The following is a 144,179-nucleotide window of genomic DNA, read 5'->3' as shown; positions in this document are numbered from 1 at the left end:
ATTCATATACATACATGTATACGCCCATACACACACATACATACAGACATATGCACACACACACACACACACACACGCACACACACACACACACACATACATATATATACATGTATATGAGATGGCTCAGTAGTTAGGAGCACTGGCTATTCTTCCAGACAACACAGGTTCAATGCCCAGCACTCACCTGATGGCTGACAACCATAGTTAACTCCTATGAGAACCAACACATGTTGGCTACAGGGTCACATGGAGGCAAAATATCCATACACATAAAAGACACATTTTAAACCTTCAAAAATTGTTTAAAACAAAGGCAAACAGCAGCCAGACAAAACACCCATCAACAACAAAACAGTTGGGGTGCACAGCACATAGGCTACAGTTAGTAAGACTGTACTGCACTCAGGGTTTTCATTAAACAAACAAGAACAAACTCTTATCCCTCAAAGTTAACAGTATAAACTGATGATTATATTGATTTGCTCTACAGAAACTGTTTTACTGTCTCTGTGTATCTAATAGCATCGTGCTGTACATTTAAGCATATATAATAGGATTTATTAAAGGTGGGCTGGGGCTGTGGCTCAGTTGATAGAATACTTGTGTTTCATGAAGACCTGTGTTCAACCCCAGCGCTGTATAATCTAGGCATAGGTGCACACCTGTAATCCCAGTTGCTGGGAGGATCAGGAATTCAAGGTCATCCTCTGTTACATTTTGAGTCTGAGATCAACCTGGATACATGAGATTTTGTCTTGAAAAAAATGATTAAATTAAGTAAGAACAAAAGAAACAAATAGAAAATAAGCAAAGAAGTGTGTGTGCATGTGTGTGTGTGCATATGTGTGTGTGCATGTGTGTATGTGTGTGTGTTTCTGTGTATATGTCTGTGTGTCTCTGTGTGTGTGTTTCTGTGGTGTGTGTTTCTCTGTGTGGTGTGTTTTTGTGGTATGTGTTTCTCTGTGTGTGTGTGTTTCTGGGGTGTGTGTGCATGCATGTGTCTGTGTGTATCTCTGTGTGTGCATGTGTGTATGTGTATATGTGTCTGTGTGTGTACGTGTCCATTTGCACATGTATGTGGGTGTCTCTGTGTATATGTCTCTGTGTGTGTGTCTGTGTGTGTCTGTGTGTGTGTCTGTGTGTGTGTCTGTGTGCGTATTTATGTTTGTGTGTGTGCATGCGTGAGTGCTGACCTTGTCTGGGTTTTTAATCAGCCCAAATAAGGTTTGCACAGTGATTGGTATGACTGGTATAACTTCTCCCATTTCTAGTCTCTGAAATAGTTATTATAAGACAAAGATGAGCTGTCCTTCGAAGTTTATTAAACAATTTTCTGAAACTTCCAGTGTGAATTTCTGCATGGACCGGATGGTGTCTAGACACCCTGACAAATTTAGCAAAGCAACTACACATGCTCAAGTGATCTTTTTCAAATTATGCAAATGTTTTGCTGAGCTGGCTAAAATTAAACAAATAAAAAGGCAGGCAGGCGAAATCAGAAATTGTGAAGAAGCAAGAGACTAGATTCTTCCCTGTGGGCAACCCCAAAACCTGACCAAGTCCTAAAGCACTGGGATCTTGCTTTTGCTGGCTGATCCCATCACAGGTAGGGAGGGGAGAAAGTCCACTGCAGGGTCTGCTGGAGTCCAGCAAAGATGGTCCATAAGCAGGTGACCCCAGCCTGTGGCGAGAACCTGAAATAAATGCAGAGCTAAGGACACCGCTCTGCTGACCTTCATGCTGAGCATAAGCAGGGGAACGCCTTCTGAACAAGTTAAAGCCAGTTTTCACTTGGGCACAGAGCACATAGGTGGTCTCAGTGACTACATGTTCCTGACCCGCAGAATGCAAATTGTCGCACGGCATCACACTTCATTTTGGACTTTTCCATGTGTGAACATGGATTTCCTTCTTCTTCTCCTGTTCCTCCTCCTGAGACAAGGTTTTGTGTAGCTCAGGCTGGCTCCAAACTCACTATCTAATCGAGAATGAAATCCGATCCTTCTGTTTCTAGCTCATGGAAAAGACTCTGTTAATAAATAACAGTTTTTAGTGTTCTTTTCTGGCTTGAGAGACCTGAGAGAGACAGGTACAGAGCATGCAGCTACAGGCTCTACCATGGTAGTGTGAGCAGAGAATGAGACATCAAAGGGTATCACAGGAACTCCTTATCGTGTGAAGGGGTCGTTAAGGAAGGTCCCACCCCGCCTTATTTACTGATGGAATGAAGCTAAGTGTGAATTGTTTGTCTTCACTCCAAAGGAATCTAGAGCATTCTATGCATGTAGGGGGAAAGCTGAGTTGATTCCTCAGAAAGGAATGTGTGAGAGTGTGTGAGAGAGATGTGTGCACCTGAGTATGTGTAAGCGTATGACTGTGTGCATGTCTGTATGTATGTGTGTATGTGCATATACATGTATAAGTTAATGTGTAAATGTGAGTATATGTGAGTGTATGACTTTTAGTGTATGCATATATGTATGAATGTGGCTGTGTGAGTGTGTATATACACGTATAATTTTGTGTATGTAAATGTGTGTGAATGTATGTGTGTGTTTTAGTGTGTGTACATATGTATAGGGGTAAGAGTGTGTGTATACATGCATAAGTTAGTGTGTGTTTGAGTGTGTGAGTGTATGTGTATGTATATATTTGTGAATGTGGATATGAGTGTATGAGTGTGTGTAGGCATGTGTGTATGTATGTGTGGTGTGTGTGTGTTACTTAGAAGTTCTTTGCTTATCATAATATATTCAGTAGGGGGTGAGAATAAAATTAAAATACTAAACTGAAGAGTGGAGTTTTGCCAACTGTAGGAACAAAAGGTCCAAAATAAAAGGGCCAAGGGCCAAGAGCCCTACATGCCTGGAGCCTGACCCAGGGCCTAGAGCTGGCACACGTTAGAATCTCAGTGGCTGTTGGTTTTCAGCCCAGGTGGCCTTGCTCAGGGAGACAACTGGCTGGTGTTTTAGAGTTTACTGCCTCAAGCTGTATTTGACCTCCGTTTGAGAAAACACTTACTAATGGTCTAAGAGATAAGGCGAGGACTCTTGACTGCAAAAAAAGGACCCGCTTTCCTCGGGACTGGTGTGTGTGTGTGTGTGTGTGTGTGTGTGTGTGTGTGTGTGTGTGTGTGTGTGTGTTAGACAGGCAGCCATTCCAAGAATTTTCCCACAGTGTTTCTGTTTATAGTGTCTATTCTTTATTAAAACTGTTATTATCAGTTCTGGCACGATAAATACTTTTACCTTATACCTCAGTCTCATTGTTCCCAGAACAACACTAACATATTTTAATAAAATAGTCTTTTGTTAAGAAAGGCAATAGTCTTTTGTTAAGGGGGGACTTAATTAAAGTACATTGCTTACAGGTATAAAATTCTCAAAGAATTCATAGAAATATTCTGTAGAATACTCATTATTTCTTGAAAGGATGGAACTAGAGATTTACTCTTTATTTATGTACAACGCCTACTACGGAACACGATTAGCAAAGCAATCATCCGAGCTGGAGAAAAAGGTGTTATGTGAATAATTGTGCTATATGTTCCAAAGAATACTGTAAAACTCAGAGAAATAAGCTGCAAAATGTATTTGAAAAGGTAGCATCCTAAATCTAGTCATGTCAGCGTCATAATAAATATGCTAATACTTAATCTGTCTTTATAGAAATCCTAAGAACTAGAGTAAGTCTTTGAGCTTCTTTTCATTGTTTAATTTAGGATGCATTAGTTACATTATTATATGTAATTATTGTTTATGAGAAGATGGGATATTTTAAAAGGCCCAGTATTCAGTTATTATGAATTCGGGCATTAGATTGCAGGGCTAAGTTTTAGAAGTAATTGAGTTAAAATGTGGAAAGTTTCAGGCACAACGTCGATAATTGCACTGACTGCTAGCATCACAATTGCTCTGTGTATTTAAGGAAAAAGAGACAACGGTGTGCGTACGTGCGTGCATGTTAAACAACTAATGAGATTCCAGCCAGCATATGGTCTCAGCTGTTGTTAAGTGATGGAAAAATATTAGACATTCTTATGTAAAGCGAGCAATGACCGTAGTTAGAACAAATGTTTAAAGATAAGGTTTGATGGACTGTCTCGTGCTTTCCTTCCCACATAAAGTCACTTCTAAAAAGTTCTCGGTGACACGTCATCACATGCATTAGCTCTGGGGTGGAAAACTTGGTCGTTCCATCTGTAGACACTGAGTCAAGGGCAAGGGGCTTTACCACACCACCAAAGATAAAAATAAATAAAATAAGTAAATTAGTTAAGTAAAAATAATCAAAAAGTTTGCAGGGGCAAAATAAGCAATTCATTTCACCTTTCACCTCGAATACTTCTTACCCAGAGTCCTTCACTAACCTCTCTCTACAGTAGCCTGTGTCTTTTAAGGCTCAGGAAAGTAGGGAACTATCCTTACTCCTAATATGTAAACCACAGTCTATCTGTCCACTACACCTTCTTTTCAAAATTAAGTTCTGATTTTTTTTTTTTTGAGTGTTTACTAATTTGTTTAGGGACAGGGTCTGGTGCAGCTAGCCTTGCACTTATGTAACAGGTGGACTTGAACTTCTGACTCTCTTGCCTTTGCCTTCCTAGTGCTAGAAGTTCGAACTTGTACACCCCCCCCCCCCATTTTATGTGGGATTGCAAAAGTTCCTTCCCCACGGAGCAACTCTTAAAAATTCCCATTAAGGAAAAACCAACTTATGTTTTGTGCATGGTGTTGTAAAGGTGCCCTGGCACGTGTGGAGGTTAGAGAACAATATTTAGGTGTGGGCTTTCTTCTAATACCATGTGGGCTCTGGTGGGATCAAACTTGTCTTGTCAGACTGGGTGAGGGATGCATTTACCTGCGGAGCCATCTCTCTGGCCTTAAATTTCCATTTTATTTCATTGTTGCTTTTTATATTTTTACTATTCTATGGTATAAATATATAGGCTGTGCCCTTGGGGAATGCCCCCAGGGGCCCTAGGAGGGTGATCCCTGAAACTAGAATCATAAGAGATTGTGCAACACAGGACAAAGGTGGTAGGAACCAACCTGAGTCCTTGGGGAACACAAGCTGGGCGCATGCTGGGTTGTTAACCACTTGGTTATTTCTCTATCTCCACTAAATTCCCAACTTTAATATAACATATCAGTGTGTGTGTGTGTGTGTGTGTGTGTGTGTGTGTACTCATGTTCACATGTGTGTGCATGCACATGTCTGAACCAGTGCTGTGTGTACAGAGGACCGATGCTGACATCAGGTGTCTTTCTTGATTGCTCTTTCTGGATCTCTCAATTGATCCCAGAGCTCACTTGTCACCTCCTCCAGCTCCCCATCTTGTGTCCTAGGAATCCCCTCTTGTGTCTCTGCTTCTCACAGGCTGGAATTACAAGTGGTCCCATGCCTTGGCTGGCTTTTATCTGAGTTGTGGGGATCCAACTCTAGTCCCCACTGTTTAACCACTGAGTCATCTCCCCAGCCCAGCCTTTCACTGTGAACAGAAACAAAGGTCGAGGCTGGAGAGAAGGCTCAGTGGTTCAGAGCACATTACTCTTGCAGAGGACCCAGCTGCTGATTTCTACCATTCACACAGTGGCTCACATGGGTGCACCCCAGTTCTCAGGGATCCAACAGGCATGCGTGAGATGCACATATATGGGTCCATGTAAACATTTCATACACATGAGATATAATAAATATTTCTTAAAGAAGGACAAAGGAAGCCCTGGGCAGGTTTATATGTGTGGATTAATCATGAAGGGAGAATTTGCTGGCACCTTTGCAAACTCAGCAGGGCACTGAATCATGAAGAACAAAGAGCAGAATGGCTGAGGTTCCGGATTCTTATCAGAGGCATAAGAAGAGATGCTGTGACACTGAATCTAAAGTCTCCTAATTGTAGGGCTCATCGTTTTATAGGCTCACAAGGAAGAAACATTCCCAATTAAGCTGCAACAATCTTCCTTACCACCCAGAAATGTTACAGCATTCAAAGATAGAGTAGTTTACATTGTCTTCCTCCGTCAGTGTGGCTGACACAGATCACGGCTCAACTCAGTCATTTCCCTCCACTACAGTTAGAGTCATAGCATGGCCTCCACTGCCAGACTGGAACTAAGGTGCTTGTCTGACCTGCCAAGATGATCCAGGTTACAGAGGGCAACAATGAAATGGTTCTAAGGAAGACAAGGCTGGGGGAAAGAAAGACCAGGCTTTTGTTTTAACCATTTCCCCTCTCTTTTAGACAAGGTCTCTTTTATCCCCGTTTTGACTCAGTCTTTGCTTGGATTTGCTAAGTAGCTGAAGATGACTTTGAACTGATTATCATTTTGCCTCTGACCCCCTCCCCCGTGGGATTCCAGACACATGTCCCACCATACCAGGTTTTGCTCAGTGCTGGGAATGAACCTAGGACATCATGCATTTACACAAGCATTCTATGAAGTAAATCACACCCCTCCAGCCAACGGTTTCTATTTCTTTAGCAATTTAAAATAAGTGCCCTGGGCTAGACATGGTATTGGATCTGTAGGCTAGACATGGTATTGAATGTATAGGCATTGGATGTATAGGATGCATAGGCACTGGATGTATAGGATGTGTAGGCACCGGGTGTATAGGATGTATAGGCATTGGATGTATATGATGCTGTAGAACTAGAGTTTTAAAAAGGTTACTCATTGTCAGAGTCCGGATGTGCAGGGCCGGATGTTCCTGAGGGAGAGCCAGAGATAGGACTTGCCAAACCAGCTATCAGCCCCAAGGACATTGATCATCTGTAGCCACCCCCTCCCCTTCCTTCACCCCCTCCCCGAGTGAGATGAGCCACCCTACCTGCCTGCCGAAGCTGCTAGAGTGCACGATTCTTGCTGATGTAAGTTCGCACCGAAAGTAACTGTGCACCATTTGAATTGACCAATCATGTGTAACCATGAGAATGCCCCTAACCTCCCTATATAAACCCCCGAGTTTGGAGGCTCGGGTCGATTCCTCTGTCTCCTGTGTGAGATACGAGCCCACCCGGGATCCCCGAGCCGACCCGGGATCCCGCACAAAAAAGCTACCTTGCTGTTACATCAAGACGGCTACTGTGATTCCTGGGGCACCCCACCCCGCAATCGGAGCGAGAGACGGGCTCCCCATTTAGGGGTTCGCTTTTTCATTGCACAGGTATTGATGTATAGGATGTGTAGGCGTTGGATGTATAGGATGTATAGGCATTGGGTGTATAGGATGCATAGGCATTGGATGTATAGAATGCATAGACATTGGAGGTATAGGATGTATAGGAGTCCAAAGTTGTCCTTTGCTAATTAAGCTCCAGGCTACATGAGACCCTGTCTCTAAACAAACAAAATCTTTAGCTCAATTTATTTTAAAAGCATTTTTTTTTTTTGGTTCTTTTTTTCGGAGCTGGGGACCGAACCCAGGGCCTTGCACTTCCTAGGCAAGCGCTCTACCACTGAGCTAAATCCCCAACCCCTTTTAAAAAGCATTTCTGAAAAATGGACCTAAGCCAGCCATAGGACACACCTTTAGTCCTAGCCCTCAGAGGCAAACTCAGGAGGATCTTGAGTTTAAGACCAGCCTGGTCTACAGAGTGAGTTCCAGGACAGCCAGGGCTACATGGAGAAACCTTATTTCAAAAAAATTCCAAAATGATGATGATGATGATGATGATGATGTGATGATGATGATGATGATGATGATAGGAAATGGACCTAAACTATTCTTATGTAACTGAAACCTCACTATGAATAAACAGACAGAATTCATGGAACCCCTTTCCTTTTGGGAAGGAAATTATGCCTTTCGTCTCTCACAAAGACATCCTCAAAGAAAGGTTTCTATTGATTTCACGAAGGCAGCTAACTGGCTGTGGTTCTGCTCCAGCCAATCACCTCCGAGGACTTCATTCATACTTCAAAGATGCTGTGAATATAATGACTCAAAGAAACACCAGGAGGTCTTTGTTTAAATACAAACTGAAAAGATAGGCCAAGGTTTAAAAAAAAAAAAAAAAAAAAAGATGCCTATTAGAAAAATGAACTCAGACCTCTTGGACTTCTTTTAGGAAATTAAATAGATTGATGAGGAAAGTTGGGGTTGGGAGAGAGGAGGTATAAAGAATATAATTTAAAAACCATTTTGTAGGACTGAAAAGCCATTTTGTGTACTTTGAATAACGTAACGCGTATAAGATCTAAGTTTGTCACTGGGCAGCTCTGATAAGAGCTGGGCCTCAGAAGCAAACCCCTGGCAGACCACCCAGTGCGCTCAGACAGAGCCTAGCCCAGGTCTGGCCCTGATATGCTAATGAGCTAACCCCAACAAACTGTCGATGTGCTAGTGAACCAGCTCCACGCTGTGAGCCCCCAGAATGGCAAAGCTACGGTCCAATAAAATGATACAAAAATTGGAACTTTGAGAATATTTTCTAGGACCTCACTGACACGGTCCTTAGACACCTTGCCTCTGGCTTTGTTGATATACATCACCGAGAGGACTTGAGACTGGGCGTGGCCCTGGCTTCAGTGACTAGTCTCGCTGAGCCCACACAGGCCAGCCAGTCAGCGCTAGTTCATTGGCCTGTGCTCTTCAGGACCTGCATCAGCGCCATCTTCCTGCGGGCCACAGCTGAAGAACTTCACAGAGGATGCGGTGGAGCCTCTGAGCTTCCAGAACATCCTGGCGGGAGACTCCCCAGTGGAACCGTACAATAGCATTTCTGCCCAAACGACCATTCATTTCTTGCTCGGTTAGATGTCTGTTTAACTTTTATGTTAGCACGATACTATAAGCAATGTTTGCGTGACTAAACCGAGCATGTTTGAAAGGCAAATCTTGTGTGGACATCCTAATTGCTGGGTGTCTTACAGCCCATAGGCTGTGCTCTCCACAGGAGGAAGGTATACATTGCCTTTGTCTCCCTTATTCTTTTGACAACCTCAAATACAAGCTGTGCTTACTGAAAGCAGGAAGGAAAGTGAATACTTTGAGGACCAAATTTTAAAATCAAAATAGAATTAATTTCCCGGGTATACAGAAGAATAGAAACGAACCATCTTTAGAAATGCTGTTTAAGATTTCATAGTAGACGTGTATAGTAACTGCACTATTATTTCCCAAAGTCGCGCAAATATATCTTATGTTAACCAAGATGGGCATCAAATCCCATGCTAAATGCATGCTAAATAAGCACTCTGTCCATCGAACTCCATCCTTATCCCCGAACATTTATCTTAGTGAAGCTGAAACTTTAAAGTCTTCTCAGCAGTAAGCAGGTAGCATAAATGTTAGTGTGCTTAGCATCTGTAAGGCCCTGGATTTGAGTCCTGGCAACCCCCAGTACACTCCTTGAAGACGGTAACATTGAAGGGACTAAGGTAGCAGAATAAACTCCATTTTGTTCTTAAGACTCCATTCTAAGTTAACTTGCCCTTAAAGAGGCAGGGCCCCCTCCCTTGAGGTCTGAGGAAACACACACACACACACACACACACACACACACACACACACACACACACACACAATGTCCCTGGCAGCTGCAAAGTAGACACAGCAGCTGCAGCTGGCTGATAATGGAGTGGGCTAAGAAAAACCTGTCTTTTCCCAGGTCAAGGTACTCATTTTTGATGTATACTCCTTCCTTGTAGTTTAACCAGACGCTGCTGCAAACCAGTTAGCTGAAAGGCCAGCATTCCTTTACCCTCTCATGTAATGCCAAGGCTTGGAAGCCCCCACTTGTGTTTTTTCTTCCTTTATGAACCCCCTTCACTTAGGCCTGGGGTGCATCCTCCCTCCTGTTCCATCAGGAAGGTTGGTGGCCCAGGCTCAAGACCCTCATGTGATTATATGGGGTTATGACTCCTGGTGGTCTCTTTGGGGTTTTTACAATCTGGGCGCAACAACGTAATTTAAGAGGCAAAGGAGTTTTAAATGTGTTACTGGATTACAGGGTAGGAGTATCACTCTGGGGAGGTCAGGGGATCCTAGCAGATGAGATTCAGCCTCTCATCCCCAGAGAATTACAGGGAAAAAGAAATACTTTGCTCTCCTTGCTGCCAGAAAGACATATCTAAGGTCCAACCCCCGTTCAGGGGTCAATGGCAGCCTTCAGAGCACAGAGGAACAAAACAAAGGCAGAGTTGGGGCCGTTTGTGGTAAAAGGTCTAGGTCAGGTCACACAGTCTGGCTGGTTATTACCGGAGGACGTTTCTCACAGCCTTATAAACGTCAAGGGAATTGCTGCTGCAGGGGTAATGTGCCTTTGCCTCATAGGATGTCTGCCTATCACAGCTGTGTGGTTCCGGATTTTAAGATAAGCTGAGGGTAAGAACAACTCAGAAAAGGACAGAAGCAAAATGAGTCAAGCTAATAATCGGATCCCCTTCTAAAGCATTGGTAAAGACCCGAGCGCCCCCGGTACCTCTTAGAGATGGGAGACATTGTCTCCTTACTGCTGGCAGCAGGAATTGATCTAACTCTAATCCGAGCATACGAAAATATTGAAATTAATGTGCCCCCAGGAGGCTGGACAGGGCTGAAAATCCTGCTGAGCGGTTCCCTCCCCTTTCATTAGTGTGGAATTCGAGTTCCCTGGAGGGTTGCCCGAGTCTTTCCCTTTGTACTGTCTACACTCAGGGGACTTGCCAGGCAAATTAATTATGTGATGTGATTAAAGGGGGGGGGATCTCTACAACATGAAGGCAGAGTTTTAAAGCACCATTTTAGGACCTCAGAACCATCAGCGCTCTGGACGTGTGTAACGGTTGCGATTGTGCAAAGGAACCTCTCCTTCCTTACATCACCTGTTCGCTAAGTCTCTGGAGCTAGAGTTACCGATGGCTGTGAGCTGCCCCGTGTGGTCCTGGGAACTGAACCCAGGTGCTTTGTAAGAGCAGAACGAGCTCTTCATCACTAAGCCATCTCCATCCCTTGGAGAATAAAAAGGAAGACTTGGAAGTGTTCGGGAGAACTGAAGTGGTGACTGAGGCAACCTCAATGCTTCAGAGGCTCAGGGAGGAGGGTTATTATAGGCTTGAGGATAGCCTGGGCTACACTGCAGGATGCTGCCTCAAAGAAAACAGAACCTGGAAATCAAGGAGTTCCGGAAGAAGATTGAGGGTACAGTAAGATTTGGTAAAAGAAACGTCGGATATGTTTTTACCTCCAACAGCTCAAGGAAGGCCAGTGTTCAAGAGAAGGTGTTCTGGGTGGAGCTGATAATGTCTTTATCAGAAAAGAGGCCAAAGAAAGGCAATATGGCCTCTGGAAAGCCAGTGAGTAACAGAAGGATACAGTCAGGTTCCTGTGACAGGGGGCGATAGGCAAGAAGGAAAGGAATGGGAGGGGGATTCTCTCCAGACACCATGGGCCATGCTTATCCAAGCCACCGTGTGCTGCAAATGGCCTGGCCCGTGTCCAGATACCATCGTGTCTGATGTAGACAGCCTTCCATGTTGGAAACCCTTTAGGACCCAGGAACAACATCGTGGGGTGACGTCCTCTAACACAGTTAGTGATAGCCCCTTACCAGTGACTGGGTTGGTCAATGGTAGATAATTCTCTTTGGATATGAGCATCAGGGGCTTTCCTTGCCAGACAGGGAGGAGACCTTGGGTGGTAAGAAGAAAGTTTTACTTCTCAGCCCAAAGGAGCAGGATAGTGGAAAGAAACAAAATGTGTTTGAAGACGTGATAAGAAAATGGAGGACAGTAGGAAATGCAGCTCCATGATAACCCACCTGCCTGCCAGCAGTTCCATTCTGAGTCCCTCACCCACACAGGAGGAGGAAGAGTCCTTGTTCTTACTCAAACATTCCTCAAAACCCCTCCCATTAGGCAGCCACTTGCCGGTCTCCACTAAGCCTACCCAGTGTCTGAGTTGTAACTTAGAAGACCTAGCTTTCTCTTTTCTCTTTTTACGTCTTCCCTTTCTGCGTACTAACTAAACCCCTAGACCTGTACCGGTTCGCCCTAATCTCTCCTCTCAGAAGCTTACCTATCCCGTCTGTTTTTCTTTTCCTTTCAAATTCCAATTAAACTGTCTACATGTTCCTTTCAGACTCTGTTTTTAGATTTGTTTATCAACTAGACCAAGAACCTACAAACAGGATTCTGTGTCCCTCGTGGTTCAGGGCAGGAGCTGTGCTACAGAAGCCCAAAGGGACCCACATTAGAAGAGTGTGCAAGGCCCTGGGTGAAAGAGAGGGCCATTGGGGAAAACTGAATCGACATAGTTGATCGTTTAGGAAACAAGACAGGCAGATCAGGACCTGGGAGACTGGTTAGCGTTCATCTGTCACCTCAGCATTCATGTAGGGAGACAGGAGGTAGGGACAGAGAGGCTGCCAGAGCTCACAGCCCAGGCAGCCTGGAATGCACGGTGCAGCAGTAGAAACTATGAGAGAGGCTCTGCTTCCAAAGGGTGAGACCAGATTTCTGAAAGTTGTTCTCTGACCTCCACTTCTGAGCCAAGGCATGCGCTAGTGTGCACAAGTGTGTGTGTGTGTGTGTGTGTGTGTGTGTGTGTGTGTGTGGTGTGTGTGTGTGTGTGAACAGACATACACACAACACACAAAAGAGATAAAAATAAAATTCGAAAATAATAATCTTGACATTAGATGTACAAGTCAAGAAAGATGAAAACTGTGTACAAGGAAAGCCATGTAACTTAATGCAACGTCAAACATTTATTACAGGATAGGTACTGCTGTAAGGATTTTACTGCTTGCGAACTTCCTAATTCCTCCAATTTTAGACAGGAGATAATTGAGTTGCATAGAAACAAAACGGCTAATAATAAAATAAAAGCCAAGCACTAACACAAGCCCCTGACTGACAGAGGCCTGTCACTAGTGGCTTGTGATACCTAGTCAAAGGTTTAAAGCCTAACTCCTAAGGACCCATAGTGTTTCCTCTAGCTTCTGTCTTTCCTGCTGCTGCGACAGGTCAGACATCAAACAAGACAATCTCTTATAGATACGGTCAGTCAGATCTGGGAAGTCCCTCGGGTGAGCTCTTCCCTGGCTCTAGGCTGTCTCAGTTGATAGTTGAGCGTAATTAGGACAGTGCCTTGCCGGAAATGGATAACCTCAGAAAAGATAACTGATGTTGTAAGATTTACTACTCAACAGGATTGTGAGGTAACTGCTTACCTGCTCGAACCCCAACAACCAGTGTAAGAGATTGGACCACATAACTTCCCTTACTGCTCTAAAACTGTTTCCTCTAGGTCTGAGGCTCTGCCTAAGAATTTCTGTCTATTCTTTGGAAGGTCTTTTCTATGTTTAGTCTGTCTGGCAAATGTTCTTCCTCCCTTACGGCTTGCCACTATGGTCCTGACATTACAACTTCCTCAAAACCAGAGACCTAATGGGGTAGAGCTCGCCCTGGGTCTTGCTGTGAGGTTAAGATACACTGAAAGGAGAGACTGCAAGAAAGACAGAAAGGGAGAGGGTTGAAAAAGAAACTTAACAGAACGAATCAGCAAGAAAGAAACCACATCTGTATCCACTCTCTGGCTATATTGTGAGTGCTTTGTACTGGTGGTGTTGATCTGATGAAAACTTTGATCTGCTTAAGAGTAGGTAGGACGGGGCGCTCCCTGTACTGAAAATTCTCGTTCTCCCCAACAGGGAACATCAAGATACCATACAGTAAGTACAGCTAATGTATACAGGTTAGGAAATGGTATTATTGGGCTGGAGAGATGGCTCAGTGGTTAAGAGCACTGACTGCTCTTCCAGAGGCCCTGAGTTCAATTCCCAGCAACCACATGGTGGCTCACAACCATCTGTAAAGAGATCTGATGCCCTCTTCTGGGGTATCTGAAGACAGTGACTGTGTACTAATATAAATAAAATCAATAAAAAAAAAGGAAATGGTATTATTTAAATGTATGGAGACAAATAGGGAGAAGCACTTCTGGGAAAAGAACTGGAAGGTTGGGTGTCGAGACAGAAAAATTGGGTGTGGAAACAGAAAGACACCATTTTTCAGTTTATTGCTGTATAATATCGAGTTTTAAAGCTTGCATATATTGATTTAATAGAAATAGTTATTAGGAGAGTCGGGTAGGGACATTATGGGGCTCTTTTTTTCCCTAAAACCCCTTAACTTACTGATTATCTATTCAATTAGTTGTTAGAATTGCTAAATTAGTAAGAGAATCTGTGTAGCTAAGGGCGGTCTGAAATTTATTATGTGGCCCATTTTAATCCCCAATTCACGATATCCTCCCTCTACTTCCTAAATACTCAATACTGGAATCGCAGGAATGAGTGTATTACTGAAAGATTGGGTTTTTTTTGTTTGTTTTTCTTTTTTCTTCTGTCTGTCTCTGTCTGTCTCTGTCTCTCTCTCCAAGGTCTCACTAGGTAGCTCTGGTTGGCCTGGAACTTGCTTTGTAGACCAGGCTGGTCTCAAGTACTCAGAGATCCACCTGCCTCTGCTCCCTGAGTGCTAGGATTAAAGGTGTGTACATCCATACCTGGCTGTGTGTTTAACCAATATTAAACTCTTTATTTAAGTCCTTACTTAAGGTTTCTATTGCTGTGATTATTGGTATTCCGTTTAAGCTCCACCCCACAGTTGCCTGGCAACAGCCAGCTGTGCCTGACACTATAAAAGGGGCTGCTCGCCCCTCCTCATTCTCTGTGCTCGTCTCTGCTCTTCCCTGTCCTTTCTCTCCCCACCTCCCTTCCCTCCATGTGCCCATGGCTGGCCTCCTTTCCTCTCTTCTACTCTTCTTCTCTCATTAAACCTCTCCACGTGGAACTGTGTGGGCTTTGTCTGGGCGCGGGCTAAGATTTCTACCCCAACAGTGATAAAACGCCATGACCAAAAGCAACGTAGGGAAGCGAGTTCGTTTTATCTTGCAACTCTCAGGTCACACTCCAGTCACTGAGGAAAGTCAGGACAGGAACTCAAGGCAGGAACCTGGAGGCAGGAACTGAAGCGGAAGCCACGGAGTTACGTATGCTATTTACTGGCTTGTTCCCCATGGCTTGCTCAGCCTGCTTTCTTATACAACTCAGGACCACTTGCCCACAGTGATCTGGGACCTCCCCCACCAATCATCAATTGAGAGACTGTCTCATGGGTTTTCTTACAGTCTGATGAGAGTATTTTCTCCCGTGAGATCCTTTCTTCCTAAATGATTCTGGCTTGTATTAAGTTGCCAAAACTAGCCAGCACAACCAATGACCCATTGTCAGCTTGACACACAAAACTATGTATCACTATGCAACTACAACTTTCCCTTTCCCATTTATTTGTTCCCAAGATGTTAATATCTCAATATAAAACACTCCAATTTTTTAGAAGTCCCGTAGTCTTTGAAAACTCTAACACTTTTCAGTTTCTTTAAAATAGCCAGTCTCTCTGAAATATCCAAAGTCTCTCTAAAGAGGCTGTTGGCTCCTATAAAATAAAGGTTGCACATTTCTTTCTTTCTTTTTTTTTTTTTCGGAGCTGAGGACAGAACCCAGGGCCTTGCGCTTGCTAGGCAAGTGCTCTACCACTGAGCTAAATCCCCAACCCCCACATTTCTTATTTTAGAAAGGAAAAGCTAGGGCACTGTTGCAATCAGATCAAAGCAAAACTCAAAGTCCATCAGAGTCAGATTTCTGGGACTGGCAATCTCCCAGAACTGGGGTTTCCAACCCAACTGGGCTGCATCCTCATCACCAGCCTCTCCTGGGCTCTCCTCAGGGACTCTGCCCCTGCCCCATGTTGCTGAACCTCAGCCACAGTCCTGAGGCTGCATCTCCACCAATGGTCTCTCCCGACCTCCCACACTGCCAAGGCTCGGCGGCTCCCCATGGCCCTTTCATGCCTTCAAAACCAGCTCCACCTGGGAGTGACTCACACGTTACTAAGTTTAGCCACCAGCACCAGGTACATACAGCTGTGCCTCCCCTCTAGACACAGCTTCTGTGTGCTGACCGCAGATTCTGTCTTAATGATGCTGGTCTCTTCTTGGTCCTAGCTGGTCCTTTGGCCCCAGCAGATGAGCACTGACTGTTCAAGTGGTTCTGGACTCTTAAGTACAGCCAGTTCTTCAGCCTCGGCCGACCAGAACCAAAGACACTCAATTCAAAAATACAGAAGGTCCCTGAGGCCGTCCTGTAAGGACTCCTAAACTTCTCTTTGAAACTTCGAGAGCCAGGCGTCGATGATCTATACTCAGCATTTTCTTCTCTTTCAAACTCCCAATAGTTCATTAAGCTCTGACTATTAAATGGCTTTTCCAGCCCAAAGTTTCAAAGTTATTAACTCTCCCAGACAATATGGCCAGGTCTGTCGCTGTGACGCTGCGCTCCACGACAGCCATTTCAGTCTTTCTTTTCAATCGCTGTGGTAAAACACCACGACTAAAAGGCATCTTGTGGAGAAAAGGATTTATTTCATCTTGCAAGGCCCAGCTTACACGCCACACTAAGGAAAGACAGGGTAGGACTCCTGGGGGTAACGTGGAGGCCGGAACTGAAGCGGAAGCCATGGGGGAGCACTGCTTACCTCTTGCTCCCCATAATGTGCTCAGTCTGCTTTGTCCTACAATCCAGGACCGTTTGCCCAGAGGTAGCACTGTCCACAGTGAGCGGGGTCCTCCATCAGTCACCAAAGAAGAAAATTTCCCCACAGATTTGCCAACAGCCCAAGCTGGTGAGACATTTTTCTCAATGAAGATTCCCTTATCCCACATACATCTAGGTTTGTGGCCAGTTGACAAAAAACAAAACAAAACAAAAAACCCAAACCAAAAGGAAACTAAACAATCAACCAATACAGGTCCTAAAAGACTTTTTACAGGAAGATCACAGGAAGAATTTGTTTGTAGTATTTAAATTTCAGCAGAGGGGATGGGGTGTATGGCTCAGTGGTAGATGCCTCACGTAATGTGTGCCAGGTTCAGACTTCAATCCCCTACATTGACAGCGGCAAAACCAGACAGAATAGAGTGCTTCATTAGCTCCCTTCCTCGAGGTTATTAGTGGGCTATGTTTTTTATCTGGTTTTAATCAATTCTTGAATTAGAAACTAAATTTGTAATGAAAATTCCTAAATTTCGTAAAAAAAAAAGTTTCTAAAGAGGGTGCCTGGCTTGGTGGCACGCACCTTTAATCCTAGTACTGAGATCACTGTGGACTTCTGTGAGTTTGAGGCCAGCCTGGTCTACCTAGTGAGGTCTTGTCTCAGAAAAAAAAGGTCTATATTTTGTGTTTAATAACACACACACACACACACACACAATCACTGCTTTCATTTCAGTATGTGGTAGTTTTAAATATTTACCTCTATCAAAAAAAAAGGGCTTCAAGTTCAAGAGAGGAAAAAAACGCAAATTACAAGCTACTTATTTATAGTTTTATATGTACATTTATATATAATTATATTGTAGAAACTAAAGGTAGTTTAGCTAATTTAAGAAAATTTTTGTGGGGAGGCTATTTTACTTGGTCTGCCAAGAACTACAATCTGACTAAAATAGATGTTATTGCTTGTTCCTGAGAGAGCCACATCAAAAGGGCCCTGACTGTACGACGACCTTCAAGTTAGGAACACCATGTTTTGCTTCAAAAAAAGTATGCAGACTAGTTAAAAAAAAAAAAAAGGTGCCACTGTTCCTGTTGGTCTCCTAGCAGTACCTCTGTTCTTATTAGTGAACCATAAATATAAAGGGTGCTTCTGACAAGACAAGTCCTCAGGGTGGGGAGGAGAGGAAACCGCTTCTGGCCACAGTTATCTGTGATCTTTGATCAAAGATTGAGGAAGAATTCGCACAGATTTTTCTTTCTTTTTTTTTCTCCCCGCTTACAATCCTGTGTAGTTTCTTTGTATAAGTAGCAAACAGCAAGCCAAAGGCGGTCCACGGGTCAGCCCAGTCCTTCAGTGTGGAGGTTCGTATTAAGGAGACTGTAGGAGCTGGGTACCGTGGGGAGTTTGAGCTCAAGGCAGAGTTAGGCTGGATGTGGAACCAAAGTTACTGCCCACCTTGGCTAGAGAATTGGCCTTGAACTGCTGAGCTAGTCCTGGCCACATAGCAGCATGCGTTCTTCCTGGGCTTGGCACCGATGACAGAAGCAAGACCCCTGGATAGGCAGCAGAGGCTGGGGGTTCGTCTTCCTGAGCTTCACGAAGGCCTTAATAACTTCGGCAGCCACAAGGCTGCCTTTGGTATTGCTGGACTTAGGGCTTCCTGTTATGCTAGGCAAGTGCTGTATCTCTCAGACTCTATAGGCTCTTACGTTCTATTAAACTTGCACTCCAAACCATTACATGATTCTTCTCTGTTGCCGAAGTTTCTTTTTATGTTTCTGGGAATGGAACTTGGGACTTAGTGCATGTTATTACTGATGTGAAACAGCTCTCAAGGGAACAAGAGCTAGCTTATTCTGAAGGACCCTCAGACAGAGGAGACGCTCGCTCCAGTCCTGAGGACACTCACCACCCCACGAACACACGGGACTCAGTCTTGATGTAAAAACAAGAGGTTTACTTTGGGATACCAATGCATTAGGGCATGACAGGGTCCTCATGCAGGAGGGATGTGAAGAGCCTGGAACAACAAAAATGTACAGCTTAAATAGTCATTTAAGATTACACAGTTTCATTAGCTCAGCTATTTCGGTGTCAAGGATAACTAGGCAGATGTTTCTCGTCCTGGAATTCCTGGGATAAGGCTGTAACCACATCAATGCAGCTATTTCAGTACCAAGGACGTCTGACTTGATATATGTTTTCTTATCCTGGGGTTCCCAGGACAAGGACTAAGGATATCTGTCTTGGCAGGTGTTTCTCTTCTGGGGTTCCTAGGACAAGGCTATAGCTATGTCAGCACAGCTGCATTCAGTACCAAGGACATCTCACTTCTATAGTGGTCAGTTAGCTTCCCAGAGATGTTTCCTGTCTTGTAATTGCCCTGCAGTATGTTCTATACCCTCTGTTCTTATGGTCCGGCAGCTTCCTAGAGAGTGGGTGGGAATGTGCTTTCTGTACTTTCTGGTCAATTGGCTAACGTCTAGGGGCTAAGCAAGGGCCAGCTTAAAAGATTCTCATTCTTAAGAAATGGCTGCACTAATATCAAACGGGGATCTTTCAATTCTGGGCTAAATATGAATAACCACGGCCTGGGAACAGTTTCAGGTTGACTTGAATGACATTCTGCTGTAGATGAGGGTACATGAACTTTTAGATTCTGGGAACAAAAGAAACTCGTAACAATGTATTTACCAAGCACTTTGGGGGGGGGGATATTATATGAGAAGGATTATATGAGTAGTAGCTACAGGTTTCAGATGCGTTCATAACACTCATCCTTATGGTTGGAAGCTAGCTAGCGCTCTCTGACAAGCAGTACCTTCCAAAGGCTTGACCTAATAGATACTGGAGGTGGGCAGTAAATGGTAAGAGGACCAAAGACAGACCAAGATAACTTTTTTCCATCTGCAACATCCCATCTTTCTGAAATCATGAAGGTTCATCCAGACTGTGCTGAGAAAGAGGCACCACATAGCTTCTTCAGGAAACTTCAGTTCACACCAGGCAAACATCCTACCACTGAGCTACATCCCAGTCCACAAACAGTAAAGCCGGCTGCTGTACACACGACATGGTGTTTGCACCATAGCTCACACGGCTCTTGAAGGGGCTGAGGCCAGAAGAGAAAAATCACAAATTACTATTTTTTTTTTCAGTTCATTTAAACACACTCACGAATACAAGTGATGGTTAAGTCAGAGCTTCAAAGATTTCACAGTAAACGTGTATAGTAACTGCACTATTATTTCCCAAAGTCACACAAATATATCTCATGGTAACCTGGCTGGGCATCAAATCCAGGGCTCCCTGCATGCTAAATGAGCTTCAAAGAGGCCATGGTATCCAGCCTGTTCTTAGTGAAGTTAGATTTTGCAACTTCCTGACTCCGGAAGCTCAGGCTTTTGTTAACGTTTTTGGGGTACCTTAGTATACATTTGACATGTCCACAAGCTATTTATTATTTTTGGCCCATTGGGGAAGGAACTCAAGCATGCCAGGAAGTTGTCTAACATGGAGTTCCAAGCCCTATCTATCTCCAGGTCATTAAGAGTCAGTCAGTCTCTCTCTCTCTCTCTCTCTCTCTCTCTCTCTCTCTCTCTCTCTCTCTCTCTTACTGACATACATTCCCAGAATCCTCAAGCACTAGCATAGGTTTGGAAAACAAGCAAACAAAAGCCAACCAAAACAGTTTCCATCAGATCTCTGATTCTAACCCAGTGAGTGACCCTGGGTGAGGATTCTCCTAAAGGAATGGGTAAGTTCCAGCTCAAAGGTTTGTACAGTTTGCACCCCTCCCCCACCTCTCGGGCGGTTTCCACAAAGACAGAAACTCTTGGGTGTCAGACCGGTTTCCCCAGGAGCTGAAGTTCTAAGTCTAGTGACCGCCCAGCGGCAAACAATGAAGCTCACTGTGAAGCCCCACCGAGGTCCTGGCTCCGAGTAACAGGCTGCCACCCAGCAAGTTGCTCCTCACACACCCTTTTATTTTTAGTTACAGCCACTGTCTTCATAACTTTTCTTGCCCCCAAGTAGGGGCCTGCTCTGTAGTGTGTGGTAGTCTAAACTCCTGGATTTAAGACGCTGGAAGATTCAGCGCTGGTAATAACTAAAGCAGGTATATCAAGAACCGTTTTCTTTAGTTTCTACCTCCTAAAGTTTCCAAGACACTACAGGCAAAGGCTCTGTCCAGCGAAGATGAAGCCCTGGGTCGTTTGCCTGAGGAAGAGGTTAGGATTGTTTGCTTTGCCTTTTCACTTCCTGAGACTTTAGGGCAAGCTATTTAAGCTGCTTTGCCTTCCGCTGTTACTTTCCTCACATGGGTACAGCAATGTTTATCTGAAATAGTCTTTCAGTAAAAAAAGGAATTGGAGTAAAATTCATGCTAACAGAAATGGTTTTACATTTGAAGTAACTGTGAGAAGAGATTCAGGTAGAGAGCAAAACTTGGTCTCCCTTGGCATCCAACAAGCAATCTTTAGATCTTCCTTTCAGCGTGGGTCAGGTCAGAGGAAACAAGGACCCCAACCGAGTCCCTGGATCTGAGATCAACTCTCGGTCAGCGCTCTGACCAGAGACCCAGAGTTCCCCGGAAACAGCAGGTGGAACAGCCAGGCGCCTGGGTAGACCTGGCATATGAGGGGGTTGGGAGCAAGAGGGCTTTCCCGAACTCGGATCTGGCAGATGCCTCAGAGGAGTAAGGCGATCGCAGTCTGGTATCAGTGGCGCCTTCGTGGTGGGACCAGCGCAGGAGAGTCGGGAGGGAGTCTTTCTCTAGGACTCCAGTTTTTATTAGTGAAGGCAAGCGGAGGGCCGCCGTGAAACCCGGCAGGTCGATAAATCCAGGGGGCTTGTAAAAATGGCGTTGCCTCGGTGTAACCCTGGCGGAAGCGCCAGAGAGGAAGAAGCCCACTGCGCTGCCCGGAAAGGGGCGGGCCCTGCCCAGAGGCGGAGCTTAGGATGTGGGCGGAACCTACAGTCGGGGCGGTCTCGGGGCGGGGTCTGTGCTGTGGGGCGGGGCTTGGCGGCGGTTGTTTTCAGGCCACGGTACACAGCTCTCAGCTGCGCTACTGGACTCCGGGCTGGGAAGCTAGACCAGCTTCTTCTGACGCGCGCTGCGGACCCAGCCGAGAGGACGTGAGTGGCGGGCCCAGCGGGCAGGGTCCGGAGGTCGTCGGCCGCGGCGATGTCTGCCCGGTGCTGTGCTGGCCAGGTGAGCGAGGCGGGCTGCTGCGCGGGTTATCAGAACCGCGGAACCGAGCCGCGCTCGGGTTCAGGAAACACTGTAGGCGGGAAGGGGCACGGGGAAGCCCAAGAGGCAACCCCGACAACCTCGGAGTCCGGCCTCCGGGATTCCGGGCTGGCGGGGCGAGCGGGTCTGGAGCTGAGGATCCCATCGGTTCTCAGGACTTGTCACCTCCTGTCGAAGCCTCCAGTAGTGGCTCTGAGCTCCGCAGCTCTCCTTCCACTGCGCTGCCTGTGGGATAAACCCAGGAAAAACGTGGGGTTGGACAAGATCTCTGTTTTTATACTCCGAGTACAACTCGTCAGTCCCGGCAGGGCGACCGCGTTTGGCATCTCCAAGTTTAGAACGTGGGGCTCTGTATTCACGAGAACGTCTGGATATCTGATTTGCAAATTCCCGGACACAAGTCTGGGCACAGGGAAGGCTCAGCCCTGCTTCCTGGGTTTACCGAACAGACTCTACCCAACCCTGACTGGGCATGAGTCTTAGCTCCCTTCTTTGCAACTCATCTTGCTGGAACCTGTTTTGTAATCTTGCCAGTTAAATTCATGATATCCAAACCATAGGCGGCTCCTAACTGGAGAGAATTATTAGGTTTTAGCCCTTTAATGCTAATTTCCCTTCTTCCTGCAGGGTTAGAAAAACAACAGAGAACTGGGTAAAGCCATCTGGATGCTTTTCTCCCGTGTTGTCTTTTTGTTAGGTTTTAAGGGGTTATAAAAAAACAAAAACAAAACCTCGAATCTGGTCGCGGTGGCTGAGCATTCAGGTTCTGGACTGGTCTTGTTTACTTTGAACGTTAGGACAATAGGGACCAACTGTACGTGCTGTAGGGGCTAAGCTGTGTCTCTGGACCAATCGGTTTTAGTGGCCAATAGTCTGTCCTGTCCTCTGAGGTGGCCCTGTGGAGTCTCTTGGTTCCTGAGGTCTAAAACTGTGCATAGCATGCAGTCAGTCAATCCGACGACGAGGAAATTGAGGCTTTTTGATTTGAAGTAAAATGATGCCCCTCCCCTCAATGTCAGGAAAGGAAGGAGAGAAGGAATGTGTCTCATCCAGGCTATTTAGACCAAGAGGGGCCAGAAAAGATTGTTTTCAGAAAATAATTGCAAATTCTCTCTCTCTCTCTCTCTCTCTCTCTCTCTCTCTCTCTCTCTGGTGCTGGAATGGAACATAGGGTCTAGTTTCTGCAAGTGCTCTTTGAGCGACACCTACAAATCCATTTTTCTTGTTTTTTGGTGATGCTCTCAATTTAGTGCAACACTTCTCATTGTACAGTAATTACATATGTTTGGGGCTTTCTGCGCTTCTCTCTTGAAGCTCTTTCCTGACAGGTGCTTGAGTTCAGGTTCTGGGACTTATTGTTAGTACTTAAATGAGTTTCTGAAAAAATGTTGGTATGAGTGATATTTTGCTAGGATTTATGACTTGTTTCTAAAATCCCCCTCTTAGGACTTTGGAAAGAACCAGGTCTTGTCCTTTCCCCACAGGATTATAACTTCTGCTTTCTCATTGCTGCGGAAGGGTCTCACTGTGGCGAGCAGCCACACACACCAGGATTTTATATAGTTGGGAGGGACTGTTGAGCCTCTGACAGGAGTTTATGTGAGGGTGTGAGGTTTAGCTAAAGTTAGAGTGCTTGCCCAGCATGCATTTGGCTGGATTCAGCCCCTAGTGCAAAATGAACCCCTCGAGCCTCACAGTCCCCAGAAGCTAAGTCTGTCACTTGTATACATGTGTACAAGCACCTGCTAAATGCTCTGAGGAGGATATATTGTAGGAAGCCAAACATCTGCTGGCAATGACCTGTGTGTACGCAAGTGTAAGGACATTCCATAAACATGTAAACAGCAACAATAAATCCAGTAGTCTTGCAACAATAAATCCAGTAGTCTTGTAACAGACTGGGTAGTAAAACAGCCTTTGGAGGGTTGGATGAGAAGCTTGTGTGAGAAAATGTCTCTAGAAAGGAGATATAATGGAGAGAGTACGGGGGCTGGACTAAGCCTAGGTGAGAGAACTGGCTGGGCTAGATATGAATGGAGACTGTCGGTCTGTAATCCCACACAGTGAGTCATACCCTTGGGGAGTGCGAGAGTCATTGGGCATGACGGGAGCCAGAGAGTATGGTAACTGTGGCAAGCAAAGAGCACTGGGCACAACTCCTGCGCCCCCACGGGGACCAGGGCATTTATTCAGGAGTTTTACGCAGATCATTTTGGAAAGACTTGCCACCGCTTGTGTAGATGGGTGCATTCCTGAGTGAGCTCAGTTTGAGATAGCTTCTTTCTATATAATAGGTTCCAGGATGGCTAATGAGAAGGTCTCCAGGTTGGAGTTGAGATTACAGTGAGCAAATAGAACACCTCTAATAATCTAAATTATTTTGCTGTTTCATATGGCTACTTATCAGTCTTCTGGAGGGCCTTGAATGAAACAATCAAAAATTCAGCTTGAAGAGATGTTAGCCTTACAAGCACAGGTGCGGCCTGTTCCTGCCATGTATCTAACAGTGGTGGTCATCCTGTGGGCCGAATCTGGTGGGAGGTGGGGGTGGGGGGGGGGGGGGGAGGTGGGGGGTGGGGGGTAGGAGATGGGGATGGGAGGGGCGGGATGGGGAGGGTGGGATTGGGGATGGGGATGGGGATAGGATTCAACAACCCCTTTCACAGTGGTTGCCTAGGACCACTCGAAAACACATATTTACCTTACAATTCATAACAGTAGTGAAATTATACTTATGAAGTAGCAATAAAAATAATTTCATGGCTGGGGGCGGTCACCACAACAGGAGGAACTGTACAAGGGTCCTAGTGCTGATCTGACAGATCCTCTCTGGAGTTTGGGTTTTACTCTGATGGTAGCGAGAGGAGCATAGTGAGCGAGGATGAGCTGTGGGCTGGGTAGGACTGGGAAGATTGCTTTGGGTACTGTGAAGGCTGGACTGGCAGGGAGAAGGGAGGTGACCGAAGGAAACAGTCCAAGTATCCATATCTGTTCATTTAGTAAATAAGTCTTTTTGTTTATTTCTTAAAAACCAGGTCTTGCTATGTAGGCAAGGCTGGCCCAAAACTTGTAATTCTTCAGCTTCATTCTCCCAAGTGAAAAGATTAAATGTCTGCACTACCTGATACACCTGCTTACAAGGTGGGTTTTCTTTTCTCCCTCATTTAACTTGGCTGGCTTCAAACTCTGAAGCAGAGACGAGCCTTACACACCTGATTCTTCTTCTCCCTCTACTTCTTTGTGTTATCATGCCTGGCTATAGTCACTTTCTATTTATACATACATACATAGATACATACATACATATATGTATACATTTTTTCATTTATGTGTATGCATGTCTGTGTACCATGTGCCTGTCTGATGCCCTCAGAAGTCAGAAGAAGGTGTTGGTTCCCCTGGGGATGGCTCTGGGGGAACCCTCTGGAGCCCCTACTTCCTTACAAGCACAGGTGCTGGGTCCTGTTCTTGTGTTGGTCTTGAATCCCCGGGAGGTTACAGAGGGTTGTGAACTGCCATGTGGGTGCTAGGACTCGAACCTGGGTCCTCTGCAAGAGCAGGCAAAGCTCTCAATAGAGCGGACATTTCTCTAGCCCCAGAGGTGAGTATTGCTTCTCTGTGAGCCACGCTTCTTTGTATGTGCTGTGTTTGAGGCTCTGCTGTGAACACAGATCCCTTCCTGAGGGAGCATGCTACCTTCAGTGAGGCTTTAGCTGCAGGAGTGGGTACAGTGGGGTGTTAAGGACTTTATAGAGGTGGAGATGGATTAGAAATGGGTGTGGAGAAGAGAAAAGGACTTGGGTTTGTTTGTTTTGTTCTTCGAGATAAAGTCACCTTTGTGTCTTCAGTTTTCCTTATCTGCACAATGGGTGGGGTGATACTTAGATTAGTATGAGGATTACCTGTGACATTACTCTGCCAGTCCTCTCTTTTATGGTTGCTCTAGGGATTTGCTTGGATGCTGGTTAATGGGTGCTAATGGCGGAGGGGTGGCTGGGGAGAAGCTGTGCAGCACCTCCTGGGTGAGACTCTAGGGATACAGGGTAAGTAGAGAGCTTCCTTGCTCCTCTGACTTAGAGGCTGGTTGAAAATGAGGGTGTCAGAGAGCTGTGACACACTGTTAGAGGTGACATGAGATGCATACTTAAAATATATATGTATAGACAGTTCTTCCAAGACAGTTTGAGAGTAAGAGTTGTCAGGGTTTCCTGCAGGCAAGTATAAGCATTCTTGATAATCGTGAGGCTGGTGGTGACCCTGCTGGTGGTGATAATGACAGAAATCTATTTCAGTGCCCACTATGTTGTCTTGTTTTATAAATATATCATCATTCTGGACAACAGCCCTGTTTACCACAGGTGAGGCAACTGAAAGTACAAAACAATGGACCAATAGGCTGAATATGTCCAGACCTTCCAGTTTAGGGAAGGAAGAGTTACAAAAGGTTGGGTGTTATAATGTGTCCATGTCAACTCTGCCTCCTCCAGGCTGCAGTTGGCTGACTTCTCTGCTTGACAGCTGTCCTTGTTTTCTTATTAGTATGTGGCATAAATATGCGACTGCTCTGAATGGCCGTCTGAGTATTCAGAGATTGGGGCTTCCTGGTAGACATTGTTGCCTGCTAGTAAGGAAAGGGGAGCGACTTTTGTTTCTTCCTTCTTATTCCAAGTTACAGACACCAAGTTAGAGACTCAAGTTCTGCCAAATTCACAAACATTCTGCTGGTCCTGCAGCTTTTCCTGAAGCTCTTTGCCTGTTTTGATGCTGCAGTGTGCATAGTGCACGAAAAGTTCGCTGGGGCAGTGTGAGCACCTTCGAGTAGGGAGAATTTCACTAACTCTGAATGGGCTGAGGCAGCCACATTAGCAGGGCTTCGTGGACAGATTCAGTCTGTGATGGCCATTGACAGTAAAGGCTCAGCCCGTCTCTGCAGTTGGGTCCCACAAGGGCAGAAGGGCCCAGATGTTGACAGGTCTACACATCCTCCATTCACCTCTCCCTCCACCTCTCCCTCCACCTCTCCCTCCACCTCTCCCTCCCCCCTTTCTTCCTTTATTTCTTGAGACTAGATCTAATGTAACCCACACTGGCTTTCAACCTGAGGGTCACCCTGATCTTCTAGATCTTTCTGCCTCTCTCTAGTGATGGGATTGCAGGGGTGTGGCACAGCGCCTAGTTTACAGGTTTGTTTGTTTGTAGACCCATCTCATCATTTAATTCTGACTGACCTGAGCCTCAAAACTTTGCTACCTAAGTACTGGTATTAAAGGAGAGTCACTATGTCTGACTAGGTCATATCTCTTGATCACTGACAAACAAAAGCCCACCCACCTCTAATGTCTATTATGTTAATTAGCAAAGCTGTTAATGTTACCAGGGATTACCATCCACTGTCAAAGGTTGGAAAACAAGAAAATGGGACATTTGTTAGAGCATAATATTCTATTTGCCAGGTGTTAGGTAAAGTACTAAGCTTCTTCACCCTGTGCAGAGGGAGCCGCTTGCTTGTTTTGATGGCACTGTGCTAGGTCCGTACGGAGCTCTGGCCAGCCCAGGTTGGACTCCCCCCTCAGCCTCCCAAGTGCTGGAACTACAGGTGTGGCCACTTGACCAGGCAGCCTCTGACAGAGGGGAGTAGAAAGGGGGTGGTGTGGTGAGTAGTGGCCCAAGTCCAGTTTAGGGAAGGAAGAGTTACAAAAGGTTGGGTGTTGTAATGTGTCCATGTCAACTCTGCCTGCTAGCTGGCTCTGGTCAGAGTCTGTCCTCCCACAGAGCAGGATCCAAGTTATGCTGATGGTATCATAAAGGAGTGGGCTTTGGTCTATGAGAAGGCCACCTCTGCACCACTGTCTCAGCCTTGTAGTGTCCACGGAGGGTTGGTTCTTCTCCATGCTAAAATTTACAGACATTCAAGTGCCTCATAAAAAAGTTCTATTTGTAGAGATAAGAAGCCGAACTCCGCACTCTTCAACACCGTGACTCCTCTGACCCTAGTGACTTGTGATGTCTGATACGAATGTTTAGAGCCTAACCTGAGTGGCCAGTCTCAAGCAACATAGATGGCACTCGAGCATTTATTCCCTAACAAGACGGTAAAGTGCCCAGTAAGCTTCCACATGGACAGTGCATGAAGTAAGAACTCGTAACTTCCCTCACATAGCAAAATACCCATTCCCTCTCAGGGCATGGTTCTCTCTCTCTGAGAATTTGCTTGCTACATCTATGTCTTTCCTTGTAAAATATTTTAAGATACGTTTTTAATTGTTCGCGGAGTCCGCTGCTTTCTCTTTTCACCTCCCAACAACTCAAGCCACGTTGCCAGGCTTGTGTGGCAGCATAGTTACCCACTGAGCCATCCTCTGGCCATATTTTTAAGGATTGATTGATTGACTGTTGCATGTGTGTACACATGCGTGTGCTTGAGTGTCAGTGTCACTTTCTTTGCTCTGATACATTTTTTCCCTTTTTAAAAATTTTTTTGAGACAGGATTTCTCTGCTTAGCCCTTGTTGCCATGGGACTCAACTTTCTAGACCAGGTTGGCCTTGAACTCAGAGATCTGTCTGCCTCTGTCTTCTGAGTGCTGCGATTAAAGATGTTCGCCACCATGCTCAGCTCTGATCAATTGTCTGTTAACCCCATGCCTTCAGCTCATCACTGTTGCCCCGACGCAGCAGACTTTACGAGTGATCTTTGCACATCCCCGACGCAGCAGACTTTACGTGTGATCTTTGCACATCCTTCCATGGGTGTTTAACTGCCTTTGGTTTACTCACACTTGAGACTATGTTGGTGGTGTTTTATCATTACAGTGTAAGCTTTAGGGGATTAATGGCAAGAAAAGCCAGTGCCGGCTCGGAAAGATGGCTCAGTCAAGCAGAGCACAGGGTTAGCTCTGCCAGAGGACTCAGGATCAGTTCCCAGCACCCACTTGGCAGCTGACAAATTTCTAACTCCAGTTCCAGGGGGTTCAACAGCATTACACAGACACAAATGCAGGTGAAACATGAATGCACATAAAATAAAATAAAATAAAATAATTTAAAAAAAAAAGGAAAAGTCAAGCACATGCTGAGTAGAGAAAGAACTTTATTTTGCTTTGTTTGTTTGTTTGTCTTTGGAGATGGGGTCTTTATGTTGCTCTGGCTGCCCTGGAACTCTCTGTAGACCAGTCTGGTCTTGAACTTATAGAGTTCCTCCTGCCTCTGCCTCCTGAGTGCCCTGACCAAAGGTATGCACCTCGACTGCCAGGCAGCTGTTGGGGTTTTGAAGAGTGAACCAGGGCTTTGCACATGCGAGGCAAGCACTCAAGTGCTGTGCTCTATCGCTGTTAAAGTTTTTGAGGCAGGATCTCACCATAGACCAAGCTGGCCTTATCCTTGTGGTCCTCTTGCTTCAGCCTCCTCAGTGCTTGGGGTGTAGACATGTGCCACCACACCTGGCTCCAGATGTTTTGGAAATTAGTTGATTGAACCTACAGATGCAGAAACTGAAAAAAATGAGGTCTCTTGTGTTTGTATTTCCAAGGAACAGGAGGGAGCTTGAACTCTTAATAAATGCTCTTAAAAAAAAAAAAAGGAATATTAGTGACAGTAGACAGTGGCTTCTTTTGTCAGCCCAGCTTTTCCACACAGGAGGCTTAGTTGTATGTGGCCTGATGCTCCTGAAAGCCATGTTGAAGTCAGACCCACTTTCCTAGTACTGGAGATTGGCTAGAGTCCTAAGTGCCCAGGATCTTGAGGTCTTAATTCAGTCTTATTCTTTCTTCTGGTGTGCTGATGGGTTGGTTCTCTGGCATCTTCTGAGTTAGGGGTAACTGGAACCCAGGCAGGAGGATCGTTATAGGTATTAACTGGTCTTTGGGGCAAGTGATGGACCACCTTGGGATTGTAGATGGTCCATGAAGATGTACTTAAAATGTAAATCACAGCTCTGGGAGATGACTCTTGGGAGTAGTGGCTGTTCTTGTGGAAGACCTAAGTTTGTTTTCCAGCACCCACACTGGGTGGCCCACACCTGACCGCTAGCTCAAAACTGCCTGTAACTGCAGCTTCAGTGCCCTCCTCTGGCCTCTGTGAAAACACGCACACATGCATGCTCACACATGAGAGCGCACACACAGATATGCATGCACATGTACAGAGAGTCACACATACAAATAAAAAGCGTACCTTACACATCATAAAATATTAATGACACCCTGGAGAAAATTCTTCATTCTCCTCTACAAACCCTAATATCTACTTTGAAGACGTAGACAGCCAGATAAATAATTTTTCAGTGCCAACTTCTTGAAGAGTTCTTACAGACTTTGGGCTTAGATCTGTCTTCATCTCCTGGCATTTGTCATCTAGTGCACTAGAAGTGTGTCCTGGCTAGTACAGTGTGTGGCATCCTGTGTACAGAGCGTGCACTGTGACCTAGGTGAATGCCTTGATGAGGGTTACAAAGCCCTTGTCCCCCTGGGCTTTGTTGAGTGGTCATTGTGTTCCCACCCTTGCTTGGAAGGAATCCAGGCCCAGATTTATTCTTTTCAAGACTCTTGAATTATGTGGCAGTATTATCAAACAGCGAGGAAAAGAAAAATCCCTTATTGTTACCCAGAGATAACCACATTTGATATTTAATACATCCAGTCATTTTTTGTTTAATATATGTGATTTTACTTTGCAAAACTGGGTCATTTCAATCATTTTCAGTCTTTAGCTTTGAGCTTTTTCTGTATTGATATATATAATTTTATTTATTCACACACACACACACACACACACACACACACACACACACACACACACACACACCAGTGTTCCAAGGAGCCAACTCTGTTCTTTGACTTTTTCCTGTCTTATTATGTCTGGGGTTGTTTTGGCTATATTAAATTTGAGTTCTGTCATCATCACTAGTATGGGGCACTTTTAGTTTTCCAGTCATTTACCTTTTCTTAGCACATACAATGCAGGTAGAATACAGTGGATGCCTGCATACTATCTCGACTGTACTGTTGATGGAGCTGTGGGCCAGTATAGCCCACAGTGAGCTGATACTGGCAGCTTCTTATCAGGGTTTAGCCACATTCCAGTGCTGAAGAGTAAGTCCCTGCCCCTTTCTCCCCTTTCACAGCAAGGCTGTGAAGAAGGTTGCTAGGTGAGCTGCATACTTGGCATGAAGGAGGCACCCTCACCCCTTTTCCCTTGAGTTTCGTGATAGCTGACCTGGGCTAGCTGACATGGCTATAGGCTGGGTCTTTGTTGGCAGAGCAGAGTGTAGAGAGTGCTCGGAGGCTGGGGAGCTACTGGTAGAGAGGAAATGGAAAATGGGTTCTGACTAATCTCTGAGCTAAAGAGACAGAGTCATGCCCCTGCCCCAGGGCTTGCTCCCTGACCGGTGTTTTCCATGTAAATACTGCCAGTAGATTTCCCACAGATATAGTATCAGCCAGTAGGCTATGAGTCTCATCAACTCCACTCAGGACTTGCCCAAATGTTTTCATGTAATCATCCTTGAAATCCTCAGTGAAGGCAAGGTGATTCACACACACACACACACACACACACACACACACACACACACACACACACACACACACACACAGAGTCTTGCCACGTAGCCCTGGGTGACCCATGTTGTTAGTGTGAATAGGAATGGTTCCCATAGGCTCATATATTTGAATGCTTAGTCAATAGGGGAGTGGCATTCTTTGAAAGGATTAGAAGGATTAGGAGGTTTGGCATTGGAGTACATGTGGCTTTTTTGGAGGAAGTATGTCGCTGGGGCTTGGGTTTGAGGTTTCAGAAGCCCATCCGGGCCCAGTGTTGTCTCAGCCTATGGACCAGGATGTAGCGCTCAACTATTGGTTCAGTACCACACGTGCCACCATCCTCTTAGCCACGATGTCAATGGACCAAGCCTCTGAAACTCTCAGCAAGCCCCTAGTCAAATGCTTTCTTTCCTAAGAGTTTCTGTGGTTATGATGTCTTCACAGCAATAGAACAGTAGCTAAGATAGCCTGTTACTTGCTGTTAAGTCAGACTGGCTATAAACTTGTAGCAATCCTCTTGGCTCTGTTCTTTAGTGCTGGGATGATAGAAATTCTTTTTTTCTTTTCTTTTTTTTTTCCTTTTTCCTCCTAGACAGGATCTTTTTTTTTTTTTTTTTTCCTTTTTCTTTTTTTCAGAGCTGGGGACCGAACCCAGGGCCTTGCGCTTGCTAGGCAAGCGCTCCTACCACTGAGCTAAATCCCCAACCTCCCTAGACCGGATCTTAACTGTAGTTGAGGCTGGCCTGGAACTGTGTATTTGTAGACTAGCTGGCCTTGAACTCACTTCAATCTTCTTGCTTCAGCTTCTCAAATCCTGGAATCATAGGTGGTCACCCCTATACTAAGAAGGGTTCTTACACTAGCTGGTAGGCTTGTAGAAATAGCCGTTATATGCAGTTGCTTTTCCTTCCTGGATCAAGCTGCTTTTGGTATTGAAACCTGTTAAAACCCGCCTAATGCCCTTGCTCCAGAACCTCTTGATCTTATCTCAGAGCTGAGCAGTGATGTCCTACTCACCTAATGACCAGAGCTCCTGTCCCCTCATGTCACCCCAAGGCAGACAGCTTTGCTGGTGAGCTTTCATTTCAGACTGCGGACTGTTTGTCAGCGGAGTTTAGTGTTATGATCGAGTATTGAGAGCAGTATTGGTAAAATTACCAAACTAGGCCACTGTGATTGTCTTCAAATACTAGGCTTTCTAACTGGTCAAAAGTGACCCTCTGCAGCCCTAGTAAAAGAGCATTATAAAACCTTTCCTACAGGTTTAGTTTGTATATTAATGATTATTTTATCTTCTTTTTTTTTTTTTTTTCCGGAGCTGGGGACTGAACCCGGGGCCTTGTGCTTGCTAGGCAAGCGCTCTACCACTGAGCTAACTCCCCAACCCTATTTTATCTTCTTAAGAATGATAATTTTAAAAGATTTTTACAGTGGAACCTGCAAGTCAGTGTAGTAGTCAGCGTATGCATAGGAAATTCACTCAGTGGTTTAGTCTGCTTATATAAACCATCTGTCTGCATTTAAGGGAGGAGGCTTTTGCTCTTGGCCTTTCTTCTGTAGTTTGCCTTGAGATTGAAGTTGCTGAAGTGTTCGGAAAGCTACTGCTGTGGAAAAACTTACTAGGATTGGGCTTGCATCACAGAGAAGTTTTGAAGCACTGTGGGTTGAAAGTCGTGTTCCAGGGCGAAGAAGTGATTAGATAGCATTCTTTGCTCCTCACGAAACCATGTCTAGTCAAAAGAAAAGTGGGACAGGCTCTTACAACCTCGAGCTGTGTTGGTGAGAAGATGAGGCTTCGAAGGAGAACTTCTGTTTACACAACATGTTTATAGACTGACTAATTACATTTTGAAACAAAGCTTGTAGAGTCTTTGTGGAATTTCCCCCCAGCTTTTGTTCTTGGACTCAGTTCTGTAATGGAGGGCTGGCTCTCCGGTTAGCTCTGATCTTGGTCACAGGAACCCAGGAGGAATTTGGTCTTTTGTTCCTAACTTCATGCTCTGTAACCATAGTAATGAAGCTTGTCTGACTTGGGTTCTGTATCCATGGCTTTGCTAGTACTGTGTAAGGACCCTGGGGTACTTTTGGCTCCTCCACTGGCCTGCGGTTATGGTTTTAGGCTGACAGAATTCTTAAAGCAGTTTGTCTGCTGGTGAGCTTCCCTGGATGTCCTGGACAATGTACATGGAAGGCTTCTCCGCTTATCCACTCAGCCACACCTTGTGCATCAGTGCCTGGCCTTAGGGTGACGTCCCTGCTACCGCAGCTCCTGGAGGGTGATATACCTCAGCTTTGGGGCCCCGCTCTCTGGGGAAGAAGAGGAGGGTGGTGTAGGGTATCGGAGTAGGGGATCTACTGATAGGAACATGAAGAGTAAATTGGTCTACGTGAGTGGGCAGGAGGGACTCCATGTGGCCCTGCAGTTGTGTGCAGTATCTACATACTCAGAACGTGTTTCCCATAAGTAGGGCCACACTGTTTGCTTTGTCTCAACCTTGCCCAAGAGTATTTTATCTAAAAAATTAAAGGAAGGCAGACAGGCAGGCAGGCAGGCAGGCAGGTAGGGAGGGAGGGAGGCAGGCAGGCAGGCAGGCAGGGAGGCAGGAAGGAAGGAAGGAAGGCTCACCTGGTAAAGGTGCTGGCAGCCAAGCCAGGTGACCTGAGATCATTTCCTGGTGCCTGTTTGGTTGGAGGAGAGAACTGACTCCACAGGGTATCCTCCGCATGCATGTTGCTTCCCCATTCCCATAACATAAACATCTAGTTCTTTTGGACATTTGTTGCCATCTACATAGTCACTGTCAGGGTTCTAGAGCAGAGTTTGGGGCATGCAGCATAATCTGACAGACTCTTCCTCACCGGGAAACAGAATTGACCATGGAGGCACAAGTGGGGTCTGCAATGTAGAGGACACAAGCCAGGAGCATGTTGGGATGGGATGCTAGCACACAGTGGCTTGTGGGGGCGAGGCACCACAGGAAGCAGGTACTGAGTGGTGAAGACAGGGAGGTGGGAAGTGCAGAGTATCACCCTGCCTAAGAGCAAAGGCCGCTGATCTTTCTCCTGTCTTCTTTCTGAGTAGTTGCCCTACACTAGGGTCTGGGGCGGTGGGTCTGCAGCAAAGAGCACTTACTCTCCAAAGGTCCTGAGCTCGGCTCCCAGCACTGCGTCAGCTGCCTTATGGGCGCTCCAGGGAGATCTGACAGGCCTCTGTGCCTGCACACAAAGACAAGTGCTCCACCCACCTTTTTCATTAACAGAAAGAATCTTTTCTATTAGTTTGTGATTCTAAATGTTAGGTTGCTTGATACATATGTATAGTGATGTCTCTGATATCATTCTTCATACTGCTCATTTATGTCCCTTCTCGGCTTTATTAATCCAGCTAGGGCATTTATTGGTTTTATTTACTGCCACCATCACCACCACCACCACCACCACCATCCCCACCTCCACCCCTATTCCCACCCCCCACCCCCATCACCATCTCCATCACCACCACCACCACCATCCCCATCCCCACCCCAACCCCTATTCCCACCCCCCATCCCCATCACCATCTCCATTACCACCACCACCACCATCATCCCCACCCCCATCCCCATCCCCATCACCACCACCACCATCACCATCCCGGTGCTGGAGATGAAACCCAGGGCCCTGCATATGCGAGACAAGTCTTCCACCATTAACCATTATAGTCCTTGTCCTTGTTTATTTGAGACAGGCTTTTTTTTTCTCTCTCTTTTTGCTCTATATACCTCGGGTTGGTCTAGAAACATAAAATTAGTAGATTTATTGATACGATAACCCAAAGTTCTCAAAGCCTTCAAAATGAAGGAGTTTAATTATTTTTAACATTTATTTATGCATGTGTGTGGGGCACCTCTATGAAGGTGCGTGTGTGGGGTCAGAGGACAGGTCGCAGGAATCAGTTCTTCCAAAACTCAGGCTGCCCTTCTGCGGCAGGCCCCGCCCTTCTGTGGCAGGCCCCGCCCTTCTGTGGCCTTCTGTGGCAGGCCCCGCCCTTCTGTGGCAGGCCCCTGCCCTTCTGTGGCTGGCCCCTGCCCTTCTGTGGCCTTCTGTGGCAGGCCCCTGCCCTTCTGTGGCTGGCCCCTGCCCTTCTGTGGCCTTCTGTGGCTGGCCCCTGCCCTTCTGTGGCCTTCTGTGGCAGGCCCCGCTCTTCTGTGGCAGGCCCCTTCGTTTGTTGGGCTGGCCCTGAATGTTTAAGTGAGGTGTCCGCCTCTGTCTCCCGATATTAGGGTCTCTGGGTCACCTGCCTGGCCCTGGCTTTATTACTCTTGTGGAAGATGAGGCTTTTCTGCTTTTCGTTGTCAGCTTTCATTTCCCGTTTTTTTTCTTCAATTTTGAGATAAGGCCTTGCCGCCCTATCTGAGACTCAATTCTTTCGTGTTAGCCTCCCAGGAGGCAGCATTGCAGGTGTGCACTGCCACGCCTGCTGCAGCCGTTCACGCTCCTTTCCTAACTACCACGTTGCTAGTTCTTGTTCTCACCTTCAGCCTAATTTGCCTCTTGACTTTGTAAGGTGGGGGCTGAGGCTATTATTTTCTCAAATAAGCATTTCAGACTGTATCAGTGCACTCCGTTTGATAAAACTGTATTTTCATTATCATTCAGTGCGAAGTATTTTTCTAAATTCTTTCATAATTTCTTCTTTGAACTCCTGGTTATTTAGAGAATGTATTTTTAATTTCTGGTTATTTGGAAATTTTCCAGGGGCATTTTTGCTACTGATTTTTAATTAATCGCATGATGCTTATAGAATATATTCTGTATCTGTGTATTCTTTTTATGTGTGTGTGCGTGTGTGTGTGTGCGTGCGTGTGTGTGTGTTACCATTGGATCTAATCCAGGACTTTAATGCATTTTAGGCAGATGCCACGTAGCCTTACCCATAACTCCTTCAGTATTTCCCTTAAATTTGTAATCTCATGACCGGGAATGGGACATAGGTTGGTGAATGTTGTATGTTCTCTTGAAAACATACGTTATATAGTCATTCAGTGTTCTCCTTTGTGGATAATGTTGCTCAAATTTCCATCTTTCTAGAATTTTGTTTTGCTTTTCATTTTCCTTTTTTGTCTAGTTCTATTAATTATTGGGAAAATGGTGTTAAAATATCCAAATATGAGTCTTTCTATCATTCTTTTTTTTCTTAATTTTTTTTGAAGCTTCATTAGACGTGTGCACATTCAGAACTATATCCCTTTAATAAATTGATCTCTTTGTTGTTGTTTTGTTTGTGTTTTTTGGTTTTCTCAAGATAGGGTTTCTTTATTTAGTCTTGGCTGTCTTGGAGCTCATTCTGTAGACCAGGCTGGCCTCCAACACAGAGATCCACTTGCTTCTGTCTCTGTAGTAGGATTAAAGGCGTGAGCCACCACCACCTGGCTGAACTGACCCTTTTGTCTCTGGTAATCCTCTGTCTTGAAGCTTTCGTTTGGTATTTATGGCCACACCATTCCCTTGACATGCGTCTCATTCTCTTTATTATTGTGTGGCCCTTACAGACATCACATAGTCAGATTTTGCTTTTGACCTACACTGTTAGTCTTTACCTCTGTGTGAGGATATAGATCAATACATTGTATGATTTGAGAATTTGGAAATAATCTACTATGAAAATCAAGTCTGAGCCAGCAAAAGTATCTTTATTCAAAAAGCATATATATTAGGGAGACCACTGGTCTTGGGATCCAAAGCATGTCAGTGGGGTGGGGGTGGGGGTGGGGGGAAGGATGGGATGGACAGAACTACCTTCTAAGACAGAAAATCACGGGGTTGGGGATTTAGCTCAGTGGTAGAGCTCTTGCCTTAGCAAGCACAAGGCCCTGGGTTCGGTACCCAGCTCCGAAAAAAAAGAAAAGAAAAAAAAAAAAAAAAAGACAGAAAATCACAGACTAGGAGGGGTGAGGGGTGTCCAATCAAGTTCACACATACACTGGGTACCTCACACGTGATATTTCACATGGCTTTCTTTATCCTGGGTGGCTTCCTTGAGGGGCATGGGCATGTTGGAAGAGCCCCCAGCTGAGAGTTAACCAGTGACACAAAGGACAGCATATTGATATTTTGGTCTAGGCTCATCTGAGACACCTGGGGCCAGAAGCCATTTCTGGTAATTCAGCTGTTCTTAGAACGTAGCCATGGAGGCTGTATACAAAATAAGGTGGAGTCCCTGTTTCTAAGGAGGCCCCAGCAACATTTACTCTAAAAATTCATATTCTTGGAGCTTAGAGCTATGAATTCTTCATGTTTATATATACATGTGTGCATGTACATGTGTGCATATGCATGTGTTCATGTGTGTAAGTTGGAGAACGACCTGCTAGTTTTGCTTTTCTTCCACTGTGTGGATTCCAAGATGGCGCATGCGAGTGATTGGTACAGTGAGCTTTAGGTTGTCGGTCAGGGGCCAGGGTCTAATGATTGAAGCCCGGTCTCATAAATTGGTCCTAAATATGGATTTAAAAGTTGCTTTCTTTAGGTCTTGGTTTTATTCCTGCAAGCAGCTTGAGTAAGATGCTTAAGAAGAACCAGACAATTCCTTCCCAGGCAGCCAGAAGCAAGAGCTGAATTTTCCCACTCTCAGGCTCAAACCTTGTTTGATGGCTCGTATGTGACTGATTGTGAACCCTCTCACTGGTAGACCAAGTCCAGCCACTCACCCAGAAACAAAAGCAGCAAAAGAAATGAATGCTAGAGGAAAGCAGTCTACTGAGAGAGCCACCCTGGGAAGGATGCTGGGATCCAGCCCTACCTTCCTGCCTTTGAGAAACTAATACAGAGCTCTAGGGTCCTGTGGGGAAGAAGCAGGAGAGCCTGGGAGGAGCTGGCACAGTCAAGCCCTCTTGCTCTGGTTGTAGTTTGCTTCAGTACAGCAGTAGGAGTTTAGTGCCGACTGGCTGAGTGCTGGTTGCTGTCTACAGGTAAATTCAGTTCCCATCTCTGGAGACTTGTCTGTTTAGACCTGTGCTCCTGGAATCCAAGGTGACTGCATGAGGGCAGATTCTGCTGGTCTGGAACAAGGCATTGTAAAGTAGGCAGTTAGCAATCTCTTGTCTGTGATGTCCCTGCAGATCCTGAAAACACCTTAGTTAGTCATGTATTGATTGGTTTAGTCTTGAAGAGGGAGAAGTTCCTTCCATCTGTAGAGGAATATTCCAAGTGATCCACACATCTACCCCCAGATAGTGTGCAGACTTTAAGGTGCAAAGCGAGGCAGGTATAAAATGTGGGAGGCATAGTAAGCTCTTACCCTGCTTTCAGTCACCCATTGGGCATCTATCTACAGGCCTAAGTGAGGGGTCAGTGACTTTTAGTAAAAACAGCCTCTGGGGGATATTTTCCATGCCGGGATAACTACCAAGGCACACAGCTTTATACCATCCTGAAGCAAGCTCTCTTCTACCGAGCTGCATGTTAGCCTACCTGCCTGACTCTTAAAACGATAAAGTAATGTTACATGGAAATTAATTTTGAAACAGTGCTCAGGTGACTGGAGACATGGTTCAGGGCTTAAGAGCAAACCCTGCCTGTACTTTGTGTTGTTTTTCATTCTAGATTACAATAAATCAGACTGTACTCCATCCTGTTACAGTTTCATCTCATAAGATTAAGTATTTTTACATAGTAAGAATTCTTAAAAAGTAAACCCTTAGGAAGGGGAGGAAACACTTGCACACCATGTGAGTGCTAAAGTTCTGATTCCCAGAACTTTATAGAGAGCTGGGTGGGCATGGTAGCGATCCGTAGCCCAGCCTTGAAGGCAGAGACAGAGATGCACAGGGAAGCTGGCGCACTGGATTAGCCAGTTAGGGCTTTGGGTGTAATTGAGAGACCCCGCCTGCCTCAGTGAATAAAGTGAGAGGTGATCATGGCGGATAAGACATCAGCTTTCAGCCTCCACCCACATGCACGCACATACTACCCACATGCACACACACACACACACACACACACACACACACACACACACACACACAGAGGCACATACGCACACACACACACAGGCACATACGCACATACGCACACACACACACACACACAGGCACACACGCACATACGCACGCGCACACACACACATACACACACACAGGCACATACACACACACACACACACACATTGACTTAATAAAATGAACATTATTTCACTGTCGGACAGTATTATAAAAGGTCATAAGTAGTATCTCTTACTCCAGACTTAGAGCCCTGGGACAGTGCATCAGACAAGGTGCACAGTGCACTGTGCACTCATACAAGGATCGCTGCGAGGAAAGCCACAGCCTCCTGGGAACAATCCATACAGGCCCAACACTTGGCACCTTCTCATTAGCACAGAAAGCGTGAGGTCAATGACGGCTCAGCAGTTGGAAGCGCTGTCTGCTTCCCACAGGACCTGGTTTCAGTTCTGAGGACCCACATGGTGGCTCACAGTCACGTGCAGCCTCAGTTCCCAAGTGGTACACAGATATACATGCAGGAAAAATACATCTCTACACATCTGTTTTAAAATATACTCATTTTAAAAAGGAACCTGGTGAACATAGTGTTAAATCACCATTTTACAGATCGAAGGTTGCTAAGAACACCTAAGACTATGGTAAATTTGTCACTTCACTTTGAAAAAGACAGTGTGCTTGTAGAGGTAGGTGTTGGGAGTTACAGCCGTGGGCTGCTGTGGAGTTGGGGGAGGAGGGGCATCTGCCATTGGGTGGGGGCTAGTGCCCAGGTCCGCTCTGGTGTGATTCAACACCATTTGAATTGTGTACATCTTGGGGTTGGGGATTTAGCTCAGCGGTAGAGCGCTTGCCTAGCGAGCGCAAGGCCCTGGGTTCGGTCCCCAGCTCCGGAAAAAAAAAAAAAAAAAAGAATTGTGTACATCCTGAGTATGATTGTACAGCTGGTGTCTGGCATCTCAGAGAGAAAACTGAACTTCCTGTTGCGCTCTAATAACCCCTAACTCATAAACCCTGTTGGGACTTGGTGAACTTTCAAAGTAAGTGTGGGGTGAAAAGCCTAGAGGCTCTGGACTTGCAGCTTTCTTCTGTGGAGATGTGAGGTCTGACTAGGCAGGGAGCCCCAGACATTCAGCTTCTTAGGGATGCTCTCAAGTCACACTTCTGTTCATCTGGGAGGTCTGGGGTTGCTCTAGCAGGCTCCTTTGGAGCTACTCCCAGAAAGTTGGTGCTGTAAGGCTCTGGCCCTCTGACCCGTCTTGTGCTGCTTTCTTTAACTGTCCTAAGCAAACAGCTCCAGAGGGGCTGTTTCAGTCTGGAGTCAGCGTTTCTTCATTGCCAGTAACCTCTGGCTCAATCCTTCTTTCTGCTAGCTGCCCAGGACTGAAAACCTTGGCTGTGTCCTGCAGAAGGGACGTGGTCCTAACCATGTAATAGAGTCATAAGGGGTGGCATGGTAGATGTCAATGTAAAAACACAAGCTTTCATTTTAAGGAGAATAAGAGAGTTTATTCTGCAGTCATTCTGAGTGACCATGGCCCCGGGATGTAGGTTACCCCATGGGGTGGTTTGAATGAGAATCTCCCTCCCATCTCCAGATTCATATGTTTGAACACTTGGTTTCAGCTTAGTGGAATTGTTTGGGAAGGATTAGGAGGTGTGGCCTTGTTGGAAGCGGTATGACCTTATTGGAGGAGGTGTGTCACTGGGGTGGGCTTTGAGATTTCCAATGTCTATGTCAATGCAGTCCTTCCCTCCCTGCCTGAAGCATGAGCATCCTGTGAGCGCTCAACTACAGCTTCAGTGCCATGCTAGCTAGTGTGCCTGCCACCAGGTTCCCTACCATCGTCACAGTGGACTAGCCCTCTGAGAGTGTAAGCAAGCCCCCAGTTAGACACCTTCTTTAAAGGGAACCTTGCTCATAATGTCTCCTCACAGCAACAGGAGAGTGACTTAGATACTACACGGACCTCATTGCGGCCCGGGAGCAGCTTCATAGTTTCATAGCAGAAAGTCATAAATCAGGAAGGGGGCTCCAGCGAGATGGGGGAGCTTTCTTTAGACCTCAGATGTTATCTGATGACATTTTTAGCTTTTAGGTGTGGACACTGGGGCTCTGCTAAATTATCGTCATTCACTGGATGTAGTTCAGATCGGACACCGAAGTGGGCGAGCAATGGCTGCTGGTAGCTAAAATTACCCAGGATGAAGTAACTGGGCCTCTGGACCGTGAGCTTGCAGCCTCTCCATCCATCACTGCAGTTGTAAACAGTCTCTGCAAACAGAGCTTCTTTCCAGGAGTTTTCCTTCATAGTCTCCAACTCTTACGTCACAGCAGCTTCCCGTTTGGCCATTTGTCCTGCTGTCTGAATACTTTCAGTATCCACCTCACCCACAGACAATGTGGGCACACACCAACGAGGAGTGTGCTCTGGGCCGAGAGGCTACTCAGAAACCCATTACTGCCCAGGTCCTGGTGGGAGGCTGCCTGAACCTCCAGGTGCTGGGATGCTTAGCACTGTTCACGGGGGAGTCTGGGAGGCCACAGGTCTTCTGGAGCCAGGAAGGCAGTAGCCCTTCTCCAGGAACTAAGGGGCAAATGGGTTCCCAGCAGGGTCTCTTTCAAGGACAGCATTGCCCAGCGGTGGCTTGCTGTAAGGACACTTCCTGCTTGCACTGCACCAGTGTCCAGCATTAAGTACACAGTACATCTTGAGAACCAGTCCTGGGTATCGGGCTCTTTTCAAAGCAACGCAGCAAAGTTCATGGCTACCAATCTTAAACTTAGTCTTGTGGTTTAAATCTTGAATTGGCCTTTTTTTTCCTGTGCTGTATTTTTCTGTAATAATTGTGGATTAGACTTTTTGTCCTCTTACACTGCCTTTTAAACTCCTAAGAAATTCCTTATCTTGTTATTGTTCCTCAAAATTCTACACTGCATGTGGATCACAAGATTTCACAGAAAACAGTCTTTAAAAATACTTGTGTACTGTGAGATGTACTTTGGGAATGTGGCAGATTGCTGAGTAAGAGAAATTAGGCCACTTCAGCAGCGCTGGCTGACCAATGAGGGACTTTATGCAAATCATTTTGCCCAGCAGCGGCTTCTGGCTGGAGGCTTTGAAAAGCAGGAGGCAGTAAATTATTTCCTTATGGTGATGGGGTGGAGGGTGGGGAAGAGCTGCTGCCCTTGGAAGTTTCTTGCAAGCAAGCGATCCAGTCTCAAACCATTCTTACCCCAGGGGTGATGTGGCAGAGAGTGGATTTCTTGAAGTGCGCACTGCTCTTCCTCAGTCCTTCCTGTGTGGCTGTAGCATGCTCCCACGTGGAAAAAAAAAGTCTTTCTCTCCCACTCACCGTTCTTCCAATCTCCTGCCTCTTTTCTTTTTCTTTTCGAAGTGTTTGGGAGAAAGAAAATTAGCAACTTGCATACAAAATCTAGAGCTCCTCATGTTAAAAAAAAAAGTGTGTGTGTGTGTGTGTGTGTGTGTGTGTGTGTGTGTGTGTGTGTATGTATGTGTATTCTAAGGTAGGTACAGTTGTTCAGTCCTATAATCTCAATCCTCAGGAGGCAGAGTCAGAAAGAGGAAGGTTTCTACAAGTTCACACAGCTGGGTCCTACCCAGTGAGTTCCAGCTAGCCAGGTGTCCCAGCCAACAGCAGAACCCCACAGAGCACCCCCACAGAGGCTGAAAGACCAAGGTCCTAACTGGTCTCAAGGACAGTCCTCCATATGTACACCCCCGACCCCCTCTTGAGATTTGTAGCGTGTGGTATCTGTACAATACACAACATGATGGACTGTAGATAGCCTGCGAGGTACTGATAAGAGACATTGAAGGTAGGCCATGAGGTCATTTTGTGAATTGAGACACCAGACAGGAGCTTCATCAGTCAGGACCTTGCTGGGGGAAGGGTGCAGGCTTTTTGGCTGATTCAGGTCTGTCTGTCTTAGTTCCTTCCAAAACTATTTTATGTGTATAATTGTTCTGCCTGTCTATGCATCAGGTACATGTCCTAGAGATCAAAAGAGAGTTTTGGATCCCCTGGAACTGGAGTTGTAAGCGCCCAGCTAGGTTCTGGGAATTGAACCTTGATCCCCTATAAGAGCCTCAAGAACTCTAAATCTCAGAGCCACCTCTCCATTCTGTGCAGCTCTTTGTCATGGAGGAGGCCTGTGCCTAGCTGCTGTTTAGAATGCCTGATGACTTGGTTCTTGTGGGCTATTGGCTCTTACCTTTCCTCCTGGCCCGGGGAACATGGTACTGCTCAGGTAAAGGGTCCAGGCCTTTGGGCTTATTGATCTCTTCCTACAGCTCAGCTCTGTAGACCAGTCTTGCCCTGTTCTAGTCCTGTGCAGCTGTAAGCTTAAAGGGCAAAAGTAAGCAAGGCGGACTCAAACCTTGACTTGCTTATGTGTGTAAGGACACAAGGTCGTGCTTTAGGGGTAGCTTGCTAAACCTGAAGGACAGCATGTTCAACACAAGAAAGATGTAAAAGAACAAGTCTGACTCCATTCAAACGAAGTACCTGAAGTAGTTAAAGCACAGAACAACAGAAAGAAGGATTCTAAAAGTCGTGGGGCAGGAAGCAAAAGGAGGAGCCTGTCCTGCGTTGAGTAAGTATAGAGTTTAGGGTTACAGGTACACCCTAAAGAGCTCGTGACTGCCCTTAATGCTGATGCACTGAAGCATAAATATGGCTAAGGTGTACACTCAGGGTTTTCACACACTTGAAAAACTGAGGTGAATTTTGGTGTGTAGAGAGGAAGAGATGGATAAGTACAGTGTTAAGTAAGATTCCTTTCCTCCTTTGGGGGAAGGGAGTGAGAGAACAGACCATGATGGGTCCATATGTTTGTGGTTGTCATGTGTTTATTTCTAGTACATGTTTGTGCAAGCTCAAACATTTCCGGGAGGTGTCTGGCAGCAGTGGTCACTACAGAGGATCAGCACAGGAGGTCGGAGGGCAGGTGGTCATGTCTGGACCTTAGGTCGTCATTTGACAATTTGCTATGCTCTCTAGGTTCATCTTGAACATGCATTGGTTGTTTTTTAAAATTTTCAAATCCTGTCTCAGCAAAGCCACATGAGTAAAATTTGGCATCTTCTATAATTGCATTTCTCGGGACTGCTTTTGATACTGATATTGCTACCCCTGGCCTTGGAGAGTCTGAGTGCAGGAGGTGGTGGTGCATGAGGCACTGAGAAAGTGGGTGTAGCCATACAGGGTTAACCCACTTTTGTTTAGGACAGAGAGGCAGATGTCTGGGTGCACAGCTGGTCTGACTGAGTGCTGGTTCTTATCTTCGCGCCCACAATTTACATATGTAAATGAGGGTTTTTCTGAGGTTCCGAGGTGCAAATAGAACTACAAAAAAGGAGTGTACCCCCATCGCAGTGGGTGTTAAGATGATAACTAAGCTATCAGGTCTCCTTGTCTGGATTCCAGCCGGGCTGTGGATTATTAACAAGTATTCCCTGGGTTGTTTTGGTGTAGGATTAAAAAAACAGGCTTGGGAGCTCCAGCGCTAGGACGGAGCCACTTCAGCCGTGTGCTCTGAAGAAAACTAAATGTTGAAAGACCCATAAAGCACATAAAACACTTTATGTAAACTTTATAAAGCATTTTACAGCAGGCTTATGACTTCAGGGGCTTCAGGAACATGAAGCACTTTCAGCCCCCAAAGTGTTAGGAGTTTGCCTTGGGGGGCACTTTGTTCCTGCTTAAACTAACAGGTGCTGAGAAACTCTCCTTCTTAAAGTGCAGTTGGACAAACGCCCGACTTCCACGTCACTCTTGAGCAGAAATATCCAACCAAAATCACTTAAGCTTTTGTTATTGAATTGTTGATGGGTGTGTGTGTGTGTGTGTGTGTGTGTGTGTGTGTGTGTGTGTGTGTTTGCGTGTGTTTGCGAGCGCGAGAGTGGACCCTGTGTGTGAGAGTACATGCTAGGGTACACATGTGCAGGTAGGAAAACAGCTTTTCGGAGTGAGTTCTTGCTTTCTACTGTGGATTTGGGGACCTGGAATGCAGGTCAGCAGGCTTGCAGAACACACATTTTTTTCTCTGCTGATCCATTTTGCTGGCCCCAAACCAAATGTTTTTTGGAAACAACCATTGTTTGAAAGTGTAAAAAATATTTTTTAATCCTAAAAGGATGACAATAGATTAGGTTTTAATTTTTAAAGATGTGGTGACAGAGGTGGCTAGAGAGGTGACTCAGTGGTTAAGACTGCTTTTTGGTCTTCCAGAGGACCAGAGTTCAGTTCTGGTTACCAACATTCAGGTTAGGCAGCTCAGAACCAACTGTAACTCCAGCTGTGGGGCACTGGACGCTCTTTGGCTTCCTGGAGAACTGCACATATGTGCATATACATTGCCATAGACGACACAGACAAACATGCACAAAAGTAATAAATATTTAATGAAAAATGTAAACTTTAATAATTTTTATATGTGTTTTGCTTGTGTATGCCTGTGCATGTCTGATATGCTTGGGGGTCAGAAGAAGGTATCAGATCCCCTGGAACTGGAGTTGTAGGCAACTATGAGCCACCAGATGGGTACTGGGAATCGAACCCAGATCCTTGGCAAGAGTAACGAGTAATGTTCTTGCTGAGCCGTCACTCCAGGCCCAGGAGCTTATACCCCACCCAAATTATGACTGACTTTCTGCTAGACTTGTTTGAAAAGCCTGCCGTCATGGTCTCAGCGTTGTCTGTCCTTCTGAATGCTTCTCTTGCCTAGTTTAGCCTTCCTGCTCAAGCCTACGTTAATACCTTCATGAAACTCCAACTCCCAACATTTGTTTCTTGAGAAACTGATCTCAGAGCCTAGGCTGACCTTGAGTTAACTGGACAGTGTAGTTGTTGATAACTTTGAACTTGTGATCCTCCTCCCTCCCTGTCCCAGGTGCTTGGATATGAATACACCACCATGCTCAATTAAAAGTTATCATAATTTTTAAGACGCTTTGCTGGGAGCCTGTGAAGGTTGCTCAGTAGGCAAGAAAGAGCTGCCAACCAGACAACTCGATCCTCAGATCCCACTGGTAGAGGAGAGAACTGACTTTCAAAAGGGTCCTTGTTACCTCTACACAAGTACATGGCCCCTGGCATAATATAAAACAATATATAAATTATAAATTATGCAACAACTTAGTTAATAAAAATAAAACATAATAAACACAATTAATTTAGAAAGTGCCCATTAAGAAGTTATGTTGAGATGGTGTTTATATATCATGTTCAATGTTTTTGCTTTGGAACAGTGGAGCCCTGCAGTCATCACCATACTCTGAACTTCTACATCTTAGTTACTAAGTTACTTAGTTCCCTCCCAGCCCACTCAGTCCTGGCAGCCATTAAGCCACCTGCTGTCTTTATAGCTTCCTCTGTTCTCTGTCCCTTTTGTGTGAAGGGGACTGTACTGGCTGGTTTTGTGTGTTAACTTGACACAAGCTGGAGTTATCACAGAGAAAGGAGCCTCCCTTGAGGAAATGCCTCCATGAGACCCAGCTATAAGGCATTTTCTCAATTAGTGATCAAGGAGGGAAGACCCAGCCCATTGTGGGTGGTGCCATCCCTGGGCTGGTGGTCCTGGGTTCTATAAGAGAGCAAGCTGAGCAAGCCAGGGGAAGCAAGCCAGTAAGTAACATCCCTCCATGGGCTCTGCATCAGCTCCTGCTTCCTGACCTGCTTGAGTTTCAGTCCTGACTTCCTTTGGGGATGAACAGCAATGTGGAAGTGTAAGCTGAATAAATCCTTTCCTCCCCAACTTGCTCCTTGGTCATGATGTTTGTGCAGGGATAGAAACCCCCGACTAAGACAGCGACCATCTCACATGTGGACTTTGTCAGTGCTGTCTCACATTGTGTTTTCAGGGTTTGTGTTGCTGTCTGCATTCCCTCATTTCTTTCTATGAAGAATACCGTGTCTGTCCATCTGTCATTTGGAGATCTTTCCATTTATTTCCACTGTTGCTTACTGTTTGAGGCTGGGTTTCATTCTGTAGTTCACGCTGGCCTGCAGCTTTCTACTTACAGAGCAGGGGAGTAAACCTCAAAGTTGATGCCAGAATGTGCTACATAGATTGCAAGTCTTGTATGCTTCCGCCTCTAATCTGCTGGGGTGACACGTGTGCCACCACAACTGGCTGCGTCTTGATTGTTGTAAATAATGCTGTTTTCAATATTTTTCCTACAAGTTTTTGTACAAATGTGCGCTTATTTCTTTCAAGTCCATATTTAGGAGCAGAAATGCTGACTCATTAAATTTAACCCTTTGGGAACCATCAAGCTGGAGAGAGGTTGCTGTTTCTCATGCCTCGCTACCAGTGTCCTAGGGCTCTAACTTAACTTCTACAGGAAGCTGTGTGCCGGTGAATAGGTAGGGCACCCCAGTGGTATGAACTGGAACTGGTATCTTCCTTTGGCTTTAATTGTCTTCTTACTAGAAGCCCTGCGCTGGGATGAGCGGCTGTGCTGGACTATTCTAAGCTCACGACGAATGACTTTATAACAGGAGTGTGGGTACCGGAAGTGTTGTACCATGGGCTGGTTCCCTGGGTGACTTCCCAGAGTAGAATAAAGAATTGAAACCTAGGGAGTACAGAAATAAAGACTCAGGAGAGGGGAAGACGGGTGGATAGTGAAGCAGAAAGCTCCATGTTGTCAAGGCAGGATTGCCAGAGCTGCTAGACCATGTTGCAGTCCTGAGCTGGCCTTTTATGGGGCCCCTGGACTCTTGACTCTGATCCTCCAGTTTTTCTTAATCGTCTTCTCTCCTCTCTTACTTCATCTCGTAGCTGGCCCACATGGGCCTTGGCCCAGGGAGATAATGAGGGCAAGGGAGCTGGCTCACCAGTGCAGAGTGGGGGTGTTCTCTCTCTCTCCAGTCCAGCCGCTGTGTGGGGAGGTGGTCCTGGGTTGTCCTGTGCAAGTCCTGAGATAAGCCAGTAAGCAGCATTCCTCCATGGCCTCTGTTTTAATGACTGCTGCCCCGATTGCCTATTCCCTGCCTAGTGGCTCAGAGCAGGCACTAAGCACGGCCAGAAGAGTGACCTTAAAGCAGCCTGGCTGCAGTCTGGCTAGACAACACTGCAGAGAATGCCAGTCTGTTGTGAGCATGCTCAGACCATCAGGGGTTGGCTACTGGGCTGCACATTGTATAGACAGCCGATCCTAAGGAGGGAGAACTAACACTGGAGAACTTATATTTTAGCTGCTTTTGCTTTAAAATGGAAGATTTCACGTCTTCCTAGCTATCTAGATATGAGTCTTAGATTGGTCGACCTGGTAAGACCCACCCCTTTCCCTTTAAGCACCGTGAAAAGCACTTCCCTGCCTCCATTCATTCACAACCTATGTGTCGCTAACCTGTCACTGTCGTTCCCTGCACAGCACTGATGACTCAGAATGGTGAGCGTCTTTTCATGAGCTTATTGGCCACCCCTACCTTGTCTTGAGCAGTGCCGGATTGGATCCTTCCCCTGGGTCTGAGTTTCCGGAGATCGTCACATATTTCGGATTCCAGGGATGTCCTTCTGAGGTGCCAGAGCTGCGAATACTTTGTTTTGTGAGTTGTCTTTTTTGACAGAAAAAGTCACTTTTGACTGTGCTGAAGATCTCTTACCTAAATTCCTTTAGATAAAATATTAAAAGCCCAAATAAGGGACTAAGGCTTGCCCTCTCTTAGTACTCACAGCACTGTAAATCCTACATGTACTCCTTACAGTGAACTTTTGTGCACTCAGTGTCCCATGTCATCCAGCGTCTGGATGCTCAGGTCTCGTCCCATTGCTGCAGTGGCTTTCCCTCCCTCTATGTGTTGACGAGGTTAACCCGCTGCAAACGATCGATCGATCGATCGGCTTTCTTACTTTGAAAAGAATAGTATCTTGTTGCTGTTTTTTGTTTGTTTGTTTGTTTTGAGCCAAAGTCTTACTGTGTAGCCTGAGAACTTGCTGTTGAGATGACATTAGCCTTAAAGTCACAGAGATCTGTCTGCTTTTACCTAGGATTAATGGCATATGCCGCCATGCTCCAGTTTTTATTATTTTTACTGGTATGCATGTCTCTCTGTGTGTCTGTCTGTCTGTCTGTCTCTATGTATGTGTGTCTCTCCATGTCTCTGTCTCTGTCTGTCTCTCTGTGCATGTCTCTCTCTCTCTGTGTATGTGTGTCTGTCTGTCTGTCTCTATGTATGTGTGTCTCTCCATGTCTCTGTCTCTGTCTGTCTCTCTGTGCATGTCTCTCTCTCTCTGTCTCTGTGTGTGTCTGTCTGTCTGTCTGTCTGCCCGTTGGTCTGTGTTTGCGTGTAGTAGTCGGTTTTTGTCTACTTGACACAAACCTAGACATCTGGGAAAGAGGATCTCAATTGAGGTGTGGCTTCCTTCAGATTGGCCTGTGGGTACGTCTTTGGGATATTTTCTCATCTCTTGATTAATGATTGGGGTGGGAGGCCTAACCAGTGAGATGGGTTTTAAGCCAGTAAACATGTAGCTTACTCTGCCTTGGCTCCTGCCTCCAGGCTTCTGCCCTTAGTTGCTGCCCTGTCTTTGTTTAATGGTGGAGTGTGACAGGCGAGCTGTAAGAAGAAACAAGCCCCTGCTTCCCCAGGTCGCTTCTGGTTATGGGGTTTGATCCAAGCAACAGAAAACCAGCTGGCTATTGCCTGTGGGTTTGTGCACATGAGTGCAAGCGCCCTTGGAAGCAAGAGGTGTAAGATCTCGAGAAACTTGCGTTACAGGAGCTGTAAGCCTTCAGACATCAGGGACCAAACTCAGGTGCTCTGCAGGAGCGGTGAACACTCTTAGGTCTGGGCTACTTTTTTTAAATGTGTACATTGTTCTTCACTTGAGGCTTCGGTATGGTGAAGCTGCCGGATGCCGTCACCTAGTTGGGGACTGTACTTAGGGGACTGGCGGCTGGTCTTATGAGATGGTTGACCCATCTCAGTAATAACAGGGTAAATGTTCAGAGAGGTTTGGCACAGGCTTGCATAGCTCCTGATGGAAACCTGAGAGACAGCAATGTTTACAACAATCACACGTGTACTGTGGGAGTTGGGACTGGGGTATTCTGTCCGTCAGTAAGAGTGGTCCGAGACAGGCAGTCATCAGAAGCACAATTCCCCGCCCAAAGCACAATTCCCTTCAGGCTCTAATAACTTTAATGGAAAGTAAATTTTGATTGGGTTTTAAAAAAATAATTATTGTTTTCTTTTTTTTTTTTTTTTTTGTTTGTTTGTTTGTTTTTTTCGGAGCTGAGGACCGAACCCAGAGCCTTGTGCTTGCTAGGCAAGCGCTCTACCACTGAGCTAAATCCCCAACCCTGTTTTCTTTTTTTTAAAGTGTGGTCCTGGGCCTGGAGAGAAAAGGGCAGTCAATAAAGTATTTGCTTTGTAAGCATGAGACCCAATCCAGCCCTAAAAACCAAAATTAAAAAAAAAAAAAAAAAAAAAAAAAAAAAAGCCAGACATGATGACCCATGCTTGGAATCCCAGTGCTACTTGGCCAGTTCAGGACACTGAGATCTTGTCTCAGAAGGGGGGAGGGTGGGGGATGGCAGAGGTGGGGGTGGGGATGCCATTCAAGGAATAACATCTTCACACTCAAGGACACACGTGTACCTTCAAACATGTACATATAGAGAGAAAGTGTGATTTTCCTGTTCTTTCCACTTTGGTAATTTTGGCAGACAGTTTCCTAAGTTGGTTTTGGTGTTACCTCCATGCCTGGTCCTGCCCTCAGCTGTGGCTCTGAGCATCTTGTTTTCCAGAGTCCAAGCTTCCTGAAGCCACAGTGGAGGCCGTGACAGTGACTGCCTCTGCCTTCCCAGCTCTCATAGCATCTGTTCCAGGATTTGGCAGCAAATGCTGTGAAAATGACAGTTGTCTTTGCTGGTGCTTGGTATTTGTTCTGAGAGGTTAAAAACCGCTCATCTCCCCTGGCAAAGGAGAAATGAGGCAGCTTGCAGAATACTAAAAGGAATAGTCTGTTCTTCCTTTTGGGGCCCAGAGAAAATGTTTGAGTGAAGAAGCTGCTGCAGTTTCCCTGAGAGCAGACCGACCTCAGAGGAAGGCCATCTCTGTGCGCTCCCCCACCCCCACCCCACCCTGGGGTGTGTGTGTGTGTGTGTGTGTGTGTGTGTGTGTGTGTGTGTGTGTGTGTGTGTGTTGGTGGATTTCCTTTAGCATCGGAGAGAGAGCAGAGAGCAGACCACCAGGTAACCTCCCTGAGCAAGTGCCACCAACGAGTTGAGTTTGAGGAAGTGAGAGTCCAGTATCTGGACATCTCAGGACATCAGGGCACCTGAGCCTCTGCTGTGATGCCCTGTAGCTTCCTTGTCAAGAGCCCTGAGATCAGTGCCAGGCAAGTGGGAAAGACTGACTACAGGATGAGTGTGGACAAGTCTGACTTCCTGCTGTGGCGCCCCGGACCCTCCAGCTGTGGGGCATAAACCCTTCCTTTCTTAGTGGGCAGCCTCTATGTGAGAGGAGGCTCTCCAGCCGTGCAGGGTCAAGTGTGAGAACTGAGCTCATCTCTTAGGTCTTCAGGAGAGCGAGCTGCTTGTGACTGTCTTCCAGCTTTTCTATTTACGGATAAGCAGACTTGACATTGCTCCCCTTTCTTCTCTCCTGTATCTTCCACTGACTTGGTTTTTCAAAACCACCGTATTTCTGATTTTTGTTAGGATAAAAATAGCTATTCAGGTAAAACATTTTCAAGTAATACTTCTCATTCGTGAGAAGTACTTGGGTGTATCTGTGTTGTGGGCTGTGGTAGGCAGTCTCCTAGTACTTTAACACATACCCAAGGTAACTTAGAAGAGGGAGGATTGGTTTCTCTCCTGGTTACAGAGGGTTGGTCCACCATCACTTGCTCACTTGCTTTGGGCCCACACTGGCATGGGGCATCATGGAGGAACACCTAGTAAGGACATGGCTCCTCTCATGTGACCATACAGTAAAGAAACACATGAAAGAGGTGTTTCAAAAGCACCCCATTCCATAACATTCTTTCCACTAGGCCCCTACCACTCAAAGGTTCTACTTCCTCTCCCCAGCCCATACTCTGGTGAATGACACATGCCTTTGGGGAGACATTCAGTGAAGCTGCACCAAGAACTGAGGACCCAACCTGACAGTGCAATTCCGATTACTTAAGGACATTTTTTTTTAAGGTTTATGTATTTATTATATACATTGTAGCTATCTTCAGACACACCAGAAGAGGGCATCAGATCTTATTATAGATGGTTGTAAGCCACCATGTGGTTGCTGGGATTTGAACTCAGGACCTTTGGAAGAGCAGTCGGTGCTCTTAACCACTGAGCCATCTCTCCAGCCCACTTAAGGACATTTTAAGAATGTGTTTCTGAACCAACCATATGACATTGACTGTCTGCAGAGCAAGCGTCTGCACTGGCCCTCTTAAGAGAGTCAAAACAGTATAATCTAGATATCCGAGAGATCTCTTAGGGAAAACTGACGTGAAGCCAGACGGACTTTGGAGTCAGAGATTAGGATTTTAGTCATTCCTAACGTGGTTTCTGTAATAGTTGATCTGTCAGTGACTTGGGTTCTGAAAGTGGTGATTGTGATTCAGAATAAGTCCTGTTAAGATTAAGTGAAAGCCCTTTAACAGGTACAGTGCGTTGGGGTGAGGGTGGGGTGAGGTGGGGCTTGATAATGGACGAATGAACTAACAAGAATGGAGGGTACTTTGATACACACACACACACACACACACACACACACACACACACACACACACACACACACACACACGAATATAGTGGGGGCTGGGCAGAGAGTTTCTGTGGTTCTGATCTTCACCTATTTCTGACCATGTTGACTTTCAATTCATTCTGGATGCTTGAAGGTTTCAGGAATTTGCTGTGTGAGGGTGCATTTTAGTTTTGTTTCACCAGAGCACCGACTCTCACCGAGTTTTATTCTCTTTGCAAAGCTTGTAGCTTGTATTGTGTCCTGTGAGAAAGTTAGAGATAAGATCAGATATGACTTTAGCAATATGATTATTTGTTCTCCCAAATCCCAAGTGTATTTGTTCACAAAAAAGCAAGCTAAATACCATAGAATTCCCAGTTTCCCATTTGTGCTGTGTTCTTTCTGCTTGCCATCTGCCCATATATAATTGGGAGCAGGTGGTGAAGGCTTAAGGAAAATTTATGGGATTAAGAAATAAAAAGTTAAGCCTGCCTCCCCCCCCTCTTTTTCTCTCTCTCTCTCTCTCTCTCTCTCTTTCTTTCTCTGTGTGTGTCTGTCCGTGTCTGACTGACTGACTGTCTGTCTCTGCGCACACGCTTTTGTGTGTGTGTGTGTGTGTGTGTGTGTGTGTGTGTGTGTGTGTGTGTGTGTGTGTGTGTGTTGAAAGATCTGTTGCTATTCAGGTTTGGTGAGGTCAGCAGACCAGAAGAGAGCTACATTGCAAAAACACTCCTTATAGTTGCAGAGAGGAAAGGGACGAGGAGCATTGTTCGGCTGCATGGGAAACCACAGAGACAGGCTGGACTCGTTCCTTTGTTGTGGCTTCCTTGAGAAAGGCCCAGGCCAGTGCGTGCTCGCTGGGGATGAGGTGGGCAGGGTAACCCAGAGGGCTCTGGGTGGTTACTGTGGCTCAGGGCTCGAGGTAATTGGTAGTGATTTCTTCCTGGAGTGTAAGAGCAGAGGGAGGATGGATTGGAGAGGAGGCTTTGCTTGGTTGGTCTGAAGTTGTGCTGTCAGGGAAATAAATAACTTGCTTTTACTCGCCCCTAAGTAGCTCTGGATAGAGCAGCTCCTTCTGGGTCAGCAGACCTCAGATACCTGGACATTGGAAACGTGGGAAATCTGTTCCTGTCTGTTAGGAGGCAATCTCAATTGTGTTTCAGCCATAGTCCTCTTGGGGTGGCGTGCGAAGCCTTAGGGGTCTAAGGAGTGGAGTGAGAAATACAGGTTGGGGATGGAGAGGCCATACTTTCGGGATTGGGTCCAGCATGGCTCCAGTTTGCTCTCAGTGGAATTGTGTACTACAGGTCCTTAAGTGTCTTTGCAGACACCAAACTTGCTCGTGTTGATGGGAAGTGCAGCAAAGCTTCAGCTTCCTGCCGAGAAGTCCTCTGAAAACAGTGGCCAGTCCCCCAGCCAGTGTGATTCTTCTTCAGGAGGGCGGATAGCAGGATGTTCCTCAGGGCAAAGCAGTGTCTGTTTGCAACAGTGCAGAGGATGGGAATTGGACTACTTTTATCAAAGCTAGGATTAAAACTCATTTTAAGGAACTTTTCTTCTGATAGTTGTTGACTTTGCTAAAGTTGTTCTTTAATTTATACTAATAAAAATATTTTATACATAAAACAGCCATTTTATATGGAGTGTAACAAACTAAATTGACTTTAATATTCTTTCTGGATTATAAATTTCTATCCTTTGATTCCTCACTAACATTTTGCATATTCATCTAATTAAAAATTAAATCTAGGCAGACTAGGGATGTTGCTCAGTGGTAGAGCGCTTCCTTTAGCTTGCAGAACTTTGGATTTTATCCCCAGTACCACAAGAAATAAACACCAACCAACCAAACAAAACCGAAACAATTAACCAAGCCCCAGGAAAGAAAACGTATAAAATTCAAGCTTAATGTTAGGAACCTATAAAGCTAGAATATGACAGAGAAACAAAGGTCTCTGCCAGCGTCAGCCCTGGGTGGTGTTTTTCTTTCCCAAGGATGTGTCTGTTAGCATATTTCTGTATCAAAGACTCCTAAGATTAAACCCTAGTCAGTCCTGATCACCCTGTTACCCAGGGGTTATGGTTGGTCTCCCTGGACACTTGCCTGCTGTGGTCACCACTACCAACTGGCCCTGTGAATAAATATCTGGGAACACTGGCTGTCAGGCGTGTGACGTGCTGTAATTTAATCACAGATTGGATTTAAATCTGCCCCAGGTATTGCTGGTTTCTGGTGTTCAGTGTGGGAACATCTCCAGGTACGGGTTTCGGCTAAGAGTCTGTGGGTTAGAATGGAACCTAGAAATTCCCAGGGTGCCCATGAGGCCAGCCTGGGAGCCATGCTGGGAGAGTCAAGGGCTAAGGCGCCCCTGCCTCCTGCTGTGAGGCAGTTCCTGCTTTTGTTCTGCGCCAGCCGTGTGCATGGTGGCCACCTTCTACTTACTGGGGACACCAGCCATTCTAGGCACACATTCATACGCACGGCCACGCAGGCTTCTCCCAGCTTACTCCAGCAGGCTAGTCCATCTCTAGTCCAGCCCTGTCCTGTCGCCACCGGATCAGGAGCTCTGCTTTGTCAGTACTTTGTGGTCTGTTGCCTTCGCCTCACCAGCCCATGTCTGGGAGCGCAGGTCTAGTGCTCCCTGACCCTCTGCAGAGGGAGGCACTGTGGCTCAGTGATCGTGACCCACTCTGGCTCGCTCCTGGGGCATCCCTGAAAACCAACAACAAACACCCTGGGTTTCTGAAAGGAAAGATGCAGGTGCAGTCTTCAAAGGCATCTTTCTTGTCCAGTGCACATTCTTTCCATCAGATGACTGGAGAAATACTGGGTTTGACTTTGCAAATAACAGTAATTAAGATTCATTTCCTGAACGGCTTCCCCCTTGGGCCTGTTTACCTCCCAGCCCCATTAACAGCTCCACTTGTCTGTTCTGCCTGGCTTTGTGGTCCACCCATTTGACTTTAATGGTGGAGTGGTGGCCCTCATCAGTCTAGGACTGATCAAAGGGCCCTGCCTTTTCAAAGTTGGGGGGGGGGAGGGGACACTGCTTCCAATGTAAGCAATGGTCTATTTTATGAAAATGATCTGGGGAAACCTCTCTTTAGCGCCCAGGATTGTTGACTATGCTGGAAGGCGCTGGTTAAATCGATTTTCATTTCTGTTGGTGCTTTGGTAGACCTCCAAGGGTTGTTGGGGTTAAATCAGAGACCCCAGGGGGTTGGGGATTTAGCTCAGTGGTAGAGCGCTTGCCTAGGAAGCATAAGGCCCTGGGTTCGGTCCCCAGCTCTGAAAAAAAAAGAACCAAAAAAATAAATAAATAAATAAATAAATCAGAGACCCCAGGCGATCAAGTGTTCTGCCTTTGAGCTGCACCTTCACCTGGGCCCTGGGCTCCGTTGTAGGTGTCTTTAAGAATATTAGTAGGCCCCTTCTCAAGTTGGTAAAGTTGTATGTATGTCCATAAACTAACTAGTGCCACTGCCACTGAGGCAGTGCACCCTGATGGTAAGCATCCCAATACCAGCCATTTAGGGTTGGGCCCCAGCCAGCCTTGGAAAGAGGATCTGGTTCAGGTGGGTAAAGGGCTCTGGGACAGTGCACTAGGTGGGTGAACCGTGCTGCATGTGCAAACAGCAATGAACCTGTGATGCTTGTTTTCAGTCAAGACAACACTGATCTTTTTTTTTTTTTTTTGCATTTCACATTGGAAGCAGGAGGAGGAGGTAGATATCCGTGATGAAAGGAGAGGACCTAGGCTGAGATTGCCAAAGGTTTGAGGATTGAGGGATTGGAAGATTACCGTGAGGAGTTAAGAGTGCAGCTGCTGCTGCAGCTCCAGGGAGAAGCCATCTAGGAAGCCCTCTCTTGTCCCCACAGCCCTTCATCCAAAGCACAGGGCCTTGGAGGGGCAAGGGCGGCCTGTGAGGTTGGTGCTGGCCTTCCCCTCTGGCCCCAGTCAGGCACAGTGGTGGTTTTCTGAACCAGAGGCTAGTTGCCTGACACCTCATTTTCTCATTTACATGGTTCCTTACCTGAAAATTTACCCATTTGCTGTGAATTTTTTGAGTCCTAAAATGTTATTATATGGCATCCTGACTGCCCTAAGGTAGGTGAAGTTGGCAGAGCTCTCACTGAGAGACAAACTTGGAATGAGGGGTCCTGTTCTCTCCATTAGAGGCTTCCCAAGCAAGCATGAAGCACTAGGGTCAGTCCCTATCCCCATATAAGGCATAGTGGGAGGTGGAAGCAGGAAGATAAGAACTTCAGAGTCATCCTCAGTCAACTACATGATGAGCCTAAGGCCACCACCGTGTGAGATCTGCTTCAAAAACAGACTGCAGAGAGAAACTCTTCTCGCTGAGGTGTCACAGAAGTTATTGATTACCATCCTTTCTGTGCTGTGGGCAGATGTGTCTGGTTGTTGGTCCCACATAGAGAAGGGATGGGGTGGGGGTGGATTTCCCACTCTTTGCTTCTCAGAAGGTGAGGGGGAAGGAGGTCTACCAAGGCTAGGCATTGGTCACGATACAGCTGTTCCTGTGGAAGCCACTTGGTTTTGTGGCCAGCCTAGGGTTAAAGAGTTGTTTGTGATGGAAACCCTTCAAAATGCAATAGCCCCTGATTCTGCATTTGCTAGGATAAGCAGAATGCTGCTTAAATTTTTTGCCATGACTTGGTATAGCAGTTCTGAATGCCCACTGGTATAGTGCAATGTAGAACCCAGAGGTGAAGTCGATGGCTGGGCCCTCTCAGAATGCTGAGTTCTTCACATTTGTGGAGTTTCTGTCTGCCATGATGTCTCATGGTCATCACTAAATCTGTCCTTGAACCAAATCACCCAGCCTTTCTGGACACCCAGGCTGACTTCAGGAAAATATGATGACTGCCTTACGTCCAACACTTTCAGACATGTGCCTGGTTGGGTTGAATTTCCAGGATGCTAAGCTTGAGTAAAATTTGTTCATGAGAATAAGTAGTTCCTGAGGGCAGAGATTGTGTTGCCAAGTCCTGGCGGTGTTAGCTACCAGGGACACTGGTAAACATTTGCTAGGAGAATGTTACTCTGTAGTGTTACAGTGCATACAAGTGCCTTACACACTACATCTGAGCAGAAAACTTCTTGAAAAGGAGGGTATTCCCTAAGAAGCCCTTCCCCTCCCGCCTCAGCTCTCTGAGAGCAGTGAAGTGTACTCAGTGCTATTCCCATGCCAGGGCATACTTCTCCATCTCCTTGGCTCTGTGACCGAGTCTCCAGCCTGGAGAGTGCTTTGTGGCCTGGCAGGCTGTGGGAGCTGAGCTGGCACTCCGTGGTTCTTGGAAAGGGCTCACCGGGATCTCTCCATTGCAGCATACTCCCCATGACACAGGAGGCAGATCTGGGGTTTAGAGTTTCAGTAATTGTCAGTTGATCCGTTGTTGTTTATAAAGCAAGATAAGCAAGATTGTCTTTCCACCTCTGAGGGTTTAGAACTAATTTGCGATAGTGATTTAAACTCAATGAGTGCCTGTCCTATTCCTCCATTCTTTTCTATTTTGAATCCCATGGATTCATTTCCTGACAATATTTTCTTCTGGAACCTGAGGGTGTGTTGTTTTGTGTGTGTGCATGTGTGTGCGTCCCACGCCCCTCCCCCCCAGGCATACATGGTGTTTCTGCTTCCTTACTCTCTCCTCATTGATAATAAAGGAGTGACGATAGCTTTAGATGGAGCCATACTTTTATATACAACCACCATGTTGGTTCTGTGTATGTAAAAACCAGTATTCCCATGTAGGTAGGATACTCTCTTGGGTTCACCCTACAGCTCGTGAACCCATTTGACTCCATTGCTCTAGCTTGACCCTAAGTCAGTGGCTCTCAGTAGAGGAGCAGTTGTCGGTGATGCTGATGACTGTCTGAGTTGGGTGGGAGTGGGAGGGCTGCTCCTGCATCTAGCTGAGGAGGCCTAGGAGGAGGTCAGGGACCTGCTGAATGTGCCACAGAGCATAGGTCTTCTTCCACAACAATGAAAACCCTCTCTGCAGCATCAGTGATGCCGAGCTGGAGGAAGCTTGCTCTCAACTCGCTGCCTCCCAGAGATGCCTGCTTTCTGTTGAACTCAGAGAAAGGTGGGATTTATTTACCTTTAACCTTTAACCTTAAACCTTTACCAACTAACTGGAATGTCTAGCCATCCATCCTCCCTTATCCATGGGGCATATGGTCAAACCCCTGCACGCTCTATGCCTTTCTCTATGTAAATTCAAATTCAGTAAGTTTTATGTTAGGCACAATAAAAGATAACAATACTAAGTTACAATAAAGTTGAGCAGTTCTAACAATACACTGTAATAAAACTTACTTCAGACTTATGAATTACAGCACGTTTGGGCTTTGGTGAAATCACAGATGAAGGACCACTGTGTTTGTGTGGTGTTTTGTAAGGCACATGAGCAGAGGGAGAGTGTGATGGAATGATTGAAAGACTCCATCTGCTGTCTGAGAGCAGAGAAATCCCTAACATTCCTCCCTGTGGAAAGTAACCCTAACCGTGTGAGAAAAAGCCCCTCAGAAGAACAGCTCTGTCCAGGGCCCCATTGTAAGTGTCACAGGTGCTGGCTTTGTGTGTGCTCACAGCCTGGCCTTGGGTTTCTCAGACCTGCTGCTTGCCAAGGCCACTGAATCGATCTTTGACTGTACTCTTTGTGGAAACCAGTGCGCTCTAGGCTACGGGAAGGGAGCACTTCTCTAACAGCTCCCAGTGTCCTCCCACTGGGCTGGGAACCTCTGAGAAGCCTGGCAGCTCAAGGGCATTCTTGAACCAAAGAGCACACATCCAGGAGCAGAGACAAGGACAGGGAGGTGCCCCTTTCTAGGCTCCGTGCTACACATCTCTCTTCACCTGCCTGGCCTTTTAGGTAGCATTTGGCCTTCTCATTGAATTTATTATTGCTTTAGATCCCACCAAGTAGAGGTTTAATTATTTATACTGGTTAAACAAAAAACATTACCAGGGTAACAGAGTACCACCTCTGTCTGTCTGTCTGTCTACTTATTCAACTTGGCATCGCGTCCCCAGTCCTAATGGTTTCATTTTCGTGGTAAAAATAGGTAACAGAATTTTACCATCTTCACCATTTTTAAGGGAGCAGTAGACATCTTATTTTTCTGGTGCCTCAGTTACCTCGTGGTCTTCCATCAATCTTTTGGCTGAAGTAGAGTTCTTTTATTAGCTTTCTGATTGCTTTAGCAAATGATTGAGTGCTTCCCACCTTCAAGATGGAGCAGGAACACTGTTTGTTTTCCTCCCCAACAGAAGCTTGAGGCAATGGTTTTCTAATTATGAGGTAGACACCTGTGGCACTTGTTGTTGTCGTATGTTCAAAACATACAGACCAATATAATGACTCCAAAGCCTGTATTTCTTCAGGGCTGTGGACACAGGGATACACCTTCTGGGTTGCATGTGTTACAGCTGGTCTATGTCTCTCTGCTTTTATCTCATTTTGTCTACTCTGTGCTCTTATGTTATTAGTTGCTTTCGGTTAGCGCACCATAGATTGCTTTCTGTGAGCATAGGAAGTCTTTCTGTGTAACCGGGATAATCACTGCAGTAGGTATATTCTAAATGTGAATCTACTGACATTCAAGTGACCAGTTGATCAATAGTTCATTGAATAATTCATTGAACCTTCCCCGTAAGTTAACTTTTCTTTCGTTGTTACTCCTTCTCTGTCTTTTATTTTATTTTATTTTTGAGACAGATTCTAGTAGCCCATACTCAGTCTAATTCTCTTGCCTCATGGTCGTTCAAGTGTTGAGATTGCGGACATGAGCCCCCTATGTACCTGCTATCTCTTTTCTTATTAAATATGTAATTCTTACAAGTATTCTTTCTCCTTGCTCAGTGATGGAAATGAGGTTCCGTGTGCACTGCTACGTTCCCAGGAGCAAATGCTGCCCTTAGTAAACGCGCATCCAGCAAACACTGGCTAAGCGAGTGAAGAATGGCCCGGTTGTTTCTGTAGAGCTGGGTGGGAACTGGGATTTTAGTCCAGAGCAGGATTTGGCGATGAGGTTTGGTGCCTGGGTCATTGATCTGCTTGGCAGAAGGCTCAGAGAAGACTTCCAGGTCCCCTGCAGTTAGAAGTCCTAGAAACCACATAAGCCATGGAATACAGGGCAGAGAAGGAAGGCGACTTGATGGCCCCTTACTGTGTAAAGAAAAGAAAAATTGCTTCTTCCTTTGCCTACTCCTCCCAACTCAGCCAGTCTCCTTTTTAGAGGAAACCAAAGTTTGGCCAGTGTGATGTGTTCTGTTAATTCTAATGCGAGCAGGAAATAGAGCAGAGTTCAGCAGATGAAATCCTGGCTCTGTCCTCACCAGCTCTGTCCCCTTAGCTTGCATCATTTCTCTGAGCCCGGTCTCGTCTTAACACAGAGATGACAGTGTTTAATCATCGTCCCCTTCAGAGGGTACACTATTGGTAGATGTTAGCTAATAATATACATTACATAAGCTTTGTTTGTGTGGAATAAATCCACAGTAAGCTGCCAAACCAGTCAGTTTCCTGATGCGTGGATTCGTGTTGCATTCTCTTTGGCACAGTCGTTCTGTGAGTCTCCAAGCCACAGCCGTAACCGGAGGACTAACTATAGCTTTAAGTGTTATACCTGAGCTTGGGTGCTTTGTTACACATGACAGAGAGCAGAAATGACAGTAACTCTTTAAACTACTGTAGTTAATGCCTGGCAATCTGAGAAAGTGACAGGATAACACCCCAGTGAAACCAGCTCTAACCATCTCCTCTTTAGCTTACACACATTTGCAAAGAGAAGGACAGAGATTGTTGATGACCCTAGAGCTTAACCTTGCCCTCCTGGTCAGGTGACCACCACATCCTGAGATTTGTGGTGCCTGCCATTCACACTTCCCTTCATCTTTCTGGCTATCTGGGCTCAGGTAATTCTTGGACTACTGGCAAGGGTCTGGCAGTGTCTGCTGGAGTTAAGCACTGCATCTCCACAGGTGCTCCTGGCCTGGAACGTTAACCCAGAACCAGTGGACCAATAATAGTGTGTAAGTGCAGAGTCCTCAGGGTAGAATACAAGGTTCCCTGCACGCCACCTCCTGTCACGTGTACACACTGTCTCAGCAGGACTCCTGCAATCCCATTTCAGTATTTCAAAGATAGACATTTCAGTGTCTGTGCACACCTGGCACCAGAGTGGGTGCCTCTCCCTGTCCTCAGGCAGTGGATGAGCCCTGATGTTTCTACACTGTGTGTGTGTGTGTGTGTGTGTGTGTGTGTGTGTGTGTGTGTGTGTGTGTGTGTGTGTACACACACGTGTGGGGGGTGGGGGAGAAGGTGAGCTGCAAAGCACTGATTGAGCAGCCTAGAATTTCAGGACCTAGGGCTGCCCAGTTAAAATTCTGGCCTTCAGTTTTCAGATCTGGGGTATACAACTCCTTTCTGTTATGGTAGAAAGCCAAAGGTTACTATTAAAAGGAATGTAGGGTTGGAATGGCAAGATCCAGGAAAAAGAACGGGCTTGCTGCTGGGTATGAGGTGACAGAGCAGATTAGAAAGACGGCTTTGAGTCAGTGCGGCTCCGCTGGCTGCAGTCCCACAGAAGACACACAGAAGACACTATTGCTTTTTGTTTTTTTTAATACATTCCTTTTCCTGGTAGTTACAGTAGACTAAATTCTAAGTAAGGACGGGTTTATTTTGTTTTAAATAAATCTATTCCTTTTCACCTGTTGTATTCTGCATATTCCAAAAAGAATATCTGAGACTAACCTGTAGACAAGGAGTTAAACGTGAGGTAACCAAGAGAAAGTATATCTTGGTAAACTATGATAAGAATAAACTTGTCCATAGACAGTAAAAGAAAAAGGCCTATGGTAAAGTACTAGCTGGTTGTGTGAATTTGAGAATAGTCTAATTGGCAGTTAGCAGGCCTCACGAAGTCAGATGGTAGCAGTGCTGACCAGGGCTAATGGCCAGTAGGCAGTGGCAACAGCAACACATCAGATGCACAGAAGACTGCACCAAAACATGGCCACGTCTCTGATTAGGCAACGCGTGAGCTTGCATGAGCATCGCCCTGCTTGGACCAGTGGAAGTGCGTAGAGCATGTGGGTCTCTGTTGACTTACTTCTCCATGCCCAGAGAATTAACCAGACTTAATAAAAATGGCCCCAGTCTCCTCCCAGATTCAGCCATAAGTCATATTAAGAACCCATAGACAAGCAGTTCAGCACCCCCTCCCATACAGCAGCACACAGAACCTCTCTGGCTGCCGGTCCTTCCAGAACTCTGTTTTCTACAATAGAGCTTTGCTCTTCTCCCCCCACCCCCATAATAAAAACCCTTTAAGCACGTCCTTTTGATTGTTTGTGAATGTCATCCCATGCGTTGTTAGAAAAGGACCCAGGATGGAAACCTTGGGTGCTCGTGAGCATTCCAGCACCCAAGCTTCAGAGTTAAGTTTCCCCTCAGGGACCATCACCACTCCCGACTGCTGCTTTCATCCACTCCTCGCCTGTTTCATTGTTATCTGCCGTGAGCTTCAGAACCTGGTAGTTAGGCCTTTGGACTCTTGTATGTGTCTACCTTTCTGTGTGTTTGCTTACTCGGTGACACTTGCAGGCTTCCCGAAGGATTGCTATTTCCAGTTCACACTTCCAGGTCATGAGGGTGTTTGACTTAATAGAAGTGCCCGAAGCCACCTCAGGCCTAGCTCATGGTTCCTGGCACACTTCCTCATACATAGCCCTCCTTTAGTCCTTGGGAGGATGGTTCTCAAGGGCTGGTGGGCAAGGCTAGGGAGGGAGCCTGAAGGATGATATTCACATCTTGTGGAATGCGTTTTGGATTCCACTTCCAAAAAGGAAAGCAGTGAGAACAGCCACCTTATCTTTTCATTTTGACCTCTTTCCCAGGCAAGGGCCAAGTACTGTTTACTCCTGAAGGCCTGTGTTACACATGCCTCAGAAGTGAGCTAGGGCAGTGAGAAGGGCCAGGGAGTGAGTCTTCTTTGTGTTGTAACTGGGGGAGAGAAAGGTTTTCCAGAAGGGAAGAGAATGACGCACACCCATACCATGTTTGCAAAACTGTTTACAGAAACATCTAGCTTCATTGCTTTGCCAAACACTTAGATTTCATTCCCTTCCTTTCTTCCTTTGACTAGATCTCAGGCAGCCCAGGGTGCATGCATGTATTACTCTCTAAAAAGGAAAGAAATCTGACCACTTAATCATGTGTGGTGCCAACTTGCCCTTGGGAGAAGAATCAGGAGCACAAGATCCATCAGAAACCTAGTGAGCTTGAGGTCAACTTGGACTTCATGAGATCCTCCAAAACAAAGCAAAAAATGTAACACACACACACACACACACACACACACACACACACACACACACTCACCCACACACACACACACACTCACCCACCGTGGGCTGCCACATTCAAGATCACCACCCATGTGGCTTAAATAAAACTTCAATTTCTTGAGTTGGGGATTTAGCTCAGTGGTAGAGCGCTTGCCTAGCAAGCGCAAGGCCCTGCGTTCGGTCCCCAGCTCCGAAACAAAGAAAAAAAAAAAACCTTCAATTCCTCACTTCCAGATGCTAAAAGCCCCCAAAGTAAGTTTTTGGCAGGTTACCTTATAAATGAGCCCCCGTGTCCCCAGTTCAGGACTGTCCCAGTGACCCTGTTCAGAACCCTACCCTCTAACGACCAGGTGATGCTACATTTTTAGGTGCCAGAGATTAGTGCTTCAACATGTGACTTTTGAAGGGGACACAGGCTCGGAATTATTAACCTACTCATTTCAAAACAGTATCCCATTGTGTAGGTAGTCCACGATGACTTTCACACTAGGCCTAATGTAGATGGATTATAAGGCTTTCCCGATGTTTATAACTAAGTCTTTGAATGCTTAGAGGTATGATTCTGCCAGGATGAACATGGAAGAATTGTAAGTGTTGCCCTCTGAAGAGTTTAAAAATTATGTGGAGGAGAACTCATGAAGTCTCAACCCTACCCAAAGAACTACAGGCAACTAAGGAATGTAAGTGTTTCCCAGGGAAGAGCACACCATTGGTTATCCAATACCAGTGCTCAGCCCTGAGAACATACATAATAATAACATGATAGAGCCCGAGCAGGGTGTTTATTCATCTTTAGGAATATGTATGTGTGGGGTTGGGGATTTAGCTCAGCGGTAGAGCGCTTGCCTAGGAAGCGCAAGGCCCTGGGTTCGGTCCCCAGCTCCAAAAAAAAAAAAAAAAAAAAAAAAAAAAATATGTATGTGTATACACATTTGCATGTAACAACAGTAAGGAAAACAGAAGCCATGAATTTGAAAGACTAAGGAGGGGTATGGGGAAGTTCGGAGGGAATAAAGGGAAGGGTGAAATGATGTAATTATAATCTCAAAAAAAAAAAAATGAAAGAAGTAAAGTGAAAACCGTAGCCCTTAGTCCTTGGTGATAGGATGCTGGCAGGAGATTCGGAGTTCAGCTTGTGGTTTGTGACGTGGTCCCAGGGCCTGGGGTTGTTTGTGCTTTTGTTTGTGGATTTGCCACCCACATGACTTCATCGTACATTACTCATTGAACATCTATTTACTGAGGCAAGGGTGGACAGCACTGCTTTGTTCATCTTTAATGTTTATTTTAAACAAAAGGCTTTTAAAAAGAGTAACTTTGAGCTCATAGCTAAATTGAATAGAAAGCAGAAATATTTTCTGTATGCTCTGTTACCGCAGAAGTGCATCTTCCCCAGTGATGACTGCCATTCCCATGGTGATGAGCATCCCCCTGCGATCATCATTTTCCTCCGTGATGATCAGCATCCTCCCAGGATCAGCTTTCCTAATGACATCAGTGTCTTCCATCATCACCATGCCCACTTAGACAGCATCCCTCAGCACAGGGACAGGCTTGTGCCTGATGAGCCTGTGTCTTCCCTTTGTTTCCCAAAGTCCCTAGCTTACGTTACAGCTCAGTCTTGGTGCTATAAACCCTGTGTTTGGTTGCTTCATAAGCCTGACTTGTTCGGCAAAAGACTTATGCCCTATAGAGCCAGGGCATAGGTCAGTGGCTTTTCTCTCCAAGCTTGTGACAGTCTGGAGTCCAGTCAGCCAGGGATTGACTAACCAGGGTAGTAACACTCTGGAGGCAGGGGCTGGGTGCACCTTTTACATTCTAAGTTGTGTTCTCCCCACAGTGCGGTCAATCAGAGAGGTGGAGTAGGAATTCCCTGAAGGCCAGTGTTCCTTTACAGACACCGTCTGCCATGTCTGAGTAGTACATTTGTCAGAATTCAGCTTAAGGCAACACATGCCTTCCCTTGTTTATTGGTATAGTTTACTTTGAAGGGTGACTCTTAATATAGTAGAGAAAGCTATTGTTGAATTGCAATGATTTTTATAATTTTTATACAATATGTACACGCATATAAATATACATATGTCTGTTTTTGGCAGTACTGTGTTTAGACCTATGGCTTGCACATGCTAGGCAGATTCTGTACACTGGACTGTATGTAGCACTGTAAATAAAGAGTGATGTTTGACAAATTCAGTGCATATATTGATAAATTACTTAAACGTAGATTAAACCACTTACTTCATTTTAGCATTTTCCATAATCCTATCCTTTCTGTCACCATTTAGATAAATTTAAATATCTGTATGCATTCACTCTCCTTCTGTGGAGATAGCAAGCCTAACCATTGATTCTGCTGTGGTACAGTTCCATCCATAGCTTGAAGCTTTCTAGCTCGTTCTAAAATGCCTGAGATGATTGACCTGTAGAGGGGAGAGGCTTCCTGGCCTGGGTTTCAGAATGTGATTGGCTGTTGCTGTGCTTAGGGCCTGTGACCAGCAGCACAGCATGGGGGTGGGGCACATCTGACAGAGGGAGCCATGCCTCCCAGGCCCTTTCTCTGACCGGATCTTGCTCCAGTTCTGCTCTTAGGTCAGACTTCCTCAACATTTGGGTCATGACCCCTTTGAGGGTCAAGCGACCCTTTCACAGGGGTTGCTCAAGACCCAGGAAACACAGAAGTTTATGGTTCATAGCAGTAGCAAAATTACAGTTATGAAGTAGCAGTATTAATTTTGTGGTTGGGGGTCACCACAGCATGAGGAACTGTGTTGAAGGGTCACGGCATTAGGAAGGTTGGGAACCACTGTCTTAGGTTGTATGTGGCTGGCCCAGTCTTCTGCCACATTTGAGCAGTGCTTAAGGTTCAAACTTTAGCAAACTGCTTCTAAAGGAATTTTCTTTCCTAAAAGGATGTTTTGTCTTGTTTGAACTTGGCCCGCAGCAAATCTGGTTATCTGAGACAACATATCTTAAAGAAAAGCTAAGAAAGAGGAGGAAGAGCTAGAAAATCACAGTTTTGGGGGGCGGAGGGAAGAGAGACTAAAAAGAGGAAGACCTGTGCATGTAGAAAGAGGTCAGTAAAATCAGAGATGGACAATGGGGACCAGGTGGCCCGGGGATGTGGAGTTGGTGAATGTTTTGCCTGTACAAGGCCTTGGGCTCAACCCATGCACTTTATGTGGTGCATGCCTGCAGTCCCAACCTCTGGGAGGAGCTTGAGGCCAAAGCCAACACCAGCCAACAGGGAGGATGGAGCGTAAAGGAAGTGGCAGCTGTGCTGATAGAAACACATGTGCACGGGCTCCAGCCCCCTCTGGAGGTGTGTGGGCTCGGCCTTCGGAGGACTCTTTTAAAGTGATGGCCTATTAATATTACTCAGCTATCAAAAACAATGACTTTATGAAATTCATAGGCAAATGGAGGGAACTTGAAAATATCATCCTGAGTGAGGTAACCCAATCACAGAAAAACACACATGGTATGCACTCATTGATAAGTGGATATTAGCCCAAATGCTCGAATTGCCCTAGATGCACAGAATACATGAAACTCAAGACGGATGACCAAAATGTGAATGCTTCACCCCTTCTTAAAAGGGGAACAAGAATATACCCTTGGCAGGGAATAGAGAGGCAAAGATTAAAACAGACACAGAAGGAACACCCATTCAGAGCCTGCCCCACATGTGGCCCATACATATGCAGCCACCCAATTAGACAAGATGGATGTGAAAGATGCCCAGAGCAGGGAGACCCTCACTCAAGTCTCGGGATGACTCGGCCGCCCCCCCCCCCCAAGAACTCACACAAGACCGTCCTTGCTGTAATCACATGAGGTTTATCGATAGGAACCAGTGCACTGGGGTTGAGACTGGTATCCCACGCAGACCCGAGAGGCTGGGAGAAAGAGTATTTAAAGGCAGAGGCTGTGAGCCCCAGGGGATGGGGGGATGTCAAAGGGGAATGTACCACAAGTTACAGGATTGTTTTATGGCTCCAGGAGATAAGGGGACGCCAAAAGGTTTTATGGCCCCCTGGTTCCTGGAACAGAGCTACTAAATCAGGAGAAGGGTCGGGTCTTCACGTCCTCATTATTTTTAAAAGTTTGTCAGAATTGATGAAGCATCTGCATTTGAAACACCTCTGGTTAGGCTTGGGCTGCAGGTTTCCTGGAATGCTCTCTGCTGGACGCAATGGCTGGAAGGGACAGTAGGGGCTTAAATAAACATCACTGGAGCAGAACAAAGAACAGTTACTCACACCAGGTGATAAGCAAAGTAGTTCTCTTGCATTTTTAACAATCTGTCTTCCTGAGTCAGGTCCTGTTGCTGAGTTTTGGGCTAATTTAAAACTCTATCTCAGATGAAGCAAAGAAGTGCAGACCGACAGGAGCTTGAATTACCCTAGATCCCTAAAACAAATGAAACTCAAGACGGATGATCAAAATGGGAATGCTTCACTCCTTCTTTAAAAGGGGAACAAGAATACCCTTGGCAGGGAAGAGAGAGGCAAAGATTAAAACAGAGGCTGAAGGAACACCCATTCAGAGCCTGTCCCACATGTGGCCCATACATATACAGCCACCCAATTAGACAAGATGGATGAAGCAAAGAAGTGCAGACCGACAGGAGCCGGATGTAGATTGCTCCTGAGAGACACACCCAGAATACAGCAAATACAGAGGCGAATGTCAGCAGCAAACCACTGAACTGAGAACGGGACCCCCGTTGAAGGAATCAGAGAATGAACTGGAAGAGCTTGAAGGGGCTCGAGACCCCTTATGAACAACAATGCCAAGCAACCAGAGCTTCCAGGGACTAAGCCACTACCCAAAGACTATACACGGACTGACCCTGGACTCTGACCTCATAGGTAGCAATGAATAGCCTAGTAAGAGCACCAGTGGAAGGGGAAGCCCTGGGTCCTGCCAAGACTGAACCCCCAGTGAACATGATTGTTGGGGGGAGGGCGGCAATGGGGGGAGGGTGGGGAAGGGAACACCCATAAAGAAGGGGAGAGGGAGGAGTTAGGGGGATGTTGGCCTGGAAACCGGGAAAGGGAATAACACTCAAAATGTAAATAAGAAATACTCAAGTTAATAAAGAAAAAAAAGAAATAAAAGAAAAAAGTGATGGCCTATTTAACCTTTTGAGTAAGGTGGCTTGGAAGTTGAGTGCAAGACGCTGCAGAGACTTTAGCAAGAATTCGAAGTGATGTTACAGTCTCGAAAGGCAGGGTCTCCGACACTGGTGCTTTCCTGTGGTAAGTGAGGTGGGGAGCGTGTGACATGGCCGGACTTCTGAGAGCTATGGCACTATTGTAATTTTCTGTATTATTGACGTACCTGCTATCTAGTCTTATTGTACATGATGTTTATAATACAGTCCTGTAACTGGTGCTTGTTTGGAAGCTTTGCAAAGTCTCCAAGAAACCGAACTACTGGGGCTTAGGTTCAGTATAAAACGGTGTCCACACTCCCAGACTCAGATGTAATTTGCAGTTTATGGTAATTCCTCTCATACACGCCCTGTTGTGTAAAAGCTCCTCCCTCACAGCAGGTGCAGCTGAGGGGGCTGCCAATGATCGAGGCAGCGTATAAGGACTTTCAGCTTCTGGCACCATTGTTACTTTATGAGTGATGACACTGAGGTCTAATGTCTAGGCGGCAGAGTCTAACTCCCAGTCTACAGATGATGGTTTCTCGCCTGAGCTGCTTCCACTCACCACCCTGCCCTTTTACGTTTTACAGAAGACCCAGTTTTCCCAAATAATGGGAGGGGGGCAGACAATGTTGAATTGGTAAAGTGTATACTATACAAGCAAGAGGAATTGATTTGATTTCTAGGACCCACAAAAAAAAAAAACTGGGTGTGTCAGCCCACCTCTGTAATCCCAGCCCCTTGGAGGCAGGAGCAGGAGGACCCCCATGGGCTTGCTGGCCAGCTCACCTAGGTGAATGGGTGAGGTTCACGTTCAGAAGACTCTGTCTCGAGAAGTGGGTGTTAGGAGCAGCCTCCAGTGTCGATCTCTGGCCTCCATATGTATGTGCAGCACACACGGTGTGACATAGTGATCTAGTTTTCCCAAGTGAAAGATCCGTAAGCTCTGGTGGTACTGCAGGAGTTCCCTGCCCACTGAGCCCCCATACGGCACTCATTAGCCTAGGAGATTGCCTTGAGGGGCATAAGACTGAGAAGCGGTGCCTGCGTAAGAGGTGGCTGGCTCCCTTCCTCAAGTACAAGCGTTTCCTCCCAGCATGTTCTTCCTAGGTGTCACAGTTGGACATTTGTATCGTTGGGTCAAGCTTCTTGTTTTTCATGTCCTTTGTCTTTCATGGAATCCCTTTTCAGTTTCAGCTGTTGCTTTTGCTTTTAGCTGATCCCAGAAACGTTTGTTTTCTCTTCAGTGTAATGACTGCACTTTTGAGGAAGTCCCTTTCCTGTTTACTCCTGGCCATCTCCCAAGCCATTAGTGCTCATCCTCTGGGACAGCATCTAACTCGCTCCAGCAAAGGCTCTGCCACACACCAGCCTCTTCTCGTGTCCTGTAGTCTGATGACCGACAGAACAGTCATCTTGTAGCCTCGAAGGGCCACCAGCCTAAAGCTAGGGCCAATGTTTGTAAAGTAGTGGATCTGTGTACAACTGTGTGTCAACTGGATCTCCTATAATTTAGTTCAAATTTGACAGTACCCAGGTTTGGAACAGTCTCATAAGATTGTCCAAACTTCAGAGGCTGATCATAATCTGAACCTCCCATAGCCTATCTGATTGGGTATAAAAGCCTGAGTTCCTAAACTTTCCACCTAGGGTTCAGTAACTTGCTGAAGTTATCCACAGAACTTAGGGAAAGCTCTGTAATTATATTTCTCTGCTTATCATAAAGGTTTCAAACACAGCTGAATGTACAGGGTGAGGAGCTCCAGAGTGTCCTGGCCCCAGTAGTATCTGCTTCCACAGTGACGGGGCACATCTTAGTGTACATGACCACACTTACTGACACTGAATCCCACTGATGAGAGATTTTTGTAAAGATACCAGTGTGTATCCAAACTGAGTGAGTCATCGGCCATTGGCCATTTAACTCAATTGCCCATTCTCTCTCTGAGAGGAAAGAGGGGGGGAGCTGAAGTTTCCAATCTTCAACGTTATGTGCCTACTTCTGACAAGCAAACTCCCTCCCCTCTAAAATGACTGGGGACAAGAGCTCTCCCAAGAGTCATGACGTTAAGCATAGACTCAGGTGTGTTTAAAGGGGGTTATGAACACCAAGACGCTCCTCGCCCACCTTGGAATCCCCGTGGTTTCAGAGGCTCGTGTTCCGTGGCCCTGAAGAACAGTTCCTTGCTCTTGCCCAGCACGGTAGCACACTGAGAGGGTATCTGTGTCTTTCGCAGTTGGCCTGCTGCTGCGGATCTGCTGGTTGTGCCCTCTGCTGTGGCTGCTGCCCTAAGTTCCGGCAATCTCGGAGCACCCGCTTCATGTATTTATTCTACTTCACCCTGGTCATCATCCCCTGCTGCGTGATGATGTCGCCCTCTGTGATGAAGCAGATGAAGGAGCACGTAAGTTTGTGGGTCTTGATAAGTCGTATGAGAAGTCTGACATGGAGGACTGGGTTCAACCTCTCCGTAATTGGGGGTTCGTTACTTGTCTGTTGTTGCTGTGGTAAAAACATTCTAACAAGGCAGCTCACACAGGAAGAGTTTATCTCGGCTTCTGTCGGAGGGCTAAGAGCCCATCATGGTGGGTTGGCATGACAGCACATAGTAGGCACGGCAGCAGGAAGTTGAAAGCTCACAGTTTGAACCACAGCACAAAGCAGAGAGAACAGAATGGAAGTGGGCAGAGCTTTTTAATTAGCCCGCCTCCCCACTCCCTGCAACATACTTTCTCCATCAAGGCTGCACCACCTACAGCTCCCCAGACAGCACCACCAGCCAACTGGGGAGAGAGTGTTTAAGTGCCTGAGGCCGTGGGGGACATTTCTCATTCAAACACTCCACTTGGTCTCTGAATTGTCTCAAAGCTTGTCCACCACTTTCCGGCCAAACAGGCAAGCCATTCGACAGCTGGATCTTCAACCAACTCATTAATGTTTGGTATGATGTATAGGTATTTTTATGAATGTGGTGGATGCACGTGAGTCTGACTGCTCAGGAAGGCCGAAAGAGCATAAGGCGTTCTACTCACTACACTCTGCTTTGTCCCTTTGAGACGCAGTCTCTCACTAACCCTGGAGCTGCTTGGGGTTGGAGGGCAGCGAGCCTCCGTGATACTCTTACCCACCGTGCTGAGGTCAGAGGCATGCATGGACATGCTCAGCATTTTACATAGTTGCTAGGATTCAAAATCAGATGTTCATGCTTACGCAGCAAGGCAGAGCCACTGAGTCTAGCCACTGGGCCACCTTTCCAGCCCCCGGTAGCTTTATCCTCTGTAGTGGGATATCCACAGTTGGATGCTGTTGGCAGAGAATGTTGATGTCAGAGGATCATGTTTGGGCTCTCTTTGTTTATATCCGTTTCTGATAAAAAAAAAAAAAAACACAGTTTCTGCATGTAGAATTCTGCAGACTCTTTATCTTAAGGATGGCTGCTGGGGTTTCAAGTCACAGCTGGATACACAATTTCTCACTCCGTGCGGATCTGCAGGAACCACGTGCTCCAACGGTTTCTCTGCCAGCCGCTTCCACACGCTGTCCCCTTGGCGGGTTGTTACCACGCCTGACACATACATCGCGTTCCTCGGGCCGTTCTAGCTTGGTACTGTGCCACACTGGCCCCAGGCATTCTATAGCCCAGCATGGCTTCCAGAACTGAGACAGGCCGTCTCTCTTGCCCACCAGAAACTTTGCTCACATCCCCTGTAGCCCGGTAAAATCAAAGCTCTAGAAACTTGTAGTTTAACAATTAGATTTATATGTTAAATTCTCAATCTACATCCTCAGAATAAATTCACTGGATTGGAGTCATCCTCCTCCTCTGTCGCCATCTTCCTTTCTTTTTGCTCCTCCTACTCCTCCCTCCTCCCTAGACTTTTCCCCGCCTACCCTTCCTTCTCATCCAATGATAGGCTTCACCTTATCCTGGACCCGCCTTGCTGCACAATGACTTCATCCTACAAGACCAGATATCATGTTTATTATTTAACAAGTCACATGAAACCCTTCAGTTTGTATTTGCAGTGAGGTCACTTCCTCCTCTGCTCCATTGGCTTGGTTCATGACAGATTTCCTCTACTAGGGCACAGCCGGCCAGGAAGAGAGCTCAACGGTGTGAGGCTACTCTCCTCTCAGGGGAATGGTGGATGGAACAGTTGTTTTCCAAGTCCATTTCCCTTTAAAACCCCACTGAGCCCTCATCCTCCAGGCAGGCAGTGAGGTGGCAGCGAGGCGAGGCCATCCTTCTGTGGTTACAGTCTTGGCTGGAGCAGCTCCTAAGCAGACTGCCCCAGACCTGGGCCACACGATGGCCATTTCAAATCCACTCTGCTTTAAAGCAACCATTTTCCTTTTCCTTCTCTTTATGCTAGGAGTGGGACCCGGGGTCTGGCAAGTACTAGGCAATCCCTGAACTATTGACCTACATCCCAGCTGAACAACCGTTTCTTACAGGCTCTTGGTCTATTTTTATCCTGTTTATCCTTTAGTTAGAACAGGCCCATTGAGCTTCCTGTTGGGCAATGCCTTTCTAATTGTCCTTGTGTGTTTTTGATTACAGAATAAACTACTGTAAAGCCTCTGATTAAGGCACCACAGTGAGGGATATGTATGTTTAGATGAAAAGTGAAGTTTGTCATTCAGAAAAAATGATGGGAAATTTTCCGAGGCCTAAAACAAGGTAAAAAGAATAGGTTCCATGTGGAAAGATACTGTAGAGGTTTGGAACGGAGAGACGAGGGCCTTGGGTCCCTTGAGGGATCCATGCTAGACTTGCTTTGTGCTTATTGATATATTTCCCACGCAGTCCTACTGGCACCATGCTTCTACTTAATGTGCTGGACCTGCGACTCAGCAGTTAGGAGCCAAGGCTGTGCTTGCAGAGGACTGGGTTTGCTTCCCAGCACCAGTTTCATGCAGCTCACAACTCCCTGTAACTCCAGCTCCAGGGACTGCCGTCCTCTTCTGAGCTCTCCCCTATTTTTTTTTAAATTAATATAAAATTAGAATTATGATATATAATTAAAATTTTAATTTTTTTAAATTAAAAGTGTTTGAGAGCTAGAATGCTGAACGGATTGGTTTCAACTCTTACTGGCGGTCTGTTGATGTTCCCCTTTGTATCCATCCATTTAAATGGAACCTCACACCGGCTCTGTGAGTCCTGCACCCCTGAGCTGCACCTCAGTGAGCCCTCTACCACGGAGCCACATGCTACTTTTATTTTTCTAGTAGTGTAATACTCTTTAAATCCGTGAGCAGCCACTCAATGGCCCACTGTGGCCCTGTGGCGACAATTCTGTGTCACCGCTATCTGTGGTATGAGCTCTGCTCTTTAATTTTTCAATGCAAATAAAGTGAAAGCCTTCAGTCCAAGAGACGAAAGTCTATGCCCATGCTATTATGTAACATCTCAGACCACAACTGTAATTGTATAGGTAATTTAGAAGTCACAGCTATGTGTTTTAGGCATAAACTTCATAATAATTTACACGCCCGATTCCTATGTAAGTGTCCTGCTCCTGCCCCCATGCAGCAGCACTAACATTTCCATCCCGGCCTTATCTGTGTGTCCCGACTCCTGGCAGAATCTTCCAAAGGACGATGCTGACTGGTGTTGCCCAGGAAGGCTTCACGGAGGCAGGGTGTGTATACGTGATAAGTATTTAAAGAGCTGGTTTTTATAGGGTAATACCATGTGTCAGATTTTAGTTTGAGCATTTTACCTGTATCTTCCTCCTGCATTGTCGCTGTTCTTGTGCATGCAGTGGGTATTGTTATTAGTCTACGCTACTGGTGAGGAAGCAACGAGCCACCTAACCAGTTTACTGCCTTTTAGCCAGCCGCTTGGAAGTAGAGTGGGGATTTGAACTGGCCAGACTATGTGCTTAGCTCCTGGGCTGTGTAGCTAGAAAGACAGAGAAGGAACAAGGAGAAGGCCTGAACAGAGACAGGAAAAACAAAAACAAAACAAAACAACAACAACAACAAAAACCAGTGTGTCACATGACCAGATCCAACTGGAATTTCAGTTTTAAGATAAGGCGCTTGGTCCGTGAATGAAGGAGCAGCTGTGCTAGAGTCCCAAGCAGAGGTGTGATCATGGAGCAGGGAGAGGTTGAGGAAAGTGAGCTAACTCACTGGGGTGACTTGGGATCAGAGATCAGACAGAGAGGGAGGGGAAGGGAAGGTGTAACCCTGGCGCCCTGCTGGGTGGTTGTCGCTGTTTTATGTTTGCCTCTGAATGTACCTATTTAAAAATGGCTTGGCCAGGCTTCCTGCATAGAGAGTGAGGTCACTCTGGGTGAAACAAGTCCTCTTCCCTCACAGGGGATGGCTGTGTGGCCACAAAGTCAGCTTGTTTTGTGGTGCTATAGTCAGGCTGACCTCGTGCCCAGGCAGTACTTGAGGGTGGGCCCTGAAAAGCCTCCTTGTAGTGCATAGGCTGGCCTTCTGCCGGTCCTTGCCTGCTCTTTGTTGGCCTGTGGGAATGCTAGAAGTGACAGTGGCAGAGAAGAGAACCGCAGGCGTGTGGCCTGGATTGGGTGTGTCATTGCCACCCACCCTGCATTCCTGCCTCTTAGTTAGACCCCTGTCAGGGTCATGTGGCCTGTGGTGTGTGGGTTGAGGACAGGAGAGCCACTTTCTGGTTTCAGAATGTTGTCTATGTATCTCAGTGAGAAGGAACTGCAAAGAGATGCTGAGGCAACTTGGTCCTGCTTGTCATGAGGGAAACCCTCCTTCCTTGAGACCAGAGAAGGGTGTGTCTCCTGTATGGTTGAGTCCCAGAGAGTGGTTTCTGTCTTCTTGGAGCGAGCCTTTTCTCCCATGCCAGAATGTAAGAGCCATTTTAAGCAGGCTGTTCCAGGCAGTCAGCATGGCTTCCAAGCAAGTACAGAATGTCTGTTTGGTCCCTGGGGACGTTAGTGGACATTAGAATGTTGAACACCAGAGGCAAAGGAGTAAGGGCTCCAGGTTTGCACTGACAAATCAAGATCTATCTGCCTGGTTTTTAGATAAAAGGTGACAGTTGAGTGTCCCAGAAGCTGGTCATTTGTGTGCTGAAGAACAAGGGTCTCTGGCCTTTTCCCCTGAGGGGCTCACTGGCCAGTGTGGGAAGAACCTTCGGTGCTCCAGCCTGTTATGTCTTAGGCTCATAATCTCCCTGTCCTCTCCTTGGCACCTGCATTGCTCTGATGGATGGAGATGTCTGACATGGTGCATTTAAAAATTTCAAAATCCCAATAAATCATAAACAGTGCTGTGAACTCATTTGTCTGGTATACGGTGTGTGGAGTGTGATGTTGTAATGTGTTTGCTTTACATCTAAATTGTAAAGAAGTACTCGATATGTTGTGAAGAGAGACTGGTGCAATCTGTTTGTCTTTTTGTTGTTCCTTCCTTAATGTTTAGAAGGTGTTATGTTTGGCTATATCTTCTGATCCCTCTGCAAACATTTTATTTTGCGCATTATTTCCCAGAGGCAAGTCAGGATAGTTTTGAGTGGTAGTGATTTGGTGACTGGTAGACTGACTAGTTTTTCCCCTAGCCGAAAAGACCCTCACTCAAGTCTTGGGATGACACGCCCCCCAAGAACTCACACAAGACCATCCTTGCTGTAATCACATGAGGTTTATCGATAGGAACCAGTGCACTGGGGTGCACTGGGTCGAGACTCGTATCCCACGCAGGGGCACAGGAGTTCGACCCCCAGTAGCCGAGAGAAGGGATATTTAAAGGAAGAAGCCACAACACAAGGGGACAGGGATGGCGTCATTGGAAAATGTGGAGAATACCAGTGAAAAGTCACAAGGAGAAGCTTCCTGTCTCTTAAGATTGCTTTTAAGATTGCAGTCTAACTTTATGGTCAGCTAGTTCCTGGGAGTAGCTTTCTGTTATCTTTTACTAGGTCGGATTCTATCTAAGGACCTTATCTTTAAGTCCTTTATGTAGTTTCTGGGAGAGCAGGCTCAGGAAATGTGACCTTTTACCTACTTACAGGTAGAGAGCAGGGTCTGGAATTTGAGGTATTTAGGGCTTCTTAGGGGTGAGGTAGCATTTCTAAACTTCTGACTTTTTGGCTGCATTTTTTATTCTTTCAGTTGCTTCCATGTTAGGGTTCCCCAGACTGTACCAGATTGCATGGGGTCCCAGGTTTGATCCTGATTACCAACAAGTATATATCATAGTCATCGATTCCAGGCATGTGAAGACCCAGTGATGTAATCCATGAAGCATGTTTCAAACGATACCTGGCACATTGACTTCCCAGTAACATGTAAATATGTTGACCTCTTCAGCATCAAAGAAGCCAGCAATCTGAGCTGTATCTCATACAGCCTTGTTGCGATACAATTCATACAACTTACAATTGAGTTCTACAACTAGCACTATAATATATAGTCTTAGAACATTTTGTCACTCCTAAAGCAAGCAACTATATTTATTCACACATGGTTCCCATTTCTTTGCAAGTTGCTCCAGCCCTACATAACCTCTGTTCTAGTTTCTTTCTGTATGGATTTGCTTATTTTAGTTGTTTCCATATAAACGGAGTTGCACAATACTAGAGTTTGAATGCGCCCCCCCAATGTTCCTATGTTGGAAACTTAGATTCCAGGTCTGTTTCCTATTTGGATATGGGGGCTTTGGGGACATAACTAGGGTTAGGTGAGGCCATAAGGTGCAGAGCCTATGATAACAATAGTGCTCTATGAAGAGGAAGAAAGACCTGAACTAGCACAGTTGCTGTGTCTTCCTTGTGATGTTCTGTAGACCGGTGCAGCACTGTGGTCCCCTCTGATGCCAGCTCTGTGCTCGTAGTTTCCCAACGTCCAGGACCATGAACTAAACAAAATTCTGTTTCCTTTAATCATGATGTATTAGGTATTTTATTAATAGTAACAGCAAAGCATACTGTATATCTTTTCTGTCTGACCTCTTTCACTTAGCATGTTTTAAAAGGCCAAGCACACTGGAGCATATGTCCATGCTGTCTTCCTTTGTGTGGCTGGATAGTATTCTCCTTACGAATACTCCGTATTTCATTTGTTCACTCCTCAGTTGATGAGCAATTTACGTTATTTGTGCCTTTTGGCTCCCAATGATATTGTCACATTGTGTGTGTGTGTGTGTGTGTGTAAAATTATCTTCTGGGTATATGTTTAACAGTAGAATTTGTTGCACTGTCTAGGCACTCTGGACTGTATGAAAACACCTCATGTAATCTTTTGAGGAATCCCTGTACTGTTCCAAAGCAGTCACCTCATTAGCATCCTCACCACTATGTGAAACATTCATTAAGTGGTGTATAAATGTTCTTTTACCCTTGCCAAGTCTTACTTTCCATCTCCTCACATCCATGTGTTTGTGACCTCTCTACCTGTGCCTTAAAGGTGACGCTGACCACTTTCCCCAGCCTCTCCTGGGGCAGCCCATTATCTCTGCTTCGGCTATCCTTTATGAAGAATTGTGGGTAGGGGTATTGTGTTAGTCAGGGTTCTCTAGAACATGTGGAATGTCTCTATGTATTAAGGGAATGTATTGTGATGATGTACAGTCTGCAGTCCAACTAACCCAACAATGGGCAGCTGTGAATGTGAAGACCAAGAACCTAGTAGTTGCTCAGTCCCCCGAGGCTGGCTGTTTCAGGTCTTCTGTAGACGTGGGCTCCAACAGATGTGCTGGCAAGGGAGTGCAAGCAGTCAAAGAGGAGTGAATCTTCCTTCTTCCAATGTCCTTATGTAGGTCTCCAGCAGAAGATATGGCCCAGATTAAAGTCATGTACCACCATGCCTGGGCCTAAACTATTCTTGCTCTGTCCCAGACTGGCCTTGAACTCAGAGATCTGTTTGCCTCAGTCTCCTGGGATTAAGGGCATGTACCATCTTGCTTGGGCCTAAACGTTTCATGACCACTATCCCTCAAGATCTGGGTCACCTGCGTGCCCTTCATTTCTGGATTGTAGTTCATTCCAGATAGAGTCAAGCTGACAACTGGGAATGGCCACCACAGGTACCTTCACTCAAAACATTGCCAGAGTCTTCCTTCCCGTTTTTATATCCAGTACTGACCAATGGACATGTCTTTCAATGGACAAGACATGAGTATTTGGTTTATGCTGTGCAGACACAGACATGAAGGTATTGAGTTTGTGTTGTGTGTTCTATTCAGTGGTGAATGAGTTGGCCATGCCGGGCTCCTACCTGCAGCCTTCCTTATGTAGACAGCTGTAGGAACAGGTGAGCTGATGGCATTCTTGCTACTTCTCTTTCTCCCACATCAGTCCTGTCCCAGATCCTTGGCGTCACCTGCTGTCTTGTCTGTCAACCGCAGAAGCTACTTCAGTTAGGTTTTAAGTCTTGCTGAGTGTAGCATCTAGTTGTCTAGTTAGTTTGGATGACATTTTACACTCCTTTGGTGGGTCTTAGAGTGGAGCGGCTCGTGAAATGCTGGCATACGATGTTTAAGACTCTGTAGATTGGCAGGTGAGCTACTTTTTCTCTCTTCTTTTCAGAGGGCTGTGGTGACATGAATGTCAGCATTGTTCATCGTGCACCTTCCTGGGCGAGTCACAGGGATCCCGAGAACTGAGGTCTATAGCTAATGTGTCTAATTAAAGAAATGAGCAAGAAAAGGATGCAGCTCCCACCTGTGACGGGTGACACTAAGTAGCAGGGCCTGTTAAATGTTCCCCTGAGGAAACAGCGCTGCCTTTGACAGGTTGTAGTCTGAGTCAATTGATAGAAGAATGAAGGAGATTGGAAGAGCAGAAAAGCCCTAAGTGGCCATTTTAACTATCCAGTTGTCTGACAGATGACATAGCCCATGAAGTGAAGTGGCCTGCCCAAGGCTAAAAACACTAGTTACCGTGGGGACTGAAACCCAGGGTCCCTGACCAGTGTTTTCCTGCTCATATAGTCACAGATAGTCACAGAAATAGCTGTTGTAGCCTAAAGCAAGCATGGCTTCCTCTGTCTCCTAAGCACCATGGATACAGGAGCAGAGAGGAGCCTATCTAGGGACTACCTTCTTGTAATAGTGGCATCCATTTAGTAATCAGAGCCTTCCTTGATGCCTGAATGTTCTCTGGACACAGTAGCAGGAAGTATTCCTTCTGGAAAGGTCACCTTCTCACCTGCCTGCCTCCTTCCCATCCTGTAGCCAAAAGCTGGGGTCAAAGAAGGACCGTTGGTCTAAAGTAGAAACCAGAATAGCCACAAACCGTTCCTTTGGTTTGCATGGGAAGTGAAACCTGCCCTCAGGTTCTGTTTCATGTATCTGTCTTTTTAAACCAAACAACAGCATTGGTGAAAAATATTTCACTTCGACGAAAGACACCATGCAGTTTGTGATGGTGCAGAGTGTCAGGGATTCATGCTAAAGGGCTAAAGTCTGGCTCTCTGACTGAGTTTGGTCTCTGAGTTGCATGATGAGAGTGCTGGGACCTAGGCTCCAAGGTTGTTTTAGTTGAATTCTAGCCCCAGGCAAAGCTCTCCTTTCTCATCAACCACCAGTTACGTTTTCTTGATAGAATAATATCAAATAAAAAGAAATCGTGCTGGCTCAGTTCTTTGCTTCTGGGGAAATTTTAAGTTTGTTATTTTAACCCAGCTGAGTGAAATGACTTTCAAAAGTTCTCCTTCTGAACGGCAGCTAAATTCTGTGTCAGTATGCTTTGTGGGTCAGCAGTGTGGAGCCCCAACTCCTGTGGCTCACTAGGAGCTGCAGAGTTCTCATGGGCTGGGGCTTAGGAGAGTGGGCCGTGAAGCTCCAACTCATCCGTTCCCTGCTTCCACCCTTCTCAGTGCGGCTCCATGGGGACACAGGGTTTGAAAACAATGTTACCTTTCATCCGAGGTCATCTAGACCAGAAGCAAACAGTCCCTGCAAGCCCCTGCCTTGAATCCTTTGTGCAGTCTCCTGCCCTCCACACAGTGAATGGGGCCGGGAGATTGTCTTGTACTTGAGGTAGCACTTTGAACTTCCCTGAGAGGCTTTTGTAAGACTCTGAATCAAGGGCTGAGATTGACTCTGTCTGGTAGCCAAGAGCTTGAGTGGAGCCATAAAGCAATAGGTGACTTTCATTGTCCTTGTCTGTAAGATCCCGTGCACAGAACTCTTCGGAAGGCCCCAGATGTTAGCTGGCCCTTTTTAAAGATTGTCCTGCCTGCAGTAGGGAGAGAGCGATGAGGTGAGAATGTGAATTATTCGCCATCCTTTCACCGTGACCATCAAAAGCATCCGTTAGATGACTGGCCCCCAAACCCTCACAGATAACTAGAACAGGCGAGTGCTTACAGTTAAGGGTGGACGCTATTACTGGCCATAAAATGGAGCCAGAAGGAACGGGCACCACGGCACAGAAGGAGCTAAGCTCAGAATGGTGGGGACGGGAGTGAGCACATGAACGCTGGGGACGCTGAAGCACCCCCACCCCATGGCATCTTATTTCTGTGGTTTTCATTATCTGGGGTCAACAGAAATCCAAAAATATTATGTGGAAAATTCCAGAAATAAATAATTCAAAGTTTTAAATTATGCAGCACTGTCCCACTCTATCCTGCTTAGGACATGAATTATCCCTTTGTACCCCCAGCTGTCACTCAGTGGCCATCTTGGTCACCAGATCTGCTATTGTGATATCAGTACTTTTGTTCAAACAATCCTTACTCTGTTTGTTTGTGAATTTGTTGGTTGTTACTGGGGATTGAACCCAGGACCTCCTATGTGCTGGGCAGTTACTCTAACAATAAGCTGTAACTAGCCTCAGCTCTTCTATGCTCTTCTCCCTTTTCTCTTCTTCCTCTTCCTCCTCCTGTTCCCCCCACCCCTCTCTTTTAGATTAAGATAGGGTCTCTCAGTGTCCTAGGTTGTCCTCAAACTTGTAATCTTTCGCCTTAGCTTTCCAGCGCTAGATTTTAGGACTGTACTGTTAAATCCAGCTCAGGTGACTCTTGCTTTACGTGGCTCCCAAGTGTGAGAGTGTTGATGTTGGCTGTTTGATCGCACTTTGCTGCTGTTTCATTCTCTCATAGGAACTGTGCATTTTTACTCAGCTTTGCCCGTAGTTTCAGGCATGCATTGTTTTGGGGATAGAGTCTCATATAGCTCATTCTGGCCTCAAACTCACTACGTGTCTGAGAATGACCTTGGACGTCTTTCTGTCTCTACCTCTTAAATGCTGGCATTCACTGGTATTACAGATGTGTACTGTATACCTGCAGGTAGAGTGAGATCAATGTAGTCTACTTTTGAAACTCTTTACAAAGTATAACAGTTATTGTTTGGCCGCACTGCAATCTCGGTGCATTCTTTTTGGGCGCGGGGTTCCATAGACTAGCAGAACTTGCTATGTAGCTCAGGGTGTGCTAGAACTAGTACAGCCTTCTTCCCTAGCCACTCGAGTGCGGGGCACTTTGGGGATAGGCATGCACTGCCAGCTTCTGAGTACATTCCTTTTGTTCTGATTGATATGAGAGAGAGAGAGAGAGAGAGAGAGAGAGAGAGAGAGAGAGAGAGACAGACAGACAGACAGACAGACCGACAGACCGACAGATGAGGCAGAGTGTATTTGAGATAAGATCTTGTTTTGTAGTGCAGACTAGCCTAGCCTTGACCTTCCTCTGTAGCCCAGGCTAGCCATGAACTCAGGTGGTCCCTCTGTCTCTTAACCCCTAGAGTGTTTAGATTACAGACAAGCACTATGATGCCCAATTGCTGATCCCATTATTTAAAAAACTGCTTAAAATCTGCTATTTTCATTGATTATCCATTCTTCTGAGTACAGGTACCAAAAACCGAGATGTACTAAGATAATGTGTAATCAATATCTGATTGTTGTAGGGCACTGAACCTCAGGTAGGTGAGATCAATAGTTTGGTAGCTGAATTTTGTGATGCATGCCTGTAATCTTGTCAGTGGAGAGGCTGACAGGTTGAGGCAGGAAGATGGTAATTTTGAGGCAAGAATGTATGGAAGGAAACCCTCATCATAGGCTGGTCGGCCCACTCTTGTGAACTCCAGCTGGGGCTGTCTGGACAGAGAGCTGTGGGGAGGGAGAGACTCCCCACAGGACCTTAGGCTGCTCCCTGTGGCTGAGGAAAGCAGAACCACAGTGGGTGCAGTTCAGTGCGACAGTGTTCTTCAGTCATCACACTGGTCTAAAATTAATGTGTGGACCTGGCAGCGCTCATCTGTGTGGGGTTTATTTTTGGTTGTTACAGGCTGTGCTTCTGGGACAGATGGGACAGATGTGAGGGGCTCTGTTTACGCCGCTTAAGGCTTCTAGCATCAGATATCCCTCTCCCTCCCCCCTGCTCTCCATCAAAAAATAAATACAAATCCTCTTTGTACACTAAAAATGGCAGAAGGTTCTACCGTTGGATTCACTTATAACGAGCTTCTGTGTGAAGCAGAGCTGATGAGGGAGGGGCCAAAAGGAAAAGGCTGGTGCCAGCGATCGCACTGGGATGGCCAGATGTGCCCCTCAGCTCCTGCCCATCGGCTTTTGGTGGTAGAGTGAGTTGTCACGGTTGCCACTTGGCCTTCGAAGCATAAACACATACTTCACCAGTTAACTGTTCCGTACTGAGCTCGAGACTGGGCAGACTTTCTTCACAAATGTCTGAAAACTGCAGGCGCTGGGCTTCCGTTGCAGCACAAGAGCGGCCCAAACAATGCCAACAAATGGACATAGCTCCATTCCACCAAATGTCATTTACATAACCAGGAGACTGGCTGGATCTGACCTCTAGGCTGTAGTTGTTCTGGCTCCTGTTTGAGGGCCCTGAGTGGCTCCGTGCAGGCCACACGCACACGCATTGTCCCTCATCTCTGAGAGACAAATGCTAGTGGCCTAAACTTAGTGCTCAGGCAACCAGAGCTCTAGATGACCTTGCAGATAAGGGCTGCATGAACCCCGTGCCTAGCCAGGCAAGCATGATTTACTGTCTGTTATTCTATGCCGAATTATAAAGTAAGTGGAAATAATTTATGGGGAACTGAATTATTTGTATGTATCTATTTCAGACCTGTTGGGAATGAAGGGGTTACACGGAATGTAAAATGAGCACGTGGGGCTCCTAGTGTGGGGTAAGAAGTGAGGAATGCTGGAGCCAGAGCCTGGTGTCTCTTGTGCCTGGTTCTCAGGAATGAGATCAGGAAGCAAGGGATCCTGGGCTTTCAGAAGCACCAGTTGTTTCAGTTGGTGTTACACCTTACAGAAGACAGGGATCCTCATGCCCCATCAATGTTTAACTATACATACTATATATGCGTGTGCGTGCTCAAGGCCTGTATATGCTAGGCAAATATCCTACTGGTTGAGCAACATTTCAGCCTTATAATAATAGATCTTAAACCTAGTTTCTTTGATGCTTATCTCTCCATGACCTGAATAATACATGAGTGGGTGGGAATGAGTGTCTGATTAAACCCTGTGTCATACACGTGTGTCATGCACTGTGGAGTAGGGATAAAGAGCATGTGTACAAATTCTAACTTGACTGAGCTTTCCAAAGTTCCCTACAAACAACCATGCATACAGTTGCATCCTTTAAGAGGACCTTAGCTGATTTGGTTACAGTTGCATCCTTTAAGAGGACCTTAGCTGATTTGGTTACAGTTGCCTCCTTTAAGAGGACCTTAGCTGATTGGTTACAGTTGCATCCTTTAAGAGGACCTTAGCTGATTTGGTTAGCTCAGAGAGATTTGCCACCAAGGGTCTTAGCCCTCCCTCATTGCATTTCTCTGGGCTCAGACTGACCTTCCTCTGCTCCTTCACTCTCCATCCTCCCAGGAGAGTCAGTCGACTCCCATGGGTTGCCTCCTTTGCCACATGCATGCTGGCTACTCTAAAATCCTTACCCCTCTCTTGGCTGGCCTGAAACTTGCTGTGTAGACCAAGCTGATCTGGGACATAGGCATCCCCACCCGCTCACCCCGTCTCTGCCTCCCAACTACTAGAATTCCAGGCATGTGCCAACATGCCCATTAACTCTAGTCTTTCTGTAGCACCCTCATGGACCATCCACCCACACATCCTCTCCATACAGGCGCCTCCAAGACAGGCTGTCATTAGATGAGTGACTGTCCTACTGTTGCAGTGATTCACTTCTGGGAATCCTCGCCCCAGGTCCCTGCACCTTCTTTATTCACAGATGAGGTCATATCCAGCAGGACAGCATCTTTCATGGCCTGTTCTCACTGTTCTTCACTGGGATCTACTCCTATTTCTCCATGTGCTGCCATCGTCTTTACCTAATCTTCTGTGGATGGAGGGAAGTTCACTGGCCCCACTCTGTGTCTGGCAGAACCCTTCCTCCAGTCCGGTGTTGTCTCCTGTGAGTTCTCTGGTTTGGACTGAAGGCTTATGTATTTAACCCTTCAGTTACAGCTGTTTTCTAGCAATTTGATCTGCCACAGAGGACTTGTGTGACTACACTCTCAGTCTGCCTGTGTGCTTTTAAACTCTGAAGGCTTTCTCTGGGGGGATATGACACTCCTGGCTTGAGAAGTGGTAGGGTCAGGTCAAACCAGACCATGGATTTTTAATTCACCCCCTCCTTTTCTGAGATTTTAATAAGAACAGAATATATACCTTTCTCCTTAAAAAAAAAAAAAGGTCATGGTGCCCAACCCAAAGAGGAGCAAGACATCATTGGTGTTGCTGTCTGTAAATGCTCCTAGGTTCCCCAAAGGGCTGCAGGATGCTAACATACTGAGGGAAGAAGCCTGGTCATACGCTCTGTCTAGGAGAGGGTGGGGGCTGGTGCAGTGCTCTTGTCTCACAGCTGTTGTACCCTGGTCGGTAACAGGCTAGTACTGTGCTGGCAGAGTTACTTCCAGGAGAAAATCTACGCACCCCTCCCCTATCCCAGCATTCTTTCCAAGTGAGGGATGATGAGAAAGAATTCTTAGATCTTGCTCTTCTGGCTTCTGTGAGTTAATTTATCACTCACACCGAGCTGCCCAGAGCTTCCTCAGCAGTATGATTTCACTGAAGCTCTAGGAATTTGATAGAATGAAATGGAAGACTAATTAGCTTTGCCAGTGTCACATTTTCATCTCTGACGTCATGCAGTCACTGAGCCATGGGACTCCCATCTCCCCTTCCATTCCTGGGAGAACCACTCTCACAGACTCTTATTTTGTCCCTAAGTTTGCATCATCCAGAACCCGAGTCAGTGAGACCAATAGACCCTTCTGGAGCCATGTTTTATGTACCTGTGTGCTTGCATATGGCATATATGTATGGACATGTTCATATGTACGTGCATGTTGTGGGTAGGTGCTCACGCATGTGTGGAGGCCAGCTTCATGTTAGCTGTCCTTGTTTGGTCCCCGACTTGTTTTGAATCCAGTCTCTCATTGAGCCTTCAGTTTATTGATTCAGCTTACCCAGCAAACCTTGGGATCCCCTAGCCCAGCCTCCCAGTGCTGGGACTAAAAGCATGGACCTTAGTGTCTGGCTTTTGACATGAGTGCTGGGGATCCAACCAGCAGATGAGCCGTCTCCTCTCGCCTCCATTTTTGACATTAACTTCACACGCTTGAACATGCCAGGGGCATTGCTAGCCTCTCCAGTTCCTTTCTTCCGCTCATGCCTTGGAGTGGGCTTTTCTTTAGGAGGTGGCTATGTCTGAGAGTTGTTTGTGCTTTTGGAACTTTGGTTTCCTCTTGTTACGTTCTGCAGATCCGATCCAGGGCCTCACGCATGCATGGTAAAGGCACTGTCACCGAGCTATGTCCCTGGTCCTTGACATTTCAAGACAGGGTCTTACCTTCTTGCTCAGCCTAGCCTTACGCTTGTTGTCATGTGTCCCAGGCTCACTCGTAACCTGTGACACACCTGCGTCAGCCTCTTAAGTACTGGGACTGGATCCAAGTGCCACCATGCCCAGCCAGAACTCAGTTCTTAGGGACTAGGACCCGGGTGCCATTCATCTGATTGGCGTGGCTCTACCATAAGTCCTTGGACACAGCGTGTGGAGCCCCAGATGCGTACCTTCCTTCTGTAGGGCAGACAGACCTTCAGCGGCCCTTGCAGTGTGTCTGACTCCCTCTCCAGAGAGCTCCTCCCGTATCTTACACAGTGCCTAAGTTTGCATGGCGACTGTTGTGGGCAAGGAACCGGGTTAGCCCTTCACAAGGATCATCTGGGGGAGTCTTCTGGGTAACTTAGGAGATTCCTTCATCTGAAAGATAGGGAAGCTGAGACTGGGGAGGGAGGCTTGCTCAGGTCAGTGAGCCGTGCAGTCTGGGCTGTAAATCCCTCTAAACTGTTTATTTCTTACTTGACAGTTTTCGTTTTGAGTTTGATTTCTCTGTGGGATGGGAAAAAAGCCTTTGCCCCCAGAGGCCTACACAGAATAATACAGACTCAGTGTGTGATGTCCTTGGATGCCCAGAGCAGACTTAAGAGGTAACACCCTCAAGTATGGGATCTGTGTGTACTGTGTGTGTTTTCTTTCCCCAAAACTGGAATAGAGCTTGGAACAGCAAATATTTAACCAGAGAAAATTCCTCTTGTTAAAACCTTGTTGGCTTGGAGTCTGTTGCCTAAAAATACTCAGCACTCACTGAAAGCGAAGCGTGGCCGAGTCACCCGGAGAGTATGAGTGGGCTTGGTTAGTGTTGGATGGGTTCTTTGCCCACCTTTAGTTGGATGGAATTTTCAGTGCCACATACTCACCCTCTGATGCTCCTGAGGTGCCTGTGGCCACAGAAGGGCCTGACTCAAGTAAGAAAGGGATGGGCTTGCGGGAGTGGCCTGAGAGAAATCTGTATCTGCCAGTGTCCAAGGGAGAACAGGAGGAAGGAAAGGATGGGGAGCAGGCCAGTGCGTGTGTATTATGGTGTGTATGGGGGTTCCTAAGGTGGTGCACACAGCGTGGGAAAAGGCGGGTGTTGTCATCCAGCACTTCAGAGGCTGAGACAAGTGGATTACTGTTAGACCAGGTTACCCCGGGGGCGCAGGCGAGAACATGAAATAAAAAAGGAAGGAAGGAAAGAAGGGAGGAAGGAAGGAAGGAAGGAGGAAGGAAGGAAGGAAGGAGGAAACAAAGACAGGCGACAACTGGTATTATTAACAAATAAGTCACGGGGTGGAAACACTGCTTTTGGGGTAAGAGGATCTCTGTAACTCTCTAGCGAAGCGACTGGGGTTCTGCTCCTGCCTCACAGGGCAGCTGGCAGTTCCATGGTTTTGAGTTTCTTCTTTATAAATAAAGATCTTACTTATCTAACTAGTACTGTTCATCTAGATGTGACTTCTGTTTGGGGTTAGAACTCTGAAACAGTCATTTTGTTTGTAGGCCCATTCATAGTGGTAAACTTTTTTGCTACTCAACTAAGTACCTGAAAGATACAACTTGTAGGGGAAATTAATCATTTTGGCTCCTGGTGTCTGAGGATTTGTAGTCACGTAGCTCAGTATTTCTGGGCCTGGTGTGGGAATGTGTTCTCGGCCTGGCATGGGAAGTAGAGAAAAAGAAGATATAGGAGAGGCCAGGCCAAGATGCAGCCAAGGAGAGGACCCGAAAGGTTGCAAGGGTCAGGGGTGGCAATGCACAGAAACAGGCTTTCCAGACACCGCAGAGCTGATGGATACGTGAACGTGCAGACTCAGAGCGTGCACAAGACCTGCGCCATCTTAATTCCCACAAAGCCCCAGTGTGGAGACAGGGAAGTGGGGACAGCCTCGCCTGCAGCCGAGAAGCTCATAGAACTCATAGTTTCTGGGGGAGGGAACATCAGTTTCCTTCCACGGAGAAACACTAGCTCCGTCCACCACCTTCTGCAGCAGGCCCAGTGCTCAGAGCTGTTGCCAACACAGATCATACTCCATGGGTTTGTTGTTGATTTGAGAGATGAGATAATGTGTAGTCGAGTGGATAGAGAAGGGCAAGGAACTGGAAGGAAGTGGAGGAATGGAAAGAATATGATTAAAATGTACGAACTTCTCAAAAGTAAATAAACAAAAGTACAATCCAGAGATACGCCCCCACTCACATCCTTGGTTCACCTATGTGAATCTCCTTTTCAGAACCTCCCAGTGACTACATTGTATTAATTCACCAAGGAAGTTATTGATCCATTGCGTGAGAGTCCTCATGAGCTAATGAGTGCGCGCGCGCGCGCGCACACACACACACACACACACACACACACACACACACACTGCACACACTTGCACGGGGAGATGCTTTTACACCCTCTAGGTGTTTCTCAACCTAATTAAGTCAGCAGTCAGGATTCACCATCACACCATGGCTTCACCAACTGAAGATTTGAACCCAGACGGATGCTCACTCATATTATAACCCGCTTTAAACAAGCAAACAAACAAACCAGACTGTTAGAAAGCACTCCCACGGCCTGTCTCATCTCCATGGGTGCTTCCTGTGTCTTTGTGTCTACTTTTCACTACTACTCCAAAGTGGTGACTAGGTGTTCTCCTTGAGGTGACTCAGAGTGACGGTCCCGAGTGCTTCAGTTACGTTTGTGAAGGAGATCAAACTGTGCTGTCTCTGCCTTAGTGCTCTGACCTTCGCTCATTGTACTTCCTGTCTACTCAAACAGCAGTGTTTGGCTTCTGTTCTCTCCCTCTCTCCCTTCCTCCTTCTTCCCTCCTTCCCTCTCTCCGTCCTTCTACCTACCTCTCTCTGGAGAGCCTGAGAGACTGGAGAGATGTATCTTCTGCGCGCTGGGCTTACAGGTGTACATCACCTTACCTAGTTTTTATATGGAGTTTAGGGTTCAGACTAGGGCTTCGTGCATACTAGATAAGTAAGGAACTCTACCAGGGGAGCCAAATCCACAGCCCAAATTTTTAAAAAACATTGTGTATATAGAATGTGTATAGTACTCCATGAGTGTGTGTGTGTGTGTGTGTGTGTGTGTGTGTGTGTGTGTATACATTAACATTTGTGAATGAATAAAAATCCCCCACCAACTAAGCCATTGGCTCTTCTTCGGTTGAAAGCAGTGACATTTGGGATGGCTATATAGGCAGTCTCTCACTTTTATGTTATATATTGTGTATTTCAAGAAGTATGCAGCTGCTTCCTGTTCATGCAATGGAAGTCTGCAATGGAGAATCCCTGGAGTGATTTATAGGGACTGTATCTTTGAAAGGCACTTAAAGAAACCTAAGAAAAAGTCCTTATACTTTAAAGCTCAGCAGAGAGGGCTTCAGACCCACAGGAACTGGAGTTACAGATCCCTGTGGGCCCCTCACTTAGGTGCTGAGAGTTGAACCATGGTCCTGACAGAGCAACCGTTGAGCTATCTTTCCAGCTAGAAGCTCTTCAGGGATAGGTAGGTAGTGTTTGCTCTGTCTTGGTGCGGTTGTACACACGGCTCTTTCTACCGTGTATTTTGATGTAAGACGGAACCCTCATGAGCAGCTCTCTCCAGCCTCGTTCTAACAGCAGCTTTTACATCTTCTCTCAGATTCCCTTTTTTGAAGACTTCTGTAAAGGCATCAAAGCGGGCGACACCTGTGAGAACCTGGTGGGCTATTCCGCGGTGTACAGAGTCTGCTTTGGAATGGCTTGTTTCTTCTTTGTGTTTTGTGTGCTGACCTTAAAAGTCAACAACAGCAAAAGTTGCCGGGCCTCCATTCACAACGGGTAAGTCTCCTGTCCTCCCGAGGGCAGCCCTAGGGTCTGCTGGCCCGCACTGACTGACATTGTGCATTGACTCTGATTTGGGGAGGATGGGCTGCGTTTCACTAGTAGCCTAAGAGCAATAGGGCCTGGTACCTTAAGAAACTCAGTAAACACAGGCCTGCCCTCGGGTCATTCCCACCCTACCCTGAAGTAGACTTTTACACAGTCAGAGGCCATTCTAAGTGTGCCTCAGTATGGGAAAAGCCACTCTGTGAGCTCCCCATCACTTCCCCTTGATGTGGAGAGAACATTACCAACAACAGAAACGCGAGCTAGCATGCTACTTCTGAGAGATCTTTTGTCTGTCTTTGACGATCATTTGAATATATTTCTTTTTTTTTTTTTTTTTCTCTTCCCAGCTTTTGGTTCTTTAAATTGCTGCTGTTAGGGGCCATGTGTTCAGGAGCATTCTTCATTCCGGATCAGGAGACCTTTCTGAATGGTACAGATTGGGTATTTTGGGCTACTAATTCCTTTGTTTTACATATTTTGTAAAACTCTTCCAAAGCATGGTCTAGTGTCTTTGCTATTTTGAACTGCTGCTTCTTTCACGAGTTGAAGAATGTCCAGTGTTGGGGATTAGCTCAGTGGTAGTATGCTTGCTTAGCAAGTGCAAGGCCCTGGGTTCGGCCCCAAAAGCTTTACCTGCCTATACCTCCTCTCCCCTTTCCTCCTACCCCACTTACAAGAAGCCCATGAGAATGTGCTGTTCATCTGTTGGCTAAGCAACAGAATTGTAAGCCTCCTGGCTTGGAGAGTAAAGGAGGTCTTTAATATGTGCTTAAAAACAAGGCTGGCACATCAGAATACAGGGGAATTTCAGTCTCTGAGTACCAAACAGATCTGGCAGCATGGAACAGTTGTTAGTTGTGAGAACTGGACAAGGGAAGGAAGCATCCTTGAGTCTGTCGAAACCCCTGTATGTGAAGTTATACCACAATTGAGTTTACAGTTCTATGTAATACAGAGCCATTAATCATCACCAAAGCAGAAATCCCTCCGAGGGAAGGAATGGGGTACCCTATTCTGAGCTCAGAGGTGAATGGAGAGGGAAGCTAAATTAAAGCGGGTCAAAACCCCATCGACCCAAGTGGATTGACTTTTCTGGTGGAGATGGGGTCATAGGCACCAGGCACACTTCATTACCATCTTTAGGGCTGTATCAGTTTTCATGTCTTTAAAAATGGTTTATCTAAGTCTTCCTTTTCTCGGTAACACTGCTAACTAGTTTTTAATTCAGTACAAAGATACTTTCATGTATATTTCAGCGTATCAGAGACACTATCTCGAGAGAGAGGTGACCTAAGAGTGCTCAGGTCAGCCCTAGCTCTGTGTTTTTATAGACAGCCTGCAACCCACATGGTATGGCTCATCTAACACTTATGGCAGAGCCAAAACAGCTTTGAGCCCTGGACACGTCATTTCCATACTGGATAGTCAAGGCTCACTGCCCAGTAGGATGTAAACGGCTGATTTTTCTAGCAGTCTTTCCTTTTGCTTATGAGCCAGGCCACTGTGGATTGTGTGACCTCCTGCATCTCTTGAGACAGCTGTTAGTTCAGCATGAGGGTCAGCTTGGCCGCTCCAGGGCCAGACTGATGTCCCAGTCCCAGCTGTGCCCTTTATGTTAAGAGAGGCTTGGCCAGATGTCCTAGTTCTGCTCTTTCTGCTGACATGATATAATGCCAGGGCAAACGCAACTTAAAGGAGAAAGGGTTCATTCTAGAGCGTAGTTCACGGTGGGGCGTCAAGGCAGCGGGAGTTGGAAGCAGCTGGTCACATGTCTAGTAAAAAGAGCACTGAGCATCTGTCTGCTGCACAGATCACATGCTCTAGTTCATAGTCTAGACTTCTCTGCCCAAGGAATGGTCCTGGCAATTAAGATGATCGCCCGATCCAATTACCATAATCAAGATGATCCCCTATAAGCCTGCTACAGGCCCATTTCTCCAGTGAGTCTGGGTTCTGTCAAAGACACTAGCCATCATACCAACTCACATGGACTTGCGTTTATCTCACGCTTATCAAGCACGGAAGAGGTTAGCATCTTACCTTGTATGGAAACGAAGTGCATTAGAGGAATGATGAACACAAGTAAAGAATATTCTCTTTAGAGTTAAATGTGTGTGGTGCTCACCTCGCTCCCTTTGGGTGATGTTCTTTTGCAGTCTGGCGCTATGTGGGAGCTGTGGGGAGCTTCATCTTCATTTGTATCCAGCTCCTCCTGATTGTGGAGTTTGCACATAAATGGAACAAGAACTGGTACGTGTTTTTGTGGGAAGCTCTCACGCACTGAATTGAAGAAACTGCCTACCAGTGACAAAGGCTCTGTTCTGGGTTACACTCTATGTGGACCTTGCCATGTTCTCCTCCCCAATACTGTTTTCTGTCCTCTCTGCCCTCCTGTCTTGCTTTGCCTTATGGGCCTGACTGTGTGAACCGTGTGTGAGTGGCAGCCCTGTGGACCCTGTGTGACTGGCTTTACTGTGGGCTCAATATGACTGTACCTTGGACATGCGTTGTCTAGGCTCCATTCATACAAGGTTAAAAAGTCAAACAAGCACAAACGACACAGTGCTTTGGATAAGGAAATCTTCTGTGAAGAATGTGGGATGAAATAGTTTCCTTTTTGAAAAGAAAAATAGTTTGTTTCTACTTTCTAAAACATACAGGATCCCTTCATTGGGGAAACTTGCATCCTGCTGTAGGAAGCTGTCTTGCTTGTACAATGGTAGACCTTTAGTGCCTTGAAAACAGAATTCGTGTCCCAGGCCAAGGGGGGACGTGCCTATTAACAGTCATCCAGCCCTTCTGCTAAGGCTAACTCGGGTGCTGAGTAAAGCGCTTCACTGCTCCAGTTTGTTTGCTTGTCTGTCTGTCTGTTGGTTTGTCTCTCTGTTTGTTTGGTGGTGTTGGTGATCTGTCTGGGTCTCTTGGATACCAGGCAAGTGTCTAACACTCAGCTAACTTTAGCAGGTAATTCTCTTTTATACCCAATAAAGCCAATGCTTTATCTCTGGCTATCTGTCCATCTGTTTCTGTCTGTCTGTGCAGTTCAGGCTGGCTGCGAATTAATGAATGATCTTCCCTCCTCTGCCTCCTGAATACTAGAATTCTAGGCATATATATATATATATATATATATATATATATGCGCTATTTTATAGATTTTTCTAGGTATCATTTCATACTATATTTTGACAAAAAAAAACCCAACCCACAATAATGCTATATGCGCGTGCATTTTATTTTTTATGTTGAGTAAGACGAAACACGTTGTCCAAATGTTCTCTATACTTTCCATTTTTAATATATTCTTCAGCTTGAACATCACTTTGCTTTTTTTCTTAAAGATAATAAACATGAGGTGACATGGTAGCTATGGGGATGCATCAGTGAAAGCAGTGTAGTGACAGCTGTTTTTATTACCTTGTGAATATTAGATTAAGTCCAGCCAGGTAGGACCAGTTTTCAATGTTGGGGCTAGAGAGGTGGCTCAATGGTGCCAAGCACTTGGTGCTCTTCTGAAGGACCTAAGTTTAGTTCCCAGCACCCGTGTCAGGCAGCTAACACCTTCAGCTCCAGTGGATTATTGGATTTGCTCTTGTAGAGGTGTCACGTGTGTGCAGTGCACATGCACACAAGATACACACACACACACACACACACACACTTGCAAATAAATCTTTAAAAAATGTTCGCACCACTCTGATCGTACAGATAACGTCACTGGTATACTTTGGTGTTTTACCTCTGCGATTACTGGTTTTCAGATTGACTTGTGACTTGCTCTCACCGTTTTGAGTCACCCTTGAAACGTGGTGATTTGTGCTGTCATCGCTTCTATAGCTCAAGTTTTGAGGTGGTAGAGTTTTCTCACAGATCAGCTAAGGGCCGCTGTAGTTTTATTTGGCCCTGTGTCCTTGTTTGTGGAGAAGAATCCATGGTCCGTTGAAAACGCATCTTGACTGTTGAGTATCTCTCCTGTAGCAACTCTTCTGCTGTGTGCCATCAGAGGGACTTTTGTTAGACGGAAGTCAAGGCTCCCTCTGAAAGCTCTGCAGATTATAGTCGCACCGTTCGCTTTGTGGTAAGGTATCAGAGCCTGGGACACCGCATCCTTGTGCGTCTTCTGGGCCTGTCTGTGTTTCTCCCCTCCTTGAGTCTAATTGATTCTTGAACGGTTTTTCTGGTTCCGATTATTAATGCCAAGGTTTAATGGGCCCTTTGGAAGTTTGGTCACTTTGAAAACTTCGTAGTTTCTTAGGTGCTTTGCAGCCGGGCTGAGAGAGAGAGATGCAGCACCCGAGAGCACTCGCTACCCTTCCCATGGTCCCCCAGTTCAGTTCCCAGTGCCTATAGGCGGCTGCTTGCAGCTGCTGGTGCCATCTGCTTCTCTAGCTCCAGGGGATCCCACACCCTCCTCTGGGCGCCATGGCACTTACACACATGTGGCATACATTCAGGCATATGCGTGCATACACAAAACCACGTCGTTAGAAAGGTACTTGTAGCCAATAATGGTTTGAGGCTAGAATCCCCCACAGACACCATTTGCTAACACAGATGGCTCGTCGGCCTACAGCCTAAGCAGGGTGCTCACCAACATTGTTTTCTCTCTCTGAACTTTTTTTAAATGCCCCCCCTCTGTGTTTTAAGTAAATATATCAGGAGAGAAGATCCCAAAAGCCACAGGGTAAACAAGCCATGGACCTGCAGATCACCTGAACAGAGATCATTGTCCCTCCCATTCTGGAATGTCACTCAGAGAAGTGTTTCCTGGCGCCTCCGACCCCAGACTTTTAGATTTTGTACTGTAAAATGGTGTGGCTTGTTGAATTAGATGTTTAGTAGTTTTGGTTTTATTTTGTTTTTCCCATCTAAGTCCAATTCACAACTTTAATGTCATTTCTATATTACAGTTGAAGTCTTAGAAGGTACAGGTGCTGGCCAGATGGCCCTGTTGGTAAAGGTACTTGCCACCAGCCCTGGTGACTTGAATTTAATCCCTGTGGTGAGAAGAAAGAACTTCCCTAGCTTACACTCTGACCTCCACACATGTGCCAAGGCACACACACACCTCCCACGCCACATGCTGCCCCTCCATAAATCATAACTATGATGTAATGGCAGAGGTATATCGTATATTCAGGTGTTGCTAGTGAGAATTGATGTTGAAAGCATTCAAGATTTTAAATTTGCCTTTGTTAGGATAGTCAGGCCCAGCCTCCCACTGAGCCTGGGCACAGCCAGTCTTCCCAGCCTGAGATCCTTCTCCATTCCGTGTCTAGACTCTGCCGGTCACCCGTACTCTGTATTCTCTGTCGTGGACATGGAGCCTGGAGAGATGAGCGGTCACAGTCTGGGTGGGACAGCCTCCAGCAGTCTGCCATCAGGGGTGAAGCCAAGGCAGCAGGAACAGTGGGCTCATTGGTAACCTTGCTGGCCTGTGTTAGTTCTTTATAGCATTCTGGGCGAGTGTCTCTCATTCCCTAGGCATCATCCTACACAATGGCAGTAAGGCAGGGACAGGCCCTGGCCTGCCTGCAAAGCTAATAGTGCCACAGCCGGGTAGTAGATAAGTAGATACTCAGCACAGAATCATGCAGTTATATAAAGGCCTTGTTCCTGCAAAATACGCCCAGAGGGTGCCGGGAGCAGGCCGTCCTGTGGGAGGAGCGTGCTTGTGTGTTTATGGAGCAGAGGGGCGTCTCTGTCTGGGGCACAGATCACAGTGCCTGTGAGAGCCAGTGGAAAGGATTTCCCCCAGGCATTGCCCCTGCTAAATCATTGCTAAAAGTACTTTACCACTTGGTTGCATTTCCAGACTTGAAACTTGGGTTTTGAAGTGAAATGTTGGGAGAGGATAAGAGATTTGAAGAGAAGAATGTAACTGAACTTTTCTTAATTTAAAAAGCAAAAATCAGAGAGGGCCACAGGTGCACACCAAGGAGGCTGCTCTGAAGGGATATGAAGCGAATGGTAGAGCCTAGAGCCAGTTTGCAATCATGGTCAGATTCTAGTATAATTTGAACAGGATTCAAGTCTGAATGGATCTGGAGGGCAGGCAAAGATTAAGAGGTGGGAAGAGAGTGTCCATGGGCCTCATGATTACAGTTTCTGTCCTGTTGTTCTCTCAATAGCAAGAGTGTGGTTGCTGTTTTCTGAGGTAGAGGAGAGGGCTGAACATGGAGCCATCTTGGTGTGCCAAGGCTAACATGCCAGTCTTACTTCCAAGTAGAGAAGGATGAGGACTTGAGCTCAGGGAAGAGGCTAGGGGCAAATATTCAACCCGCACTCCCAGTGCAGTCGAAACTCCCTCGTCTACTAAGACCAACGCACAAACCAAAGGTGAGCACACTGGACCCCGCTGTCCCTCCTGCAGTCAGAGCTCACCCTGGGGGAGTGCTTCACACTGCCTCCTGGTGGTCGAATTTTGTCTCTTCTTTTGCATTTCCCCTGTGTGCATCTGTCTCACGTGGGATAATTCTGAGGTCATCAGAGTGCCGGGCTTGGTGTCAGGAGTGCAATGGTCACTGTCTTGGCCTTTCCATCCTTCTCTCTGTCACCGCTAGAGGAGCCTTCCCATTGTGAAAGCGTCTTGGCTCTGTTCTCAGGAGTCCTCTAGCACACTGCATCTCTGAAGGCTGAGGGCATGGTGGGGGAGCGTGGTTGCTCACACTGAGAGCTGAGTCACGAGGCAGAGGACAGTCAGCCAGTTCTCCTTTGCCTGTCCTCCAGTTTAGCATTTATAAACAAGCTCCTCTTTGTTCTAAAGAATTCCTGTAGAATTATATCATCACGAATCTCGCTCATTTCATTATTAATATTTATAAAAACTGCAAAGCAGATTTGTCTAAGTTTCTCCACGGTATGTCCTATAGAGCTTCCCTTCCCTTCTTTGTGTGTTCATGCTTATGGGGGTGAGCACATTTGTGCATGCACGTAGAAGCCAGAGAGGACAACTTCAGTTGTCATTCTTCAGATGCTGTCCACCTTCTGGGCTGAAACGCCATTACAGGCACGCGCACTGTGCACAGCTCTTTAGGGCGCACTCAGCTTCTCCTGCTTGCAAGGCAAGCGCCTTCCTGACTGAGCTTTCTCCCGAGCCCCGGTACAGCTTTCTTTCCCTGACTTTGAAGGTTTATTAAATTATGTGTTTGGGAGTATATACACGTGAGTGCAGGCACCCCTGGAGGCACTGGTTCCCAGGAACTGGAGTCCTAGGCACGGGTGAGGTGTCTGACGTGGTTGCTTAGAACTAAACTCAGATCCTCTGCAAGAGCACCAGATGTTCTTAACCACTGAGCTGTCTCTCCAGCTTCCCTGATTTCACTCACCGTGGTGCCTCCCCCTTAGTATCTCCTCAGTTAGGAGAGGTGGTCCTGAAGCAGGCTCTCTCTTAGTACAGAGAGAAATGTGCTGTACGATCAGGTTTCTGTGAGCAGAGCTGTTTGCTTCTCCTCCGAGGGGAGGTGATCTTAGAGGGGCTGCTGGTAGCACATGGAGGGTGACACCACAGCAACTGCAGGCTCTGCCTTCACAGAGAAGGTGCAAAGCCAACTCTACTGAGTTACCATCCTTGCCTCATCCCTCAACACAGCCACTGTGCTTGCCAGGGCCGCTGCCATTCGGAGTAGAGATGTGCTAGGATAAAGTTGGTGGGCGTTCTTTTTAGTTGATGAACATGCTTGGTTTAGGAGAGGAAGCTCATGTTTAGAGATAATTCTAAGCCAACGAGCCTGCATAATTGTGAGAACTTTCTAGCTGAGGTACAGTGCAGTCATTGCTAAAGTGTCAGTATCTGAGGGAGGGAACACTCCCAAGAATGGGGGTCTTCACTGACCTGTTTTCTCTCCCTTGCACCTTACCTACTTCCTTCTCGGAGAAACAGGACTGCAGGCACCGTCCGTAATAAGCTGTGGTACGCCTCCCTGTCGCTGGCGACACTCATCATGTATTCCATTGCCGTTGGCGGCTTGGCCTTGATGGCAGTGTTCTACACACAGTGGGATGACTGCATGGACAACAAGATTCTCCTGGGAGTGCACGGTGGCCTATGTGTGCTAATCTCTCTGGCAGCCATCTCGCCCTGTGTCCAGAATCGTAAGCATGACTTTGTCTTCTATATGTGTTTTCCCTTTGTGATTTTAAACAAACCCAGTGGCTTCCTTTGAAAGCCCAAGTCATTCCTGAACTTCCTGTGGATGGGACTCAAGCCTCCCCTTCAGGTTTCATGCTCACTTGGAGGTGATAGTTACTTGGCATCCAGGAAGGTCTGAACTTAGCCAAGAATAGAACGATAGACAGTGCATACAGGGAACCTTTAAGTGGGAAATGTGCTTACTCTCTGTTAACCAAGAGATGTATAAGTTCAGCTTGTTGTGTCCTTGTGGTATTTGAATGGCAGGGCCCAGGAGCTGTTTCTAGGCTTGTCTTAGGCAGGTGACTAGCAACCAAGGACAACCTGGCCCACAAGTCAGGAAGCAGGAAATCCTATCCTGGCTGCTTCCGTCTCATGACCTGAGTGTACTCAATGAAGTCAGCAGGACTGGATGATCTTGGCCTTGCTTTGGCTGTTTCAGAGCCACAGATGCAGAGACAGTGGGGGTTGAAAGCACCTTAGAAAGTGAAGGCGTGAATTGTCAATAGCACTATCTATAGACTATCTATGACACCTTAAGCAAGTGCGCTTATGCTGTCTTCAGAGGTGTAAAGATATCCCCAGTCTGGTGTTGATTGAAGGATCTTACTCCATGAGGGATTGATCTATACATGCCATTCCTATCTCTGGATAGGAAAAAGAAATATGGACAATAAATGCATAGCCCCTTTGAATCCCTTCCCAAAACAGTGGACTTGAAAAGCCAGGTGTGCTTGTGCATTCCTGTAACCACAGTACTTGGGGAATGGGAGCCGGAAGATCAGGAGTTTAAAGCCAGCTTTTGACTGCATAGGTTTGGAACCAGCCTGGGCTACATGAGACTCCTCCCCTTTAAGGAAAAGGGCAGCAGTGAGTACCAAATACTTTTAGCAGAACTAAGGAATTTTCCATACTCAGTTTTTAACTGCACTACAGAAGGTGATATGATTATCCTCCTAGTTCCTGCAATTGATCAGTAAAGAATTCCTAAAACAAACTAGGGATAAGCTGACTGACCTCTCTTTTGGCTTACTCCTACCTTCTGAAGCAGCCGTAACATGTTGCTTAATGACATTGGTTCTGAGGGTGTCTTGTTCCCATGGCGGAGAGCAGCATCATGATAGCCTGTTACAGTGCTTCTGCTGATACCTGTCACCGGACGATGGTGATTTCAGAAGGGATTTAACCAGAAGGAAGGTTGAACCCTTTCCTGTCAGGAAGTGTTGACAGTTTTGGCAGAGATCCCTTGTCACTGGACTCCGTACTTGCTCCAGATGATTCTAACACTGAGTTGTCCTTGAATACTGTACTTTAAGTCCCTCTTCCAGTGACTGCTGTGTCCCATGGCTTCCCTTGGTGGCCTTGGGTCTTCTACTTAGTGTGGCCAAGAGTGGTTTCGCTTTTGGTGGGGTTTGTTGTGTTTTGTTTCTATCTCTTGACAGCTCAGTGCTCGTGCCTCAGGGTTGTCTAATGACCTTGTAACAATCTACAGTGAATGTTGTGAGAAATTTGTCTATTGCACCAAACTAAATAATGATGGCCACTTTTTTCCTGATGTTGTGATTTATGAACTAATGTTATAAACTTCATCGGGAGAAGGGCTGAGAGAAGCACTAATGAAGGAGCTTGCTGCTTAGTCTGATAACCTGAGTCCAGTCCCTTAGAAAGAGAGAACTGACTCCTGCAAATCATTCTCTCACATCCACACATGCTATGGCACTTGTGCACGTGTGTGCATGCATGCATGCATACATACGTACATACGTACATACATGCATACATGCAGTTGAAAGCCACTCAGGGTCAGGGTCTGGGCAATATGTTGACTGTGTTATAGGCTTTGAAGAATTGTTTATGGAGAAGTTGGACAGATTTTGGCATCTTTAAAATAGCATGAATGGGGTAGGCATATTCCCTACACAATACTAGATTTTTTTTTTTTTTCTGGGACAAACATCAGTTCCCTTTTCTCTGTAAAGGTGGGTGTCTAAGTTTAAGGAGCATCATTCATTATCTGGGGGTGGTGAGGTGCCGGGAGGGTTCCATTTAGGATATAATGTCTTCCTGTCAGGACTTCAAACCTGTCTTCTGTCTGCCTCTTGTTCCTAGGACAGCCACACTCTGGGCTGCTGCAGCCAGGGCTCATAAGCTGCTATGTCACCTACCTCACCTTCTCAGCACTGACCAGCAAGCCCGAAAAAGTAGGTAAGCAGCTCTGTTCAGGAGTGCACGAGTGCTGACAGTGCATGTGTCTGTTCCCTAGACCTGAACTGTTACTGAGCTATGGAGGATTCGATAATTCAGAGACGTAAGGTGATCTATGCTTTTTCATCAAATAGTCTTTAACAGCAAAAATGAAAACTTCTGCTCTTAAGACATTTTATTGTGTGTGGATGTGAGTGCAGCTACCCCAGGAGTCCAGAAGAGGACTATGACCCACTGGAGCTTAATGGCAGGCCACTGTAGCTGCCTGACGTGGGTGCAAGAACAGCGGGCCTGCTAAGCTCTGAGCCACTTTCCAGCCCCCACATGCTTCAAGTCTTCCTGCTGTGCAGAAAAGACCTGGCCAGAGTTGAGCTTCTGCATGGGTATTTAGGTCTCCTCTGCATTCTCTGTTGAGAACCATTTATTTTATTTTATTTTATTTTATTTATTTATTTTTTTTTGGCTTCATTTGGCTTTGGGTTTTCTGTTGTTATTTTTCCTGCATCAGGAGGTTACTGAGAGGGATGGGAAGAGCAAAGGTGAGGGAAACAGAAGACACTGTTTGAACCTGGATTTGTCACCGGCTGGCAGGCAATCTCAGAGCTTGTCCTAGGTGACCTTCATTTAACAGACAGATGGCAGGATATGGAGAAAGGAACCAGACTGTCTGAGCTGTGCTCTGTGTGCAGTGAAATGTTCCTGGTATGTGCATCAGCCCGACAGTAGTTGGCACATAGCAGGTGCTGTGGGGTGTGACCTGTTATTCTTACAGTGATCATTTCGAAAAGTGTTTGGAGGCAGGGTTATATATTCCTGGATGAAGTAGAACTCCCTATTTAGACCAGGCTAGAATCAAAAGCATAGAAATCCACCCATCTCTGCCCCACAAGAACTGGGACTGATGGCATGTGCCACCACACCAATAAAATTTTCATCTATAAAAGAAGTATTATATTCTAGAGTCTCCAAATTTTTATATTTTATGTTTTATCTTTATTGCTTTTGTGATATATAAGGTGTGCACCTATATATTTACATATGTGCATACAGGTATATAAATGTGTGAATGTTCAGGTACCTTTGATCTGTACATCAAGTAAATGTCTCATTTGAATAGAAAATAAAAGTTACTAAATTTAGAAAACAAATGCAATAATTATTTAATTACAGGTACTTTTTATTGGCTTGTCTTATTTTGAAAGAGGGTCTTATTATATAATCAAGTTGGCCTGGAACTATGTACATAGCCCAGGCTGGCCTTGAACCTGAAGTTTCTCTAACTTAGCCTTCTAAGAGCTGGGATTATTGCTACGCGCCACCACGTTCAGCTAGGGTCTCATCTTCATGGTTATAGTGGGAGTAGTAAGTGGGGCTTTTGTAGTAAATATGGCTTACCCTGAGTTTAAAACACACATAAAAGCCCAGTCCTGACCCAGCTTACCCTGGGCCTTAAAGTTTTCTTTTACAATTGCTTATGTATTAATCTCTGGTTTTAAGTTAATGGAAGTATTGTTCACAGTATTTTTTTTTTTTAGAATAGCAAGTATTGCTTAAAAACAGTAAAACATTACATTTTTATTTTAAAATTTAATAAATATAAATTTTATATTTTATTCACATCTTACAAAAATCATTCCTCCACTGGCCTGAAAAATAAAGGGTTTTTAAATCATAGCTGACCTGATTCTCTTTACTCTTTCTAGGTGAACTCCAGTGATAATTCTAGGTTAGCTTCAAACAGAATGTGTGTTTATAGAATGATTAATATGCTTATGTGGTTTGGGGTCAACTGGCAATAAGATTTAGTTAGACACTCACAATTGAAGCACCTTTTCTTTCAAAAAAAAAAAAAAAAAAGACAAATGGCCACTGTGAGAGATATTATACAGACATATCTAGCTTCTCGATTTATTTCTTTGAAATCTTAGAACTTCAGGAGCGTCCCAGGTCACGGGCCAAACGAAGCCGTGTTTCTTATGTCTGTAGTAACCTGTCTCCTCTGGTTCAGGAACCCACTACGCTGTCTCTAAGGGGGTCACACCAGGGGCCTGTGCTCTACCCCTCTCTGCAGAGGCTTTGGATCCAGTTTTTAAAAAATCATCATCATCATCATCATCATAATTAAAAACAGTAAACAATTGGTTTAATGTAAGAGAAGCAAGGGTGACTAAGTCCTGAGTCTTCACACCCTTGAATGCTTAACTAGAATGGGGGTGGGGTTCACCCTTATTCCTCATGTGTGTTGATATGGGAGAGCAGTGTTTCGAACTAGCAAAAATGCAGTCTGTGCAGAATGAGGCTACAGAGAAGTTCCCTGTGTGAAGGACTCAGTGTCAGGAGGAGTCGTTTGTCTGGATCTTCCCAGACAAGTGCTGTAAGGTGTAGTGGACCTTTCTACCTTTCTAACATGGCTGTGCTTGCTTTGTGTTATTAACCAGTCAAAGATGAACACGGGAAGAATGTCACCATATGTGTGCCTGACTTCGGGCAAGACTTTCGTCGAGATGAAAGCATGGTGACCTGGCTGGGCACCCTTCTCTTAGTTGTGTGCATCTCATATTCATGGTAAGTCCTAGGAGTCATTGACGTCCGCCTTACAGGCCTTCAAATCCATAGGTGAAAACTAGCCAGAAAAACAGTGTTGCTGCATGGCCTCCTGTATATATGGGGCATGTTGACTAGATGCATGTTCTGTTTAAAAGGCTGTTTTGAAGATTAGTTACGATGGCATCGTTGAAGAGTAGCAGAGCATATAGTGAGGATAATGAAAATGTCCTGTACACCATAGTGTCCGGGCAAAACTCTAATGCAAGGGGAATCGCATTTGTTTTGATGTCAGTGGAGAGAGAGAGCCTGGGTGTTCTGTGTATGGTCCTCCAGCAAAGCCAGGAAGTGTCCTCTCCACTGTGCTGGAACCTGCAGGGCTAGGACGTAGGCGCGGCAGCACTGCCCCAATCTGTGGGACATGTGTAACGTAAGCACACTGCTGCACTACCTGTGCCAGAGGAGGCTCCACCGTAAAAGCACTCCAGAGATCACTGGAGGGAAAAGTCAGCGGTTGGTTATCTATTCTGGGAGCATATTTTTCTGTATGAAGCTTCTAACAGGAGGCTTTTCAGAGCGGAGTTTTACTTAGGGATGTTTTATGTTTTGTTTCTGTCTGGAAGAAATTCAACTCGTCATGGGCCTGTTACAATTTTCCTCTTGCTGAAACTAAACAATCCTGGTGGTGACAGTCTGTGTAAATACAGTGTCTAAGAGCACTGAAAGGCTCTCTAACAGTCCTGCTGAGAGGACGGGGCCAGCAAGGCCTCCACACGCAGCCAGGAAATGTTTGCTCGTGCTGTGTGGCTAAAGTGATGGCTCTCTAACGCTGATCCTCAATCTGTCTGCGCTATGCCACGGTCTTTCCCTTAGGTCAGACGGGACCTTGGTGGTTGTCCCTTCTGACATTTAATTTCATCACTTATCTACTTAGTACCTGCTGTACTGAAATGAAGAAGGGTGAGGGGAGATGTTTCAATCAGTAAAGGGCTTGCCGTGTAAGTTGGAAGACTAAACGTCAGATCTCCAGTGGCCATGATAAAAGCTCTGCTAACCCTAGTGCTGGGTTGTGGACAGTAGGATCCCAACTTGATGACCAGCCAACCTAGCCATCCAGCTCCAGGTTCAGTGAGGGACCTTGTCTCAAGGGAGTAAGGTAGGAAGAGATTGAGGAAGATACCCAGTGTGTGCTGGCCTCTACATGCACACAAATGTGTGCATGCATGCACATGCAGACATTTATAAAATTAAAAAAAAAAAAAAAAAAGAAAGAAAGAAACCGTGAGGGGATTCAAGTCCGTGGCCGTGTCCAGTGAGCCAGCACCTCCTGCAGCCACTTTCCCTGCCGGCAGGTTGTAAGTCAGCCTGAAACAAGCTAAGGCAATCTGAAAAGAGAAACTTTGAGAAAACGACACCATCGTGGCCTATGGTCAAGCTTTAGGTGCGTTTTCTTGATTAATGATTGATGTGCAAGGGCCCCGTTCACTTGTGGTGGGTACCATCCCTGGGCAGGTAGTTGAAGTAGAAAGCAGGCTCAGTAAGCCATGAGGAGCCAACCGTAAGCAGTGCTCCTCTGTGGCAAGCAGTGCTCCTCCGTGGCAAGCAGTGCTCCTCCTCTGTGGTCTCACTAAGACCACAACTAACAGCTGTAGCAACTCCAGCTCCAAGGAGTCCGATACCCTCCTCTGGACTCTAGGACATTGCACACATGTGCTGTACAGATGTACATGCAAGCAAAACTTTCATACATGTAAAATAAAAAAAACCGGAAGTCTCAAGAATATTGGTCAGTCAAGAGAGAAGTAGGTTATAAAGATCATCTCTTTAAAAAATCAAATACACTTATGTTTATAAAAATTCCTGGGGGGCAGGTGGAGAAGTGGCTTAGTGGTTAGAGCACTGGCTGATCCAGTGGTTAGATCTGGGTTCAGTTCCCAGCACCCGCATGGCAGCTCCCAGTCAGGTATAACGCCAGTTCTAATGCTCTTTTCTCTGTGGCCACCAGACATACATGTGGTGCACATATATATTTGCAGGTAAAACACTCATACAAATAAAATAAATCTTTAAAAAGAAGCAAAACAAACAAACAAACCCAGAAACCCCCAGAGTTGTGGTAGCAGTGACATTAGAGAGAAGTAGTACTTTCCTCCATTTTTGGTTTGTGGTGTTTTGGTTTGTGTGTTTATTTGCAGTGAGATAGTGTTTCTTTTCTTGTCATTTTTGGCATTGTTATTGTATTATTATTATAATATTATTAAATATTATAAGGATGTTTAACAAAATAAAAAACTGGTTTTTGATAGTCATGTGCAGTAAAGGTGGGGGAGAGTGGTTGCTGTCCCTCACCTAACCAGGGACTTTAGATTAGCGCGGCCGTCAGTGGGGAAGAGCAGAGCCCTGCTGGGTGCACTGCGCACATTGACAGACATGGGGGGTCTCACAGTATGGAATTTTTAGCCATTCAGACTTTCTTCTGCTTCTAAGAGTTGTAAAGACTCACTTTTGTAGCTAGTTATGTTGGTGCGTGCCTGTAATCCCAGCTAATATGGAAGGCTGAGGCAGGAGGATTACAAGTTTGAGGCTAGCCTCAACAATTTAGAAAACTCTAGTTTTGTTTAAGTCACTTTTAGAACTGGGAATGTGGCTCAGTGGCAGAGCCATACACACAGATGTATGCACACACACACACACACACACATGCGTGCACACATACACATACACTCACACACACAGAGACACACACAGAGACATATACACACACATACACACATACACACACACATGCACACACAGAGACATATACAGACACACAGACACACATACACATATACACGCACACACACAGAGACACATACACACACATATACACACACACATACACACACACATACACGCACATACACAGACACACACAGACACACACACAGACACACATACACATATACACACACACACATACACATACACACACACACACAGAGACACATACACACACAGACGAGACACACAGAGACACATACACACACAGACATGCACACACACACACACACACACACACAGAGAGACACATGCACACACACAGACACACACAGGCACACACACATACACACACATAGACACACACAGAGACACATACACACACACACACACACACTCACACACACACACACACACAAGCAATAAGAGTGACTTAAATCAAAGGCTACTTCCAGTGAGTCCATGAAGCCTCCATGATTTAGCACAGCCTTTGTGAGTGAGGATCTGGGTTTAAAACCCCCAACCCACCCAAGCAGGAGAAAAAAATCACTTTTAATTTTGTGCTTTGCTTAGTGGAAGTGAATTTGCCTACCATTTTGTATGTATAAAACCCTAGGTCTAATCCCTAGTATTACAAAAACAAAACAACAAAAGCCAAGCATAAAATAGATCACATTTTGGAGAGATAGTCTGAGAACCGAGGCAGCACCGTGGAGATTGGCAAAGGGTAGTCGATATTCCCCAAAGATGTTAATTTTCAGAGCTGACAGCTGCTATTTAAGACCTGTCTAAATGCCAACAGCAGACGTTGTCTGAATGCTGGTAATTAAACTGCACAAGTGGAATGGCCAGTGGAATGGGGGCGGCAAAGCAGCAGCCTGCCCAGAGAGTAACCTGCATCCATGGATGCCTCTGCAGCACACGGGCTTCATCACACTCCCAGGAGGTGGCTAAGCATCACGTGGGGGTCTGGAGATTGATGCTTGCTGTAATCTCCCCTTGCAGCACCAGGAGTCGTCAGCCTGTAGCATGTTATAAACAAATGGTTTGGCTCCAGGAGCACAGGGGTCAGAATTCAGACTTCATGGGGCCTTGAAGAGAGGACCTGCTGCACCAGCAAGATTGAAGGTTTTCCAGCTATTTCCAGAGTTTACACTGCAGAGGCACGAGAGGCTGAGGGATGTTCTCAATGAGGCCACACTATCTGCATAGAAGCTGTTATTTGAATGATTGTAGGAATGTTTAATTTCTCGGGGGAAACCGTACAGACTAGAACACCAGGTTGAAAGAGAAGAAATCACAGTGTGCCATGTCTGGGGTGACATTTTGTAATATCATAAAAAGCTTGGCCCCCTTGGCTCCTCTCAGTTCTCTGGAGGATCCCTGTCTCCCAAATGCTTCCGTAGGCACAGTGTCTGCTCTGCGTCCTCAGGAGCTTCCCGAGAATACACTTCCTCTGTGTTGTCTTGTCCAAGCCTCTCTTCCGGGCAGTGTTCTCTCTAGAGCCCCAGCCATTTGCCGAGTTCCCTCTGTGAAGTCCCAGCCAGGACCTCAAGGGAGCCCATCTGCCAAGACTTCTAAGAGTTCGCTGTATTAGTTCAGCTGTTCTTGCCCTCTCCCGAAACCTGTGACAAAGTCCCTTCCTTGGCCTCCAGGTTGGGACTGCTATTTTATTTCCAGCTGAGGCTTCAAACTGGATTGAACCTTGGAGGCCTTCGTGCTTGTGAAGAATGGAGTATGTTTCGGCAACTCTTTACCTCAACTTCAGGAACCGTGGACTGAGCCTCCTTTGCTAACTATGTGTGGAGATGACATTTACGTAGTTACTGGTTCACCGTCATTAGGACAAAACACCTGGTCAAAAATCTTAAGAGAGGAGAGATTTATTCTGGCTCCAGATTCCTGAGAGAGTTCTAGATTGCTTTCTGTTGCTGTGATAAAGACCCTGGCTGTGCTGACCAGACACAGGTAGTCATTTGGAAAGAGGGAGCCTCACTGAGACAATGCCCTCATCAGATTGGCCTGTGGGCAAGCAACTGTGCATTTCCTGTATAGATAATGATATGAGAGCTCACTGTGGGCAGCATCACCCCTGGGCAGGTGGTCCTAGGGACTGTGAGAAGGCGAACTTGAGCAAGGCAGGACGAGCAAGGCAGGAAGGAGCCCCCCTCTGCACATGCTCTTGCATCAAGGTTCCTGACTTGTTTGAGTGTGTCCTGCCCCACCTTCCCTCAGTGATGAACGGTGATGAACAGTGATGAGAAAGCTGAAATAGCTGTCCTCTCCAAGTTGCTTTGGAAGTGTGCTTTATCATAGCAACAGAAGCGTTAACTAAGACAGTGACCAGGTGGGTGGAGAAGGGTTTGTTTCACCTTACAGCTTGCGGCCTGCATAAAAGGAGGGCAGGGCAGGAACACACAGAAGGAATCTGGAGGCAGGAGCTGAAGCGGAGACCATGGAAGAGGCTGCTGTACATGGCTTGCTCAGCCCGCTTTACCACCTGCCCAGGGGCAGCACCACCTCTGACGGTTGGGCCCTCCTACATTAACCAGTTAAGCTTTGAGCACTAATGGTCTTTCCAGCCCAAAGTTTCTATTTTCCTTTCTATACTTAACACCCTTACACCCCTTCTCAGAAAGCGTGGTCAGGTCTGTCACAGCAGTAGCCAAGTCTTTGGTACCAATTCTGTTCTGCTTCCTTTTGTGACAAAGACCGTCCCAGAGATGCCAGGATGCCGAGCTGGGTGGCCTTCACAGTTAGAGAATTAGGAAGCATTTGTGGCATGAAGTGTTCCCTGGCTATCTTCACATTAATTGTGTTTGAGAAGTAACCTTTAGTATTTAAGCCATCTAGGAAAGTAGCCATGAATATAAATTGGGAGGGCTGAGGAACTATATTAAGTGCCGAGCAGCCTCCTTGTTCAAATAGGGTGCTCAGAGCAGTGCAGCGTGCCATGTGGCACATGGGGGTGTGGTGTGCTGGTGTGAAGGTTGGCTCGACTGGGGGCCAGTGGCGAGTTGAGGAGCAGTGTTCTCACAGCAGCCTAGGCCCGGCACTTTTCTTTAAGAAGAAATGAGTGGCGGTGGCTTGCTTTTTTATTTCAGAAATCCTACCACTGCCTCAGCATCTAGCCAGAACTCTTCATGGCTGTGCAAGAGGAACATGGGGTGACCTCCCCTGGCTCCCACAGAATTCTGGTCTCCTTTTATAGTCTCGAGCCACTAATCACATAGCTCTGGGAGCATGGTTGACTTTTGTCACACAAAGGCTGGATGGAGGCATGGGGTGTGTCCTGGGCTTGTCCTGTTCATTTTCTAGTGTGAATAGAAAGCTCTGTGATCTCCAAAAGCAAAGTCTGGCATTTTCTTGGGATTTTCTGGGACCCATGGGACTTAGGCTAACTCCACAGTGAACTAAAGCAGGGGCTCAGGCGCCGCTCGCTCTGTGCTCTGATCTGATGGCACGGCAGAGGGTGGGGGATTGCAGTGGTTTCTAGAGAGGAGTGTTTTGGTGGGTATGTGAGTGATTACAAGGGACAACTTTGTCACATTACTGTTCTCTGAGTGGTGAGAGACTGCATACCTTGGGGCTGCTGTCTCTCTCTCCCCAGCCTCGATTTATCCCAGGGTACAGTGGCTGACGTCTGTAATCCCGTCATGCAGGAGGTTGAGGCACGAAGGGTGCCACAAGTTCAAGGCTAGTATGGACTACACAGTGACTTTCAGACCAGCAAGGGCTGCATGGTAGGACTGTGCCTAGAATGAATGAATGAATGAGTGAATGAATGAATGAGTGAATGAATGAGTCTGTCTGGGAACTGGCTTAGTGGGTAAAGTTCTTAATATGAGAGTGCAAAAACCTGACTTCAAATTCCTGGAACTCAATAAAATCAGACACAGTGCTTGTCTGTAACCCCAGTGCTTCTACAGTGAGATGGGCGAGGAAGAAACAGGGAACCCCTGGAAGTTCAACAGGAGGCCTGTCTCAGCCAGAGTGCAGGCAAGGACTGATGCCCTGGTTGTCCTCTGACCTTCGTATGCATGTGGTGGACGCACACACACACACACACACACACACACACACACACACACACACACACACGCACGCACGCATGCGCACGCAGAGGGAAAGTGAAAGAGAGACAGAGGGGGGCAGCACTTTAAGAGTTTACAGAATTATGATTTTGTTAATAATTTTCATGAGTTTTATGGGGATAGTCCTTTCACTGTGGTTGCATCTACTCTGCATGCAGGAGAGATGGTTCCTAAGGATGAACCGGACATAGTTTTAGACATAAGAGGAAAACTTTCCCTGTGTCAGTGCTGGCTGAGGCTGGGAAGGAGGGGTCAGAGGAGATTGAATCAAAACGTTTGTCTGCACTGTGTAGTTTCGTCTACCCCACTTGTGTTCCCGGCTGGTTACATGCACGAACTCACGCACACACTCACGCACTCACACACCCAGGAGCTACCTTGTATCCGTGGATGACATACGCACACACATTAGCTTACTTTTATTGTGTGTTTTAGCTCAGTGGGTGGGCACCGCTAAGCCTCCATGGCTCGTGCACCCTTCCCTCCAGTACCCCGGGCTGACACCTCTAACTCTGCCCTCGGCTTAGCTGCTCAGTTACCTCATGTGAAGCCCAGCGGCCTTGCTGCCAAGACGCTTTCGGGCCGCTTTCCCAGTCACCTACATTTTAGAAGATCTCCCTGTAGGTCCGCGTCTGCCCTGTCCTAGCCTGCGGACACCTGGAAGTCCTGCCTTTTTCTTTCCTCTCAGCCAATGGCGCTAGCATCTTTATTGGTAGGTTAAAGACCAATTGTGGGTGAGGACCTTTGCGTCAGTAAACACAGATTCCTGATCAAAGAGTCAGAACCACACCCCACATCTGTCTTCCTTAAACTTTGTTACAAAGAATTTATGGAGTATGGATGTCAGTGCTTTTTTTTTTTTTTAAAGAGTTTTCTTCAATTTTCAGCTGGAAACTTCAGATACGAAAATTAAAATTGCTCGTGGAAACTTCCTACTGTCTGTAGTGTAACTGATATGCAGAGGTCTTATGTGCATGGCCAGACGAGCAGCTCCCTCTGGAGCATGGCCCCTGAGAAGTTTCTGTCCTTCCCCATGACCAGTCAGGAAGTGGAGTGGAGCAGTTGTGTTCCAGGCTCTGGATCCCATAGGACCTCTTTTTGAGGAGACTTTCTATTACTTCCCTACGGCCATATATCTTTTCTCCTTGGGCAACAGACCAAGAGGGGACAGACAGACAGACAAGTCCCTGCTGCTTCCTGGTGTTGAGGTTGACTTGGTAGACATGAATCTTAATTTCTGCCAGTCCACCAGGAGCCTAGCTGCAAGAGCAAATGCAGTCCCTCCCTCTGTCCTCATAAACTTGGTTCTAAGTTTATGCCCTGATGCTCAGAACAGGGTCTGCCACACACAACACACATGGCCTTTAGGAATTGTCTGCTAAATGCATGTGTAAAGTTAGACTAAGTGTTAAATATATCTGTTTGTTTAAAATGCTTCCATTTTTTTTTTTTTTTTTTTTTTTTTTTTCGAGCTGGGGACTGAACCCAGGGCCTTTGCGCTTGCTAGGCAAGCGCTCTACCACTGAGCTAAATCCCCAACCCCCATGGTTTTTTTATAAGGATGAAATAATTATTTTTTGCCTTTATCAGTCAATGTTACAAATCATTTTACCTCTCTAGATATAGAGGAAAGGTGGGGGAAAGTTTGGGGGACAGGGTTTTCTGCAGGCCAGGCTGGTCTCAAATTTACTATGTAGTCCAGGATGGCCTTGAGTGTCTGGTCTTCATGCCTCTTCCTCTCAGCTGTGATTGTGTATCTTTATAACCACACTCAGTTGATGGGGTGCTGGGAACTGAACCCACAGCTCAGACACACTGTGCAGGCACTCTCTGTTAGCTAGGCTACATTGCCTGGATTTAACAAACAAAACAAATAACTTGTGATCTCTAAGTGAAAAAGTGGGAGAGTGAGAAGGAGAGGGAGGGGGCTACAGGTGAAGTTATAATGTAAGGAGCAGCAAGACACCATGTTGAAGAGAGAACACTGACGATATCTGCAAACTGTGTCTGGATAAAATTATCTAATGCTGTGTACTTGAAAAGATAGTTGTAGAATCTACCATCAGGCTTGGCTATCAAGTGGAATATCACAGTAGCTTGTGTTCACCCTTCTATGAGGAGACTGGTTCCAGGATCCTATCCGCCAGCCCCACGCCATTAAGGTGCTCACACATAAAATGGTATAGGTGGTGTTTTACATAAGAGCTACGCACGTTCTCCATGTGTGTGACACTGTCTCTGGATGGTGTACCCGATGTACGACATCCTTACTTAGGAAGTAAGAGCAAGGGAGAAAGACAGATGCACCCCTGCCCACCTGCATACGTGTGTGCGAGGTTAAATAAACCCACTTTCATCAAGTGTCAGAGGGCAGGCAGTGCCCAGAGCTGAGCCGAGCTTTGCAGGCCGAGTTTCTTCCACTTCAGATGACAGCTTCTCACTGTGCCCGGGACTTTGCTTTTTCCTAGTTTGACATCAACGACGAGGTCGAGCTCGGACGCCCTGCAGCGGCGATACGGAGCTCCTGAGCTGGAGGTAAGTGCCCGTCCTGTCCTTCCCTGGCTTCGGCTCAGGAAAGGCTGAGCCATCCCGTTTCTCAGGAGAGCCTTCTGTGCTGGTGTGAGTTTTTTTAAATTAAAAGTAAGTTTTTCATACAGTGTATTCCCATCCCTTTATCCACCTAACAATAATCCCCACATACAACGGGCCAATTAAAACAAACAAAACAAAAAACCAACGCAAACACAAGAAAGAGAAAACACATAAGAAACACATAAACACTCGTGCACACATATAAAGCTGTACAAACACAAAATCAGAAACCATGGCAGAGAAGCAAAAGACGAGTAAGGTAGGAGATGCTCAGTCAGGCATTTTGAGGTAGAACATCTCCAAAAAGACCATCGGGTTTGGTTTGTTTTGGCCACGTCTGCCTGAGTGTGGGACCTGCCTTTACGTCTGGCTTGTATACCCACTGAGAAAACTAATTTTCCCTTGCATTGTATTGATATTTCTTTTCTGGCACTCATTGTTCTGTTTTCTGTCTGAGAAAGAATAAGATGTTTGTATAGAAAAAGAACTATTGTCCTATGTGTTAAAATGAAAGAATTCTTTTTAAAAAATATTTCTTTATTATAATATTTTATTTATTATAAATATAGTACACTACAGCTGTCTTCAGACACACCAGAAGAGGGCATCAGAACCCATTACAGATGGCTGTGAGCAACCATGTGGTTGCTGGGATTTGAACTCGGGACCTCTGGATGAGCAGTCAGTGCTCTTAACCACTGAGCCATTTCTCCAGCCCAAACAAAAGAATTTTTGATTTTCCATCAACACTGTGGGCCACTGGCCTGGCATCCTGCACTCACCTAGAGGCCAGGGCTCAGGGAACCTTATTTACTCTTCTTGGCTGTATAGAGTAAAGGCGTTCTTTTGTCTAAACCACTCACCTGCTTGACACCTTTCTGCAGTCTCCATGTGCAGCATGGCTATGGGCTTATGTATGCTCTGGAGGAAGGCGGACAGGCAAGGGGTGGGGGGAACAGAGCAGGCTCTGCACATCTGGTGTGGACCCTGACACCTCAATTATGGGTCAGTTCCAGCACACAGTTGTGCCGCTCAGTGAGGAATTCAGGACTGCAAGCACATGGATGAGGTCATTCCCCTGCATGTCAAGATTCAAGGGAGTATTTAGCTCAAAAAACCAAATCCTGTTTTTTCCTTTCCTGTGCAGAAGTCTGTCTTCTGGAGCTCTTGGTAAAACACAAACCATGGTCAGAAAACTCAACCGCACAGGGCAGTTGAGCTGAGACTCGGCAGCCAGGGCGGTGGTGGCACACGCCTTTAATTCCAGCACTTGGGAGGCAGAGGCAGGAAAATCTCTGTGAGCTCGAGGCTGCCCAGGACCTGGGGCTTCAGTGATAGCTCAGTCGTTTAGCACTTAAGGTGCTGATACCGTTCTAAAACTGTAGTTTCACGCAACCCTCACAAAAGCCGGGTGAGGGTCTGTCTGTCCTTTGCATATTACAGAGGGAAAAGAGTTTCCACTTAGCAGGATGTGGCCCCTGGGTACATGTTCTTGACTGCACATTGCCTAGAAGCACAGCTGCTGTCCCAGGTCCCTGCAGCTGACTTAGCCTGGCATCGGGCCACTGGCTCCATTCAAATAGCATTTACTGGACGGACAAGCCCTGGTGTCTTTCCAGATATGGGTGGGCGCTCTGCTCTGCAGTGGCCATTTAGGATGTCCTTTCCAGCGCCTAACCTAGAGATAGTGAGCCATTATGAAGGCCTGTTACCCTGCCAGCTTCACCAGCTCTCTCTGCAGCTCACAGGAGGAAACTGTGCTGGTTGAATAGGTTGCTGCTGTCTGACAGGGGAGAATGGTCTGCAGAAGCAGTCTTTGTGCCTTTGTTCCTACCTTTGACTGGGCGGCCACCTGCTGGGGGGTGAGCATTATGGTTTCAATGTTTCCTTTGTGTACAGCCTTCAAACTCAAACAGCAGCAAGTCCCCAGGTTAGACTTAAGAGAGAATGTTGTTCCTCTCCTTTGAGGTAGAACCGCAAGTGGGTTCATGCCCCCACGTCATTGCCTTTGAAAGACCAAGCTCACATTTTCTGTGGTAACTTAAGCTTCAAAAGGAATGGGACCACGGCATGAATAGAGTGGGCCCACTGACTTAGTGAGCTGTAGACTGCCTCACAGGATCCGAGTCTTGTGGAGCAGGAGGAAGCAAAGGCTTGGCCTTCAGTGGGACTTGTGGGATGAGAGGCTGATGTTCCCCTGGCCCTCAGCTCTGGCTCTCTGGTGTTTCTGTGGCTCAGCCCTCTTCCACTAGAGATAGCAAGGGACCCTTGCTTTCCAGACCCTCTTGGCAAGTGTAGTCATTCCGTTCTTTACTCTGTTTGTCAGTCTTTCTGCAGTCATGTAATCAACGTTCATGGTTTTGTTTCTTTTTCTTTGAGTTTATTGTTTTGAACAAGTAAGAAATATGATATAAAACTCAAAATGTACTAACGAAGCAAACATTCCAGCCTTCTGTATCCACAGCCAGATCAGCAGCCTGATTGTTTGTTTTGATGTATGAGAAAGGGTCTCACCGGACCAGCCTGGCTGCTCTGAGCTCATAGGGGCTCCCAGGATAACCCTGAGTTCGCTGGGGCTCCCAGGCTAGCCCCGAGCTCACTGTTACCGCTTGGGCCATCCATCAACTTGGGAGTCTTCCGCCTCCTCTGTCTTGTTGCTATGGCAGGCGTGCAGCCATCCCTGCCCACAGCTGCCTGTATCTGTCCTTCAGATTTAACCCATTCCCAGTTCACACTCGTCACCTTCGGTGCCTGACTGCCATGTGCCACTCACTGTCGTGAATCATGAATCCCAAGGTCTCATTCCGCATGTGTCCCGGCTCTGTCTTGAAGCTAGTTTGATGACTTCTGGCTGCTGTTTGACCTGTCTGATTTCACTGTCGTCAATTGGAAGCACAATCCTACTCCCAGCCCCTGAGGCAGAATTGATGAGTAGCATGTGTGTAAGCGTGAGGCAGGCAGGAGCATGGTCTTGTTTGCTGAGTGCTTTAGTTCAAGTCGTGCACAGGGAAGAGCTGAAGCAGAATGTCTCAGTTGGGTGATTTATTAGGGATCAGCACATTAGAAGAAAAGAAGGAGACAGACTTGTGCAGAGTATAAATAAAGTTAAAGCACAACATAGGCTGGACTAACCCCAGGGCATGCTCCCAAACCATGGTTCCTCAGAGTGGTGTACATGGCCTGTTAACTGGGCCGTTATATGCCTTCCATGACCAGTCACTTGATGGAGGACATCCAGAAAGGGCCTACTATGGGACAAGGCAGTTCTACAGCTGAAGCAATGCCTACAGGAGCTGGCACACAAGGCTTTGTTCCCAGAATAGATCGCTGAGGTGAACACTAGGTCCTTTGAAGGGTACGTGGCTAGAACATCCCCATAACCGTGAGGGTGGTCCCTGTTGCTGTACCCAGTACATCTGGGGACAGATAATCCCCCGCACTAACTTGTACTTCTGATAGAAGCTTCTCCACTTGGGCAGCCTACAGTGCTAGGGACGTAGAAAGCAGGCATCTAACTCAGTTGCTTTTGCTCTCGCAGGTGGCCCGGTGCTGTTTCTGCTTCGGTCCAGATGGGGAAGGTACGTGTTGCTGCTCTGGGCCTGACTGTGGCCCTGCAGGCCGGGGTTTCTCTCTGTAGACATCTGCAGTCCAGGCCCTACTTTGGCACTAACTACACTTGTTCCAGAGCTGGTTTAAACTGTTATGATTTCTCACATCTCCTCAGGGCTGATGGGTTTGTCTGTTTTTTTGGCATCGTTCATATCTAAGTTAAGTGAGAGTTAGGAAATGCAGTGTGTTCTTTAAAGGGATGATGAGGAAATGGAAGAACCCATGCCTCATTTGGGTGCCCTTTCCTTTCTTCAACTTGCTTTTCTTTGCAGAAGGAAAGTTCCTGGGTGAAAGCTTATGGGCTACCCTCTCTGCCAAGTTTCTAATATCCCTCATGTCTTCCGGGGCTCTCTTTCCTCTGCCCCACTGAAACGTTCATGCTAACTGATCTAGTCAAGCAAGTTCCTGGGGTGGCTGAAGTATAGGTGGCTTTGTGGGTTTCCCACTTAGCAGCAGGACCGAAATGTGCCAGGCAGGAACTGCTGTGGTGCCAGCATGTGGGTTCACCACTGCCCTTGGGCACCCTCTGCCATCTGCAGACACCGAAGAGCAGCAGAATGTCAAGGAGGGACCCAGGGTCATTTACGATGAGAAGAAAGGCACCGTCTACAGCTACTCCTATTTCCACTTTGTCTTGCTCCTGGCTTCCCTCTACGTGATGATGACTTTGACCAGCTGGTTCCAGTAAGTGGCCTATTTGATTGCTGTAAGACCCAGCTCAGCGTACTGTTTCTGTCCAGTAAAATAGTTGTTTGAGAAGCACAAAAAAACAAAACAAAAAATCTCAGTGTGGTTCTCTAAGGTGTGGAGTCGTCCTCTGTACTCTCCTTAGCCTTGGTAGCAGCACCCCGGCATTCCTCCCAGTAGACCAGAAGCCTTTCCAGGATAAGTTAAATTGGAGCTCTCTGGGGGACTCAGAGGGAAAGGACGAGCTCAGTATATGAGAGACTCTGGGTCCCATCTCTGTATTGAGAAGCAGCAAACAAGTCAGGAAAGGCTAAATCCACGTGGCAAATTTGGAGAATATTGTCAGAGCAGTAGAAAGATTATCTTAAAGACTAACACAGTGGGGTTTTTCCCTACTGCAAAATATGTATCGCCTATTCTTTCCAGTTTTAACATTAGCCAATGCCTAATGGATCTGATTTTTTCTACGTGGAGATTCATACAGACCCAGCCTTCCAGTCGTATCTATATGTTTGACTGTTAGTGGTGTTTGTTTGAGGGGCTCTTCTGTGCGTCACTGGTTGTGAGCACTAGAGATTAAGCATGAGTGGGATTGACAGACCATGACCCAAATCCCTCGACTGTGTCAGATAGTGAGTGCTGGAGAATAGGATACCAGGGAACAGGAGCTGCAGTCTGGAACCTAGAGTTAGCAAACGCTCCCTGGAGGACTATCTTCCTGAGGAAGGGACAGGCTTTGCTGTTTCCTAGTGATAACAGCTAAGAAAGTATGGACGGAGCTAAAATCACAACCATGCGATGCTAGTGAACGTTGAAATTCACTACCATCCTATCTCCACTTTGGAAATAGGACAAGGTAGAAATTGGAGCCCCCTTTACTCTGCTGATAGGAAAGGTCAATTTGAAAATATAACTTGGCAATTCCTTGCGTGGTTCAACACAAGATCATAGTATATAATCCAGCAATTTCCCTCCTAAGTATATATAGATCTAAGACAAAAAGGGAAAGTAACCAAAAATTAGAGGCAGCTGTTCATGTCATAGGAATTCATAACAATGCAGAAATCAGGGGTAGCTCAAATGTCCACAACTGACGTAGAGATAGCAAGATACAATTTATCAATAAGAAGGAGTGATGTATAGTGAGTATCCCCAATCCAGAAACCCCAAAATGTCCTCAGATTTCACAAGACATGGGAAAGTTACCATTTCTGATTTTGGGTTTATTTGCCTGGTAGCATCTATGTATTTCAGAGTGAAAAACTCATAAGATTGGGTCTCAGGCTTCTCAGCTAAGGGACGCCCATTTGGTGCTGATACATGTACAGTGCAAAGAGCTTTGGAAGTAATATGCTATGTTTAAAGAGCCAATCAGAAGTGACTGTGTGGCGTTGGGGATTTAGCTCAGTGGTAGAGCGCTTGCCTAGCAAACGCAAGGCCCTGGGTTCGGTCCTCAGCTCCGGGAAAAAAAAAAAAAAGACCAGAAGTGACTGTGTGACTGCATTTATATGAATTGGCCTAAAAAAGACAAATCCTATAGATAGGAAGTAGGTCAATGAATGCTGGGTAATAATGGAGGATGCTGGGAAAGGGGGGGCAGCTAAGGGATGCAGGAAGTCTGGGAGGAGGACCAGGATGTTCTAAAACGGATGTAGCAATGACTCTACAAGCCTGTAAGATTGGGAAAGTCAGCAAGTGATACATTGTAAATGTATGTAAGTTGTCACTCCATCCATTGCTAAAAGGAAAGTTGAAATCTGCTGAGGACCAGAAGTGCCTTGTTATCTCTGTGTTCTTACCATGCTCTGTTTCTCCACAGCTACGAAAACGCCACCATTGAGACCTTCTTCGTTGGGAGCTGGTCCATCTTCTGGGTCAAGATGGCGTCCTGTTGGATGTGTGTGCTGCTGTACCTGTGGACCCTGGTGGCGCCCCTTTGCTGTCCTTCCAGGCAGTTCTCTGTCTGAGGATGTCCAGGTGCCCCACAGCTCAGCAGGCCTGTGCCCACTCTGGAGGGCTGCCCCTGGAACGTGTGCACCAGGGGTTAAGCAGCAGCTGGTGCCCTGTGCAAAGCTGACATCCCCAGGCTAGCTTAAGTAGGCCTGACAAAGCACCATCTCCAGATGAGCTTCTCACTGTTAAGTCCAAAAGGAAACAAACTACCAGTTTGCTCTACAGGAATTGAACCCCGTAGCCAAGCTGGTAGGTGCGGTTATATCGTCTCTGTATGCCTTACCCACAAGCTAGCTAGAGTTTTGCTGCTGCCGTTCCCAGGTGTGCAGAGCTGGGGGCACAGCAGCCACCACAGGGAGAGCACGGCCTTTCTGGCCTGCCACTCTCATCCTTGGCATAAAGAGCAACAACAAAACACTGAGTCCTCAGCCTGAGGTGGGCCTGTTCTCTGTCACTCACTCTTGCCCCCTGGAGCCCCCACAGCTCCTGTTTATACAGAGTACAGAGGAAGCCCCCCCCCTTTGAGTTCCCCTTTGAGTCCACCTCAACTACTTCTGCATGTCCCTGCCCCAGCATTTTCTATTGAGGTCATGATGCTGGGAGTCACGGCCTTCCCGTCCCCTCTGCGCCTGACAGAAGTCCTTCATTCTTGTCTAGGGTAGTGTCTATAATAATGTGAAAAGCACAGTTTGCTCCCACCTCTGTAGGACACTCCACCATGCTTCCCCTACCCGATGCAGGTCACTGCAGTAATCCTGGTGACCGTGTCCATGCCTGTAAAACACGGTGCTTGCTGTTATCTTGCCCAGGCAGTGGAGGATTACAGTTCTTACTTGTTTGTCTCATTAACAGGAATGCTTTAAGGATCTTAACAAAAACGTTGCTTCTTTACTGCAGCCTGCCACACCCTCTCAGAGTGTTAAGGTCAGCTCCCCTGGTTCTCCCCCACCATGAGGCCTTCCTCACTTACAGTGTGTCCCCAATGCTAACATCATAGATTTTTGGAAGTAGAGAAAGGCTGGGGTGAGGATCCAGGCAGCCTCTAACAGAGCTGGCCAGACAGATTGGCTGGACAAGCTGTGGAAGTGCGGAATTAGACTGAGATGCAAAAGCAGGTGATTGGGGTATCTCACAAAACTACGACTATATCCACAGAAGTTCCCAGATATGGTTTTGGAAAGTAATGCTCACGTGTGTGCATTTTAGTGCTGGTGTTCTTGGCAAGGGAGGAGATTTCCCCAGGCAAGTCAGGCAGAACCGGGACCACCTAAGCCCAGTTCCCGCATGCCGAAATGTCAGATTCTTCACTTCTGCTCACTCCTGTGCCCCTGCTAAAAGGACCCAGGGGAAAGAAATAGCAAATTCTTTGGAGAACTTGCCTGGTTTACAGTATTAGAGATCCTGTCTTAAAAGGTATACAAATAAGGACATTTATTTGTCTGTAAACTTCATCATAATTCCTGGTATAGGAGGAAGAGGTCAGGGCCTCTCAGCAGATCAGACACAGGAGAATCACAGAAAGCATAGCTATACCCTAACTCTAACAAGTCTAGTTAATCCAATAGGAATGGGACCCTCAAAAACTGGGAATGAATGGTTCAGAAAGTGGCCTGTGCCAGCCAGCTCCGTGCAGCAGCCCCTGCTGTGCCTGAGGGAGGTTCTGTGACCGAGGCAGAGGGGAACTCAGGTAGTAGCAGTATTGTTTTTCGAAGGTCAGTCTTCTCTGCTGAGACTGGCAGCCTCATGCCAGGTCACAGCCAGGCTGACAAGGCCACACATTCCTGGGCTGGCCTCTTTTGGCCCCTTTTCCTCTCGTAAAGCAGCTCAGGCAAACCCAGTCAGAACCAGTGACATAGCCCCAGTGGCTTCCCTCTGAACCAACCAAGCCCCACTCACTCTCCGGCTGCCTGAGTCTTGGTTGAGTGCATGCCCCGTCCTTCAGAAGTTAGGTCTCACCGGAGGAAGAGCTGGCCATGCCCTTCTTTACTCTCAGCTGATGGTATTGGATTGATGGTCAGAATGAAGGTGGCTGTGCTTGAGGATGAATGGTTTCCAAGTAAGCTATACCTAAGAATTGAACCTTTAATCTCAGCCGAAGCCTGGGGAGCTCTGAGATTTCTAGGCCAGCTAGACCCTATTTCAAAACAAAAGGTTAACATTTGTGATCAGCTGTGAGAAACTACTCAGGTAGAAGCCTGTTTGTGAGCTTAAGAACACTGTTGTTTGTGAGACTTGAGAAAACTGAAAAGTGTGCCATTGCTCTGGGGTTAACAGCAGCAAAGCTCACTTGCTTGTTCCACCGGTGACTTTTAACGATACAGACCTTTGCTTTGAGCAGTACCGGGGCAGAACTGAAAATGCATGCTTTAAAGCTCTGCCACTTAGCCATGCAGCCCTGGAGGCAGAGTTTTGGAAATCATGGGTTCTCTCCCTCTCGTTTTTGTGAGTAAAACGTTAGTTATGCCAGGGAAAGATTCTCCTGAGGTCTCGTTCCCACTGACCTAGTTCCCACCCCATTGCTGAGTCCTGCTTTGTGGTGCTGGATAGCTGCTCTGGGCTTCTTGGGAAGTCAGCACATGACTTGTTCTCCAGAGGTTTGGGGAGTTTTATATAGTGAGTGAATGGTGATGTGGAAAGAGTTGTAGGAGCATAGAGTATTGAGACTTTGGGGTTCCGAATCCCATAAGGAGTGGCCAATGAGAGACATAGTGCCATGTTTCCATGGAGACTTCACTCGAGTGTTAATTGCTCCCTTCCCAAATTGTCACCCTCTGCCTTTATCCGATGATGTACTCATGTAAACTTTGTGGAATGGCCCGTCCTTGGTGCTTCATATTACCCTGGAAAGAGAGCTCCAGAGCCTGCATTTAAACTTCTGGGCTTCTCTTCTTCCATTGCCTTTCTAAGCAGTGGCTCTTTTTTATGTGCTGAAGCAAACCAGTGCACATCCCACATACTGCCAAGAAGTGAAAGGGCGTCAGGAAGACGAGCTCCAGAGAGGACCCTGGGCCTCCTCCATCAGACATGAGCTTGCAATCTGGTCATAGACTCTCAAGGTTTCTTCTGAGACTCACTCACTAGTAAGCATTTTCATTTCCTGCAGAGACGAGCTCTCTGGCATTGGGGTGACTTCAGTAGATAGGTGAGCCAACAAGAGGGCTTGAGCTCGTTCTCATTTTCTGTTTTCTATTGGTGAAGCACTCACAGAGACAAGTTATTTCGAAAGGCCGGAACACTTGGCTTTTACCAAAGAGGTGTATTTAATTTTGTTTTAGTTGCGCAAGGGCAGAGCCAGAATGCATTCGTCCAGTTGACTTCCAGAAGCTTAACCACATTCATGTGAGGGAAATGATAGAAGTCTTTAAGGTAATCCTTTGGGATCCTGGGAAATTCTCTCAGGTAAAGAAAGATTACAGCAGATGAGTAATATATGTCTTGAGAGCTATTTATAAAAACTGTAAGAGGATCATTTTGTTTCCATTTATTAAAGATTTAAACTTTTTTACTTTGTAAAGAAAAACTACATTTTTATAGTCATAACTGTTAATTTTTTTAAGAAAGATTTTTTTGGAAACAATTAGCTGTAGCCAAATTTTGTGGTTACAGTTTTGCTATAGTGGAGTTTGAATGCAATTTCTGTGGTAAGTCTACTGTTGTTTATAAAGGTCTCCGACCTGGTTAGATTTTGCTACCTTTTAAAATAGTTATTTTTTCCCCATTAGCCACAAAGCCAATTATGGATTTGTATTTGTTTTTCCAATGCTAATTTTTCTATGAAGCACCTGAAATTAACTGGCCTTTTCCTATGTAGAAAACTCAAACTTGTTAACTGTGTATTTAATAAAATGTAAACTTGAAAACTGTGACATTCGTTTTCTATTAGACACCTGACTAATGCCTCCAGTTAGCCTTTGCCGGGGTTAATGCCTTCATAATCAGTTCAAACATCTTGGCAGCTATGCTAATGGTTTATAACTGACAAATAAAATGAGTGATTCATTTGTCCAGTTTAAGGCCTTGAATTACAAATAGAATGACTAAATCAAGCTAATTAACATGTATCACTTCATTTTTATGGTGGGAACACATAGAGTCCACTCTCGTGACAATTTAAAATGCCCTATTAAATGCAGTCACCATGTTTTACAGTACTTCTCTTGAACATAATTCTTCTTAGCTTAGCTGAAACTCTGAGTTCTCCAACCTGACTCCAGAGTCCTTGCTAACCAGTTTTACCATCTGCTTCTGTGTTGACCCTGTTTGTTGTGTGTGTTTCAGGTGCTACACATTGAACACAGAGCTTCATGCATGGCAGGCAGGAACAGTACCACTGAGCTACAGCCTAGACACCGAGTGTAACCTTTTGGTTTTTAAGGCAAATTTCACTGTAGCCTGATGTTAATAAAAGTCATCTTTACGGGGAACTGTAAACACCTCCCCCCTTCTCCAAAGGTCCCAGGCACAAACAGACATGATTCTGCTAAAGTTCATTCTAGGGAGCCAATTAGTTTGTGCTTCTTTACGAAGAGCACTGGTGAGTGGTTACTTACAGGGGTGTGGGTGTTCCTTCCCTCAACAGGGCACACCTGGAAAGCCTTTGCCCAGCAAGTGTGAGGGCTTCCCCATGGCCAAATAGATGGTGTTCCCTTCCCCTAGTTGTCTTCTACCTCCCCCAAAGACCACATGAAATTAAAGCAGAGTGTCTGGATACTCAGATGAGCGTCCTGTGACCCTCTCCATTCCTTCCTACTGGGGAGTAAACGAACAGTTAAGAAGCCTGCCCTGATGATCTTTGGTAAGGGAAGCCACAGAACTGCCCAAGATGGTGGTCCTCAGCTTGGAGGATGGTCAACGCTTAGGTGGCCTGAGTTGTCTGTCTACACCTGCACTGTTGTACTTACCAATGTTCTATGAGGTCATTCAAGTGACTTCATGTTGCAGGAGTGCCTTCCTTTTAAAGGCTGACTGGCATTCCATTGTGTGTACATCACCCTTCCTTTGTGTATTCTCTTCTCCTCAAAGGAGAGAAGCAGGAGCATCTGGTAAGACACGGAGACCTGAGGCTTTAGGAACTATCTTGGGAAATGCAATTCATCCCACACTCTAAATGGCTTTACTGTCTTGTTCAAAGGAAGAGCCGAAGTCTGTGCAGGTGTTTACTAAACACTCCCTCCCTGAACGATCTGCCGCTGTTGCTTCAGTCACCTTGCACACCTGTCACTCTCCCCGGGGCCAGTCCTTTCCAGCATCCTTGGTTTCCTAGCTGCTGGAGGTCATCAAATGTATACTCCTCTGCCCAGAAGACTTGGACTGCATGCAGTGTTCTCTCCACCCTCCTGGACACCTTCCTGCACCCCCTGCTTTATCATTTTACATAGAACCCATTGCCTTCTGTCTTAGTTGTTTTTCTATTGCTAGAGCGAAACACTGTGACAGAGACACCTTATAAAAGAAAGGACTTAATTAATTGAGCTTATGGTCCCTGAGGCTTAGAGTCCATGACGGTGGAACAAAGGCATGGCGGCAGGAACAGCTGAGCACATTGAGACTAGAGCTAGTCTTTTGAAACCTCTAAGCCTGCCCACAGTGACACACTACCTTCAACAAGACCACACCTCCTGATCCTTCCCAAACAGTTCTACCACCTTGGGACCGAGCATTCAAACATGTCCATGGGACTGGAGAGATGGCTCAGTGGTTAGGAGCACTGACTGCTCTACCAAAGGTCCTGAATTCAAATCCCAGCAACCACATGGTGGCTCATAACCATTTGTAATGAAATCTGACACCTCTTCTGGTGTGTCTGAAGACAGCTACAGTGTACTTACAGATAATAAGTAAATAAGTAAACAAATAGATAAATCTTTTAGGGCTGGAGACGTGGCTCAGTGGTTAAGAGCACTGACTGCTCTTCCAGAGGTCCTGAGTTCAATTCCCAGCAACCACATGGTGGCTCACAACCATCTGTAATGGGATCTGATGCCCTCTTCTGGTGTGTCTGATGACAATGACAGTGTACTTATAGATAATAAATAAATCTTTAAAGAAAAAAAAAAACATGTCCATGGAGGCCATTCCCAAATAAGTTACCACCGCATCCAGCTTACAGTTCATAGTCATTCACATTTCTCTGTTCAGTAAGGGTGAGCAGATGAAGGGGTGAAGGGAGGATTTGTGAATGGAGTTGGAGGATGAGGCTGGTGCGGCTTTGACATCCATGGAGGGTTTCACACACTAATTGAAACAGCTGAACTACTTGGTGGTGAGGTATGGAGTATGGTGATAGACCATGTATGACCGTAGACATTAGTATTGCAACATAGATCCTGCTGAGAACTAGCATTATGACTCAGTGGGACAGTTTGTGCTTAGCATACCCATGGCCCTGGGTTTACTCTCTAGGGTATGTAGATAAACGTGTAAGTTTGCCCTTGAGAGTTAACTTGAAAAATACAATAAGGGCTGGAGAGAGTGCCCAGTGGTCAAGAGCACTGGCTGCTCTTGCAGAAGGCCCAGGTTCAAGCCCATCACCCACATGGTGGTTTCACAACTACCTAGAACTTCAGTTCCAGGGGGGTCCAACAACTTTTTCTGAGCTTTGCAGGCACAAAGCCCACGAGTGGCACACATACACACAGGCAAAACACTCAAATGCATAAAATAAATGTCCAAAAATGTGGAAGTCAGCCATGGTAGAATACACATTTAATCCCAATACATAGGAGGCAAAGGCAGGCTGATTTTTGAGTTTGGGTACAGCTGGTCTACATAGTGAGTTCTGGGCTACATAATGAGACCCTGTCTCAAACAAAAGCAAGAGAAAAATATAATAGAAAAATCAGAATAAACACAGAAAACCACATTTGGTCCTACTAGTACCCAGGAAGATTTTGGTTCATCAAATTGTCAAGTAGTTTCTGAGTGCGAAAGACGATCCTGCCGAGAACAGCATTTTGTGTGCTGTGAGAGTAACTCAGGTTGCCTGCCCCTGAAATTCAACAGGTGTGTCCTTCAGTTGTCAATCACAACTCATGTCCCTTAGGAGTTGATGGGAAATTGTATCTAGTCCAAAGAGAGCTACAGTAGCTGGGCATTTATGGTGGTGTACAACCTTAGCTGAGTTCTGGGCCAGCCCAAACGCCATGTTGAGAGTCTGCGTGTGATCTACTTCCTTGTCCTGTTGCTCTGACAAGATACTCTGCTGAAAACGACTTGGAGGAGAGGAGGTTACTGAGGTCCACAGTACAAAGTTGCAGCCCATCATGGTAGGGGAGTCAGGGCTGTGGGAGCTTTAAGTGGTCACATGGCATCCACAATCGGGAAGACAAGATGGATGAAGGCCTATGCTCCACTCTCTGTCTTTTTATATAGTCCAGTGTGGGACAGTCTCCTGGCCTCACAAGTGTAATAAAGATAATCCTATACACACTTGCAAAGATGCCCATCTCCCAGGTGATTCTAAATCTCAAAAAGTTAAACACTGAAGCTACCCATCATATCCTGCCCCCCACCCACAAAGGAATAGCATGCATTGCTTACAAAAGTAAAAGGACAGAAATAAAATTCATCTCGCGCATGGATGGAAGTGATAGGTAGATAGTAAAATAGTGATACTGAAAAAAATACTGCATATGTTCTAGATTTGTCACATGAAAAATAATTTAGAAAACGCTGTGTGCTGTGATAGAAGCTACGTGTACACAGATGCACCGGTGCAGCTGCACACACACGCATGCAAGAAACAGCCCAGTAGGGGTTGGGGATTTAGCTCAGTGGTAGAGCGCTTGCCTAGCAAGTGCAAGGCCCTGTTCGGTCCCCAGCTCGAAAAAAAAAAAAAAAAAAAAAAAAAGAAAAGAAACAGCCCAGTAGCTGGATGTGGTAGCACACCTGGGATCCCAGAAGTCAAGAGGCTGAGTCGGCATGGTGGAGAGTTCAAGGCCAACCTGAGTCACTTGGAGAGGCTCTCTCAAAAGCAAACTATTCAAGTGTTCACCTGTCATCTTCATGGCACTGCCCCGCCCTGCCTTCCAGCCTTGTTATTATGAAACTGTGTATAAGGCTCTACAGGAACAGCCACGTCCTTCGCACTTACTCCCGTGTCAGCTGCAGCTCACTGAACTTTCCCTCCAGGCCGAGCAATGGCCTCTCCAAGGAAACTTGGAACTGTGAATGTCAAGGTAGCAGCTGCCTTTGTCAGCAATGAGAAGGACAGGGACACAGCTCCACATGGCCACTCTAGCGGCCTGAGGACTTCCTGAGGGATCTCAACTCAGGGAAACCCAGGATTCCTGGCTTTGATGTCAAGATAAGCTAGTATGAATCTGGGTTGGTGTTTATTAAGAATGGAACTGTGCTTGTGGAGAAAAATACGCAGAGGACCTGAGTGTGCACATGTTAAGGGGGAGCCACAGCTTATTAAATGGTATTTAATACTGTTTTTAAGCATGGGACTTGAGAGAGAGAGAGAGAGAGAGAGAGAGAGAGAGAGAGAGAGGGGGAGAGAGAAAGAGAGGGAGAGAGAGAGGAGGGAGAGAGAAAGAGAGAGAGAGGGAGGGAGGGAGAGAGAGAGAGAGAGAGAGAGAGAGAGAGAGAGAGAGAGAGAGAGAGAGAGAGAGAGAGTGTGGCGAAGGAATAAGACACTCGGGTGTAGATATGGGCTTCTTAGGGGAGTCACAGTAAATGGCATATATATATATATATATATATATATATATATATATATATATATATATATATATAATGCATACTACATTGATGCCAAACTGTTGTAAAGCAGTTTCCTCCATCTTTAAACAGTCCATCCTAGAGAAAGTTCTAGAGGGGACTTCTTTTTTTTTTTTTTTAAGATTTATTTATTCATGTACTTTGTGTGATCACTTTATGAGTGATCTGCTTCATGCCTACCAGAAGAGGGAATCAGATCTCATTATAAATGGTTCTGAGCCACCACGTGGTTGCTGGACATTGAACTTGACCTCTGGAAGAGCAGCCAGTGCTCTTAACCACTAGCCTTAGAGGGGACTTTTTACTACTCAGGAAGTAAACAACGCCAAAGGTTTCTGGGCGTCCCTGAAACTGACCAAATTCACAAGTTAGGTACAGTGAAGACTGTTAGGGAGAGGAGACGCTGGCCTATTGAGCTGCCTGGAAGCCCTGCAGACAGGTCCACAGTTCATCCTCTTCGAGTTGTCATCCATGCTCAGGGCTTTGGATGGGATGGTGCTCTGATGAGTTAAGACCAAGAGCCCTGAGCTGTGCAGGTGCTTTTACTATAAAGGGGGTTTCTGGTGAGAGTCTTAGAAAACTTTAGCCTTACAACTTCAAAAGGAGAAAGACCCTTAGGGGAATATTGTTAATTATAGTGAAATTCTCAAAATCTTTAGATGTTGATAATGAAAATGGGGACATGTTGGCTAGTTTTATGTCAACTTGACACAAGCTAGAATCAAAAGAGAAAATGTTTTCGTAAGATTAGCCTGTAGGCAAATCTGTAGGGCATTTTCTTAGTAAGTGATTGATGTGGGAGGGCCCAGCTCACCGGGGCAGTGTTAGCCCTGGGTTCTGGGTTATATAAGAAAGCAAGCTGAGCAAGCCACGAGAAACAAACCAGTAAGCAGCACCCCTCCATAGCTTCTTCACTTCCTTCCTTCAGGTTCCTACCTTGCTTGAGTTCCTGCCCTGACATCCTTTAGTGACGGACTGAAAGTATAAGACGAAAGAAATCCCTTCTTTCCCAAGTTGCTCCTGGTCACGGTGTTTGATCACAGCAATGGAAACCCTAAGCAAGATAAGAGCTGAAACCCGTCTGGGTTGTTTAGGGTGAGGAACCACCTTCTTTCTTAGCTAAAGGCCAGAAAAGTTCTTGGGGCCTTTGGTAGCCTCATCTCTGACCTCTGTCAGAGATGACAAAAGGGTTGGGGGCTATGATCCATGATCTGGTGCTTAAATGATTTTGTCATTATCTCTTCAGGGGAGAGGAAGTTAGTGTGGCAATGGGGAAACATTAAGGGAAAGTGCCTGGTCAGGAGAATGGAATCCTATTCTGGGAGGAGACCTAACATCCTGCTTGGGCAGTGTCAATGACCTGGTTAAAGCACCATCTCTAGGGCTTTGCAGACACTGTTCCCTGTTGCCCCTTACTCCCTGGTCAACCACACTGGTACTGAGACATCTTGGCCTATTGGAACCCTTGGGCCACAACTCCTTTGAACTGTTTTCAGACAAAGTTCCAAAGATAGCAGAAAACTTTCGTGCTCTGAGTACTGGAGAGAAAGGAATTGGTTATAAGGGTTCCTTCTTTCACAGAATCATTCCAGGATTCATGGGCCAGGGTGGTGACTTCACACACCATAACGGCCATGGCAGCAGGTCCGTCTACAGAGAAATTTGAGGATGAGAACTTCATCCTGAAGAGACAGGTCTTGGCATCTTGTCCATGGTGAATGCTATACGGAGCAGTGCCTGTCTGTACCGCCAAGCCTGAATGGCTGGATGAGAGGCACGTGGTCTCTGGGAAAGTGAAAGAATGTGTGCACCTCCTGAAAGCCACGGGGCATTTGGGGTCCAGGAATGGCAAAACCAGCAAGAAGATTACCATTTCTGACTGTGGACAACTGATTTTTTTATGCTGTGGGCATCTTACCCACTAGACCATTCCTTCTGTATCTCAGGAGAGCACCCCCACCCCATCTCTTCACGATACCTTGTAATCCCTGCTCTCACTGAAGTTCTTTGTGTTCCAATGATTTCCTCATCCCCCTCCAGGCCTAGCTGGATTGCAGAGTTAAGTTTATGATTATGAATAAAAACAACTAAATGAGGGAAAAAGTCTCTAGGAAGGTGGGTTCACCTTAAGCTGTGCTGAAGAGATGGGCGGAATAATTGCCCCTTTAATGAGATGCTGCACTTTCCCTTCCCGGAAGGCAAGCCTCCAGTGCAATTCCTAAGAGACAAGGTCCTCCATCCTCCTGAGTCCTTTTCCCTTTTTCTCTGGATTCCTTGTGTCACCCAGAATGGAAGTGTGCTCTTTCTGTACTTTGGGTCCCCTTAGGCTTCCTCTAAAGCTCCCACCCTGACCATGGGACACTCGAACACCATAACTCAGACAGCACCACTTTCCCCTTTCCTCTCTCCTCTCCTTCTTCTGGTAACTGACAAGATTTGTAGCATCCCTCCCCTGAGTTTTTTTCCTTTTAAGTGCTAATAAAATTGTCGACAAACTTCTGTTTGAGTCTTTTCTTAAATTCTTTTATTAAGGAGACAAAGAACCTCTAGGTGGGAAGGTGACTGATTTCCCTGAGTCTGAAGAGGCTTTAACTACATACATCTTGCTAACTTCCCCTGGCTTTCCATCCCTACTGGCATCGAGTCACTAAGTTAAAAAAGCTGAAGTCCTCAGCAATTGAGGCACCATAGTCTCCAAAGGAAAGGCCACTTGCCAAAGGTGGGACATTCAAACAGGTGGGCAACTGTGGAAGCGAGGGAAGGAGTGGGCAGATATTCCGGACTTCCTCCTGGTGCCCGGCCTTTGGTTCTGGACCCCATGGGAGGCCCAGCTTGATAAAGTGATTCAGACAGCTAAGGTCTGTGGAGCACTTCTGTGACTATTGCCATTCTCCCAATGACTCTATATCTGTCGGTGTTCTAACCCCTTTAACTGGGGGGGGAAGGCAGATTTTCTAAAGTCCTTACTAAGTACATTTGGTTTCATGGACAGTGCCAAGTGGCTGATTGCCCAGCCCCTTCTTCCATTGCTGCTTCACTCTCTACCCCACCCTTAGGGTACCCCAAGACCTCCCCCCATGCCTTCCTTCTTCTTCTCATATTTAGCTTTTCCCCTTGGCCTTTCTATTGTGTAATACTGTGATGGGAAGGAGTTGTATTGCCGGGCTCTAAACCCCTGGGAACTTGGTTTAGTTGCTCTTGAATGTCCAACCATAGATTACTGTAAAGTTATGGCTTTCCCCTCAGCGGCCCCTGAGCGCTGCTTTGCAGATGTGTTCCATTTGCTTTCCAGCCACAAGCCCATCATCGTCAGGGCTGGATACTTAGCTCATGTTTTAGGAAAGGAAATATCAAGATGAGGCTGGAATATCGTATTATTGCCAGGACCCCAACACTCTTCCAACAACTTTTGGAAGACAAGCTAAGTTATGTCCGGTTGGGAATTTTATCTGGAACTGAATTTTGCTGCACGCTGTGGTATTTTGTGTATTATCTTCTTGCTCTTTAAGATGAACAGAGACTTATGTTTTAGGTTTAAAATATTAGTCAAAAGTTCGTAGGATATAGGTAGTTAAGTTTAGGGTCTATCCAAATGTTTAATTTATAATCGTTGATTAAATTTAGGTTTAGTGTTTTAACTGCTCAGCAGGATTTTTGTCTATAGATCCGAAATGAAATGTTGCTTTGTGTTCAGTGTGTGTGCATGTGTGTGCATCTAAACATAAGATCATGCCTAAGTGTTCATGTGCACATGCATGTGGAGTGTGGAAATCAGGGGGTCAGCCCCAGGAGTCATTCTTCTGAGCTGTCTGCCTTGTTTTGGGGACAGGATCTCTCACCAACCTGGAACTTGCCCAGTAGGTTAGACTAGCCGGCCAGCAAGTCTCTGGGTTTACCTGTCCCCTCCTCTCCACACCTGGCATTTTATGCAGGCCCTAGGAACTGAACCCAGCTCCTCGAGCTTGCAAGGCAAGTGCTTTCCCCTCTGAGCTCTCTGAGCCATTTTGTTGGTTTGTAGAAATTATGGCTGGTTATGGTGGTTCACACTTATGATCCACCCCAGAAGCTAACTAGGAAGGCTTCACCAAATTCGAGGCGGGTCTAGACTTCAGATGGAGACCGTCTCAAACAGACAAAATCAAAGCAAAGCAAACTGTAGCCTGAAGTCATTGCCAGCTTTATTTTATAACTTTGGTGAATACTTAGAGCTACTTTATTAACTTCATAAGCCAAGTTAAACAAAAGGATAGCACTTGGTAATAAAATATATACATAAAAATCAATGAATCTGTAACTAGCCCAAGGCTTCAAAATTAAGTGTTAAGGTGGGTATAGTTGACATTTAAGAAGCTGAGACAAGGGGCTGGAGAGATGGCTCAGTGGTTAAGAGCACTGACTGCTCTTCTAGAGGTCCTGAGTTCAAATCCCAGCAACCACATGGTAGCTCACAGCCATCTGCAATGGGATCTGATGTCCTCTTCTGGTGTGTTGCTGAGGACAGCAACAACGTAGTTATACATAATAAATAAATGTCTAAAAAAAAAAAAAAGAAGCTGAGACAAGAGAACAGAGAGAGAGAGATAATTTAAATATAAAAGGTATAAGTTAAAACTCAACCAAATGGGGTTGGGGATTTAGCTCAGTGGTAGAGCGCTTACCTAGTGCCTTGAGGCCCTGGGTTCGGTCCCCAGCTCCGAAAAAAAAAAAAAAAAAAAAAAAAAAAAACTCAGTCAATATTTCACTACACAAATGCTCTCCAGACAAGAGCTCGTCAGGTGGATGTAACAGTCACTGTAGGCTGAAATAACAAACAACTCCAAAAGTCAGTGATTTGCCAGAGCTGTTTCCCATGCATGCTCTCACCGCGGCTGTGTGCAGCTCTGCCCAGCCCTCCAACCACGTGGTCGCCCTCTGGAAGGGAGGAAGAATATAGCAAGTCCTGAGTGTTGTCGCTCAGAATTAATACTTCTGCTGTCCTTTGCTGGCCAAGGCAAGTGACATAGAAACTCTGGGGGACAAGAAGAAGGGATATGGACCTCTCCCACAAGGCGGGGACCTGGAGCCACACTTCAAGCTGATGGGATGAGGTGAAGAAGTCCGCCCTCCCAGTGGGTGGTACAGCGAACGTTCTCAACCCTGATGCGACTTGGCATAGCTAGAAATGAGGACCATTATAGAGACCCCTACAGTTTACTCCCCCACCCTGACGGTGCGTGTGATGCCACCAGATTCCACACGTCAGGATGGATTGTTGCCTGCTATTGGAATTGAGGTGAGTTTGTTAGCTTTTAAAAGCTTTTATTTAAAGAAGATACAAATTGAAGACATTTAGCCAGACTAAAATGTACAAATTCTGTTGAAAAAAATAAGGCAGTTGGTTAAGTGATTTGTATTTTTAAGATTTACTTTTATTCTTGTTTGTTTAAAGCTATCTGCTTCAACAAATGAATGACATTATATAAAGCACTTGTTTATTTGTATGTGAGTGTTTTTGCCTGCATATATGGCTATGCACCACATATATATATAGTGCCCACGGAAGACAGAAGAGCATAACTCCTCTAGGCCCAGAGCTCAGATGGTTGTGAGCCACTATGTGTGTGCTGGGAGTGAACCTGGGTCCTCTGCAAGAGCAGTAGATACTCTTAGTTGCTGAGCCATTTCTCCAGCTCCTATTTTTATTTTTCTAACATTTATTTTTATTTTTCAAGTGTGTGTGTGTGTGTGTGTGTGTGTGTGTGTGTGTGTGTATGTGCACGAGTGTAGTACCTATGAATTCCAAAAGGTATATGGGAATCCCCATGGCTGCAGTTATAGTTCCTCTCCTGAGGAACTGGAGAGACATGGGGACTGGGAACAGAACTAGGGGCCCCGGAGGAGCAGCAAGTGCTCTTAACGACGGAGCTCTCTCTCCAGTACGTACAAAACAGAACTTCAGAGCAACACATCTCAAACCACTGGAGGAAAATGTATCTCCTCGTAGAGCATAGGCTTTAGGTACCCCACTCCAGCATGCCAGCTTTAAAAGACTGGCTATGAAAAACAATGTTTGTTAATAAACAATAATAAACAAATAATAAATAAATCAGTAAGCGCTGAGTGTTGGTCAGTCGGAGAGGGAAAGCTTTAAACTCACCCTGCACTACACGGTACATTGTTTTCTTGGATATCTGGCCCAAGTCATGACATTCCGATTTAATGTCCCTGGGGAAGATTACAATTCTCTTGGCATAAAACTGTTGTCAGCAATAAAGCCTATATGCTCCAATATCAAGCTAGCCAACATTCCAGAACCAATGGAGGAGGGTCTCACGGGCCCCACCCCTAGCTGAGCAACTATTGGCCATCGATGGCCGCTGAGAAGGAGTGCTCAGCCACTGGAAGGTTGCCCATGCTGGGGAATAGCTCCACACCCAAGCACTAGCGTATGCAGCGTGCACTCAATGGGCTCAAAGAAAAAAAAAATTAAAAGCACAAAAGGTGGGAGGGGGGCCCAGGGTGAGTGGGCACGAGACACTGGGTTCATATGATAAAGATACATTGTATACAGGTGTGAAGTCGTCAAAGAATGAATTCAAACTATCCTTTTAGAATGACGGTGCTTAGAATCAACTAACTTGGGCTCACAGGAGCTCAGAGAGACTGACCCGCCAACCAGAGAGCTTGCATAGCCACAGACCTAGGCCTTCGGAGCATGCGTAACAGGTGTGTTGCATGGGGGACTCCTAAAGCGGGAGCAGGGGCTCGCTGACTACATCGCCTGCCGTTGGATCCCTTTCTCCCTACTGGGCTGCCTTGTCTGTCCTCAGTAGAAGAAGATCCACCCAGTCTTACTGCAACTTGATTTGCCGAGGCTGAACGATGTCCACCACTTCATTTACATATCTTGCCTCCCTGCCCACTGCGCGTCCTTTTCTCAACCGGGGAGATGAATCTGTTTTCAGTCACCCTTGTGGCACCTGGTCACCGGTCACCTCAGCTACTGCCCAACTGGTCTCCCCATCTGCCAGTGCCATGACCTCTGGAATGGCTAGAAGTTAGCTCTATTATGAGTCTGGTATTTTGTAGGTGTCTGAGCAGATGAAAACAGGTGGCTTCCAAAAGTACATATCCACATCCTAGGACCACTGATGACCGGAAGGGTCTTGAGACAAGGACATCTTCCTGCATGATCTAGTGGTGACAAGTATCCTTCCATGAGAGACAGCGTAGAAAATAGATAACAGAAGACAAGGCAATTTGATGAGCAGACAGAGATGCGGAACCACAAATGGAGGAAGCCAATGGCCACTAGACGTGTTGAGAGGCAAGAACTGAGTCCATTGTCCTCAGAATCTTCACAGGTGGACAGCCCTGAGAACAACTTTCTTAAGACCTCAGCCTTAAGAACTGAGGGGACAATAAATTTCAATTGTAAGATTGAAGCTGTAATATCTGAATCCACTCTATACTTCCTGGTTAGGGCGACTCGCTTCCTTCCACTCGCTCCAATACTCTGGAGATCCCAAATGAAAGACCACATGTACAGCCTTATTTTTAATATGCCCTAAGCAGCTCAAAGGCTGCGCCACCCCCTAACTCCACGTGGCTAACACACACTCCCCTCCAATACTCCTTACTAAGTCTGTATTTCATCTCTGCTGCCCTGGACCCTGCTGGGAAGCCCTCCTGGCTCTTTGTTCCTCTGTCTTCTGCAGCTCTCCTGCCTGGTCTTCCTGCTTCTCCGACATGGTACTGCCTTTCTCCCTCTCCCACATTTCTTGCCTGGGAATCTTAAAAGTCCCACCTGTCTCCCTGCCCAGCCACTGGCTACCTGTAATTTTATTTCCCAATCAGCACCAACTGGGGGCAGGGACCCTCAGCACAGATTCCTGGATGATTTATAACCCAAATAGCATTAGAATCAAATCCACAACGTAAGACGCCAGTTTGTGTCAGGGTTTGGTTTTTGGCTATGTGTTATAATGCTAAATACTGGTCCCCAAGTCTTGGTAGCCCCCAGGGATGAGAGACTCCCCACATAGATCCAAGAAGACCTATATAACCTTGTCCCCTAAATTATCCCTGGTTGACAAATAAAGATACCTACAGCTTTTAGCTGGGCATAAGAGAGATAGACAGAATTTTTGGTTTCCAGGTTTGGGGTTGGAGGAGGACAACAAGGGGAGAGAGAAAAGGTGGAGAGAAGCCTGGGTCAAGTAAGCAATGGAAACACGGTCACGAGGGCTGGCCAACGGTTAAGAGCTGCCCAGATGGAACATAGCAAGTTATAACTCAGGGTTATTGATAGGGAAGTAGATACCAATAGCAGAGGGTAGGTATCTGCCCAGCTCTAGTGCACAAGGCGTATTATAAATATAAAAGTCGTGTGTATTTTATCTGGAAAGTGAATGATCAAAGACAGGGTAGGAATCCCCAAGTGAGACGAAATATTTTAACAAGTTTGTGTTAGTGATTTTTCTTTCTGTTTTTTAACACTAGTGTCAGGAAAAACTAATACACCCTCGATTTTATAAATGCGAAATCATCGCCAGGACTGCAAAAAAAAAAAAAAACAAAAAACAAAAAACAAAAAAAAAAAACAAAAACAAAACAAAACAAAACAAAACAAAACAAAACAAAAAACTAAAAGAAGGGGTAGAAATCGACCTCAGGAGCAGAGCCCTTGCCTACGGTGGGCGGGGCCCTGATTCCTATGCCCAATCCTGCAAAATCAACAAAATTATAAAGGTTCTGCGAGGCATATGTTGCGGTAAATTTTTTAAAAAGCGGTGGAGCCGGTTCCCGCGCTTTCTCACTGGGGAGCACGCGCACACCAGCTGTTTCTCTGCCAGCCTCTTTCACACACTGTACCTACCCTTGGTGGGTAAAATCAAAATTCCAGAAAGTAGTAATTTAGCAATTAGATTTATATGTTAAATAGTCAATCCACAATACATCCACGCAATAAATTCGCTGCCAATTAATAAAGTTTTAAACCGCCCACCTAGACAAGATAAAATTGACCTCGTCCACCTGGATGCGGATCGTCCTGCTCGTAATCTCCGTCTTGATTTCTCTCCTTCCTCCTCTCTCCCACCTTACAAAAACTTTGTCCCCGCCCCACTCTCCACTGTCCAATCATGCATCGCCTTGACATCAACCTTCAGGCGTGTTACAGGAAAAACTGGAAATGAGAGGCTAGAATGTTTATAACTGGAGAGTCAGATAGCCTTGGGTAGTTACCGGTCATTTTCCTTCATTGAGTGATTTGAGACACTGTACTCGATCAGCTCTTAGTCTGGGCTACCAGACCATTGCTTCACCTGAACCCATTCTGAGGAAGACACAGCACCAGCCTGTTCCACAAATGAAACGGGCTTGGGGACACAATATCTGCATCGGCGCTCACACAGTCAGTGGCAGAGCAGACTCTCCGAACGCCGGCCTGTGTGTTACACCCCCATCTTGGCCTACAGAGTTCCGCCCACCCTCTTTTACTCTTTCACTGAGATTTCAGTAGTAAGCTTGCTCATTGTGCCGAAGCACTCCACAAATTCCAGGAGACCAGAGCTGAGAGAGGGACTGGCACCTCTACGATACAGCGTTCCCTGCTCCCAGGCCAAAGCCAATCTGGCCTATGAAGTGTGCCGGGTTGTGCCAGCTAGTTCTGGCCACCTCTGCGCCACTGGAGTGATTTGTCAGTCTCTGGGCATGTAGAGAACCTATTGATGGGCCCTGTAACTGAGCCTTGTCCCACCCTGAGGAAGAGAAGTAGACACTGGCTCTCAGCCCCTGCCTTACCCACATAAGGTGGTGGGGGATGGGGAGGCAGATGCGAGTTCTAGAGACCGGAGTGCAGCATTCAAAATGAAACCTCTGGTTTGGTTCTTGGTGCTCTGGACTCATGGACTGTCCCTCTCTTCCAGTGATAGGAGAGGGCAGGGGCTTCATTTTCATTTCTATTCTTTCCCCAGAGCTGTCAATGGTCCAGACATGGGTCCAGGTAAAATTCTCTAGGCAGGAAGGAATGGAAAATGTCTGGCTGTAACTCTGACAGGAAAGCCTGGTTTTAGAATTTAGAAAGGTGCATGTAGCTAGCTTTTCTCCAAGGAGGACAGAGAGAAGAAAGGGCCGGGAAGCCAAGAGGAGGGGCCTGTGTCTCCACTAGCTACACGGGGGTTTCCAGCCCCGCCCTGCGTTCACTCACCCTCCCAGACTTCTGTGCATGGGTTTCCCAGAGAAAGCATGTTGATTTCTTTCACGTGTGTGGAATCGATGCCTTCTGTCCCTTTCAACAACTTCGCAACCAAATCTGCAGGACTTCCCGTAGGCTCTCCTCTCTGTAATTCCCCCGGCTGTCAGCAGTGGTGGAATTCTCACTGAAGATATTCGGAAGAGTCGAAGAAGAGAACCGGCATGCTGGTGTGGTGGACGTTGGCGATGGATCGCAGTGCTTGGAAGGTGGAAACAGAAGCAGGGAGAGTGCGATCTAGTCAAAAGCCACTGAGAGTTCTAAATGCCCTTGCTGCAGAGGTAACTACGTCTCTCTTGATACAATACTCTTGCCAGCATTCATAAATATATCTGGGATGGAAATTAACCTTACCAAGTGTGACCATATTGTCATTAGACCTTCGAGGAGGCAAGTGTATAATGAAATGACAAAAAGTCCTTTATGCAGTGAGCTCGTGGGTTTTGTGCATGCATGCGTGCGTGCGTGCATGAGTGTGCACGCTTATGTGTGGTGTTCATGTGGGGGACAAAGGATGAAATAAACTGTCTTCCTGTGTCACTCAGTCTTTATTTACTGAGGATCTCTCTCTGAAACTCAGGACTTGTCAAGTCTGCTTACTCAGCTAGCTAGCTAGCTTGCCCTGAGGTAAACCCCGCCTCCATCTCTTGAGGGCTAGGATTGTGTCAGCCACCGTGCCTGGATCCCAACTCCTTTCTTCAGGCTTCTATGGCAAGCACTGTATCCCCTGAACCATCCCCAGCCCAACCGTCCCCGTCTTGGGACTTTCCTTTCTTCATCCTTATCCTTTCCTTCGACAAAGTTATACTGTGCACCATCGAAAAGCCACATTCTGGCATCATGAAAATGGACAGGTCCGGCACTCAGTTGCTCAGTCTTCTTGAAGAAGTGAGCAACAGAAAGGCATTGTAATGCAATTTAATAGGTACCACAGCCTGCACAGGTATGTGCTGAAAACTGAAACTGGAAAGAGATTTAATTGGTGGCTGAGGGCTTCAGGGCATACCATTAAAATAAGAACACTGTAGACGCTCTTAATGTATTCAGGGTATTGAACAGACCGTGAAGTTTCACAACGTGGTTCAATGCTTGGTTGGGGACGGAGCTGGACCTGGGATGTGGTATCGTGCGTGTGTTAAGTTGTTCGTCGCTGCCCGACAGCAGTTACAAGGAGGAAAGATTTACTTTAGTCCGTGGTTTCAGAGGTCCATCGTGATTGTTTCTGTTTATTCTGGTCCCACGGTGAGAAGAATCATCGAGAAGGTAGGAGCCGGTGGCAGAGGGAGGGGGAGAGGCAGGGAGAGATGTTGTGAGAAAGTACAGGAATGACTTTCAAAAGCAGATTTCCTGCAACTTCTCCAGCCCCGCCTCACTTCCTGAGGCTTCCAGCATCTCCCCAAAAGACTAAGCAGCAACACATGCACGCACAGGAGATGTTTCCTATCCAAACCATAATACCGCACACAGCAGTTTCATCCAGGCAACAGTGATCCTGCATGACATTTTATCTGCTCGTTTCCTCCTAACCCCACTTAACAGTAAAGTGTCTTGAAAATTATTTTGGTAAAACTCTCACATTGGTGCTGAGAGCCATCTTTTAAAAAAAAAATAATAATAATAATTATTATTATTATTATTTAGGATATTGGGTATGTATTAACTGAACACAGGGAAGGTGGCGGCGGCACATGTCCTGATTACTAACCAGGGAGTCTTGCCATCAAGTACAGCGGAAAGCTGTCCTCCAAGCAAAACAGCTGCCATTGTCATCAGATCAGCTGGGCCTGCTTGAAAAGCCATCGCAGCTGGGACTTGTCGACTGTTGGCATTCGCCTTGTGGAAGGAGGGAGCGAGGAGGCTCACTGGGTGTCACCTGTGTGTCTGTCTGGCTACAGCTCTCACTGCTGGAATACAGCTTGGCCCTCATTACACTGGTCACACAGGGTGTGTGGAAGGGGGTGGGGATCTCCCGAGGTGCTTGCTACAGGTTGGGAAAGACCAATAGGAAAAGCTCTGTCTGTGTAGCCACTACGGTTGTCATTCACAGGCTGTAAATAAGCCTGATGAACTCATTGGTCCCCTCCTCCCCTCCCGGGTGAACTTTGGCAGAATCAGTCTTTGCTTTGACATTGGGACTGGGGTAGACATTGTTTACAACTCCCAGAGGACAAAATTCTCACCCAAATGGGGAACTCGGTGGCTCTATTCCTGCATGACCTCCAGCCTATGCAAAGACACAAGCTTCAGAGACATTTTTCTGCTCTGTAAAGTGGAATTTTGTGTCTACCTCAATTCACTCGAAAACGGTGCACACAAGTCCTAGACAGGGCCACTTGACAGCAAGCTTCTGTGGATGGCCAACTTCGTATCAAGTGGAGCACTGAGTGATTGTGTATCTGAACCCACACCTTTTAGACACACGAAGAAGGTAGCGAAGAAACTGGTCCAGGATGCGCTCAGTCCTGGGAACACTGGGACAAAAGTCAATGGAAGCACCACCATCGGGTTCCAAAGGCAGTGAGCACAGGTTGTGCCTCTAGGCATGGCTGGCTGCAGTATTACCTTGGCGGGGTGGCGGAACCGATGTAGACATGTATACGAATCGCAACCACACATTGCACAGGTCAGAAAGACATTTTCCAAATGGCTGACACTGATTCAGGTCTGAGAGCTGGGATTATAGGACTCTTCTTTCGGTATATTTTCACCACTTTCCTAAACATTCTAACGCGAGTCTAAGACTGTAGCCATTGAGGAGGAGGAAGAGCTGCCAACGAAAAATGAGTGCCTGTGACTAGCTGCAGCCTGTGCTCAGTGGTCAACTGACTGACGCTCTCTGCCTTTGACAAGATGCAGATTCCATGAGCTTAGAGGCCCTGCCAGGAAAAAAAGCAATTAACCAGAAGGAATCCACCCCAGGCTTGGCGGGACGCTGTTGGAGAGGGGAAAGGTCTAGCGAAGCCACAGGGAGAGGACAGTGGTGACTTTCAGGTACATTTCCAGACTGGGCTGTCCTCAGCCACAGAGCCCAGCTGAAGATGGATGCTGGGTCTGGCTTACATACCCAGCTAAACGCCACCTAGTCTCCGAGGCTGTGTGCCACAGTCACCGTGAAGAATGATGGGCAGGTCGAGTGACGTGGCTCCCTGATCTGCTTCTGTGCAGTTTGGAACATCCATTACACTTGACTCTAACCCAGCAGCTAAGCCGGAAGCCCAGGTTTCTATGTGAGTACATTTTGGGCTATAGTTTCCTCCCACTGCCCTGTCTAGAGCTTTTCACTTGGACCAGCGACATCTGCATGAGAGAGAAGCATGTTGGGCAGGCAGAAACTCTGCCTCCCCAACTCTAGTCAGACTATGCACGCAAGGCAACCTGGCTGAGAACCAGTGGACACCGTAGAGCAAGGAGACACACTCAGCCCCAGTCAAAAGTCACTGGATCTAACATGGGACCCTCTGCTTCAGAGCTCAGGCTGGCCCAGGGCAGGAGCCTGCAGGGAGCTTCAGTGGGAGGAGGGGGGACAGAAATTACATGTAAGGACCCTCACAGCTGCTGATGGAGTGCACTGATTCATGGATCGCTTTTGTTTTTTAGGGCAATAGGGCAGCCTTCTCTAAGGACGTGGGGGCTTCAAGAGAAAATCCCAGGAGCTCGGCAGCAAACACAGTTCTTAGTTCCCTTTTCCAGATGGTTAAGGGGTAGGGCTGGGATTCAGCCAGCTGGCTGAACAAACTCGGGACCCTGTCTTTGCTCGACTGGTGCCAGCTGGTTCTTGGGCCAGCTATGCAAGCTGTGCCCAGGCACACGTCATTCCAGGTCCCTGGAGACACGCCAGGAACCCGGCTCTTGATCTTTTTCATCACAGCCCAGCCCAGCCTTGGGTTTTTTTCTCAGAGGTGCAGATGACCTGAGCCTCTTTCTCTCTTCTCCACTCTGATGACTGATATCACTTCTCAGACCACACACTGCACCTCACACCATGCCACCAATAGATGTGGGCTACAGAATGGCTAAGATAGGGATAAAGAGGCTGCTGTGCTCAAGGGGCTGTACTTTAGGCCGGGAGCTGATGTACTGGGAGTCTATGAGGGACCAGATAAAATGTCTAGGGAATGCTAAGCACAGAGCTGCCAAATATAGATCCAGATGACAGGTGGAATGGCCACTTAGAAGTGGGCTGTGGGTCACCTGCAGGAGAAAGTGCACCTGAGTTAGAGACAGGGTCCTAGGCTGAGGTCCTCCCCTCTGGCATTTCTCTAGAGTAAGGTTCGTGACTGGCACTTCAGTATGCTTGTCACATGTCAGTCTTGGGGCACTTATACTCGATATGACCGGTGGGTGTGTGTGTCTCTTGGTTTTCCAATACGATTGTTATATTCACAGGTATGATTATTGGCATTAATGATCAAGTTGGATCTTGGCGAGCTGGCCAATGATGGCTCTTCCCCTGTATAGACAGGACATAGAACCATTCATTTACTTACATTCAAAATGGGGTGTCCAGTCCAAAAGTGTGGCTGAATCCATCATAGTACCCAGTACTTTCATAGCTACAATCAGAGTGACCAGGGAAGAAGGTGGCGCCCTTCCCTTGTGGACCTCAAGTGGCTCCGTTTAGCCATGGTTGGACACATGACTTTACCTGACCTAGGAGAACTCTGTTCTGGAGACTTATGGAGCCCTCCCAGGATGATACTGAACCTTCTATATTTGTTACCTGGTCAAGGTTTGCCTATGCTCTTGTCTTCTTGGAGGAAAGAATTCTGCCGAGAGACAGTGTAAGCAAAGTTTATTTAGCAAAACAAAGGGCAGTATACTCCAGAGAGATGGGAGGAGATAACCCAAAGGGTCTTTAGCAGCCTAGTGTGTTTAGCATTGTGGATTTTAAAGAAATTTCAATGGATATTTATGAGATGGGTGGCAAATGGGTGGACCAGAACTATCTTTTAAGTCCACGATCCTCCTAAAAAGCCCCTGAGGTGAGAGCTAAAACCATAATACGAATCGTATTTTAATTAGCTTGTAGTCTTTTGAGAATGCAGACCGGTGGTTAGTTTGTGTGCCGTGATGGAAATGCCCTGGCGATGAGTTTCTGATACCACAGGAAGAACCTAACTGCAGCTTCAAGGATGGTTAACCACCAAAGGGGCATCGTGACGCCCGGAGACAGTTTCCGATTCCCCATGTCTACCTCCCTGCCTGAACGGAAGCAGATGTTGAAACTCAGCTGTAGCTTCTCTCTTGTCTGTCCTGTGCACCCTTCTCAGGCTGAGTGTCTCTCCTGGCGCCTGATCGTTCCTTGTTATTTTTCGAATGCTTACATTTTATCTTCTACAGTTTCTGTTGGATGCGTTATTTTTGGTTA

At 46.3% G+C, this 144,179-nt stretch overlaps 1 protein-coding gene and 1 pseudogene across 1 annotated transcript; both read left to right on the top strand.

Annotated features, from left to right (window-relative positions):
* The first annotated feature begins 34,082 nt into the window (after positions 1 to 34,082).
* On the top strand, positions 34,083 to 123,713 carry Serinc5 (serine incorporator 5). Its single transcript, XM_032899033.1, has 12 exons — positions 34,083 to 34,320; positions 71,829 to 71,996; positions 91,049 to 91,227; positions 91,626 to 91,708; positions 93,435 to 93,528; positions 99,161 to 99,372; positions 101,519 to 101,614; positions 104,053 to 104,179; positions 113,481 to 113,547; positions 117,143 to 117,182; positions 117,753 to 117,897; positions 119,720 to 123,713. The coding sequence occupies exons 1-12, from the start codon at positions 34,261 to 34,263 to the stop codon at positions 119,865 to 119,867; spliced, it is 1,419 nt and encodes a 472-aa protein (XP_032754924.1). The 5' UTR covers positions 34,083 to 34,260; the 3' UTR covers positions 119,868 to 123,713.
* Positions 120,588 to 130,603, top strand: LOC116896056 (annotated as a pseudogene).
* Positions 130,604 to 144,179: the final 13,576 nt, after the last annotated feature.

This window comes from Rattus rattus, chromosome 3, assembly GCF_011064425.1.
Source record: "Rattus rattus isolate New Zealand chromosome 3, Rrattus_CSIRO_v1, whole genome shotgun sequence".
NCBI lineage: Eukaryota > Metazoa > Chordata > Mammalia > Rodentia > Muridae > Rattus > Rattus rattus.
Note: the sequence above shows the minus strand (reverse complement) of the source record. Positions and strands in the feature narration are given on the sequence as shown.

Coding starts and splice junctions, on each gene's coding strand:
- Serinc5 (XM_032899033.1), top strand. CDS start 34,261: ATGTTGGGATGGGATGCTAGCACACAGTGGCTTGTGGGGGCGAGGCAC. Junction 71,997..91,048: donor TGAAGCAGATGAAGGAGCAC/GTAAGTTTGTGG, acceptor ATCTTCTCTCAG/ATTCCCTTTTTTGAAGACTT. Junction 101,615..104,052: donor CAGCAAGCCCGAAAAAGTAG/GTAAGCAGCTCT, acceptor GTTATTAACCAG/TCAAAGATGAACACGGGAAG.